General features: G+C 34.4%; 6 protein-coding genes and 1 long non-coding RNA gene across 15 annotated transcripts; 5 read left to right on the plus strand and 2 right to left on the minus strand.

Moving 5' to 3' along the window:
- Nucleotides 1–12592: 12592 nt before the first annotated feature.
- On the plus strand, nt 12593–16996 carry LOC123702509. The gene is made up of 4 exons (XR_006752885.1): nt 12593–12686; nt 12782–12884; nt 13278–13394; nt 16844–16996. It is a non-coding gene; the product is annotated as an uncharacterized LOC123702509 (long non-coding RNA).
- A 1822-nt stretch (nt 16997–18818) lies between these two features.
- Nucleotides 18819–24246, minus strand: LOC123698526 (WD repeat-containing protein 5). Its single transcript, XM_045645183.1, has 8 exons — nt 23899–24246; nt 23677–23773; nt 22784–22929; nt 21736–21880; nt 21229–21331; nt 19967–20198; nt 19552–19742; nt 18819–19123 (listed from the first exon to the last, which is right to left on the minus strand). Exons 1-7 carry the CDS (start codon nt 24025–24027, stop codon nt 19554–19556), a joined length of 1041 nt encoding a protein of 346 aa, XP_045501139.1. The 5' UTR covers nt 24028–24246; the 3' UTR covers nt 18819–19123; nt 19552–19553.
- Nucleotides 24247–24499: 253 nt separating this feature from the next.
- Nucleotides 24500–38012, plus strand: LOC123698536 (phosphoglycerate kinase). The gene is made up of 10 exons (XM_045645195.1): nt 24500–24661; nt 24765–24968; nt 25063–25289; nt 25555–25672; nt 25876–26014; nt 27617–27751; nt 28702–28823; nt 29239–29339; nt 29650–29748; nt 37685–38012. Exons 1-10 carry the CDS (start codon nt 24600–24602, stop codon nt 37723–37725), a joined length of 1248 nt encoding a protein of 415 aa, XP_045501151.1. The 5' UTR covers nt 24500–24599; the 3' UTR covers nt 37726–38012.
- Nucleotides 38013–38800: 788 nt separating this feature from the next.
- On the plus strand, nt 38801–56793 carry LOC123698542 (PDZ domain-containing protein 8). Of its 8 annotated transcripts, none has more exons than XR_006752424.1 (15): nt 38801–39008; nt 42219–42389; nt 42794–42976; nt 44940–45132; nt 45467–45677; nt 46483–46648; nt 47344–47544; nt 47854–48051; nt 48267–48904; nt 49157–49376; nt 50927–51032; nt 53778–53903; nt 55138–55261; nt 55769–56138; nt 56392–56506. XR_006752424.1 is itself a non-coding variant. In XM_045645205.1 (15 exons), the coding sequence occupies exons 2-15, from the start codon at nt 42237–42239 to the stop codon at nt 56542–56544; spliced, it is 2874 nt and encodes a 957-aa protein (XP_045501161.1). In that variant the 5' UTR covers nt 38801–39008; nt 42219–42236; the 3' UTR covers nt 56545–56793. The 8 variants fall into 8 exon arrangements, 6 of the variants coding, with proteins under 6 accessions (XP_045501161.1, XP_045501189.1, XP_045501179.1 ...); XR_006752431.1 differs by lacking the exon at nt 56392–56506 and adding an exon at nt 54328–54391 and having other exon boundaries at nt 55168–55261; nt 55753–55771; XM_045645205.1 differs by having other exon boundaries at nt 55769–55970; nt 56392–56793.
- Nucleotides 56794–60123: 3330 nt separating this feature from the next.
- LOC123701550 (leucine-rich repeat-containing protein 40) lies at nt 60124–70755 on the plus strand. Of its 2 annotated transcripts, none has more exons than XM_045649055.1 (4): nt 60124–60446; nt 68579–68722; nt 68980–69147; nt 69340–70755. In XM_045649055.1, exons 1-4 carry the CDS (start codon nt 60287–60289, stop codon nt 69504–69506), a joined length of 639 nt encoding a protein of 212 aa, XP_045505011.1. In that variant the 5' UTR covers nt 60124–60286; the 3' UTR covers nt 69507–70755. The 2 variants fall into 2 exon arrangements, with proteins under 2 accessions (XP_045505011.1, XP_045505021.1); XM_045649065.1 differs by lacking the exon at nt 60124–60446 and adding an exon at nt 68159–68403.
- A 3596-nt stretch (nt 70756–74351) lies between these two features.
- Nucleotides 74352–75153, plus strand: LOC123701558 (ATP synthase membrane subunit K, mitochondrial). Its single transcript, XM_045649071.1, has 3 exons — nt 74352–74470; nt 74603–74687; nt 74973–75153. Exons 2-3 carry the CDS (start codon nt 74604–74606, stop codon nt 75054–75056), a joined length of 168 nt encoding a protein of 55 aa, XP_045505027.1. The 5' UTR covers nt 74352–74470; nt 74603; the 3' UTR covers nt 75057–75153.
- Nucleotides 75154–76618: 1465 nt separating this feature from the next.
- LOC123700953 (probable E3 ubiquitin-protein ligase HERC2) lies at nt 76619–118644 on the minus strand. Its single transcript, XM_045648341.1, has 89 exons — nt 118258–118644; nt 117994–118168; nt 117605–117749; nt 117165–117329; nt 114052–114315; nt 113750–113905; nt 113439–113567; nt 113247–113367; nt 112930–113098; nt 112358–112568; nt 111973–112121; nt 111529–111688; nt 110990–111087; nt 110756–110911; nt 110573–110678; nt 110387–110492; nt 109918–110137; nt 108879–109023; nt 108707–108789; nt 108557–108633; nt 108328–108470; nt 107856–108052; nt 107547–107763; nt 107148–107385; nt 106768–106938; nt 106265–106489; nt 105874–106036; nt 105630–105748; nt 105366–105538; nt 104655–105202; nt 104420–104544; nt 103970–104337; nt 103719–103885; nt 103491–103630; nt 103030–103213; nt 102399–102635; nt 102139–102257; nt 101638–101839; nt 101187–101338; nt 100976–101069; nt 100580–100731; nt 100217–100358; nt 99800–99928; nt 99297–99461; nt 98968–99069; nt 98780–98881; nt 98318–98550; nt 98169–98237; nt 97763–97934; nt 97585–97680; nt 97180–97334; nt 96653–96880; nt 96319–96438; nt 96142–96243; nt 95882–96037; nt 95517–95678; nt 95062–95292; nt 94755–94878; nt 94557–94675; nt 94195–94350; nt 93790–94021; nt 93268–93407; nt 92963–93109; nt 92348–92467; nt 91965–92100; nt 91704–91856; nt 91034–91201; nt 90647–90744; nt 90302–90458; nt 88701–88882; nt 88065–88348; nt 87549–87769; nt 87017–87111; nt 86790–86896; nt 85246–85423; nt 84869–84992; nt 84655–84784; nt 84326–84432; nt 84060–84187; nt 83643–83792; nt 83309–83431; nt 82874–83084; nt 82396–82590; nt 80032–80204; nt 79635–79765; nt 79221–79384; nt 78736–78890; nt 78358–78470; nt 76619–78163 (listed from the first exon to the last, which is right to left on the minus strand). The coding sequence occupies exons 1-89, from the start codon at nt 118492–118494 to the stop codon at nt 77995–77997; spliced, it is 14460 nt and encodes a 4819-aa protein (XP_045504297.1). The 5' UTR covers nt 118495–118644; the 3' UTR covers nt 76619–77994.
- Nucleotides 118645–120357: the final 1713 nt, after the last annotated feature.

Raw genomic sequence — 120357 nt, forward strand, 5'->3', positions numbered from 1 at the left:
GCTACGCCTCCTGCAGTGACACTTGCTTCGAGAATCCGAGGGGGCATTTATCCGATTATAATATTAAACTAATTTGATATTTTGAATTATTGTAGGTTAATAATAATATATTATTTTATATATTAAGTGATCACCACCAACCATAGATGTTATCACTAGTGTACTTTATCACAGTATGTATAGTTAAGAAGTAATTATGTACTTTATTAATTACATTTATACGCTCTTTTCTTGAAGGTCGCAATGTTGTTATTAAACAATTAATAATACTGTGGCCACTGCACCAAGGAGACAGTAATTTACATCTAAATATTATTTACTATACCTTCCCAATGTGTTCTACCCAATAAGACATGTTTCAGGGCAATAGAAATAACTTAGCTCATCCTCAATTTCTATAGTTTAATTTTATGAAACATTTAATTTATATACTTATTTTAAGTAACCAAAGACAAACCATTTTAATAGTTTTGTAGATGCTGTTGATTTCTTGAAGACGTATAGTAAAACAAAGTAATAGTAATCATGTGGCTCTACGTGGCTCTACTGCCAAAAAACTGTATTTTTGTGCACAACAAATTTACTATTTACATAGAACTGGCTGAAATGAGACATAACTGTATAGCTATTCATCGTCGTTTGAAATAAATTGATTAAGGATGATTATGTAATATCTTCCTATGCAACTTAAATAGGTTACAAAACATTTATAATCAAGTCTCCTTTCATCGTTCTTCCATACACATATTTAATAATAATAGTTTATTATCTTATCCTTTTACATAGGCGTATTTTATAGTCTACTAATTTTGTTTGTAACTCGTAAATTGTTCACATACACGCAACAGGCATCCTCAATTACCGCGAGATGTTGCCAAAGTACTCTCGTTAATACAACAATATTACTTACATTATGGCTTTCTTCTAGAATATTCTGGATCTTTATATTTGATTAGTTATTTAAATGGTCATTGCGTGTAGGGAAATTCTATTGAACCCTTAATTTCTAATTATGATACGGATATCGGACTCTCGGTGAACATCCAGTGAATTGAGAGCTTTTTATATTCATTTAGATTTTACATTTCCTGTTTTGATAATTTATGTGATATCTGCGGACATTTTTATGTACCTATTTTACAAACTTAAAAACAATTATTGTTATTTTAATGTAATTTCTTCTGCCAAAATGACTATTAAAACATAAAGATAATATGAAATCTATATTTTCAAAAACTATGTTTCGGTATTTTCAAAATTTTTAATTAAATAGTAGATTCGGCGATGTCTCGCCGAGTCTACTGTTTACCAAAAAAACTACTTATATAAATAATTAAAAAATAATATTCTTATTATTTCTCTACCGAGGTTCGAACCTGAGCCTTGAATTGCATATTGTTACAGAATCCTTCTTTATTGAAATAAAAGAGTGTAGTGTTAGTAACACTACTTACAACTCAAGAACGGCTGAACGGATTTTAATGACTTTTGCTTTACTGGATTATACTTCGCTTAGGAAAACGAGTGTCTACCCGGGTATAGCCAGGTCAAACTTACTGTTCAATCATTAAAATAATGTCAACTTTATCAATGCGATGAACAATTTTTTTTTTTAATTTTCCTACTTATTACACAATACCCACCTCAAACGAAACTATCATCCATGTACCACACCACACTTACACCATCACACATAGAAAAAAAAACACAATTTCAATCGAATCATAGACAATTTGGAATAGTTTTTAAAATTCAAATTTCCCGCGCCAGGATATTCTTTATGAACGTCCTAGCGGTGATAAATCGCGTCACTCACTGGACGCCGCGCCGCTCCGCGCATATTTCCTTAACACCTCTTCAGTTTATGGGGTAAAAAGGTTTCAATGGCTGCACTTGAGATAAATACTATTTCAGAAATGAAAACATACGCATTTGCATATTAAAACCGTATTGAAAAGTTAAATGGTTGTCGTTTAATTTATTTTTGCAGATGTAGCTCATAGGTACTCATCAAAATATGTATAATCGATGACTTATCAATTGGAATGGAATTTATTAAAGTACATAAAAATATCAATTAAGTATTAGGAATTGTACCTACTACTCAATTATACATATTTAAGTTTCAACAGGATCTCACCACACATAAAAATCTTTAATTAACACCTCAAAAATTATTCATATTTATACCGGCGTCATATAAACATACAGCGTTGTCTTATAAAAATTTTACAAGCTGTGAGCATTGCCACAGGTATTTCCCTTCGTTAGAATGAAATAAAGCCTGTGGTGAAATTACCTCCCGACCTAATTTAACTTTCGCCGAATCTGACACTTTGTCCGAAAAACAGCTAGGCTTATTTACCCGCTGTTCCAATTATTAGCTGTATCAATTAATCACAAAGCAAATATTTAAGTTCCTTCTAACAATAGCCAGGTCTCAGGTGGCCAAATGCGACTTCGCGTGGTTTCTCCGTGATTGATGACTTACCGTCAAAAAGTATTACTGGCCACAGGCTAATGACTCGCGGATAAAATAATTCTGCTTTTCATTGAGTACTCCACTGATTTGACTGGGGAAAGATATTTATTATTTATCGCCTAATGGCTAGGTATATTTAGAATCCAGATTTATCCTTGCTTTTGTTTTGTAATCCTTTTTGTATTTTATAAATAGTTACAACATTTTATAAACAGACTTCAAAAAAAGGAGGAGGTTCTCAACTTTTTTTCTTTCTTACTTTACACTTTAAAATAAATCAGTTACATAAATTAAAAATGTAGATCGTTTAAATTAAGTTAGCATTAAATCATACTACACCATTACCATTAACGTTATTTTCAATATTAATCATATTTTATGGACCCAGATATAAAGAAAACTCTTATCTTTGCCCTTTATCAAAGACCTAATGGAACACCGCAGCCATTAAAGTGAGTGGCTAAAACATGTGGACATAACGTTGGGTAATATTTTGCTATCTACCAAACGCAATCCTAGCTAGTTGCTACAAGCCGTGCAATTGCACTTATTTTCAGTCCACCGCCTCTTTATTGAGTTCCAGTAATCCCTCAATATTATACGGGTCAGAACTCGTTGAACTTTAGCAATATAGCATTGGATAGTTTATGCGTTAAACTGAAAATAGAAGAGACATAAATTGAGACAACAGTTCGTGTCGTTAAATTTACTGCAACGACTTACACTTTTAGGATCGACAATGTTTGCAGACGTTACAGGATTATCCGCCCATAACAACTTCATATAACATCTCTTCCCATGGAACTTTGAAGAGGACAAAGATTATACTCATGGATATAATGAAATCAAACCAAATAAATGTAATCTAATGTGATGAAATGATTAACATTCAAACTTTATAATTGCTCTACAATAATTGCTCTATATAGAGGTACTAGCGGTCCGCCCCGGCTTCAACCGTGGTACCTATATGTTTAAACTATTCTATCTCTCAAGTTGGATGAACTGCAGATGGTGTGCGAATTTTATTATAATCGGTTTAGTGGCTTAGGAGTCCATTGAGGAGTACATTGTGACACGAGATTTAAAGATAGTTAACAAATTGGCTCTTCATGACTGTCAGTTTTTACGTATTCGGAAATCGATAAAATATTTCATATTCAGAATCTACTCATTTATGTTATTTTTAAAATTTTGTATAAATCCCTTCCCTATAACATAAACAACGAACATAAACATACATTTTCATTTTTGTTGAATGAAATCTGGAACTACTGTCCTGTGATTACACTTTATACTTTTCATTTTAACATATAAAATGAATGAAAACCTTTTCTTTGATTTGGGTTCAATCATTATTGCTATGATTTCAACAGGAAATGTTTTTCGGATAGCAAGCCTGCCACTTGTAATGACGTCACCACATAACAGCGCGTGCTTTTTTAATCTTCAGCAATATCCAACTGGTTTTCATTTTATTAGTATATAAACGTAACATAAAAAATTTGAAAAAAAGTTTAACAATATTCCTCATAAATTTTCTAAACGACATTGATGAAAAATACATTTATAGCTAGGTATAAATAAGACAAAAAAGTTTTTTATATTTAAAATCCACTGCAAAGAAGTTAATGATCTTTTGATAGTATCTACTTGAAGCAAACTAATAAAAATCATTAGATATTATAAAAATGAAACATACAGTCTACATAATAATGATGTTTTTTTATATAAAATCATATAATTAACTAATCCATAATACAATTAATATAAATAATATTATTAATGCATATATAACTAAATAGATTGTAACCTTTTTTTTTTTCAAATTCGACAATTTCGAGACTTCAACACAGAACAAATACAAACCCTACTTATGTTTTTTTACAAGGAAATATTACACATCTAAGATTGCAAAGGAAATAAAAATGAATAAAACTAAAGAAATAATAAGAATGAATATCGCATTCACCAAGTAAAGGCTCTTCGTTGCAAAGAGATTTATTTTTTCTTGTTTTGATCCGATTCCTGATCAATCGTACATTTGCGTTCATAGTACGAACTAGTTTTTGTTCGCGGTTTCACCTTAGGACATTTAAATAATTTTATTAATTCATTTAGTTATGTAACATAATTATAAATTAATTAATATTGAAAATTTTGTCAAGGATATATTTTGTTTAAATATATATTTTTTGTTTAAAAATATTCTGGACCCACAATTTTGCTCTACATGCAATGGGCATGCGGTTTACATACATACGAAATTTTAAACAAGCAAAAAGCAAAACCCAAGATGTGGTGCAGCTGGATAGTAATACATTAACTGAGTAGGTAATTTAGTAATAAAAAAATAATTTCGAGCAAATTTTTCCAAACCATCAGTTTAAAACTTCAACATTAGCGAATCAACCTCGGTATTTCCTAGTCTACGAACAAAGCACTTAAACCGTAAATAAGCCATAACATTCGTAGGGCATAAACTTTTTATGATAGCCATCTCATTTACCATCACGAAGTATCATATAGCCACCACAGCACTTGTACAAGTATATAAGCTGTTAAATTTTAAGAGACAAGAGATAAATTAAATTGTTAGGAACCGTCGTAGAAATCATCATAAAACTTTTACTTTAATTTGTCCACTACAGAAGAACAGGGTACCTACTATCTAGTATAGTACTTACCTATTTTGTCTGTGGTAATACGTCTTCCTTTTTGTTAATTCTATTTTTTGGTTTTCAAAATACAACACATGCCTTTGACGGGTGCTTCATCATGTTCCCTCCCCTTTTTCACTCGTCTGGGGTCAACGACAAACGCCGTTCATGGGGTTAAAATCATAACCATACCATATAACAACCCCATATACCTACCTACGCGGAAAAGCCATTTTATGAATTGATAGCTCTTCTGTTTACACGACGCACTCTGAAGAAAAAACCATTCAACGTTTACATCATGCATAAGAATCTTTACAAATGTCTTGAACATGGAATGAAAAATAATATCTATATAAACATAGCAATGAATCCTTAGTGAGATGTTTCAAAAGCTGTAGAACCAAGCGACTGGCGTGTTCGCTCTCAAAGGAATTTTATTCAGGGGGAGATTTTAAAACTCGTACTTACAGTAATAACTTGTATGTGAAACATGTACATAATAATATTGCTGATATAAATTCATAGATTCGTCTTACATTCTTATCTAATAATTATTAATTATAGGTTCATAACAAGAACATTTTTAAACCCTATTAAAATATGTAACTACCTAACCTTGTAATTTTAAATCTATTTTAATTATAACTCTATTGAAATTGAGTTAATAATTGCGTTTATTTTTCTATTCTTCGCCTTAATAAAGTTTTCTTACATTTCAATAGAATATATAGAATATAGAACTCGCGTCTCACATTATCGGTCTTTTTCATGCGTCGTAATGACACCATTTGTTTTGAGGGTGGCATATCCAATACAACGCGGGTAGATCGATAGGACCTCACATTAAGTATCCTTGAGTTATAGCTTAAACAAACATTTAAAAATGGCACTGTTTCTTCGTAAAAGCTCTACGTCGAAACACGTGGAAACTTTTAATATATTGCTACCTGTTTTCCTAACTGCATTCTATGTATCAACTCGCTAACAAATAGCGCGAATTGTAAAATTTTGCTATGATTTGAAATAAAGCAATGTATAAAATGATGCACTTATTCAAATTGGGGTTTTTTTTCGTGAGGCTGCATACAATGGATTTTAATTTACAAATTTATTGTAATTTGTAATTTAGTGGATACTCATTTTATCGAATGTTGAACCTCCTCTTTTCTTTTAGTCGCTTTAATACAAGACAGTATTAACCTTAAACACACTTAAGTTTCAATATATGACCTGCAATTAAAATATATTGAGCTATTACAATTAATGATACCTACTATTAATTGGTCTATAATAAATTCTGTTAGTATGTACTTATGGATGTGAAAACGTTTAAAAAAATAACAAATAATTGTGGTGGTGATAGTTAGAACATAAGTAAACCTATACCTTGTTGTTGACAAATGCATTTCCATAATATACCTATTTGAAGATTATTCTACCTCCTTAGACATTCCTTAGACCTTACCGCATCATATACCGTTCCTTAAATAAATACCTATGTGCTGCCTTTAATCTGTATTTAACAGATTTATTTTCTTAATAGTAGATATTATAGACTACAGTTATATCTATATTTTATTATTCATACTTAATATATTTCTGAAATGTTATACAATAAACCACAAACAACTTACAAAAGATAAAATGTATAAAAAAGGCAAGTACATATCCAACTGAATAAATTATTTTAATGAAATAGCAAATCATTTATATTATACTCACAAAGCTCCTCTGATACAAACTGAAAACCTCCGTAAATGCATAATGAGCGTTATTATCTGTTGCTGGTGGTAGTAAAAAGATCATAATGAAAATTTAATTAATTTTAATGAACTTTAGCGCAATCTTCTGCGTCTAATAATTTGCTCTCAAATTAAACATTGGTCACTTTTATTACTTACTCAATAAACGTAATTTTCTTACACCTACAAACTTGTGCAAATACGATAGTTTATATACATAATATCCATCCAACTGCTCTACGACGGCTCTACGCGTAAGATTCTTCTGATAAATAGCATTATTATATTATTATGGTCTAAGATCCGAATATAAGTCGAAATGCAACGGCGTGATAATAGAATGAGACCAATTTTATAATAAATTTAGTGTATTAAAAAATGTATTAAAAATGGGTTGACTGGGAAAATCCTGGACAGGATATTTTTTATTAATTATTAAAAAATCTTTTATTTTCATTTTTTATTAATTGCAGTTTCGAGATAATAAAACAATTTTGTAATAAAACAGCGCTGACATAATTTTTTTTTCATCATCCTATCAAGTGAAAGTAACTGGTACCGACATACCTAGCTGTTTATACCTGCCAACCTAGCCGTTTGTCCCGGTAAATATTAGAAAACGACTATGCCTGCACATTCTCTAGGTTTCATACTTTAAGTCTATAATATTTTTTTTTATTATGTTGATACTGCAATGAATTAAAAAAAATTGTTTTTTTTAATTCATTAAAAATGTCCTGTCCAGGATTATCCCAGTCAACCCATCATCATCATCAATACATATAATAAAATTCTAGAAAAGTCGTGTCTGTACAATCAAAATATATAAAAAAAAATTAGCAGGTGCTATTATTAAATCGATCCCAAACCCAAAACTGTAGTTAAAAAAATTTTTGTCTGTTTGTCTGTTTGTCGGTTTGTCTGTTTGTCTGTTTGTCTGTATGTTCGTGCACGCTAATCTCAGAAACGGCTTATCCGATTAAGATGCGGTTTTCACTAATATATTGTGGTAATCTTCATTTAACATTTAGTGTTTATTTCATGTCAATCGGTTCGTAAATAAAAAAGTTATGACCATTTAAGTATTCACGGCGAACATTTGCTAAGGCATTCTATACACTGTACGATAAAACGTAAGTTATCTGTTACAATTATTATTCCTGTAAATGTCCAAGTGATCATATCGAAAGTGCCCAAGGGTGGAGGGGGGGGTTGGTCAAATTAGAATTATTCTTACTTCTAGGTAAATTTTATACATAAAATGTCCTTTAAATTATGTCGTATTATATTTTTAACCCCCGACGCAAAAAGATGGGTGATAAGTGTTTGACCTCTATGTGTGTCTGTGTGTGTGTGTCTGTTTGTGCCACCGTAGCTCGCTAACAGGTAATCCGAATTAGATGCGGTTTTTTTAGTTAGGCAGCATATTTTCCGACGCTGGTTCTTAGATAAAGTGTATCAAAATCGGTTCATCCATTTATTATACCTAGGTTTATTATTATAGGGGTAAATGTGGGAATGAAAAAAACGAAACTTGTCAAATATAAGTACCTAAGTGATATATTAAATGAAAGTGAACGACCTATCAGTAACAAATCGGTACATCCATTTATTTAATATAGGTATAAAAGTGGTATAAAAAAATGAATTTGTCAAAAATATACTCAAGTGACATATCATATGAAAGGGCATGACGTGTAAAGTTTAATTAAACATGTTTTATCAAAATCGGTTCATCCATTTATTATACCTTTTTATGGGTAAAAGTGGGAATGAAAAAAAAACGAATGTTGTCAAACGGGTGAAGTACACTTAGTTATATTTTTATCCAATTCGGTTTATCCATTTATTAGATTACAGCGGTAAAAGTGGGAATGAATAATGTGGTCAAATAATATACTCAAGCGGCATATCAAAATATGAAAGGGCAACGTGTGAATTACAATTAGTCATATTTTATCGAAATCGGTTCATCCGTTTATTACATTTAGGGCTTTTTAGGGGTGACAGTGGGGATAAATAAACCAAATGGAGCATCAAACTACAGGATATGACGTGTACATATAGGTACTATTAGATATGGTTTACATCAAAATCGGTTCTGCCATTTACTAGGGATGGAAAGGGAAGGGTTGAAAGTCTGTGAAAGAAGAGGGGATATGGGAGCGAGAGGATAGCCACACCCTGGAAATTTTGAACTCTACTCAAAGCTACATAGGCCTGGCTAAGTATACCACTTCTTTTGCCACTGTGGTCCATTACAATTTGTGCACGGTTACGGCCCAACTTAAAAGATGTCAAGGAGCAACAAACTTATAGATATCAATATGATGTAGGAATGTAATATGGAGGTAGAGGTAGGTCTCGCTCACTTGAAAATATTACATGAAAATAAGAAACCGAAAGGAATAAATAATTATTTTACAAACTTCCCGACGATCTTTAAAATTAAGTACCATATATGTATTTTGATAATGAGGTATATTATGATGATGTTGGCATGGCAGCCCCGATGACTTTGTTTTTTTTATAAATATTTAAAATGGTATTTATTTTTAAAAATCTTCGGGAAGTTTGTGAAATTATTTATTCCTTTTTCTATGTATGCACTTTTCTTCGTAGCGCTGTTTTTTTTTTATTTAATTTTTATTGCACGGTCTAAACTGTTTAGTTACTAGATACCTACAGGCGTGAGACAGGATTCAGGAAAGATCTGATTTGGATTTTGTGCTGGATTTGATAAAAACTGAGTATCGATTAAGCTGATCAGTTGCTGCACGATACATAGTTAAAAACATCCATACAAGGAAGGAAGGAAAAGAAATTTGCTCCCCTCCCCCCTGGTGCCTAAAAATAATATGACATAATTTAAAAGAAATTTTACGTAGAAAATTAATAAGGCATTTTTTTTTTGTATTGTTTAGCTCAGTTTAGTAATAAATTTTACTTACAGTTCTTTTAATTATTTATGGTAGTCTGTGTTTACTCAATAATTTAAGATAAGTAGTAACTACTATGCAGTCACTATTCCACGCGGACGAAGTCGCGGGCACAGCTAGTTTTTAATACATTTTTTTAATATACTAAATTTATTATAAAATTGGTCTCATTCTATTATCACGCCGTTGCATTTCGACTTATATTCGGATCTAAGACCATGTGCATTATGAAACTGTATGATCCACACGGCTCGACTCTACTTATACATGACTTATACGCTTACGCACCATGTTTCTTTGTATAAATAGCATTATGTGATACATTTGAACAACACATTTGATTTTTTTAATTAAGCCAATTATTTGCTGCATTAATTGTCTTTGAAATTGAACATATAAAAAATATAGCTCTACATATAACGTGAAATTAAATGAAAATTGTTAGAGAATATTAATATTTAAGTGAACTAAGCTGTCTGGTTTTTTTGACCGCTTCTTTGGTAAAGTGGTTAACGAGTGAGCGTTGCCCTGGGTTCGATTCCCGGTGAAGACGAAGACAAAAAATGTCTCGGTTTGGTAGGACGCAGAACGGTGATCACCTACTTGTCCCTAAAGAAAATCGATCAGTGAAACAGATGTACATGCATAATGCATCTGCCCCTTACTCCACTAGGGGACACGGGACCGATAGGCATAATGCCTATTATGGTAAGTCAATATCAAAAGGAGCCGTGTATTTTCTCTTATGAAAAGATTATTCATTAGGTACCTACCTCTACCTTTTTTATAGTGGGAAATAAACCCACTCTGTTCCATCGCGATGCATTTGGCGGAACTGTGGGAACGGTTACGACTTTGTGGTTACGACTGTACCGCGTGTCGCCCAGCAGATGCCTGTTTCCAGGCCCACCAACGTACCTCTACCTACTTCTTCCATACACATTTTCGCATTTACATTATTTAAATTAATAATTGAAATGCAACTTAAGAACACAAATAATCTTTCTTTAAAACTCATAACAATTTCCCATAAACACCCGTAAAGTTACACATATATGGAGAATACCACCAGCCATAAGGGTATTAGAAACGTAAAAGAGATTCGGATTACAACAGGATTTCTCTTGAACGATGCTGGTTTTGTTTCTTTGTAAATACTTTTTCGGTCAAGCTTCGGTTTGTGGATAGGAATAACCTTTCAACAAAATATTTGATGAAACGAAACATTTCATAATGCAGAAAGGTTTTAAAAAGTAATCTATTACAAGAAATTTTATGAAGGTTTACAGTAAACTGGCCTAAATTAAGTAGTTAAAAATGTATGTACTACATTGCATTAAGCAAAATCATTACAGATTTATTTGAAAGACTAAATTAGATCAAATTTTTAAAGCAACGTCATCGCTCCGGTTATAAATCCGGAATATAGTCCATATAAAGAAATTTGTTATAACGTTTATAACACAATATTTTTATCTAGCACCTGCATGCCAAATTTTATTTGATATCCCCTAAATTCCATGCTCTATAAAATTATTAAGTGTATATTTAAAGTACCTAAACAATATATTCCACTTGTATATTAAATTACATTCGTTACGTTAGTTTCATGCGAACTATTCATGAAACAAAAAATAGGACAAACTCACTCGTTTTACAGTTAACTATTATCTTGCTCTGTACTTAAAGCAATTTTTAATAATCCATTGAACATTAAACAATAAAGCTGACTTTTGCTTTTGTTGTGTTAATTTATCAACCATACTTCGATATTTTCTAATCATAATTATTACGAGGATCAATAAGCAACACGCCCACAGGCCAGAGCGATGACCTAATTTTTTCACTTTAGCTGCAGTAATGGGATTTCTATAGAATTATGGGCGTTGTAACATCAAACCCCTAAGTGTATTTCCTTCAAATTAAGACGTTATTCATAGCCTCGTAATATCTGTTTGAAACAGGATGAATACTGGGTTGTGTACATTTTTATTTGTTTCTGATGTCTATATTTCTCTCTATATTTCCATGTTTTTGAAAATTAAATTAAAAACTTGAAATACTAGCTGTGCTACGCGGCTTTACCCGCAAGCTTTTCTATAATTCATGTGTTATTCTGGTACAAAAGCTATTAGCTACATCACTGAGAAATATGATCAAAATCGGTTTAGTTTTTCGCATGAAAGAGGAACAAAGATTTATAGTTTATACTTAATATACTTACATATTACATACAACCTTGGCATACTTACAACCATCCATCCTCAGAAACTTTCACGTCTAAAATATCAGTAAGAAAGAGATAAAAATATGAATACTAAATTTAAAAAATAAACATTTTAAATACTGCTTATTTCTTATCTACAGACTTTCTACAGAAGTAAAGAGAAATATTAAATTTTTCAACCCATAACTGCCAAGTTTATAATATTATCATTTCCACCTGCTACACTAGCGCTATTTCGGCAGAGTTCGAATTTCGAACAATAATTTGCTGTAATTTACAAGAGGACACTTTTTAGTTTTTCGACTAATCAGTAATGTTAATCACCCATAGGTACACGACGATCTTCCTTAAACCATGGGTTCTTATATGAAGGATGTGAAATATGATATTTTATTTATTTATTTATTTATTTCTTCGTAATTATACAGCATTTCAGTAAATAACAATATATCTTATCTATATTTATTATTATTATCTTATTCTTATAGATATTGTATCTAATGAATGTATTTTCTACAATATTACAATATTTTCCAGAGAATGTGGATATTGCATCATTAACTGAAATCCTTCCTACATCAGACCCTATTCACAATCAACCTTCCTCAACAAAATTAGCTGAAATAGTGCCAGGTACTTATATTGATTTTTGTTTTTCAATATTCACAACATTAGATTAACATAATTATGTTTTATAAAATAATTTAGGCTATACTTTTATTTTTCAGATAAGTCTGGTGAAATTGTTACTTACGAGAAAGTACCTATTACTTGTTCCTGATGTGGATAATGAATCAATCGGACATTCTCCTTTGAGGCCAACAGTAACAGGTACTTATATACATTATGAATTCTAATGATATCATGTTGCCGCTCTGGAACATGTGCAAAAATGTGTATAGTTAGATTCAGAATCTAGTTCTATGTCTGGATCTTGCTCTATGAGTGAGACTATTTGCAAATATTTTCAAGGAGTATTGATCTTTGTTAAATGCTGTCAACTATTTTTTATGATGTTTTATTTCATCATATATATGAGAGTGGCTTTATATCACATGTGACATACTAAAATATCACATGTATCATATTATATCACATATTATATTAAAAAAATATAATATCAATTAAACTTTTTTTAAGTTCCCTACTCTTAAGCTTGAGTTAGTTCTACTCTCATCTGGCCTATTTTTTATTAATAACAATAAAATTAAAATTATTTTTTAGGTGAAATTCATACTTCAGAAACAGCATTCCTTCCACCTGAATCATTAAATGAGAGCTGTGTTGGAATTATATCTTCTGAACACAATTATCATCAGCTCCAGAAGAAGCCAATAAAAGGTATAAAAGAGTGCTAGGCACTTTTCTCAGAATTTTTTTGGCTAGCAAAAATTATAACAAAGTTATTGCCTAGAATAGTAACATACCTACCAAAATTTTTTTACAAGTTAGCTGATCATTTGGCCTAACTCAAAGTTTCAAAGTCTGTTTAAAAATGCATAATTTAAACTTTTAATTCTTTTATTGCACGCCTCATAAGCGAAGCGTTGAGGTGGGTACTTAGATTACAAAATAAAAGACAGATGGAGCGCTGCCGAACTAAACCGAATAATTTATCGTCATTTTCAATAAAGCTATGTGTGCTGTCATTTCGCCGCTGCACTGTACGTACATGTTGCTTCTGTGTGCGTGTAATGTTGCCAGATATTGAAAAATTTCCCAAATTTTTCCCCGACTACGGAAAAAAGAGTGTTATGTTTTTCGAGTTTATGGATGTATGTATAATATTTCTTTGACACGCCCTGCAGTATAAACCGTTGGACCAATTTTGAGTTGAGAGGTTTCATTGCAATGATCTGAATTATTATGTTAGTGACGGTAGTGACGTAGGCTATATACATAAATGAGAAGTCAAGTTTTAATTTTTATTTAAATTCTTTTATTACATAAAGTACCTGCCTACTAAAGTTATATATGGACAAAATAATTGTATTCAATTTTTTATTAAATAAATTACTTACATAAAAAAAGTTTCAATATTATAGGTCTACCAGAATCTGATGGCATATTTTTATTTATGAAATAAAAGATTTTCATGTGGCAACTTATTTGACAACTATCAAATTGGTTGTCAAATTATTTGTCTTTTTTGCAGTTGATGAATAATTTTTAGGATTTTGTCTAAAAAATCTTCGAAAATGTCGAAAAAGCCGCTGCGATCACAAGCAAGAGGTGTTGTTTATAATGTGTATAGAAAAACATTCGATGAAGAAGGGTCAAACACATCACAATTTTCAATTTTGAAGATTTTATTGGTAAATTGGACTTACCCGTTTTGATACTTTAAATTAAAAAAAGATTATAATATGTAGGTAACTATAATATTGTTTGTTGATTAGAATATAATTTTATGAAAACTTATTATAGGAGTTTCCAATACGGCTATTCGTCAAGTCCAAGCTGTCCAAGTCAATTTTATAATATTGTGTGTATCTGTTAATACTTTAAAATAAACTTTATTTTATTTTATAAAAAATTATAAGCAGTTTTGATCTACATTATAATTATATCGATATTTTCACATGGCATACCTACTGGTAATGAATATACAAATATAAGTATGTGTAAATAATAATATTATATATTACCTGTATAAAAGTAATATGTATAATTGTATATTTATGTACCTACATCATATTAAGTGGATATCTCATTATTAAGTACAGTATTGTCCACTTATGTAATGTGACTAATGATATTGAGGACAAAATAAAAATAAGCAGTATCAAGATCGTTCAGTCCATTTTCCCCAGGGTTGCACACTCAAAATTTTGATTTCCCTAATTGCCATCAGATTCTGGTTTACCTATAACTATAATAATTATATTATTTTTTATTTTTCATAATATATGAATACGAATAGCGGTAGTTTTTAGTCGAGAATACGGGACATTTTATTTTCATCATAATTTCCATCATGGAGTTCACATAAATTAAATCGCTTGCGAAAACGACTATGACGTTTTTAAGCTTTATAAAAGTAACAAAATAAAGTATTATGCTTATTAAAATAATCTAATAATTATCATGAACCATTAGTGCACTGTGGAGGAAGGAAGGTGGAATTCCTCCATCGAAAAAGGGAGGATCCTCGACCAGTCTACTCGACTGGCCGGCCGTGAAGGCCCCAATGGATGATGTCGGAAAGTTGTATATATAGCTCTGTAGCGAAACATTTCGCTTGCGCGATTCAGAGCGAGGTGTCGCTACAGCACTATACAAATAATCACATTCACGATCGAAAAATCCAACAGCATTACCCTGAAGATCTTTTGACCATTTTACCGTTTTACCAATAAAAATGGTAAATTCATTTTCAAAATACTGGCAACAAACGTTGAAGTTTTGTATTCCTTCATATCTGTAAAATTATTATTCGTATTAAAGAAATAAATCAGCCAAATAATCTACAGAAAACCTATGAAACGATGTTTTATCTTTTGTTTTGTTTTCGGGAACAAATTTTACAGCGTTTTATTATCACAAGACGGCATTTTTTTACTAAAATTGCAAACCCTTTTTGACGTATTGCATGACACTTTATGCGCTATAGCACTGGTGCAGCGACGTATTTGTTTTTGATTTCGTATTTTCTTTGACAAGGGCGACGGGCGGTTGTCATGCTCCATCTGTACTTTATTTTGTAATCTAAGGGTGGGTATTACTGTCATTTCGCGCAAAACATCTGATTTTTCAAACTTAAAATGTCTTTATGTATCAAACATTGCACTTGTAAGATAATACATACACACACATATTAAGAAAAAACACTATTTTTAACATTCATGATATTTTTGATGTCATTTTTGTTATTTAATCTAGTTAAAAAACAGTTTAAAAAAGTACTGTCTTGGACGTCCGTGTGTCTGTATGTGCGGAGGATTTTCTTGTTAACACAATAGCGACCGAAATACTTTACTAATCGAGTCTTTTTTTTTCTCTTACGCTTGAGTATGCTCAGGAATAGAACCCTTTCATTTTTCAGGGTCTGATTCGATGTGGTTTAATTGTTATTAAATAAACAAAAAAAAATATCGACTGTTCTCCATAATTTTAGTATATCTATATATTATATTCTTTATTTTATTTTATTTTTTTTTTTTACATTTATAGTGTACTCAAAATTCACCATTATAAACTCGATTCTTTATACTATAAGCCAAGGTTTAAAAAAATAAGTTGGTAGTCAGTCCCTTAAACCTGCGCAGATTCACATCTAGGTGGGGCCACAAGAAAAATAGCTCAATTATTACGGTACCGCTTTCTTTACTTTTCCAAATGTTTTATTTTATTTCTTTTTTATATTTATAGTGTACTCTTTATAAATAATCAATTTTATTGTAAAGGATGAGATTATGAGGCGTGCACTTTTGGATTTTCCAAACTATTTTAATTTGTGTGAAGCAACATAAACATAATTGCAAATTTCTGAGACTCAAAACTTATCTGTGTATCAGGGCCATTCGAGGTCCCCGTGTCTGTGTTCTCGTCAGGGACGTGCCATCTGTCACTTGTGTAGGTTTGGTAGGTATACATATCAGAGAAATCGGCGTCTAGTGTATTATGTTTCCGTGGCTGATATGCATACAACCCGATGTTCTTGGTTTAACACAGAAAAATTAGCAATGATTGTAATAGTTCAGCATAGCATTCATAGCATTATTTTTGTATGTATTATTATTAGTTTTCGATTTAATTTTTAATATAATTATATGTATTTTGTTTTTCAGTTAAACATCAGCAGTTGGAACCGCCGTCACTCTTGTTGAACCAACTAAATACAACAAGAAGTAAAATTAAGAGTTTGCAGTCAAAGCTGTTAAGATCATTAAAGCAAAACGAAAAGTTTGAATCCAGACTAGCTGATTCTGAAAAAATGTCAACCAATGTAGTAGGGGAGCCCAGGATGCTAAATGTGGATTTACTCGAGCGTCACGGGAACCTATTAGAATTGGTAGATTAGACCATAGCGAGAAAAAAAGGTCCTATAATGTTTTCACTTTTAGCGGTGGGGAAGGGTTTTTTGATTTTTTTTTAATTTAAAAAAGAAAAAAATTGGCTTGGAAATACTCAAGCGCGTTAGATATTGATATTTTGCATGCTCCAGGACGTCACTGAAAAATAGTATACGTTAATCTGACGATTTAAGTGGCGATTTAATCGCTATGAAGAAAGGGTAAAAAATTAAAGTAATATTATTCGAGCGCGTCAGATTAATATATGGGGGGGTTAATTACAATATAAGAAGTCCCCATTTCGCTAATCTGACGATTCGAGCTCAACCTTAGGGAATTATGGATTATTCAAATTTTCCAGCGGGGCCCCTGAGCGCACCCACCAACCATAACTGCTCATATTGACTAGAGGTACTAATGAATAGCTAAGGTACCGTCCCTTATAGTAATCTGACGCGCTCGAGTAAATCCCAAAATCCCCTCTTGGGCTCCCCTACTAATGCGTTACTGAATAAAATCACGAATAAAATGACAGCTGCTGCAAAAATATTCACTAAAATGCAGTATACCCAAACGAGTAAGAAACCTTCCGGTCGCAGATTTAATTTAGAAGAAAAAGTACTGTCTCTGTCGTTATATAAGAAGAGTCCAAGATGTTACCCTCTTTTGGCGAAGTATTTTACGTTGCCGTCGATTAAGTCTTTAAAAAGACTGTTGACTAAAATAGAAGTGTAGTCTGGAATAAATAAAGTATATTTTTAAAAATGAAAGAGACTGTCAAAGTTTTATCAATGGAAGATCGATTGTGTAGCCTGATTTTCGATAAAATGTCAATTTCCCCTCAAATCCACTATAACGCTGCTAAAGACCAGCTTAGGGTGTTTACGGCAGGGCACGGTTCACTATAAAAAATAACAAACAAATAACACGTGCGCTCACTCCCAAGAAACAATACAATACAAGCGAAACCCTAGCACGTAAGAGAGGCTACATTACAATAAAAGCTGTATTGTTCAGCTATGTATGAAAATTTTAACTTATGGCGTTTACATTTTGTTCACAAAAGTTATTAAAATTATTAGGTACATAATTTAACCTCGGTAAAGTAAAAAATATTCTAATCCGCGTGCCGCAAAGTATCTCGTCGTAATATATAGTAGTTAGAAGTATACCTAACGTCTTTGTTTAAATTACATCACCTGTATTTATAAACAATTGCAAAATAAAAACAATAATTGTCCCCTTCATTCTCATATTATAGTCTGCGCGAAAGAGAGACGGGCAGACTTTTCATGATGCGTATGCAGTATGACGTCACAGACACTACACATGTGCAATGTGTTGACGTTCCAGCTTCAATTGACTTATGCGGTATAGGTGCATAAAAACCCGCGAGAGGGTACCCCCCTCTATACCATAACCTATTACTCTTCTCTATGTTCTATCCTCCATACTATAATGTCACTCTGTGCAACACCTATAATACAATTTAGCGCCATCTAATTCAAGTCTATGAAAACTTTATACTATGTGTTTAAATAACACGACATCTAGTCACGACAGCTATTCTTCCAATCACGGTCGTCCACAGTTACTGACGCAATTACAAACGTCACTAGCCATTTAATGCATTTATCATTTTAATTTAAGATCTCTTGTATCGTACTTATTTTTTTATTTGATTTAGGCTTCTGGCTTTAATTACCACAGGATAAAAATGCCAAAAAATAAAGGTAAATAAGACACAACATAACTACTATATTTTTAATTGCATCCAACAAGTTAAATCTTAAGCGGATCCTTAACATCTCAATACCTAACTAATACATAATAGCTAAAATATTTCATCTCTTTCACTTGTACGTCATAGAAAAATATGTAAAATAACAAATGAAAATGCACACTCATCGTGATTGACTTAGTGTAAATGAAACGCTCTTCCGATTGTCCGTAGTTTCGTAAACTATTTGAACTTATTCAATAAACCTATTCACAAGCCAAAGGCTGGCTCTCAATATGAAGCCGCAATATACAGATCACTGTATCCACTGTATGCTGAAACAAAATAAAGAGTTATTAATAATTTTTGATCAAATCTTACTGCAAAACTTGGGAAAGTAAAAAACTAGAAAATTGGGGACATAAATTATTCTTGTTTAGTTGCTTTACAGCAAACTTCTTTAAAATTTGAAACCAACCTAAAATGTCATTTTTAGTTAAAAAAAATTGGCATAAGTAATTAAAAATTATATAACATGATATTATGGTATACTATATATTTTATGATGTACAATTTAAGCTACTTACTATCTACTATGAAGATAGAAATAAAAAAACACAATTAATAGCGGAATAATAATAATCAGGAATAGGGCGATTACGATTTTTCTGTCTGGAGATAGTTAAGAAGCTAGATATTCCTATGTGAATTTTCTTTAACAAGACGGGCGTTAAACTAGTAGTTTATAATAACAATTACCCACCACTAAGTATCGCTCTTCCAAAGCTTGATAGTCTTATCGTTCTCGAGCGCAGCGGACGCTATGATGTTCTCTGTGGGGTGGCACGCAGTGCACAGCACCGTGTCCGTGTGTCCAGAGAGCCGCTGCACTATCTCCTTCGATTGCAGGTTCCATATATACACCAGGTTGTCTTCTGAGCCCGATACTATCCACTGGGAAGAAATGTGATAATGTTACATACATGGAACAATACCATAAGAATTCAAAAGCAAGTTCTTTCCAAAATACAACATAATAATTTAAAACATGCTTACGTTTTTATAAATATTCTTTATTCTACAACTGTTGTGTTCAAGCTTATAAACAAACATTTTAACTATATGAAATACAACATTCTTGATAAAAATGTTATTAAATACTGTTTTGAAATTATTACCTTTCCTCCAGTAACACTGAAGTTAGCGAAAATACAATATTTCTCATTTTTGTGTCCGGTATAAGTCTTCAAACACTTCCCTCTACTATAGTCCCATAACTTTAGAGTATTATCGAGAGTCGCCGCGAGGATATATTTCCCGTTAGGAGAAAACTTAACGAACGAAACTGGCGGGTTATCGTCATCTATAAGAGTTTTAAGGCACTGACCAGAGGCTGTATCCCAGATTCGACTGAAAAAGAAATATGAAGTTAAAAAATTGTAATTGAATGAATTTCAGTTTACTTTGTTAAAAATTAATGTTGCTGCAATATTATACACTCTGTCCATTATATTATTTGCTTTTTGACAGCTTCACGCCTATGAAGGATTGTATTGTCTATGTTAAAATGTCATACAAATAATTATGGTACTTCATGGACATGCCCCGCCCACTTAGTGATTTCTACACAGAATTATTCAATGATGGGTTGATAGATTATAATAATCGATAGAAATACTACTACTTTGAATTTATAATTGAAATAGTATCACAATCGATAATCTTTTGTACATCACTTCTGGTATCACCCGTCGAGCTGTCAAAAAGCAATTCTTATAGTGGACAGACTATTGTATGACAGTGTGACTCATTTCTCAACCCATTAAACTTTATGGACACCTAATAGATACATACAATTCATTATTCATGGATACACAAAGAATAGGAAAGTATGTTAGCTTCTAGGAGGCAGTACATAACTTCAATCACACTACAAATTACCGTGGCGTGTACAAAAGGATGTTTTAATTAAGGCATTAGTCATTACGCACTACACTTCACGCGCAATTTATTGCCGCCATTTTTTTATAGCTACGAACATTACAGCAAGCCGATAATAACCAGTATATGAGTAGGAATGAGTACATAATAATGTGAAATTGTATGATTTTTTGTGATGAGAGAAAATAATTGGATAGTGACTAAATTGTACTAGACATAGAAAACTTTTGTTGGTAAATATAAAGTGGATGAAAATTTTCTAAGTATAAACTAGTTAGCGTCAGCTATCTTTTGAAAAGACTAAATAAAGTCTTAAAATAGGTATTTCCTGTATAAATAATCATCTTCATAATTCTATTGTACAAATGTATAAAAAGTTTATGAATAGATTGACACATAAATTGGTGGTTGGATTGGCAGTGGAAATTGTAATATTAGTTGTAAATATTATTAAGTATTTTTACATTACAAAACCTACTTTAAAAATTCTTATTCTTACCATAAACCGTCATAACTGGAGGATACAATAAGGCTTCCGTCTCTATTGAAATGCACCGCAGACACCGGATCTGAATGTGCCGGTAGCGTTTTTAAACATTTACCTGAAAAATGAATCGTTGTATAACATAAAATGTCTAAGATTGGATTTAAAATACCATTTGCATCATTATCCTAAATAATTGTCCTCAATCTTAAAACAGTGAATGCTGATACCAATTTCTTGACTTTCTTTTAAATTCTGTCTCTACAAATACAAATTTATGTGTTTAACAAGAACAAATCCCAGATTATGAAATAAGCAAATGCCCTGGTCAGTTTACAAATATTTCCCTTATTATGAAAAAAAAATGGAATAATGCCAAATTCATATTTATTATTAACTCTCCCAAATCATAACATAACTTGGAATGTATTTCACTAATTTACCTTTTATTGTGTCTATTATAACCCCTGTACATGCTACTGTTACATAAAAACATGAACATGCTATATGAAAATAACATACCTGTTCTGACATCCCATATTCTGACGCTCTCATCAAAACTACCAGAAACAATAAGATTACTTTGTGGATTGAAATTGCAACAGAATACATAATTACTGTGTCCTTTTAGCGTTTTTAAACATTTGCCAGAACTTAATTCCCAGACCTGAAACAAGAAAACATAAATATTAATATAATATTTATTTTATATAATATGTATTTAAATAATATGTAATAATAATATGTAAATTTAATATAATATGTATTTAAAACTTTATAATATAGGTACCTCCTACCTATAAAAATATGACTATATTGAATAGAAGATCCTATACAAAAACTAAAGAAGAATTTAATAAATATATTCAGGAAGTATGACACTAATTTTATAATTTTAAATATAAATTGATGAAACTATGTGTAAACTATGAATAATATGTTTACATTTTTGTGCTTTATGTGTATGCTATAAAGTATAAATAATAAGTAAATCAATGAATAAACAACTTTAATCCATTGCTCTGTTAAAAAGATCAAAATTATTATCAACATGGGAAGCTCCATACACATTCTTATCAGAAAATGGAGAATGTTGTTTATCTATAAGCCTAGATAAGAGGTCGACAACCGTGAGAACTCGTGGTTAATCCATGTAGCATATACTATTTGACTTTATAATTATTATTTGAGTACTATAATTTATTAAATATGCCTATGGGTTACTCATTAGTCATTACAACATCTATTTCAAAACTCAGCATAAAAAGTATTGTTATTGACCTTGTCTACAAGTACAGGTAGTTATGTAGAAGGTCATAGAAGCATTCTTAGTATTAGTTAGCATTCCCCTGACTTAGAAACTTAAAAAATGTTCTTAAAAATATATTATTATTTTATCATAGTAATAATTATTATTACATTGTTATAATATACACTTTACATATAACATTTATGGTATTATAAGGCATGAATGGTATGTATGGTATTGTAAGATATAATTAATGGTTTTTATTACACTAGCTTACTACCATATTAGTAAATATTTCTAGACATTGTTTTTTTTAATTACCTTTAAAGTTTTATCATCACTAGCACTGACAATCAGCCTGCTATCTGATGACCATGCCACATCACTGATGCCCATTTTGTGTCCAGATATAGTCTTCTCGAATTTGCCATCATAGGCACCCCACACTTTAATAAGTTTATCAGCAGCTGAAATATTAATTTCAAATGTTAACTAATTACATACTACTCAGTAAGAAAGTAAGTTAAGTTTTTTAAGCAGCAATTGCATCATTTCTAATTAATAACATTACATCAATTAGGATCTCACAATAATTTTCTACTATTACATTGAAACTTTAGCTTATAAGGAAAGCCTATATTGAAGCTAATTTACCTTTGTTTTTTCTTAATAACAAATAGTACCTAGTTCAATAGTTATAGTGATTGCATAATGTAAATAAATATTACTCCTACATGTTTAAATTAAATTATATGGTAAAAGAGAAATTGAATATGACATCTTGTTGACTTTATTGTTTAACAAATTTTGTATTTTACAACTAGGTAGGTATGTTGTATGCAGTATGACCTAATTACAAGTTTACAGATTTCACATTTAAATTGGGAAAATTCCATAATGCATAAATATTTTCTTCCTGTTTTAAATTAATTCACGAAATTTTATAAATTATTTAAATATTCAACACAAACAATAAAAAGATCAAAGATTACGATCACGCCTAGAAGTTTCATCGTACAAGATTCGACTTTTCTATTGGAAACTAAAATAGATTTGGATACAAATATAGATTAGATTGACATTATACGCAAACTATGTATTGAACTAAATAATAACAATATTCTTATGTAGGTCACTAGTTACCTAGATAACTGACCTATAATCCGAAAACAAATAACAATTACTATCAAGATTGACAAATTATGCAAACTTACAGGAGCTAGCGAGCCATTCTCCATTTGGACTAAATTTAACGGATGACACCGCCTTTGTGTGACCGGCAAGTGTAAATTTGAGTGTGTAATTCGGCTTCTGGAAGCAAATATCAAAATTAGCGCGAAATCGCACGTGCTCATCTTTGAAGTTACATAAACATGTGCGAACCGCCAGATTGACATTTCACGGGGTAATATTACATTTAAAACTTTAAAACATACCGCTACTGATGACTTGTTTGACTGTGAGGTACTCTGTGATAATGAATTCGGACCAGACAAGTTAGTTGAAGGCCCGCCGTGAGTTTGATGTGCGGTAGGATGGCCTGGCCCGGGTCCTAGCGGCACCATGTTTCAACTTTCGACGCACTTAACTTTTCTATGTTCGTCACCCACTACAATCACTAATACACACTGAGTTAGAATCTAAATAAAACTCTCTAGTAGACACGTAACTAAACTTATCACGCACTTGTGAAGTTTCATAAATTTTAACGTCGATTTTCAAGGAACATTCTAAATCCGAGCGTCTCGATGCGTGCATTTCGCGAAGAACAAACAGTGCTGACAATATGACGGCATAAATATTCCCTCCCGCGGACCTCTTTAATACCAACATAACAACATTGCAGAAGCGTTAAAAGAAATTACAAAATACAATTTACATAATTTTGTAAAGCATGTGCCAAAACTACAATTACAACTGCTTATATTTTATATCAATTCATAGCAATTTTAATTAATAAAACTTAATTTAAAGTATTTCCAATTTAATATAATTTTAATAATGGCAAGTATATTTGACCCTTTTGACATTCGCTGATATCAAGGTCAAATTTGATAGATATTCTCAATAAAATTGATTTCGCCGACTCAAGTTTACGCCAGTAATTTATTAATTAAAACTTTTATTTCTATTGAAAATGGCTCTTAACAAGTTAAGCATAGACGCAGTTAATTTAGGTGGAAAGCGGGTGTTGATGAGGTGAGTAAATAAAATTGTAAACATTATTTTAAATAAACTTCGATTTTTTTTAATTTGGTCTATAATTCATTGAGATACTATTACTTCTATTATTTCTTTATAGGGTTGATTTTAACGTACCACTAAAGGATGGAGTGATAACTAATAATCAGCGCATCGTCGCTGCCTTGGACTCCGTCAAATATGCTCTGGACAAGGGGGCGAAATCCGTAGTTCTTATGTCACATCTTGGACGTCCGGACGGTCAGGCTAATCCAAAATATACCCTCAAACCTGTAGCTGAAGAGTTGAAAAAGTTATTGAACAGGTAAACTTTATTGAATTTTAGGTACCTAATTAATTGTTAAAAAAACACATTCGAAATTCTAATAAGTACATATAACTACTTTATTGTTTGCTAGAGATGTACAATTTTTGACGGATTGTGTGGGTGCAGAAGTTGAAGCCGCTTGTGCTGACCCACCAGTTGGGTCTGTTATATTGCTAGAGAATCTCCGGTATCACATTGAAGAAGAGGGTAAAGGAGTAGATGCCAGCGGTGCTAAAGTAAAAGCTGATCCTGAAAAGGTTAAAGCCTTCAGAGCCAGTTTAAGGAAGCTAGGAGACATTTATATCAATGATGCTTTTGGTATGTATTTTAAGAAATACAAATACAATATGTTTTATAAACTATTTAAATTGATAAGATATTGTAATATCTATATGTAAATATGATGATAATTCTAATACCATGTGTTATGATTTTATAATCTAAATACATATAATTCTCAAGTCACATTGTTTATGACCAATCTCATCTAAAATATCTTGACCAATTTGTTTCTTTTTGTGTATGTATCTAAGAATATGTAGTTAACTATATTGTGTTGTTATAATTTGATAAAATATTTCAGGAACTGCACACAGAGCTCACAGCTCAATGATGGGAGAAGGATTTGAGCAAAGGGCAAGTGGTTTCTTGTTGAAGAAAGAGTTACAGTACTTTGCTAAAGCTCTTCATGAACCAGAGAGGTAAATATTATGACCATAGTTACAGTATAGACATAGGAAAACCTATAAAATGTTATGTTTTTTATTTATAATATTTTAAAAGCAATAAAGTATTAATTAGGTGAAAATAAAAATCCTGTAAGTAGGTATATTAAAATTTCAATCATGACAAATAATGGTGTTATGATTTGAAACCATTTAATATTTTTCTTTTTCTTTTCTAGGCCATTCCTTGCCATACTCGGAGGTGCTAAGGTAGCTGACAAAATCTTGTTAATTGAAAACTTATTGGACAAAGTAAATGAAATGATTATTGGCGGTGGTATGGCATACACTTTCTTGAAGGAAACTAAAGGCATGGCTGTAAGTATTTTTTTTATTATGAATTACATGCTTTGATCTATATTTCATATTTATATAAAACCATTGCAGTATTAAGTACTGAATTAAAACACAATATACAGATGCATACAGTAAGGAAACTTCATACAAAACGTTCGAAATGGCTAACGCACACAAGCAAGCGTGTTTACGAGAATCATAAGGGTATTCAGGGGATCGATAGTAGCGGGTGACACATCCTAAGATTTGGAAAGATAAAGATACATTTTATAGAAAAAAGTTTGTATGTGTTGGTAATATTTTCGATGTGTGAGTTAAAGTGATGTGCACGATTCCCTTTCATATTAAGTAAATATCGATTGTTTAGACCTTTCAATAAATATACATATAAATCCCTGACGTGACGAGAAATTAAAACAATTTTTAATTTCTGTAGATATGGAAGCAGGAGATCAAATTATACTGAAATATTCTTCATCAAAATGTTAGCTACAGATAGTCAATTCGACTATGTTCATTCGTTTCATTCCAAAAAATTCAATTCTCAAAATCTTGTTTTAATTTAGGTATATATGTTAGAATAAAACAGTTTCTTGGTTAAATAATTGTGTGATGATGTTATGTCTCTTCATATGATTTGTATATAAATACATAAAAGGTATATTTTCATCACAGATAGATCTGTGATTTTCATCGATAGTCGTGACGTCACCACTTTGTCAAGCACTAGCCTGACAAATTGTTTTCTTTTTTCATCGTAAATTAACAAAAAGGAAAGAGGTTCTATGCTCTAAAAATAATTATATTAATTTATTTTTCATATTTGTTTTTACGAATTTGGTTTAATTTTTCGCTTTAAAAAATAACAGTTTACATAATATAAATTTTATTGTAAATACTGGATAAAAATAATTATTGAATATGAGTAAAAATATGGAGCTAAAACAATTGGTACATTAAATAGCGTTCTGCGTCCATTACTAGCAGGTATCTAGAAAAAAAAATACAAATATAGTACTAATAAAATCGTATTTAAACCTGTAAATGGTGTATACATTCAGATTATATCTTCTTGTAAATTAATATCCTAGGCACCGAAAAGGACACCATCTAATATATAAAAATCAATGCCACTTTTCGTTGTAATTCCATAACTCGAGAACGGCTGAACCGATTTCGATAATTCTTTTTTTATTATATTCCTTGAAGTACGAGGATGGTTCTTATGTAGAGAAAACGTTAATATGTACCACGGGCGAAGCCGGGGCGGACCGCTAGTTATTGTATCTTTACGGGTTTCAATCTCAAAATTACCACAAAGTGCAACTGTGGAAAAAAAACAAACAAAAAAATAAATTGACAACCTCCTCCTTTTTGAAGTCGGTTAAATATCAAAAAGGTAACAGGCCTATAGCGCTAACAGTGCTTACGTCATAATTTCATCACAGGGGCTTAGTTTCCTAACTGTATGTATCTGTCAACTGTGATTAAAGGTAAAACTTTAAGTAGCTGCTAGCTGCTACACATTTTAAGAACTATCCTATCTTTATATTACAAATTTGTAATAAATAAATCATTATTGATTTTTTTCACGTTTTACTCAATTATAAACATTGCTTTCAGATTGGAAACTCTTTATATGATGCTGAAGGAGCAAAGATTGTCACTAAGTTATTAGAGAAGGCAGCTAAGAACAATGTTAAAGTTCACTTGCCAGTTGACTTTGTCACTGCTGATAAATTTGATGAAAATGCACAGGTTTGTATTATACTATTGTAAGCTTACTTATTATTATAATTGAAGTGAAACTTCTTTATCGGGGTTGGAAAAAAATTTAGTGTAACATTTTTTCGTTACGCGTGACATTTTTCCGTTACGCGCCATCTTTTTCTTATCCCTACCACGCGTGATTCGACGTATTTCTGTAAAGTTGCATATAGTAAATTATTTTTTGAAAAATAAGGTCATAAAGAAGTTTCACATCTTACGTGTGTACACTAGTACACGCACACATTTTTACAAAGTACTTACCAGTTATGAATTCAAGTGGTAACGCAAATCAAGTGTGTGGCTTTACATCGACTTAAACACAGCCAAAAAATATATTCTATTCATTTTATTCCATTAACTTTAACTGTTGTCACTTTTTCAAATACATTTATTGCACGCCTCATAAGCGAAGCGTTGAGGTGGGTACTACTGTCACTTCGCGCAAAACATCTGATTTTTCAAACTTAAAATGTCTTTATGTATCATACATTGCACTTGTAAGATAATACATACACACACATATTAAGAAAAAACACTATTTTTAACATTCATGATATTTTTGATGTCATTTTTGTTATTTAAACTAGTTAAAAAACAGTTTAAAAAAGTTCTGTCTTGGACGTCCGTGTGTCTGTATGTGCGGAGGATTTTCTTGTTAACACGATAGCGACCGAAATACTTTACTAATCGAGTCTTTTTTTTTCTCTTACGCTTGAGTATGCTCAGGAATAGAACCCTTTTATTTTTCAGGGTCTGATTCGATGTGGTTTAATTGTTATTAAATAAACAAAAAAAAATATATGAGATTATGAGGCGTGCACTTTTGGATTTTCCAAATTTTTTTTATTTCCTTTGTTCATTTGAATTCTTTGAATTTTCTATACTTACAAAAATACTCTAAAATAAGAAAAGATAATTAAATTAAAAACAAATTTAAGGTTGGAACAGCCGACGTTGACTCTGGCATCCCTGATGGCTGGATGGGTCTCGATGTTGGACCCAAATCACGAGAATTGTTCGCGGACCCCATCGCAAGAGCTAAAGTTATTGTATGGAATGGGTAATTATTATCTTTTTAATGGTATTTTAGTGGTAATGACATTTAAAACTTTTTTTATCGTAAGGCTTAAGACGCGGGTTTGAAATCCGAGTCGTGAACATTTTTTTTTTTCAATTCTTTAAAAATGTACCTATAAAGCATTTGAATGCTATACTAAGTAGTTATCAAATTTATCACTTTATTTATTTTTTCAAGAATCATCAACCAGTTTGATTCTATCATAAATGAAAAATAAATCACTTATTGCACAAAATCCAAAATAAGAAATGGCAACTGTGTCACTTTATTTTATTTCAAACATACAAATAAAAAGCATATTTTAAAAAACAAATAAAAATAATGCCATTTAAAATTTGAATCTGATTACGATTTTTTAATTGTCTATTGTCTAATATATTTTATTATCTATGGCCAGACCGGCGGGAGTGTTCGAATTTGAAAAGTTCGCGGGCGGCACCCGCGCGCTCATGGACGGCGTCGTGAAGGCGACCACTAATGGAACCATCACTATTATTGGTAATTTATTATAATACTTACTTTAGTAAATGACTTATAACTGAGAGTGTAAATAAGAAAAACGTTACCTAATTGAGTAGTGTTTAAAAATATCACACGTAAATTAACATGAAAAAAGTGCAATCAAGTGAAAGTGCATTCATGCATCAATTCTAAACGAAACGATCGGGAAAAACATTTTAAATTGATGCCATATAATGAAATAACGGAAAAAAGTTCTTAATTACCGCTTCATATAAATTTTTGTTTACAAAATTTGAGAAAACTTTTAAATTGTCAACAAATATTTTTCTTATAAAATATCAAACAGGTGGAGGTGACACAGCCACATGTTGCGCGAAGTGGGGCACTGAAGACAAAGTGTCGCACGTGTCCACTGGTGGCGGTGCTTCCTTGGAACTGCTTGAAGGTAAGTTAGTGAAATAAACTACGTTTTTATAATAATCTCAATAATAATTAATTGCTAAATGTGTTGCTAAGTGCAAAGCTGGATAAAAGCGATATGGATAAAATTTGAGTTTTTTATACGTCTGGAGGAATGATTATTATAGAGAAAAAAGTTAAAATACGAAAATAATTTTTATTAAAAAAAATCTATAGTGACAAATTATTGCAAGTAGGTAGCTAATATCTACCTGGATTTTTGTAACTTTTTCTCAGATATGTAGAACTACTAAGTAGCTATGTACATTTTACAGTCAAATTAATTGTAGACTTCTGCAATAAGAGTAACAAATTTACGTCTCCAGATGATACTAACGTTATTGCCCTTTTTATACAAAAATAGTTGATTAGAGACGTAATTTTTGCATTCTTCATCTACAAAATATTTTATGTTATCCATACTAATACGAAAGTAACTCTGTCTGTCTGTTACTCAATCACGCCTAAACTACTGAACCAATTTTCATGAAATTTGGTATGGAGATATTTTGATACCCGAGAAAGGACATAAGCTACTTTTTATCCCGGGAAAATGACGAAATCCCGGAATTCCCACGGGAATGGGAACTATGCGGGTTTTTCTTTGACTGCGCGGGCGAAGCCGCGGGTGGAAACCCAGTAGGTAATAATTGTAGGATAATAACTTTAAAGTTTTCTATTCTAATATGCTGAAATATATATTTTAAATCTCACGTTATTTTGTAATACATCATTGACATCGGAAAGCTTTTTCTCAGAAATTCGATAAATGGATCGATATTCGATAGCAGTATAGATTATTTGATGCAAATGATTTTGCGGGCTTGTTTGTAATAGAAATCCTACCAAAAACATAAATGTAAAAATTGGAGCCGAGTTCAATCGTTGACTTAATTTGCTAAAAAAAGAAATGAGATCTAAATGTGTGCCAAGTTCTGCAGACAGTCCAGAAATTTATTTACAAAGATGTATTAAGTTCTTAGGTTGACTGAAAACTCAATTGTTTTATTTTCCCTTAGAGAACAATGTTTATTCCAAAATATAACTTTTTTAATTTGAATAATATAATTATTTTCACAAAGCAAACAACTAATGACCTATTGAACCCCATAATTTGATGAGGCTAGTTTTTAGAACCTCACAAAATATAAACAGTATGTAAAACTAGCCTCATCAAATTATGGGGTTCAATAGGTCATTAGTTGTTTGCTTTGTGAAAATAATTATATAATTCAAATTAAAAAAGTTATATTTTGGAATAAACATTGTTCTCTAATGCCCGGTTCCTATATTTGAAAAACGATCCGTTTTAGTTACGAATAGTAGTATAATTAACCAAGCGTAAGCGAAAATCGTTCCTATAAAAAACGTCTCGTCAAGCAACTTACCGACGGCTTCCTACTAACGGATGGGAGGGTTACTATTAACGAACGGTAAGCATATTGTATGGAGAAGACAGTTTATCGCGTTCCTATAAATATTTTTAATGTCATTATGCTGTCAAAGTTACTATTCGTATAGCATTTTGTTTACCCGTCGATTTCGGGCGGTTAAATTCTTACTATTTCATTGTTTCCGCTTCAATATCGAAATGTGGAGTTCAGATAGTGATAGAGAAGTGTTTAATATTATATCGAATTTCGGAAGAAGATAGTGGGCGTGAAAGAGTATATATTATAGAGAAGGAGTGGATTTTTTTGCGACCCTCACGAATCTCACGAATTTCAATTGAGATTTCGACTTGATAAAGAATCTGTTGAACAATTACTTCTTGAAATTTATCCAGACGTACGAATAAAAGGAGCCAGGTTAGTTTAATGGAGGCATTAATATTATACCAAACACGTCTAACCTTACATACCTAATTTATGTTGTCATTTCAGGAATCATGGGGTATCTCCATAACATCAATTACTGTTGACGCTGAGGTTCTATGCTTTAGGCACAATATCGATATCAGTGGCAGACCTATTTCCCTTGGTCACGGCATCACTCGTGAACGGGTGGACCGATTTCGATAATTATTTTTTTATAATGTTCCTTGAAGTACGAGGATGGTTATTATGGAAAGAAAACATAAACATGTACCAAGGGCGAAGCCGGGGCGGACCTCTAGTATATATATATATGTCTATGTTTGCAATGTAGAAATCAATTTTTTAAACATTGTATTGTAAATAATAAAAAATAAATAAAAGTACATAATAAAATGGAATAAAAGTTTTATTTCTTTATTACAGTTTAATTTTACATAATAATATGTAACTACGTAATATATGCCAAAGAACTGTCCTGTGATTCTTACACGACAACCCTCCATCGATTATCATCTTCTATATTATATTCCTTAACGCTGTAATAGGCTCTCTGAACTAAATACATTTTTTACATAAGATTTACATTTAGCACTACCTAACAAATTCTTTTTCTACCGTATGTCTAGATATATTGCTTAATAATATACAAAAATTAATTAGTTATTGTGTGTTCAGTATTTCAATTATTTCTTCATAATATTTGTCCATCATCCTTATTATGTTTGAATTTTTTGGCTGAAAATAAAAAGTTTTCCTGGTAGGTATTTGACCAATTTTTGCATTAAATGTGTTGGTCAACGAAGTCCAACATTCATCCTTTAATTTATTCGTAGAAGCATTAGTCTCCTTACTGGTTATTATAATTGAGCAATCTCGTCTTTACTCATAGCCTTCTTCGATTTCTGTAACAGAAATATATGTTTGACTTTAAGAGTGTCCGAAGCAAAAAGTAAGCGGCAGACGATTTTAAAGAAGAAATATAAAGGCGTACTTACCGGCGTAATATCCATTTTTAATAAATATATAAACAGTCGTCGTTGTATTGTTAATTCAATTCAATTCAATTATAAAACTTGACAATGAATCATCAATCAACAATGAATGACAATAATTTGACAACTGACAAGCAATGCACGCGTGCGCGAGAAAAACGTTCCGTTTTTGCTTTCTGTGTAACGCATTAGGTTGTTTAGAAGGAAAATTATCACGCAGATGTCTACAAATATATAGTTCTTTAGTATTAGTTCTTTATTAATAAGAAACTTTATTCTTAAAGTTTATAATTCGGCTGTATATTTAACTTATTTTGTCCTGAATTTTGTGTTACTTTAATTTCAATTTGGCTTATAACGAAACGCACATCTGTGAGTGAAGAGGGCTCGGTATATTTATGACCAACGGATGTCCGTCGATAGCACGTCAAGAAATAAAATTGTGGAACGGTATTAACGACTCGTAGTTAGTTCTAGAAAAACGGATAGTAGCTTTGATACTATGACGATCCGTTGAATATAGGAACCGGGCATAAGGGAAAATAAAACAATTGAGTTTTCAGTCAACCTAAGAACTTAATACATCTTTGTAAATAAATTTCTGGACTGTCTGCAGAACTTGGCACACATTTAGATCTCATTTCTTTTTTTGGCAAATTAAGTCAACGATTGAACTCGGCTCCAATTTTTACATTTATGTTTTTGGTGGGATATCATTACTTTTTGTACAGAAAATTACTCTGCAAATTTGATTTACTTTATAAATATTTATATACGATTTTTTTTTTCTTGCGGTTTCTCTGTATGCTTTGTTTAGTATTATTTTCTATATTTTCTTGTATGTTATGAATGTCAGCGCACATTGCCCCGTCATTATCTGCAATTTTTTAAACTCGTTTTCTGTTTAAAAGATTACATGATTTTCTAAACATCCAGCGTGAATTTGTACACACACTATTACCAAGATGCAAAGATCGTTGTAGAAGAATCGTCGCCTTACTCTATGACGTTACGGTATTGCCATGACGCGATCTTGAAATTTTACTCTAAACGCGCCTAAAGATGTTTCACTCTCAAATTAAATCATTTCTACCTTCGACGAAGCCTTCTTCCATTACACCATTTATGGTAATTATTTTTGCATGCTTGTATTGGCTAAACATGTTTGTGCTTTATTAATATAATTGTATCACCATTGAATACCATGTTTAAAGCAAAATAAAGATTTTATTTATTTATTTATTTATTTACACTGAAATTAAAACTAAACTAGAAACACTCATAAATAAAGAATAAATAAATGTGAATATGTAAAATTATATATTATTTTTAACTGTATGAGCAATAAAGGCAATATTTTTATTACAATTTTCTTTTATTTTACGTTTAATAACAGTTTTGAATAAAGAAATCATGCAATCGAAGTAATCCGCCCTAGCGATACTAGCGCGAGTGAGTGTGATGTCAGAGGCGCTTCGAATCTAGGTACAGATATTTCGTCCTAAAATATGTAAACTTCAATAATCTATATCTCAGTCATTTATTGATGGATTTCAAAATTTTTTTCGGCCACTGATTAGTTTTGATCTATTTTTTAAGACTAGTAAGGTGAATATACTATTTTCTTTTTTTTTAAACTTTTCCATTTTTCCATACAAACAAAATTTATGTCATTGAAAAAAAAATTAAATACAAATAAATTCAGTATTTTCTGATTTTTTCCTTTGTACACTCACTATTACCTAGTTGATTACAAAATTTGAACTTTCTAGGTCATCTGGAAGTGGGTTAGGTTTTGTATATGTCTATAAGTCAGTCAGTCTTAAAAATTGCGATTTTTGGATATTAATATCTACGCAACTGTTTAATCTGTATTTATGAAATTTAAGGTTCTTGTTTATCTTGAGGTCCTCTTGATATGTACCAAATTTGGTTTATATAACTTAAATAGTTTTTGAGTTATAAGGGGGTGAAAAGTGGCTCGAAATGGTTCGTGTAAATATACACACGGCTGCTGCTCGCCAGTTCTCTTCACTTGAACTCGGCTTGACACGCTGCCGCGTGTCTAGATAACTGCCGGAAAATCTTCACACGATTATCGTCATCAATATTGTACATATACAATATACATAATATTTATTTTCATATTTTGTATAATATTGGTAATTTTGCAATTGATAATTTGTCTACACAAGACATCAATTTTACTATGTAACTGTAATCGTTTTAGATAGTAACATATGTATCGATTTAAAATATGAATAAATATTTACTGATAAACAACATGTAAAAACTACACAGGCATAAAGAAACAAATTAATATTGATTTGTCTAAATAAACAAACAATATACCATCGACTTAGGTAACTAAATAGTAGAAAGCACTTTGTAGCAGCATCTGCAAAAAGATGGTTTGATTATTTTATTAACACAACACAATAGTAGGGGAGCCCAGGATGCTAAATGTGGATTTACTCGAGCATCACGGGAACCTATTAGAATTGGTAGATTAGACCATAGCGAGAAAAAAAGGTCCTATAATGTTTTCACTTTTAGCGGTGGGGAAGGGTTTTTTGATTTTTTTTTAATTTAAAAAAGAAAAAAATTGGCTTGGAAATACTCAAGCGCGTTAGATATTGATATTTTGCATGCTCCAGGACGTCACTGAAAAATAGTATACGTTAATCTGACGATTTAAGTGGCGATTTAATCGCTATGAAGAAAGGGTAAAAAATTAAAGTAATATTATTCGAGCGCGTCAGATTAATATATGGGGGGGTTAATTACAATATAAGAAGTCCCCATTTCGCTAATCTGACGATTCGAGCTGAACCTTAGGGAATTATGGATTATTCAAATTTTCCAGCGGGGCCCCTGAGCGCACCCACCAACCATAACTGCTCATATTGACTAGAGGTACTAATGAATAGCTAAGGTACCGTCCCTTATAGTAATCTGACGCGCTCGAGTAAATCCCAAAATCCCCTCTTGGGCTCCCCTACTACAACGCCCATATTCCCAAGAGAAACAGCGGCACATTTTAGTTATATAAATCATGTTCCAACGAAATACGGGGGACACTTAAGAAGTCAGAGGTTCCACTAAAATATTCACAATTATCGACTGGAAAATTTCCTACCTTCGAGCGGAGAGAACGTCGCTATTTGTATTGAGTTTTTTATGCTTTCTGACTTCAAATGATACATTCATTGTAAGGAGCTACCTGTAAGTTTAAGGCGGCATGTTTTATCTGTGGTACCTTTTTGAATTAGTTTTTCTTTACAGACAAATGTAATGCATTATTAGATTCTTTATGTTTCTATGCGATAAAAAAATACATGTTTATGTAGATGAAAACATTTTTATCATTATAATTTGATCTATAAACAATCTTTTGATGCGAGAATCGTGTCTCTACACTATTTAGCTAGGAGTTTTTTGATCAGCATTATGAAAATGTCTCATAATAACGCCTGTCGCTTATGTAGGTATTGCAATTTTTATGAAGGGCGTCGCTTATCGTCGCTCAAAGAATATCGTGGTTCGAGAAGGTAATTCTTCGAAGGCAAGATCGTGTATGCGAGACACGTTCGAAGTATATTATCTAGATTTACAAATGCTATCTACAAATAACTTGAAGGTTTCGTAGTATAAAAGTATTAGTTTTTGGTCGCCAAACAGTCCCACGGTAATAACTTTATTTTATTAGGTTGCTTTTATCACTTGAATGGGGTATTAAAAATAGATGTTATGCAATTCTCAGTCTTTCGCGATATGCATTTATTTGAAATCCTCCAGCTATTGACGCCTAAGATTCACGCGAAAGAAGTCGCGGGCATCAGCCAGTCAATAATAATTGCAGAAATATAAATACATGAAGAATTTAGGTCTAATGAAACAGAGCAATCAGCACAGCCCAATTATTTGGAACCAATCTATAGCTAATCATGATCGAATTATGCAGTTACGTGATGCGCTTCTGCATAGCGTAAATTACATCATTATTGAAGTTCCATAATAGTATCTTATAGTATTGCAAGTAGGTCGAAATTTGACCTTTTCATTACTAAAAGTGCAGCGCCTCCTCGTATCGCGATCAACATAAACTAAAAAAATGCAATGTAATACTATCACAATAAAATACTGTTCTAATCAGACAAATATATAAATAAATATTCAAACCTAAAGTGAAATAAATAAATGAAAAAAAAATGTTCTTTTGGTGGTCATGGGCAAAGAGGTATTTTCAGTATTTATTTTATCGGTATCGGTCATATTAACTCAATGGTATCGACTATCGGTAGTTCATCTCTCTGGAATTTGAGATTTTCTAGTTTGAGATGCATAGACGGACACCACTTAACATAAATTATGAAAATTGAATTGATTAAAAAACGTCGTGTTCTTTCAATGGATATAGTTACAGGTGTATTAATTTTTATATTTACGACCTTCATTTACCGCAAATATAATTTCTGAAGCAAGTTAATGAATGAAGTTCGTAGTTACTATAATAATATGTACTTTTGTAAATATCTAGTAACCTTATAAGTACGGCTTACTATTTTTTCTAATTGAACAACAGAAACATGATATTTGCCGTTATCAAAGAAAATAAGGAATACCTAAAGGTTTCTTTGACGAAGGCTTTTTGAATAAAAATGTGAAGAGCTCAAAAAATGCTTACTCCAGACTTCAAATGAATCGTAAATTAAACAAAGAACCTGTTTGACCTTACTCGTTATTCCTTGGATAACGCGATATTATGAAGAAATTTAATATTTTTTAAGATTTTTGCGAGACTAGAAGAAATTGATATTGAACAGAAATTATACAATAGATTCAATTATTGAAGTCCTTCTAATTGTCTAGCGGTTCAAATCGTCGCTACGGTAAACTTAAAAATTCTATAAAAATACCTACATTAGTATAAAGTACCTACATTAGTATATTGAATGAATTAATTAATATATTACTTTATTTGTATTTTGTAAACTGCTTTACGTTGAATTCTATGTATTGCATGTATTTAAAAGTAGTGCTAAGAGAAAGTCTAATTTAAAAAATGCGTATAACACATCTGGATTACCTATGTATTTCTATTTTGTTCCAGGCAAAGTACTACCCGGCGTAGCTGCACTCACAGACGCATAAGCATAGATGCGTGAAATACGTTTATCCTATAATAGCTCGTAGGAAATCGAATATTATTTACGATGTAGAACAAGCGAGTTATTAAACCCATTATAATAAGAAATCAATGCTATGTGTAAGCATTTTTTCTATAGCATTACTTTAAGGTAATTATATTTATAGAAAATCACTCACTTGAAAGAAATCGGTACGAGATTAGAACCATGATCGCTGATGCGCATAATTTAATAATATGAAAATGTGTCATGAAAATATTTATTGTGTTGAGAATAAATGTTGCTTGTGAATGAAGTGTTTTATTTAAGTCTAACATCCTTTTTTAAAGAAACCGTTAATAATTACATGGCGATGTGATCTTGAACATTTCATTATTTGAAAATTTCTAAACTTTGAAATATTTTTTTCTAATTAGTCATTGTATAATTGGTGGTTAAAACCGCGATCCTCATGGTTAAAACATAATGTCCAATTAAATTATATGCCAGTCCTTCACGAACAGTCCCACATTTTATTCAAACAATAAAAATTATCGATCAGCAAAACGATTGCTTGAATAATAATAATTACTTCTAATTAAACATAGAAAACCCATTGTTGGTACCCGCATATTTTACCTATCCACATTTGAACAAGTTATTAAATCTAAACCATATTGTGGCATACATATACAAGGTTGATGTATATGTATCATAATAATATTTATTATAAAGTGATTTCGATCTGACTCTGTCAAACGTATGCCTCTATCAGTAGTTTCCATCCTACCTGTTACCTATCAGGGGTCGCCTATTGATTCGGCACGCGCGCAAGCGTCCTTACAACGTCACGCAAATTAACAAATCAACGATTTGTGTACCGAGAAAAGTATACAGCCCAATAAAATTGATCGTAACAATACTGTAAATGTTTGCTAAATCAAATAATGCTAAGTTAATTAAAGGGCACGAGATAATTATCAGACCGTGACACGCTCCACCTTGTATGAACTTTAGCTCAATTGGTAAAAGTCCGCGCATGCTCAAAGCAATTTTGTGGTGTTTTATCAACATAACAATTTCCCAGCTCGTCTCAGTGACGCAGGGAGTTTCGTCCGCCGCCGGTTTTCCGGCTGGCACTAAAATGCATCCACCTATAAATTCCCTAGAATTAAACCCTACCATTAGATAAAGAACTGTATATAAAAATTTAAATGACCTTTAAAGTTCAATGTCAATTGTTGTTTAGTGATTAATCTAATAGATAATTATGTAGAGGATATTGTTTTTAGGTAAATCTGTTAGCAGGTGAGTTGGCGTAACAAACTCGATGTTTCTTTTATATTTGAGTGTGATGTGGGACGTGTGAACACGGGTGTGAGGGTGTGTTTAAAAATAAACCTTATAATGTGTGGAATTAGTGCATGATTTCAATGGATGTTTCAGTTAGCGTTGCCGAATTAATTTAGCTTTGCATATTATTGCACTGACATATGTAGAGCCAATGCAGATATTTTTATTGCATTTAAAAATATTTTTATTTATTTATCTATAGTTAGTTACTATAGTGCTATTTAATATTTAATTTATTTTAAAAACACTTTAACAATAACAAAGTGTATAGATAGCGTCCTATCACGTAATGAAGCTTTATTATTTAGGAAGTCACGCAATTCATCACTTAAAAAACCTGTAACAATTATATTTGTAAGTAATTGCCTATTACAGATGCAATTTAGCTTCATATAATGAATGAATAAAGGGTGTAGTAATAATAAAACATCTCATGTAAATAATAAACCTGCCTACGTTAGACAAAATAATAAACGAAACATATTTCATAAATTTCTTTACCTTCACTTACCTACAAATGATCCCTTTTCTACACTAATATTATAAAAAGGAAAACTTTGTTTGTTTGTTTGGTTGTAATGAATAGGCTCATAAACTACTGGACCGATTTTAAAAATTCTTTCACCATTCGAAAGCTACATTATCCACGAGTTACATAGGCTAGGTTTTATCCCGGAAATCCCACGGGAACGGGAACTATGCGGGTTTTTCTTTGAAAACGCGGGCGAAGCCGCAGGTGGAAAGCTAGTATGATATATTTATTTTTCTGATTTCGTTTACACAGAATACAAATTTGACAGTATAAAGTTAATAAAGACAATAATTATTTATGTAAGTACACGAATGATAGACGTTTTGATATTTGCTCATCATTTATTGCTAGGCGCTTAAAGTTTCTATTATCTTCGTATCTTCGGAAAGCATAACATTGAGCCGTTTTGCTTACGTGTTCTCGCGCCTTTAGACGAGATTTCAGGGGATTAGCGGATAAACAAAAGTACACTCAACAAATGAAAACCTACAAGATAAACGTTATTTTACCTTGCTTTATTTTATAGGCTTATATATGTTAATATGTAATATTCAATCGCGTTTAACAATAACATTCAGTCTTAGTAACATATAGTTTGTAATTATTTGTCGTTTTAGATATTTTTTTACGTCTGACTGGTTAATGTTTATAAACATTATAGTTAGATTAAACATAAGAAAACGAATCATATACATTAAACCAATCGTTTAATGTAAAACGTAAAACTTACCAAGTATGCTCTACGTAAGGCTCTACACTGAATTTTGTGATTGTTTGTTGACATACAGATAACATATAACAAACATAAATATTTACCGTAAATAATCTCAAGTCAAGCACGCTTTCCAAGAAATGGCTGAGTGCTGTTATGCTGGGCCAACTGTCCAGTATTTGACGTTGCAATTCATCAAAAGCTTTTGTAAGGAAGCTTGAAATGTTACATGCTGCATCGGCAATAATATTTTATACATTTGAGTAAATTTCATAAAACAAGTACCTACTTATGCTTGTTCAAGACTTCGTTTCAAGAGCTTCAATATTATGATAGAGATATGCTAATTTATTCGTGAAAAATAAGCTGATGAGTGATGAATGATAAAGTTTGTTATTAGCAGATATACCTTTGTGCAATTAATGTTTCATCTGTTTAATTTAATAATTTAACGATTTTTTTTTGTTCAATTTGATATTTTTGGTTTTATGGAATGTAAATGCTTACAAATATAAATTTATATTTTTTAACTATTCCAGATTCTCGTACTTACTTGGTATGCCTTTAGAATAGGTTGACTTTTTTATTATCAACGTACCTACACAGTATAGTTAATAGAACTCTATTTATCAGATTTCCCAGTTTCGCTTTGATTTCCCAGAAGAAAGAAGTGATTAACATACCTTATTACCTCACATTTACATAATAAAAAGTAATAATAATAATAGTTAAAAAAAACTAAAAAACACGCTTTTTATAGAAAACCGAACTAAAAAATAGAAAATTTTATCAAATTAGTGTACCTATTGTCATCGGTCCTCAATAAATCTACAAAGTTTGAACGAAATCTGGCCGTTTAAAGTGGGTCAAAATCGCGCCCAAAGAAGTCGGTTACAAACATACAAACATACAAGTGAAGCTAATATAAAGCGTGTAAAAAGAAAACTTTTTGATCTACTCGACACCTTGCCGACTTTTAAGTTTTTCATGCTGGAAAATGCCTATGACTAGAGAGCCTTATCAGATGCTAATCTTTAAAACTCTAATATGCAACTTAAAGATTTTATATGAACATCCTATACCTACTTTTAAGAGAGATTCTATTGTTCTGTACTCGATAAATGAAATGAACGTATCGTAATTTAAAGGGATCAAATACTGCTGTTTCATTTAAAAGTGCTAACTGATACATGTATTGATTTTGGTCGCTGTACACAAATAAGTTAAAACCGTAGCTTAATTAAACATTCATACATCGCAGAGGTGTAGAAATATGTGAATTTATGAGATGAAATTTGAATCGAGTCCAGTCTGTATTCTTTAATTAACTCGATATCTCCAATGTGTAAAAAGAAATAATATTGTTTGATTGTTAATTTAATTAAATCTTTACCTAGTATAGTGGGTATTTTACGGTGTTAAATGCTGTGACATAGGTAGGTACTAGGTAGTTATATACTTCACTCTATAGGTAGTTATATAGTTGTATACTATTAAATTATTTCTTAACGATATAGGTTAATGATTTAGGGACGTTCTTCGATTAGTAATTATCATTCACGTTTCCCAGTTGCTACTTCTTAGCAATACTGTGGCAATACAGAGCGTAATAATTATCTTTATTGATAGTATGACACACCAACAAACAATAAATATGCTGTTCATAATAATTGTAACACGCCTTTCGAATCAAATCCCATAACTGGGAAAACACAAATCTGTTAGAATACGAAGTGAATAGTGATACCTACGATTTTGTATGTCTAGGTTCAAATAAATATTTTTGAACCATTCTTTAGCACTCAGGTACCTACTATAAAAAAGTCTGAAAGACTTAAGGGTGATTATTCACCACCAGAGTGCTTATTAGACAGAATTGCAGTACATAAAGCTACATTTTATTTGATACTATATTTATTAGGTAGTAAATATAAACAAAATGCCGGATTGGTGGTGGCTGGTGATGGCTGCTCTTTTCGGAGCAGTGTCGGCGCTTGCCGTGCCGATAGCACTGTTCCTGTACTTTATACGACCCTTTGAGAAGAAGACTCCCATGGAGGAAGATTTAAGCATTCCCATTACTTTACCACCTGTAAGTATTATAATATTATATGTCCTACACTTTACGCTTAACTTTTCGGCCCAATATTTGCAAATATCGGTGCGATGTTAGTTCCAAAATTTACTAAAACTGTACCTAGTTAACCGCTACCACAGTCTACAAAATTTAATTAATTTTATATTGAGTTTTCTAGCAAAGAGGATTTATTTGCCTTTACAACGTCATTTCCTTTCAATCACTTGCTCTTTAATCTCTTTCGCCTTAATTTCCGGTCGGCGAGCATAAAGAGACACTTCATGTTTACTAACTTATTCAATTAACATTTTTACCTGAAAAAACGATGCTGTAAATAAGTGCATAAAATAAAATTAAAGTAAAGTCGTAACAAATTAAAAGTTATGATTGCATTAGCTAAAAATGAAGATTACTTCCAGGAGATCCTGAACGAATTAACGCGCGGCGCGGGCAGTACTCCCGAAGGGGCTCTGAACGCAATGCTCCAGTTCATATTTCAGCAAAGTACAGCGGATACGCGATGGTTGAGAAGGCGTATGGCTAATGAACTGGCTGAGTTACTGGCCAAAACTTCTTCTGGAAAGATCTTCGAATCGCTAACGGTGAGTAAAATAGTGATATAGTTATAGACTATAGAGTCGTTGCGTGCTCCAAAATGGTAACAACGGTCAGGTAATTGACTGACTCGCGTATAGACCAGAGAATTTGAAGAAATAGAAAAATTCAGGGTGTAAATAATTGGGTTTAAAGGCAAACAAATGTTCTTTATAATTTGTAATTACGAATGTAGGTATATAAATATACAGGGTGGAAGGTTAAGATGGGGCATGAAGGGCAGGTACCTTAACCGTTGTAGCTACATGAAAACTTTCTTAGGAGGCTATCCTTAAATTCTTGAGAAATTTTAATCTGCATTCACAGATTTTTGAAAAAATGTACGGTCAGCAAAGAAATCGGCAGTTTTCAAAAAAAATTTTTTTGATGCCAATCGATCCAGTTTCTCATGGGGATCAAAACACTCTAAAAGACCAACTGAGGTATGAGTACTAGAAAAGTCAGAAATCGCGAAAAACTATTTCCACACATTCACTAAGAAAATAAGTGATTCAACATAAGATGCGCTAATAGAAAACTCCAAAGAGATTTTCAGGCTTCAATATTTTTTGTTTCTGATTATTAAAACACATACCGACAATAAGAAGAAACATTAATTTAATTAAACGGGTGTCAAAGAAAATAAAAAATAACAAAATAATAACAAAAAACATACATTGCGTATTCTCATTCAATACGCGTGAACGACGCGGACGTGTCAAGCTTTTCTTAAATGAGCCACTTTCTGCTAGATTTTTTACAAGATTCGCAATTACCTTTCGCGTCGGTACCTGTCGCATTGGGTATTTATTCCTGTACCATTCCAATGCAACTGTTGGGTTTTTATTATTTAAAAAGTAAGCCTCTAACAGATCTAAACGTTCCAAATTATTTAAGGACATTTTTAGTTAAGACTAACTTTTGGTAACTTTTGTTTTCTATGTGTTAGGCTGGTTGCAGAGCTTGACCGACCGTCAGTGCGTACCGTCGGTCCTGACGATACGCATCAACAATTGTATGACTATGACACTAATGCGCATGACAATACGCGTGCGTATGGTCGGTCTAGCTATGAACGGTTTTATGAATTTCCATACATATGACAAGCGCGACTGACGTACGCACTGATGGTCGGTCAAGCTCTGCAACCAGCCTTATTGTTTACATAAGCCATAAAAATGTGACGTGTTCGTTCGATATTCAAATTTAAATAATTTTTCATCTCGTGCACGAGCTGCCAGCCACCGCCCGCTCACGCCCCGCGTCGCTGGCATGTTATGCTGCCGTGCCTTTGTATTTTTACTTGTTCATGAATGAAAATAGTTTCTCGCGATTTCTGACTTTTCTAGTACTCATACCTCAGTTGGTCTTTTAGAGTGTTTTGATCCCCATGAGAAACTGGATCGATTGGCATCAAAAAAATTTTTTTTGAAAACTGCCGATTTCCTTGCTGACCGTACATTTTTTCAAAAATCTGTGAATGCAGATTAAAATTTCTCAAGAATTTAAGGATAGTCTCCTAAGAACGTTTTCATGTAGCTACAACGGTTAAGGTACCTGCCCTTCATGCCCCATCTTAACCTTCCACCCTGTATAACCGCTATCAAACACGGAAAGGATACCGGTTTTAGTATCTGTGCCTTTAGGTTTATTATTACGCATTTATGAGGGAAACCCTCGTCTTACGTGTCGTTTCACAAATTGGTACAGGACTCAACTACTTATAATATAAAACTTTCATAAACGTTGAGTATAGATATGACACAGTCGGCTCTAAAAGTATGGAAACCTTCCGTTCGTAACAGGGTCATAAAAATTTATTGCAATACTAAATCAATGGACATGTTCTTGTTGCCATAAGAGTGTGGAATAACTTACGTTGAATATGTACGAACGGTATAATGATTAATGGCTAGTTTTTGATACATATACAAGTACTATAAAAAAACGTTTCTTTAATTTTTGTTTCAGTTGCGGTCTTTAGAAGTAGGTACAGAATTTCCTAGCATTTCAAACCTTCGCCTTGTAAGTGGGGAACTTGAAGAAGATGGAGCTCGACTGCGTTCCTTGGACTTACGGCTCGATTTATCATACGATGGGAGTTTTAGAATCGAAGTTGATGCTGTTATGCTCCTTGGAAAAATAGCTAACATATCTATCACAGGTAAGAATAAAGGCCTGATTAATGTGCTTGCTTAGATAGGGATCTGTAGATCTCGAAATTGACAAGCTGTGTATTTTTGTTAAATTTTTTGTTATTCATAATAATCATTAATTTAAACTGTGCTAAAATCATGATTATCTAAATAACATGATATCCAGGTTTTAACTTTTTGTTTGTTTTGTTATTTATTTAAACGTAGGTATAGGTCGGATAGACAGTCATCCAATGACCATGTTTGCTGTACGCTTTCTTGTATCTTGTATGCATTTTTTATATTTTAACATTAAATCAAGTTTTTAAATTCTTAAAAAATCATACTTTCAAAATCTTCTAGTTGAGAGCATCAGCGGCAACGTCCGAGTGATGTTCCGTCGCACGCCCTACACGCACTGGGCACTTGCGTTTGAAACTCCCCCCAAATTGGAGCTGCGTGTGCGAGGCCGCTTCCAAGGGAGACAGCTGAAGCCAAGACTCGCTGCACTTGTAGCAGCACATATACGACGAGCGGTTGCACAGAGACACACACTTCCTAATTACAAAATACGGTATGGTCCTGACACTTACTAAACATTTCTGCTGTTTTCATACCAATTACTCTTGTTGCCCCAAGTAGATTTGCTTGTGTGAGGTCGTTTTCAAGGGAGTTAGCTGAAGTCGCAACTCGCTGCGCTAGTCACAGCCAATATTATAAGGCGAGCAGTCGCTCAGAGGCATACGCTTCCTAATTACAAAATACGGTATGGCCTGACAAGAACTAAATATTTCTGCTCTTTTTATGCTGATTGCTTTTGATCCCTTAAATCTGAAATTGCACGTGTGAAGCCGTTTTCAAGGGAGACAATTCAAGCTACAACTCGCTGCGCTAGTCGCTGCCCATATACGACAAGCGGCCCCACAGAGACATACACTTCCTAATTACAAAATACGGTATAACCCTTGTCCCTTATATGGTACAAAAGTACCTAACAACATTTCTGCTGCGTTTTTGTCTCAATAGCGCTAGGTCACATTGATCTTCCGCATTATCAATGACGTTCAAGATGTAGGATTGCAAACAATTCGATTTAAATAGGTAAAGTTAATCTCGGTACTAAATTAGAACAAAGCATGTATGGTTTTAATCTTTTACCTCCATATGAAAAACAGTGAACGAAATTATTTATGCCTTAAAAAAGAAGACTGACATAGACAAATAAGAAACGAGTTCCAGATCCACATTTTTAATTGACCGTCTCAATTTCCATACTGGTAATTTCTTGTTAATTGACTCGATAAGTTGATCATGAGCTTAATAATTGGAACTTGAACTAGTAAATCATTTTACTGACATGTTTCCTGTTTTATTTATAGGTATAAACCGTTCTTCCCGAAATCTGAACCAGGGAGTACAGAAGGTGAAGATGGACCGACTCCTCACGGACGGCTTACTGTAAGACTCGTGGAAGTAAGCAGATTGTATTGGTCTGGAAATAATGGGATAGTTCGAGCAGCTCTAGCGGTGGATTCTCATGCTTGGGTAAGTTAAAATAATTCATTTCACAGATCCTAATGTAGTCTTGTATGCCTAATGCCTGTAATGGGAGTAGTATGCAGCTTATTATGATCGAAAAAGTTGGTAGTTAAAAAAACAGCATGTGTGCCGAGCGCACGTGTCAGAAGTGAAACGTCTTTGGCAAGATTAAAAAATACTGTAATTGACGCCTCACACTATGACGTGCCGCTATTGCGATGACGCGACCTTGAAATTGTATTCTCAACAATAAAAGAAGCCTAAAAGAAGTTTTACTTCAAAAAGAATTATTTTTTTAAGGCCGTAAGAACAAATTAAATAGATTATACAGCTATAATTTCATGTACCCGAATTGCGTAGGTATTATATTTTTGTGTTCTTTTATTTTATTTTTCATTATATTAAACTAAACAATACTGTTTTTGATTTATAAGCTTAAGATATTTCAATTTCATATTTTTGGTAATAATGCAACCATAAAATAAAAATATTATGAACTAAAATTATTTTGGCGTTTTAAACATAAAATACGTAATTCGGAACACGATGAAGTGTCACAGGAATCATCCTAGCTGAAAAGGACTATAACATAATATTTTTTTTTTTGTAGTTAAAATACTATATCGATTTCGTAAAGTCTACTTGCGAATCTTGTTAATCGTTTTAATTTATGTCGCTCTATTAACTACTCATTATTGTAGGTATCACTCCGCCGTGGCGTGCTAGTGCTAGACGTAGTGTTGCCAGCTGTAACGGGACCGCTCGGGCTCGTGTGTTGCCAGGGAGTGGGCGTGGTGCTGGTGGACACTGTGGTGCCCATGTCACCGGCGTATAGAGCTGATCTGCGCCGAGATGATGTGGTACTGGCTATAGATAACAAGCCAGTTGCTAATGTCGCTCAGGTTTGTGTTAATATGTACAAGTTAATGACAAACATTAGGGAGAGAGAATAGCTCATGTATAAAAGAATTTTATCACATTGAATATTTTCTTCGAATGGGAACTGTATAAAACTGTGTGTAAATTTAATGTGAAAACATGGTAGCTTTAAACCTACTTTAAGAGCTTGTTTCAGCAATTGCTGATAGTGTCTTTGATACTATGAAACGGCAATAAATATTAGTTTTAAAACTATTTGATATCAAATAACAGCCCCGTTTCCTTCCCATTCATTCTTAAACTTGACCAAAAAAATTGTTTTTAATACACAGGTTGGCAAACTGCTCAGAAGTGTGGAACGCCGTGCAGTAACAGTGCGAGTGAGACGCGGAGGAGCAGGTGGGACCGCCCGAAGAGATGATGAGCCAAAACGACTGCGCACTAACTTCTCTTTCCGAAGGGTCTCTGAGGTTATGGAGGGGGTGCGATTGCAGGGCATGCGGTCTGCAGCTTCGAAGAACAATATACACGTAATTTTAACTTATTTTTTTATGGTTTGTAAATAGTACAAAATCTTATGTTTCTCTGAATAAAAGTAATAGGAAATTATTATATCTCTGTTTAAATTTTGACTGACATAATTTTTACCAAACGTGTGTAATATGATCAAATTTATTGTATGAATCCTAACTGTCAAAGGTTGCAACCACCGCCAATTGTGTGACTTGTATTATTTGTTTTACAGGAAACAGATTCACCATCTAAAACGATAGAACCCCAAAACGACAATGACACACAAGGAAAACAGAAAATCGAAATAGCTCGTCAACTCACTAAAGTCACTGATCAAATAGGTCCCACGAACTTTGGCTTACGTAAACGTAGATGTTCTGTAGAAAATAAGTCTTCCGATAGTTCAGCTGGGAGCACACCTCCTGCTTCTGGCGCAAGCACACCTTTGAGACAAGCCACGATAACGAACAAAACTGTCAAACATCCAGACATTCCAATCATAAGGACAGATTCTTCAGAATGCAGAGTATCAGAGAAGGAAGTGACTGTAGATGAAGACGAACAAGCCTTTGAAACAGGAGGACCCAGACAGACCGAGCATGTCGAAATTTGCCAAATGTTTTGGACTAAAAGTGTCCAGTTAAAACCTATCATACCCTTCGACGAAGAAACTGACTTTAAGCTAAATGAGAATCACAAATATCTTAACATTAATGTTTGGGTCACCGTACCTGGTGAAAAGGAAGAAGTACTGTTGGGATATTTGAATATTCCGCTAGCGGCGTTACTTTCAGAATGTCAAGATTCAACAGTTCCTCATCATTTGAAGCGATATCAATTCTTACCACCCGATGTTGATATAAAATTTAGGTACGTACTCTTTTAAATTAGCTTATTTTAAAATGTAATATTTAAGAACATTTATAGATAAATTTAAAAATAATTAAAAATTTGGACATGGAAATTTAATAATAGATTTTTTGTAGAATAGAGAATAGGATCAATTTCTTGCAACAATAGATAAAGTTATCTCAATGTTTAATGATATGTGTGTATAGATACTAGATAGGCTTATAGATAGACAACTGGCCAAGTCAAAATGACAACCCTAATTCCCAACAGCAAAAGCCACAAGCTAGCGTCCCACGCGGGCTTCGAGCCCTGTCTATGCTTCGGCGATGCACTCGTGTGGTGGGAGTGGGAGGGGGGTGGGGCAGCTCGCAGCGCCCCCCGCGCACGTGTCCCCGCACCCCCCTCCCGCGCCACCCCTGTGCCAGCTGCGCACGACTTTGTGAGGACGCACTTCCACCGGTCCACACAGTGCGACTTCTGTAACAAGAAGGTAATTGGAACATTCCAAGCCATACGCTATACACGGTTTTGAACACTGTCTATGCTTCGGTGACGCACTAGTATGGTGGGAGTGGGAGGATGGTAGGGCAGCTCGTAGTGCCCCCCGCGCACTTGCCCCCGCACCCCCTTCCCGCATCACCCCTGTACCAGCTGCGCAGGACTTCGTGAGGACGCACTTCCATAGATCTACGCAGTGTGACTTCTGTAACAAGAAGGTAATTAGAACAGTCCAAGCCATAAGCTAATAGCTATACACGCGGGTTTTGAACACTGTCTATGCTTCGGTGATGCACTAATATGGTGGGAGTGGGAGGGGGGTGGGGCAGCTCGCAGCGCCCCCCGCGCACGTGCCCCCGCACCCCCCTCCCGCGCCACCCCTGTGCCAGCTGCGCACGACTTCGTAAGGACGCACTTCCACCGGTCCACACAGTGCGACTTCTGTAACAAGAAGGTAATTAGAATAGTACATGCCATAAGTTTTTCATGAGCTTAAGCATGAAGGTTTCGAGCCCTGTCTTGTGTTTATTACCCTCATAGGAGGCCCGTGTCTCTTCAGCCAGGCGCGGTCCCAGCCTGACATTTTGGGGGGGGACACGCAGCTGGAAAGGTATGGAATCCCCCCCCCCAACCGTACTCGCCAAATATCGTATTCAAGTGAAGAAGAAGTGATAAGCAAAAACTTGAGAAAATCGTACTCGATAAAATAGAAAAAAATTCTTATACTGTACAATATATTATAAAAAAACCGGCCAAGTGCGAGTCGGAAGCCGTTAGCTGCAAATTTTCGCAAATTTCAACATTTGCAAGGGATTAAAAACAGGTTTAAACAGAACTTTAGATGTGCGAGTGACTCCGATTTGCACCAGTTTTTTATATATTGTACAGTATAAGAATTTTTTTCTATTTTATCGAGTACGATTTTGGGGGGGGTCATGTCCCCCGTGACCACCCCCCTGGGACCGCGCCTGTCTTCAGCGCAAACTTATGTGAGCCTATGATGATATATATGATGATAATGAATAATAAATATCTAAAGTCTTCAGACAAAAATAAAATGTAAATGAATGTGCTTGACATATTTAAATATATTAGAAACTTGGCATTGGTTATTTGATCATCAAATAATCAACTACCGACATGCACGACCCTTTATACATGCATGATAAATTGGAATCAAGTATGCCTAATTTTTGAATTAATGACCAATAATAACATATTAGTTAATGGCCTGTTGAGATTATTCTGCGAAAAAATTCAAGCGTTTTAACTTGGACAACATATTATATTGAGCGACAGGCGTCATATTTTTCAACTACCCGCCCTCGGTCGTTTATTCTCCTCTATACGATTTTGACAAACTTTAAACAGACAGATTTAAACTTTGTACATTTATCAAATTTCCGTACCAATTCAATAACCTTCAAAGTGATCAATGCGAAATGAGCACTTTAACACATTCTTGCAATATGATTAGGTATGTACACATATACTTAGACTCTCTCAATTTTTTTTTTCTGAAATACCCTATTTCTTCGTTAGATCTGGCTGAAGGATGCAATGCAATGTCGGAACTGCGGACTGTGTTGCCATAAGAAATGTGTTGCCAAGTGTCAAGAATCCTCTCCATGTGTGCCGAAAGATCGAGGTATGTTATTTCTTGGAAGTTTGTTTTATATGTATTTTGGAACTTATAATAGATTATTTTGAAAGAAAATTTTTTAATGCAGTTTATATCCTTTTCTTATAAATACAATATATCACCTATTTTCTAGGTTATAAATTTATGTATTTACAAACGAAGCCTATAAATAGATATACTGCAATATGGACTTGCGGCGTCCGCGTCGCAATAATATTTTAGCTATAATTTGGAACAAATGTTTTATGTTACATAGTTAAACTTCTTGCCAAGTATGATGCTATTTCGAAATTAATTTTTATACGAATGAAATATGTACATTGATGAATAATTATGTTGCATTACAAGTCCAGTGCGCTAAACTGTGTGAGTATTTTACGACCAATGTATTTTTTTAATATAATTTCCATCTTAATATATATAAATCTCGTGTCACAATGTTTGTCCTCAATGGACTCCTAAACCACTTAACCGATTATAATAAAATTCGCACACCATGTGCAGTTCGATCCAACTTGAGAGATAGGATAGGTTTTATCCCGGAAATCCCACGGGAAAGGGAACTATGCGGGGTTTTCTCTGAAAACGCGGGCGAAGCCGCGGGCGGATAGCTAGTTTTACTATAAAATTTTTTTGGTGAGACAAAACTTGCTTGTCATGTTTAGCTCTGGAAATAAGAAAAAGAGAAGAAAAAGCAACTTTATTTTGTTACTATCTTCTCAGAGACAAAAACATTCACATTTTTATCGCTACAAAAATAAACCTCGAATTTTTGTATAATTTCTATAATTCTGTAATTTTTATGACGTTCTCCAAAAGTTACCTAAAAATATATTGCTGTAATTGAGAAACTAGCTTCACTCTGATTATCTCCTTCGCAGTAGATAGGTAATGTGCCAATTTATGATGTAAACGCTTCACGTTGCAAATGTAGGAACTCTATAAATATTATTATTACACTATAAACTTTCCACACATGATGTACAGAACGCACAAAGAAGTCTTTGAAAAGCGAAAGTGGAAAGACCTTATAGTATGTCAACAAGTTGTTTATAGAAACATTGTGAATCAGTTTAATAAATGCCCAGCGTTTCCTTAATAAAGATTAATTTAAAGATTCTTATCGTTCTGTAATTTTATGTACTTGTATTTTTTCGTAATTTTAAATACTTAAATGGCTTATTGTGACAAAAACAGTCTAGATTTTTTAACCGATGCTCCCATAACGTCGGAAGGCGATTCGTAGCAAATGTTTTTTACCCGACTAGTCTGCGTTAGGAGAGTTGTTGTTTTTGGATGAAATATCTAATCTATAAACAATTTACAAAAACAGACAAAAAAGTATTTTTTATTATTAATATTGTCTTAAATAAATACCTTTAATATTGATGTTAAATTGCGTGTAACCAATTATCTTGGCAAGAGTGTGTCCTTAGAGTGTGTCATTTTTAAATAAGCTACCGCGTATATAATTCACGACTGTCATCCAAACAAATTGAAATATTCAATGTATTTGTTACAGTTTCATGTGCGTAAGTACATATTTTATGCTTGAAAAGGGCATGTTTTTGCACGTGTCCGGGTTTAAAATACACCTTGATATTTTGCCAAACATTTCGCTTCGTCCAGCCAAGTCATGCATATGTATACGTTGGATTCGGTCACTGACTTTCCTGGATGCAAAGTGCTAATGTTTTTTCCTGGTAAAAACGCATTAGGCAGTGATTAACTTAATTGTATACTGTTAAATGTTGACAGCTCGGCTTTCATTTGTTTTCGATATTTGTTTATATTTCACTGCTTTCGTTTTGGTCTGCCTTGAAATTAAAATTTATGAATCATAAAAAGAAGAAGAATTTGAAAGTACACCATCTTTTTTCTATCTTATTTTCTTGGAAATATAAATAATAATGAGTCATTTTTTATAAATCTGCTTCGTATCAATACGAGAATCCATAAAAATAACGCAACACAACTCGTTTTAAAGATACTCGGCAATTACACAATAACAATGCATATTACGATCTTAACGCATTGTGTTCTTAAGACAATAAAAACTATCGTGATAGGAATTTAAACGATGATTGATACATTCATATAAACCCAGATACTCTTGCGTGAATAATTTGCGGAAAACTAGTGCTCTACTTTATATCTCGTAAGTGATATAAACGGTTATTAAAGCGCTTCGTGCGATTTTCGCAATAACATGGAGAAATACAGGGCAATATAATTTTTTCATACAAAACATACAGTTCATTATAAAATCTGCCTCTCGATTTTAACCTTGGTAACTGGAGTTAATTAATTCTAACGTTTTTATGCGATTTATTTTCTTTACGTAAGTTTAATCGTAATAGAGATGTTCAAGGAAAAAATGATTTATATTAACTCAAGTCAATGTTGTTTTAAATATTGCTGATTTGTCCGATAAATAATTAATATTATTTTGCTATTAAAGTAGTATTTATTAGTATTACCCATGTCATGTTTGAAATTTTATCGCTAATTTAATTTTAGCGAAAGCCAATTCAGCTGGTATTGCATATTCTGTGATAGGTAATACAAGATTAGATTACATAAATATACTATGTTTTACAAGACGTTATGGTGTCGAGATTTTTCAAGTCCACATATAAAATTATGAGGAGTAATTTTTACGCTCTAAGGAAAATTTTAATTCACTTAATGAATAATTATATGAGGAAAAGGAATCTATCTACAAATTAACCTCTACATTTTTCATAACAGAACCATCAACGGGTTCAGGGTGCCAGCCACCAGAGCTCATCATGACTGAGGCTGATGTCATCGACCCTGACTCTGATGATGATGAAAAAGCTGAACGAAAAGATTCCCTTGATGTCCACGAAGAAGGTATTGTTCGTACATACTATGGAGCGTAGATTTTGCGTTTTATATTTGATATCTTATTTTAATAGTTGTTTCACAGTTTACTATAGTAATTATTAGTTACCTAACTGTTAGTTAATTTTTTATCAATCATTTTTTTAGCTAGGTAAGCAATAATTTAAGCACTTTGTGGTAAAGCCGTAATTTAGTTAATTACTTAATTATTGCACTTGAATTTTCTATTTACACATACAAGAACATATTTTATCGGCTTGCTTTTTTAAACATTACTGATTTTATTAAAAAAAATGTTTCAATTAAATTAAGCTATAGCTAGAACGTAACTAAAGCTATAACAACCATATTGAACTGTTAAATATTTCACTGTTATTTTATTCGCACTTGCTTATATTTTTAAAATTTCTGATTTGCTTCTTTTTGTGTACAGACGAGCTATTCAATACTGAGGAGTGGTAGTTAGCAACTGGATTTTCCTCGATATCTATCAGCAGGTTTTAATTTTTATTTTTGTTTATGACCCAAACTAGACACGCATAAGTTGCAATGTCCATATCTCATCATGGATTGGCCGTTAATGCAAAGTTCAAATAAAAAAAAAAAAATTCATAATGCAAAAAATGTACAAAACAATTAGACAACGCTCTTTAAATTACTCGTAAAGTGCTGTGCAATCCAGCCCATGACGTGACTTAAGAAATTTGGTTTTGTAACATATCATATAACTCAGTGTTGCCACCCTTTCGAAAATATATTTCAATAAAACCCCAACGCAATTTCGCCGTGCTTTCTCGAGTGTATCCAATTATCGCACACCTAATAGCCCGCACTAGGTCATATGTAACACCTACTAATTCTGATTAATCGTACCAGTTAATGTGTTTACCCCCAAATTCCTCATTAAGAAACTTCATTAACGTAATTGTTCTGATTTCAAGGATTCACGTTGAGAAATTGAACAAAGCAATGCATTTCTGATCTCAAATCTAAGATCGGCCAGATTGCCTCGCGCATCCCCACCGTATTGTGATCGTAATCGTTGAAAGTATTATGTGATGTTCATTGTCTGAATATGTATTGTGTATATTTCGTATATATTGTTCCCAAGCTTGTCACAGTAAGTATTGACCTATTATGAGAGTAAATTTTTCCATGGTAACGTCGAATTTATTTCCTGTATGCATGTCCAATGTTAGTTTACGAGGGCAGAGAGAACAAATGCGATTTGTTTGTGATGTAGTCGGTGGAGCAATGAGTGCGCTGGTTGCAGGGCTCCGGCGCGCCGGCTCAGCACACTCCCTGTCCGCGCCCAAAGCCAATGCCTCCTCGAGGTCGCTCCCACCCTCCCCGAGCCACACACCCAGGTAGACAAACATGTAGATTACACTATTTAATACCTAGGTGAATTGTTTAAAATAATGATTCGATAAATGTAAGAATGCTTTTTGAATCAAATAAAATGGAAAATTAATTTTCTAAAATTAATTTATTGCTTTCGCTTATGAAATCTTAAATTCATATTCCATAAGATACAGACTTGTACAATATACGAAACCTTTATAACTTTTGATATAAAGCTTGATGTGATGTGCCATACTTAAAAAAAAGAGCGCGTGTACCAAGCACACGTGTCAGAAGTGAAATTTCTCCAAATTCAAAGATACCAAAATCTTCGCCTTACTCCGTGACGTCACGGTATTACCATGGCGTGACCTTGAAATTTTACTCTCAACGCGCCTAAAGAACTTTTCATAGAGTGCTAATAAAACATTCTAAGTTCGCCTGTCAATGCATGTCAAGTACCATTACCCTCCCACGCTGCGTGCACGAGGGCAGCAACACGTTTGAAGAGCAGTGTGTGTGTCGCAAAGGAGGCAGTCGCTGGAGGCGGCGAGCCCGTTCGGCGGCTGCGGCGCGACGTGGGCGGCGCGGGGCGGGGCGCGGGGCGGGGTGCGCGCGATGCTGGCGCCGCTGCTGCGGAGCGCGCTGCCGCCCGACGCGCTGCTCGCGGCCGCAAGGGACTCCGCGCCCGACCTGGCCGCTAGCCTCTCCGCGGCGCAGATACACGACATGGTAGGAGCTTTGCAAGCCATTGCCACGGCAAACTACTTTCCTGATTCCCACGTCGTACGGGTCTGCGTCCAGTACTCGGTCTAGGTATGATTTAGTTGGGCGCAGCACATCTAGAATGCTGGGAATGTGGCGGAAGCCGACGTAAACATACCACGGTTAAAAGAAAAGGTATACAATTAGCAGTCACGCGATTCCTGAGTCATAGGTATATTTTAACTGAAGACTTATCACTTATCATGAGTTATTCCAATTTATTTAATTAAGTTGATCATAGATTTTGAAAAATAAGATCAAATTTTTATGGTTAAACAAATAAGTAAATAAATAAATCTTTGTTTAGCTTTAAACATGGTATTAAAATATTGTGATACAATATGTTGCCTGCAAACTAATCCATTTTTTCATGAATATATTTCTCTAGTTACAAGCAGTTCGTGAAGAGCTGTCAACCCTAGACGCAAGCGGTGAGGAGGGCGGGGAGGGCCGCGCATGCGCGCTCACCGCGTTGATGCTACACTGCTGCGCCGCTGCCCAACTCGCACAACAACGAGCCGCGGACTCCCTTACTTCTTAATCTGGCCCATCCACACGATCTTGCATGCACACAATGCATGAGCATGAGACTAATGACCCCGCAAACGTGTAGCTACACCTTTATAGACTATGGGGAAATTGACTTGGTGTTATGAATTATGATGCAACTCTTTGCTTGTTGTCGCTATGATGACCCTTGTTTCGTGAGAGCGGGAAATTGTTTTGTACAGATAACGTAGACTCTGGCCTGCTCATAATACGATACCATTAAATGCATTGTTCATTGTGACCTGTTGTGTTTTATTTAAATACCTTTTAATATTTTACATAAACCATATAATTAGTTAAACATTATACATAATATTATATCACATATTTTTGCGAAAGGCATAATAATTAATTATATTGACTAAAGTTAACAATATTTAAGATATAATATATAATATAAGGAAAATAAGCCTATTATATAAAAACCTGAAAAAACATTCAGGTCATTACGAAATAAAATAATTAATAAAAATGAGGAAACATCATTAAAGCCAGATAATTAATTTGATGTCTACTCTAGACAAAATATTTATTATATTCGAGCACGATATTGAAACATTTTACTTTGTTGTACGTGTCTTTAAACTGTATTTAAACCAAGATAACAATACGTAAACACATACAAAATTGAGAAATATTTCTAATTAATCGAATACCATAGACTATATACGTTTATTCACGAATATAGTTTTTATTAGCATGTGTACAGTGTGTGTAAATTAGATTAGATTATTATTCGTATTTAAAAACAAAGGAAACATTAAAAACACGTTGTTGAAATTCGTAGATTCATGGTCACCTAATGATAAGGATTTCCGTGCATAATGTAAGGGCTAAAGATCTATTTTCCTTTACCAAGAAGTCGATCAAAGACCTGCGTCGAATTACGTCGAAAGTCCGCTTGGAGTTGGCTAAACTCCAGATTTTCCTGAAATAGCACAAAGGATCGACCTCTGTTTTCCCAAGGAAAAAAACTCTGCGAAATATCGGTGTCGTTATGGAAAAATTTGTGCGTCATTATAACGTTTTGCTCTCGCGAGAACAAAAGACATGCATTGTATTCAAAATCATGTCGCAAACTGTTATTCTAGAAACTGTAAAATACACAAATTTTATCTAGTAGGTAATATAAGTAGGTAGGTATATTTAACATTATCAAGAAACAATGCTGTTAAAAACCTTAATTTTTCTTGTTTCAATGTTTCGTGATTTCTATGTTAGTCACATAGTTATACAAGCAATTAATTATTGAAAAAAGAGATGTTCATCTGAACCAACTAATATATTATTTGCGGAAATATCGTAAACAGTCATGTCATTGCAACGAGTTGGCTCAAATTTTACCAACTGTGTTTCAGAGTTTATCATCGTACCTACATGATATAGCAAGATCATGAATAACCAAATGAGCACATTTCAAAATATAAAGTGTTCACCGCTTGCTTGTGGAATTATGAAATGTAACAGAAATGTGAAATATTTACGAATTCAAAATATTAACTGATGGCAAGTGGGTCATGAGAGGAGGAAGCGACTTACGTACATCCAAGGTTATTTTAATGAAATCAAACGTAATCTATAATAATTTCGCTACTATTTGTCTGAAATACTTAAACCACAATAAGAATAATGATCTCATCTATGCCTGTAATTTCCTCCCTGATATTGTACTTATTATACAGCAATGCCTGTGAATGTAGGTACCTATGTATCTATCACTTCAGTGACTGTTCAATCCCAGTTTTTAGTTTCACAATCGTTCTTTACGGTCTTTGAATATTTTTTTTTTTTACCTTTTGTTTTTAACGTTATTATTGACTAATTTTAAGAAAATCGTATTGCGGCGTTCGTTGTCTTCCAAACTTATGGAAATATATTTTTTTTCCTTGAATTGCAAACCTATTTAAAATAGCTATTCGCATTTCCTTGTTTATTTAAATTAAAATAAATATGTGTGTATATCTCCATCACATGGAATCGGGGCACGGGACTTTAGAATACAGTTTTGGCAAGATTTCAAGGTTGCCAAAGTTGAAATTCTGCGTCTCTGTTTGGCCAAGACATAAAAACAGTGCGTTGAACGAACCCAGAGGACGTCAATTAATATAACCGACTGTGACGTAAATACATTAGTGATCAGCTCTTGGCCTAAACACAGATAAATATTATGATCTAGATACTTACCTACTTATTGCGTTTTAAAATTATGCCACATGTCTCTATGTAACTAGTGGCATCAAAAAATAAAAATCCATTATTCCTACCTTACCGACGTTTATTGTCACCCTGCATGTTGCGTGTAAACTAGGAATGAATAACCAAAATTACCTACGGAAAAACCCTGAAGCCTGATTAGTGATTAATGATTATGTTATAGCTATGAATCTTAGTCTTATTACCAGTAACACTGGTGTTTTACGACAATACTTAATTGATTAATGGTTTCGTTTCTCGTGTTATAAAAAATGGTACATATTCTGTTGCATTGCCTCTACACGAGCTCTAGCCTCTAGGTACATACTTAATATCTCTATTGCAATTTTTTAAGTATTCGGTTAATCTTTTTTTTTTTAAACCAGTCCTTGAAAGAACAATTAGTTATAGATTAAATACGGTTTCTAACTAGTATAAATAATCAAGGTCTTATTAACGGATTAAAAGTTAAAACAGAGTATTGCAAGCTGACGATTTTAGAAATTTATGATGACGCAAATGTCCACTGTGTAGGTAGGTACCTATTTTTTTTTTGTCCAAATATATTTCCAATCCAGTTATTTAAAGGTTCAATAGATTGTTCACAGTGAAAGAGTGTATAGAGTTGCATCATATACGACTTTTCCCATAGGAGGATGGATAGAACCTTGGTCAGATTTATGGAAGGCTGATTAGTTATCTACCTATTTGCCAGACAAGGATACTATTACATTATTATAAAGAAAAAATCTGCCATTTATCGTCGTAAAACATAACAGTCATGTCACGAGGACGAACTCTACTTCCTGATTTCAATAGGCAATGGCGACTGGCGAGTCATGATAAAATTAGATTTAGGACATAGCTACTGCTTTAAGAGCGCAATTGGGTTTTTTGTTTATGTAGAATTTATCATTTTATAATGTATAAATAATAAGGTAACTTATTATCTTGCTGTAGCTCTATTAATTTATTTACTGTTTATTATTGTGTAACTTTGGACATGATCATCACTCTAACAATAATTAATTATCATGCAACAATCGTACATAATAAAATCATCGATTATTATAAATGATAACAAAGAAAATCTTATAAGTAACCACGACCGCTGCTCTTAACGATTGAAAACAAAACAATGGAGCTAAATCGGCCCATTGTTTATTTCAACTGGACCATTATATTTCTCTTTGTCAGAGGATGTGTGTGTATTATCCCTGTCTCCCATATATTTTCCACGTGTTTCCGCGAGGAAAGCCAACTTTTGAACTACGCAGCAGACTGTGCGAGCAAGATGGGTATTTGTTGTTGTTGTCGTCTCACTCGCGTACCATGCTTCTTTGTTTTGGCGATGATATAAATGCAAGCTGCCTACGCCGCGCTCATATTTACCAGTGCTGCCGTTCAGCCAGGCGCTACGCGTTTCGGAACGGCGTCTAATACGTTTTATTGTTACCTTGGACCCCTGTGGAAAACTGTTGTTGGGGCAACACAGTGACCTCTCGAACTGAGGAGTGCAGTGGTGATAAACAAGTGCAGTGATGAGGCCTCCATCGGAATACAATGATACTCGGATGCCCGCTGAGGCGGAGGAAGGCGATCCTAGAGCACCTGCGATGATGATTTGCGCGAGACTTGCGGGACGCGCCATCATCAGAGTTGTCGGTCGATGTGAAGATGCACAGGAAAACAGCCAATTAGGTCTGTACCTGTAAAGTACATTGAAATCATTCCTACAAAACTCACAGATAAATAATTAATAAAAACTGTGAAACTAAAGCGAAAGTGACAATGTAGAGCGAGAGTATTGTAACTTTTTTTTTAACATACATACTTAGGTACTTCGTAAATAATACGATACATTTATTATAAAAATGATTACAATAAATACTTTAATATAATAGAGACCTTCCTAGACATTTGTATAACGGAAGATAAATGCGTCACGGACGAAAGGTAAACGACGTTCCCATAATGCCACTCAAACTACTCATTCATTGCAAGTTTTTCTTTTAGAATCGACAAATAAATTCATTGTAATCATTCAATGAAAATGCAGAGTACCTAATAAGGGTAGAGCAAGTAGCTCTAGGTACCTTAAAATATTTGTTTTGTTTTGTTTTTTTTTTTTTTAACTAAACTATTATAACTAGATACTTAATATATTTTGATCCCATTCAATAGCCTAGATATGCTAAAATTTTGTGTAACAATCGTGTCTATCTTATCTAATATTAATTTACGTCGTTGCGGTCTGTAACTTTTGCAATGTCTTGATATGAGAAACTAGCACACAAGCGCTCATTAATTAATTACTTTGGTGGAAAAGAGGTTGAATAATTAATTTAATTTTCCACTGGTCATTTGCGACATGTGGGTTAATATTAAGCGACCTTGACCTGCAGAGTTGATGAGGAAGTCATTAACCTAAGCCGAATATTAATCTTATGCTGAACTTACGTAGGTCGTAGATTTTATTTGTTTTTGGTTTGCTAATACATGTTATAGGTGTTCTAATTAGAGGTGGAGAGGTCTCATTCGTACCCAGGGATGAATCAGAAAACGTATTAATTTTTCTTTGCAATACAGCACTGATTCTTAAAATAGTAGTAATAGGTCTGAGGATACTTAAGATGTTCTATTTTATAGAAACAATAGATAGGAAGAAATATAATTGTATATGATGTACTCTACTATTGCAAAACTCAATCATAAATCATCCTACAATGTGAATATCTTAAAACCTCGTCAATGTACCTATGGCATGGACGATAAATGCCAATTGTGAAGCAATTTGAAAGAACTTTTATTTTAAACCTAACCTACTTTAAAGATGTACTCTTTAACACGCTTTTATTAGCTTCGCCCAAGGCTTCGCCTGTATGTTTGTATGTTCCGACTCCTTTAGATTCTTCGATTTCTTCGATTTTGACCCACTTTAAACGCGCAGATCTAGGCATAACAAGGAACGGTGACGATACAATAATTTTTATGGGTTGAAATGTGTTTATTTTTCGCTATATTAATTAACTAGCTGCTCCGCGCGGTTTCACCCCCGTGGCTCCACTCCTGTTGCCCGTAGCGTAATGAAATATAGCCTATAACCTTCCTCGATAAATGGGCTATCTAACACCGAAAGAGTTTTTCAAATCGGACCAGTAGTTCCCGAGATTAGCGCGTTCAAACAAACAAACAAACTCTTCAGCTTTATAATATTAGTATATAGATTAATTATTTGGAATTAGTAGATAGGTACATATTTTATAGGTACATATTTTATACCTATCACTATAATGTAAAGAAAATAAACTTTTTATGATCGAGGTGATCGAATATAAAATCACTTTTAACAAACATGTATTTTATCCGATTGTAGCTTGGCCTCGTTTTTATTACAATGTGAATGCATTACCTATATAGAATACGTAGAACTTGTATACGTAGTATATTATTATTAGTCTGTGGTAGAACATACATACAAACCATAACAGGAATACAGGAAGGTTATATTTTATTGAAGAGACGGGGACTTCCTCGATTTATAACAGCCAATATTTTAACGCGATTTGTGAAAAAAACTTAAAAGTTAAATAGTAATTTTAACATGTGGTACCTACTTGTCTTATATAGTAGGTATAAATTAAATATAATATTGTTATTATAAAACATCCACTCACACTGGGCATTAAATTTAAATTAATACACCCGCGTAATATAGAATGTAGAACCTACTTATCTAATATCTATACTATAGGTCTATCTTTATATTTTTGAATATTGAATTAGTTAAATTGCGATTTCTAAAATGAGCAGGTTCCACAGTTGATAATGGTCTAATATTTTTATTACAATGATACCAAAATCAAGGATTTAGAAACGAATGAATCAGCCTTAGCGTTCGCATGTGTTAAGTGATATAACTATTTCCTGTAATTTACTCAAAGTTATTTAGCCTGTTTTAAACAATCGTCAGCCGTGTCTGTTGCTGCTCTGCCGACTCAACTTCCAATAGCCGAGATTAAATAAATATTGGTTTTATGGTACTAAAACAAATTTAATGCATTTTAGTGGTAGCTTGCGTTTTAAGTTTAATGTTTTTCGGGTTTGTGAAAGCCTATTCCACAATATTACAAATAGTGACATAACTACAAATAAAAAAATCCGTTAATTACCTGGCGCCTCTTTTAACGGACAGATATTAAACTACCGCACATTACGTCATAATGATTCCAAGTTACAATAAAAATACAACTAGCGATCACGTAACCACTTTCTAAAAAGATATTCGATCAATTCTTTTTCTTGAACATAATACATATTATTTATATTTGATTTGAAGATACATATATAATTTAGTGAACAATGAGAACTGAGTCAAAACATCGATTCAATTAAAATTAGACATATGAAAGTACATCAAATCATATAAATGATTTATAAATACATAATATTATATTTATCAAGATTTCACTCTTATTGTATCCTCTATTCACTATTGCATTCATCTTTAGCAATCCGGTATCCACTAAGATATGGCTCGTAAAAATTGTGTAACACTTGTAACAGTAACAGCTAAGACCATTGTAATTTGTAACTATCGCATTACGTTATAAATTTTACTATTTCTTTTTACTCGTTCAATCATCAATGGCATTTATTTCTACCCATGTATTATCTAATATATTATATTATAAAGGCGAAAGTTTGTATGGATGTTTGTTACTCTTTCACGTAAAAACTACTGAACCGATTACAATGAAATTTAGCACACATATAGAGGGTAACTGGGATTAACACATAGGATAGTTTTTATCCCGAAAATCTCACGGGAACGGGTTTTCCTTTGCAAACGCGGGCGAAGCCGCGGGCGGAAATTTAGTGGTCTATAAGATAAGACAGCGCTCTAGTTTCCTATTAGTTCGAAACTAAAATTAATAAATTATCGGCTCTATTATTATATAGGACCCATGCAAAAACTCTTAGTCTTGTACCAAAAAAATGTTTATATCCATCCATTGTAGTAGGTATAGTATTATCTTAGTATTAGGTATATTATCTATGCAGTATGCACCCGGTGCTGCAACTTTGTTATTTTCATTGGTTACCACATATTATTTTCATTGGTTATTACCACATATATAAGTACATATTACTTGCATATTACGTAGGTATTAACATGATTAACATGATACAACGGAAGCTGTGATGACAATGTTGTGATCTTGCTGTGATAATTATCCCTACCTAACTAACTAGTAATTTATTAGACGAATAATCACTGTAAATTTATTGATTACCTAACTTAACCTCGGAAAATTGGGATTCAATTGTAAAATATGTGAAAATATAATATTGAACCAAGGCTGCAAAGCTCGGCCCTGCTATACTCTGAATTCTGATACATTATAGTTTTCATCATCACTACATAGTATTAAACAAAGTTGCTTTCTAGTTTCTGCTATCTGTCGCGTCGGTCCCGAAACGTCTACCCAAGAAGCTTGTGTATAAGATATAAGCTTCTTGCGTCTACCTCACGTCTGCCCAGTTTGCGCTGTAAACAAATCCGCACCAATCAACTTTATACCTTCATAGCAATAGTACAGTATCTTCAGTGCCGTCTTTACCATAGGGGCACAGGGGGCCAGTGCCCAGGGCCCCCCATCGTCAGGGGGCCCCCCTGGAGGAGATGTAGGACTGACAATTTTTCTCACATAAATCTCAAAATATTTTATTAAAAAGCAATACAGCTTTTTAATGCCAGAACGTCAGATCATTTTCAGATTTATTCGAATCAAAACATCTATGTTATTACAAGGTTATTACCTGGAATAATTCGAGTGATTCGAACACCATTATAATTAACTTATCAGACATTTACTCGAATTATTTATTTACTTATTAACGTAATATAATATATTTTTACTTGAATCATTTTGAGATTTATGAAAATTACTAACAAGTCTAAGTTTACAGAATAGCATACAAGGGCGTTGTGACAAAACTTTAATCTCTGGGCCTCTAGACAAGTGGCAGAAACGCTAGAGAATAGAATCCACTATTGATACTAATTGATATAAGCTTATGACGTTTTGCTAATGTTTCGGTCACACTACCAAGGACGACGACGACCACGACCAAAATTCCCATCCAGCCGAAATTTGGTGACATTATTAAAAACACAATCTATACTTAATTTAATAAAGCTGAAGAGTTTGTTTTTTTGTTTGAACGCGCTAATCTCGGGAACTACTGGTCCAATTTGAAAAATTATTTCGGTGCTAAATAGCCCACTTCTTTGGCAAGATTATAAGATACCAAAATCGTTGAATTACTCCATGACGTTACGGTATTGTTATGATGCAACCTTGAAATTTTACTCTCAACGCGCCTAAAGAAGTTTCACTTCAAAAATATATTAAAATTTCCCGACCTTCTGTTACTACGAAAAAATTTTTTCCTAAAAGTCAACAGATATTAGCGGCCTTCACACGTACAGTTTAAACCGCGCGAAACACCCCGCGCCATACCATCCTGCCGTCCGATCCGTGCGTGTAGATGCGATGAGCGCGTGGTGGCGTGACAGTTTTGATGCGTTGCGTCTATGCGTACGCACATCTTTATAGTTTTCCGCGGATGCCACGTGTGGATGCAAATATTAGAAAATGGCGGTTTGGAGCGTGGAAGCAGTGACGAGTTTTATAAGGTTAAATCGGGAACATCCATGCTTATGGCAAATCTATACATATAATAAATCTGTAGAAGAGTCAATTCTGTACATGGAAAATGTTGAAAAAATAAATAGCAGGGGGTGTTACTGGATCGATACCAAACCCAAATATGTGATTAAAAAAATTTTTGTCTGTCTGTCTGTCTGTCTGTATGTGAAGGCATCACGTGAAAACTAACGGTTCGATTTCGATGAAACTTGGTATAATTATACCTTATTAACCATTATAAATATTTATATTATAACCCATACACGTCTCCTTTTTACATTATTATTAAAACCCACTACGAAACCAGCTAATGCTATCACCAGACGTGCATCCATTTCTACTCTACTAGTTCAAAACTGAAAGAAAACTTTTAAAATGTAAGACATTCCACGCACCAGTCCAAACTGCGATCCAAACTCTCGAAAAGCATTTATACGTACAGTTTTATCTGCAGGAAAGCGTAATAGATAGTTTGAACCGTGGTTCAAACTGAAGTTACATTTATAGCGTAAAATAGAAGAACAGATCAGCGCGCGGTCGAATCTACACAGACTTATCCGCAGATTGGCGCGCAGTCCCAGGAACGGCATTCCAAACTGTACGTGTGAAGGCCGCTAATATAGGTTTTTCGTGATTTTTACCGAAACGGTAAGTTTTATCATATAACCACTTTTACCCAAATTGTAGATCATAAAATTATCTATACAAAAGAATCAATACATTATTTTTCTAAGATGTAGCTTCCTACCATTTTCTAAGATATAACGATTTATAAACTCATTCCATCCTTATAATATGCACACGTTTCTTAAATCACTTCACACCTAAATGATTTTATGATAAAACTTATCGTTTCAGTATAAATCGCGAAATCACCTATTTTTTTATTTATTTATAACCTGGAATATGTTTTTTAATTCACGTACCGGAATGACAGTTAATTTTGAATTTTATTTTTAGTAATCCTTATTCCTTTGAACAATTTTACTAATTTTCTACTGGATATGAAATTTTGTAGTTTTAAAGGTCCTAGAATTTAGTGAACTCTGTTCACACCGGACCATTTCTATACGAATAGATGACAAGCGTTTTGACTTTTGCCATTTGCCTAGGCTTTGAATAAATTATGTTAATAACGCACGCAATAATTTTGATCAATATGAAACGGCTACGAAAGAAAAAATCCAGATGCAAATTAAAAAGATAAATTTGAAAAAGAGAAAGGTATAAATTTATAAAGAACCGAACCGACTCGAACCCGCATCCTTCGCGCCATTCCGGGGCGGATGCTTGACCAACTCAGCCACTCGTGACCCGCCGGAGCAATCGAATTTATTCTATTCCTTCAGTTTTATGTGTCTTAAGGGACACACCGCACGCCATCTATTGAGATGATTTAACAACCATCTCAACCAATATGAAGCACTTTTCAGTGAATACAATATTGTAACGATGGAACACGACCTTTTTTGTTGAATTTATATTTTATTTAAGAATTATGTAAAAAACGCTAAATTTAAGAATTATGTAAAAAACGTCTTAGTTCAGAGAGCCTATTACAGCATTAAGCAATATATGGAAGATAAAAACCCATGGAGGGTTGTCGCGTGAGAACCGCAGGACAGTTCTTTGGCATATTATGATAATATATACGTACGGTTATTTACATATTTTGTAAAATTAAATTGTAATACTGAAATGATTTAAAAGAGCAACTATGGAGTTTCTTGCCGATTCTTCTCCATAGATACTGCTTTCCGAATCGGTGGTTAATGATAAAAATATGTATTGACGTTTCAAAAGTGCTTCTCGAAGAAGTCTAATTGAATAAATAAATGTTTGAGTTTGAGTTTAATGTTTTGAGTTTTATTTATAAAGCATTTGAGTGCCATAAAACCTAAAATATAAATTCAAAGAGAAAGGTAATTTGAAAAAGAAATTCTTAAAATATTTCTTAATTAAATTTAATTAAAGTCAACTTTGGAGCGCCATTACAGCAGCAGCGTTTCAAATGAATTATATAAAAAAAAATAAGGAAAAAAGTTTCCTCAAAAGACCATATTATAATGCAACATTGGTCAGAAGTAACTTTTTTGTAAAATGTATAAAAAATTTTACTTACATAGAAATTTTCTTTAAGTTTTCTTATTACTTCTTTAAGTTTCAATTTAGGGCAAAAACATATATAATTGTGGGAAAAAATTTGCGTACCTAGTTTGATTTCTTTATATTTCAAAGGGCCCCCAATTCTTGTGTGCCCAAGGGCCCCGGCATAGTCTAAGACGGCCCTGAGTATCTTCGGATATTTAAACATGCAAATGCAAAAAAATGTACATAGGTACATAACTTTTCGACATTATTAATTATTATCAACAAATAAAAAAGAGACAAGACAGAGACAGACAAAGCAAAAATTCAAATGCTATTAAGTCATGCAATGATCACATTACTTGCTCTGTGTTCCTATATTACTTGCTCTGTGATGATCACGTCTGTTCTGTCATCTGTGATCACGTCAAATCATAATAATATGTCAATTGTCAAATTTAAAAACAAAACTCATTACAAAACGTTTCTTATTTTCTATTTTTGCAAATTTATGCATGTATTAAATTTAATTTGAAACAGTATTTTAAAATAATACACGAGTATTACGATTTCCCAATTAAAATATTCCATTTTTGAAATATTTTACGATCTTGGAGTTCAAACTTTCAAAGCAAATAGCCTTGGACAAACTACACCACGTAAAATTGGAACAATGTATTAATAGAACATTGGACTATTCGCGTTATAAGAACATTGGATATAGTCCACGTTGAAATCCCGTTGTGAAACGGCGCTACAGTAATTCATTCAAAAACGTAGATACTGAATAATGGCATCAGCGGTAACTAGGGTAATTCTTAGGTGTGAAGAAGCCCAAGAAACACAAAATTTAGGTAATAAACTAACTACGAATTATACTGGACTTGATTTTACGTTATTTACGCGATCACTATTGACCCTGCATCGTACTTTAATCACTTTCCGCTATAATATTAAACAATAAGATGAAATACCTTACAATGTGACCATGTAATATTTTGTGTTAATTTGTACCTATTTTTATTTCAGATTTATCAGAATGTCAACTAATGCAAGTCCCTGATGCAGTATATCATTTAATGCGACACACAGAATTGAAGAGCTGTGATCTCAGTGGAAATGTTATAACAAAAATACCACCAAAGTTTACTGTAAAATTTAGTCTTATTTCAGGTATGCTTCTTGCAATGTATTGTGTGTTTTTTTCTTATATAAGTAATATTCTTGTTCTAAAAGTGTTACATTTTAAATTTGATATCAATTCAATAATTTAATTTGGCATAATTTTTAATATTATTGGTATCAATATTCCATTTATATTAGGATTTAGCAGATTTTAAAATTAGTTAAATCTTTTAAATTCAGTAGTTATAGTTTAATTAGCCTATAGTTGATTGTATAATTATAACCTGCATTAATATTTATTTCAGATTTGAACCTATCAAATAACCAAATGGCAAAGTTACCTGATGAGCTGTGTACTCTGGCCTGCCTGGAGCGGCTGGACATCTCGCACAATTCTTTTGTAGCCCTACCTCACATTGCCCTTCAGTGTCCTAGTCTGCACACTCTGCTCGCACATCACAACCAAATTATTGGTACTTGACTTATTTTTATATAGTGCAAATGTATGTGTCAAAAGTCATTGAATTTAATAAATTAGATTTGGTGTAGTTCACTGAACTTTGAAAACATTGAACAATTATTATTTTAATACATATTTATAATTTTTAAAGTTGTATATTTTTAAGTTTTAACTGCTTCATTAAATATATGTTTTCTATTTACAGAAGTGGATGTCGATAGATTAGCGAGATCTCGCGCCCTTGAATATGTAGACCTTAGTGACAATCCTATTCCACCACGCACACATGATGAATTGAAGCAAATCACACATCCCAGGATATCTATATCCGAGAGACAGAAGGAAGACTGGGAAGAAGATCTCTTAATATAGAAGGAAATACTCCTTGTCTCTGAGTACTAGATAATAAGGGATCAGTGTATTTTATGTCCAGTAACGGACTGGTCCTCATTTCAACTGTGATTTTACTGTATTTTAAAATATGGTAATTCTAGTTACATAGACTTAATTTAAGCCTAGATCGCCAAGGTGTTTCGCAATATATTATATAGGTGCTCAAATTGTTTATGTACTTAATTTTTTATGTAACAATTTTTTCAGACAAAAATAATTACCATGTGAAGTATTAAGAATAAGTTTCTGGCTTGAGGATGCTCAAATGTAAATAAGCTGTAAGCTGAAGGTTTTATAGAAATAAAGTTTTTAAAATGTGTAAGATCGTTAATTAAACATATTTGAGTATTCAGATGTAAATTATTATTTTGGTATCATACTTGATGATCAAATTATTTAAGCTAATAGTTTTAATACTATTTTTGATACATTTCATTTCTTTTTGGCCTGATTTTTTAAATCACATGTTACTTTTTGCTTTATTTTGTGAATAGCTATAGTCAATGATAGTGCATAAATTGATATTTTAATAATAAGAAAATTGTGCTGTTGTAACTACTTGTGTATTGTAGTACTCATTTAAGAGATAGTGAAACCAAATTATGAACCTTATTGATTATCTCTTTATAACTATTTGATTGCTATAAAAAAAATTGACTTAAACTTTTGTTCAGACAGAGCTTTTGAGATTTTAATGTTTAACTAATATGTATATAGGCGTAAATAAAAGCTAGTCTTTAACACAATTAAAATATGTAAGAAAAATATTTTTATAACATTTTTATAATGTGATGTGGTATTGTTGTAATCAGTGCGTTTTTTATTTACAAAGAGTACTTATACATCATAAAATGTGTATGCAAAATTATTAGATTAAGTTTGAGGCAACTGTAAGAGAGAGATCTAATAGATATCAAATCAAAGTAGAAAATTACAGAGCCCTCTCCTAGGGGTGATAATTTTCTACTATGTTCTATATCTGAGTAGGTATTATTAACCAAAATATATTAAAGAGTTTGAAATAAGATATACAAAAGATCACTTATAAAATATTCCTATAGTAAATCGCAAGTTTAAAAGAACAGTGAATTTGGAAATTGATGATTATTCGCTCAATACAAATTATACTTATTTTTGGTTTCAATAAAAACACTTCTATTTTTGATGATGATGTTTATCAAATACATGAATGTATTAAATATTATTTAATAAATGCATTTCAAAGTAACGATTTTGTTTTATTTTAGCGTGACCTCAAATACGACTTGATTCAACTTCGACTAATATGTCCTTCTACGGTTCTAACTTCTATTCTACCTATATGTACTAATGAAATGGAAATCTTCGTATTAACAGTGGCAATACCAAGTTTGGTGTGAAAGGGATAAAAAACATGAGTTAGGGTCAATGAACTTCTCGTCAGTCGTCAATCCTAGGGCGTATTTAGAAAGAAAGCTTGAAACTTATAAGCGCTTATCGGCGCTTGTCAGGCGCCATATAAAATTTGTTTTGGTCTGCTTCAACCTGCTTCCTTTGTGTAGAACGAACCAGCGTTGACAAGCGCCGATAAGCGCTTATAAGTTTCAAGCTTTCTTTCTGAATACGCCCCTAGACGATATCTCCAGTGTTTAGATATAAGCTTCTTGCTCCAGTGTATTAGATAAAAGCTTCTTGGGCCACACTCACAGTAACTACCACTACCACCCACTACGAGCGCTCGCGGCGGGAACGTCGTGTTGTTCCCACTTGTGCCTACTGTTCCCACTTGGTTGTTCGCACTCTATAGATAGTAACTATATACTGTAAGGCCCCGTTTCCACCTGCAAGTAAACTTCTGCAAGAACTGTCCGACAGTCTGTCTGACAGCAGCTTGCATGTGTAAACTATGTTGCAAGTTCTGTCGCGACAGTTTGTCAAGCGCTTCTTACGAGAAGTTGCGACAGCATGTGTAAACATGACTGCGTCTACTCGCGACAGTTCTCGCAGCTTATCGGTCTAGTTCCGTATATCTCGCAGCAAGCTGCAAGTATCGCCCACATGGCTTTTGATTTTTGTTTATTTGAAATTAATGAGTCGTGAATGCTCTTGTGAAGAATGAAGAAACTATAAAGTCAATAGGATTATATGAGATCTTAAGATGGAATAATGTGATTATTTTTTGAAAATGAAGTGAAATGAAAATTTATTTGTTGAGTTGTGGTTACAAAGTTTTTATAATAAATTTCATGTCCGCACAATTCACCAACAAATTGGCATACAATATATTTATATTATGCTTATCTAATTTTATAATTTAACTAAGTTATTATTTAAACAATATATTATTTACATTAGTTCATTAGATCATTTTACATTAAATAGTACACATTATAAATTATAGTATACGATTTATTTCACAAAATAGAATAGAAAAATTGTAACAGTAATTCCTATCCCGTCACTCGCAAGATCTGGTGTGTAAACACCTCCGCGATAAGTTGCGATAGTATGATCCGCGAGCTTCTCGCACGACATTTATAGCAGCAATAAATTGCAGGATATGTAAACGATATTGCAAGTAACTCAAGCAAGACTTCCGCGAGTTTACTTGCAGGTGGAAACGGCCCCTAAGGTTTCATACTTTAGTCTATTATAATTTTTAATTTTTTTTTATTATCTTGATACTGCAAATAATTTTAAGAAAATGTGTTTTTTTTTTAATTCATTAAAAATGTACTGTCCAGGATTTTCCCAGCAAACCCATTTTCAATACATTTTTTAATACACTAAATTTATTATAAAATTGGTCTCATTCTATTATCACGCCGGTGAAGGTCGACCTATATTTGGATCAGACTACTACTTTCGTCGTGCGCATCGCCTTATCGTGTTTTATTTTTGTGAAATTGAGTTAATATTTTTAATTTTTGTTCTTCTCTGCCTAACCTTATTTCTATTCTGGTATTGTAGGTACATAGATCGACTGTTTCCTTTTCAAATAGCTAGGTTGGGTGGGAAAGGCGCCGCGCCGTGACAAAAAAACGACGTATGGCACTCGGGGACTGCCGCGGTAAAGCTATTGCATGCTATGCCTTCAAGCCACACCTCCGCCCGTCGGAGTGGAGAGCGTGAGGTTTTTCGTTACGGAATTTCTCGATTCCGTCCCCGCGCTCAAGGCCCGCGATAAAAGCTATGCAATAGCTTAAAAACTTAACATAACCCTGGTTAATGGTTTAGTGAATTATCTAGATCGGAATGCTTAATTTAAATGTTGCACAAAGATCTGGTAATCTGGCATGAGCTAGTAGGGTTTTTCTTACATGATTACGTACAGTTTATTAATATTAAAAGCAAATAATAAGTATTTGATATGTTTTTATTCGATAGCGAAAATCGGAATGTGGACTGTCTATAGATAAATATAATATAGTGATTAGTACTGTACGGATATTGTGGCACGTGCCACGTGATGAAAGCCATTTGATGGCAGAACTTTGAGTGAGTCGTTTGATTTGTTTGATGCCAATGATGCGGTTATATTTCCTTATTTTACTTAATTATTCGCGAGTACCTTTTTTGAGTAAGTAGTGCTCGAATCAGTAAGAAACATAGCGTCGTAAAATGACATACATGATTGATGATAAGGTACCTAGGTAGGTACCTTACCTATATTACTTATGCCCATTGAGTTACTATGTACTATGGTCCATGCTAGTACATAGTAATTCAATGCCCATGCCCCACATAAACTGAAGAAAATTGGGTATTAAATTTCGAAAAATGGGAAGATATTTTCGAAACTTTACATAATTTTCTTCTTAGTTAAGTATGTATTTTCTGCTTAACAGGTCGGGAAGCTCCGAAATTCCCAGAAACAAAGCAGTTTTTTTTGCATCGGCAATAAAATATAATATCTTGTTCACACATGGTTCACACTTGGTTCACACCTTGCTTCACACCCAGGCGCCAACGCCAAGTAAGACAGCGACATCTGCATCGTGGCCGGTGGCGACATCCCTTGCGACATCCAAATACCGTGCAAATACCAAAAGATCCTTGAAGCATTACAATAAAAAAGGTTGAATACTCTATTTACCTATTAAAAACTCTTAACCAGAAGTAACTGTCATTTTTTTAATTGAGCATTTAAAAATGCTTTTGACATAAATACCTATTATACTGTAAAGGTTACAAAACTTCAGATCAAATCAAAATCAATCATATTTTAATCCTAATATAATTTTTATAAACTTATATTCGCATGTAAAATGGCTGGAGGAGTAGAAGACGACCCTAAATTAAAAGGCCTAAGCAGATATTTTAACAGTGAAACAAATAGAGGGAGAGCTAATGTTAGTATGATACTATGATACAGTTTTAACTATTCGTATTTGTGATGTTTTTATTGTAAATGGGAAGTTTTTATATTGTATAATTGTATTACAAAATATTTTTGAGATATAAGAAATTAACAATTAATAAATCCTCTAATCTAGGTTACCAAAGCAACGTATGGATTATTGGCATTATACTATGTATACTACAAATTATTTAAATCTTCACCGAAGAAAACACCCACGAAATAGATCTCCTATATTAAAAGAACATACAATTTTATTCATTTAAAGTAAGTAGAATGAGTTTAATGAAAATATTAAAATTTGTTATCCATTTGTTTTTAAATTCATTTTGTAATGGTTAAATCTTAAACAATGCAAAATTGCATACATTATATTTTTACAGTTCCAACGAGGAAATTTGAAGAGGTTTTCTATTGTATTGAACGCGTCTATAGAAACTAATCGATAATGTCATTGTCAATGTCAAATGTGGCGTTTTGCATGAACTTAGGTAGGTAGGTACGTCATAGTTGATAATTCTTATTATACCTGTCAAGTGTCATTCTCTGTTCCACCAGCCGACTACTTTGCGTTTTCAGGTTGTTATTACATAAGATTTTACAGGTATGATTTATATTATATTTTAATAGGAGTGTTATAATACGCCTGGAAACTTTAAGATCTTTAGTAAATAAGTTTTCCCTAGCCTAATTGCAGTGACGATGTTTTAAAAGTTATATTTTGTTCACGTTACAGAATGGCCGGAGAACCAGTTGATGAATCCCAATTTAAGGGACTTTCAAAATACTTCAACAGCTATACAAACACTGGCAGAGCCAACGTATGTATCACAGCATTATAAATTTAATACTTTGGATACAAAATTTATCATAATTTGTTTACTTCATAATAGGGCAAGTCCAGAGGAGTTTACAATTCCAAATAATTGTTCCACTCCTCCTTCATAAATTACATATTATGAAAAAAATAGATAAGCCTCATTAGAACAGTTACAAAAAAAAACCTTGATAAAACTTTATATTGAGCAACTTGAATTAATGTACTGATTTTGGTGTTCACTATAATATAATGTAATAAAAAATATATTATATTTTTTATTTTACAGACAGCAAAAGCCACCTATGCATTCTTTGGAGTTGTGATATTATACTTTGCATTGAAGCCAAAGAAGGCTGCACCTGCAAAGTGAATAGTGAGGAACATTCATGAAAATTGTTAATTTAAGTGATAATATGGTTTCTTTTGATCAGTGTATAATAGTGCAAATAAAAATCATGTAAAACTCAGAAATATCTATTATTTTTAATTTTCTAAACACTTGTCCTAAAATTCCTATATAAATTACATTGATTGTATATAAGATAAATACTGTTTCTTAGGGGAAATATTGTATTCTTTCACCACATATTATATTCTCATAATACAAAGGTTAGAAGGTACTTATGTAAAATAAAAGACAAAATAATAAATATTAGTTTATTTTTAAAGTTTACATATAGAAACAGCGCTGGACAGAAGCACATTTGAAAAATTACAGATCTTGTAAAGTGTACACAAATAACATTCTTTGGTGATTATCATATCCAGATACAAGAATAATTAGTGAAAATGAGTATTTTCAATTTTGTTATACATATTTGTGGTGCTGATTTTCTTAAAAATACCATTTCTCATATTCCCATTTCGTTTTTACACACAAACAATATCACTTTATTAGATAAAAAATATAATGTGTCTAAAACACAATTACCTAGTAAGGTTTTAAGCAACATTGAAACTATTTTTGTACGTTGTAATATTGAGAATTGGGTCTACAAAATAACACCAGGTTGGTCTAACTGAATAATATCATAGCCAAAGTAAACTCTAATAGTATATTTTGTGCTGTCTATCACTAAGAATAAGACTAATCGAAGCACTAGCACCAGAACTATGAAGCAATACAGTATGAGTATGGTATATTGTTAGTTTAATAATTCGTATTTCTATGACAATGTTATGGGTTATAATACTACATAATTCGATTCTATAAAATCCACAAACATTGATCATTGCGCGCAATACACAATGATTATAAATACTAGTGGTAATTATGAGATAATTAGAAAGAATAGCTACTAATAACCTCAAGAAACAGCACAGATAACAAAAAATACTCGATTTACGAACTTTTATGGAACATTATCATAGTAGGTATATTGAATGAACTGTTTCTATACTAAAAATACCGTAATGACTCGCCACCAATAATGACTAGCATACACCGTTTGTTCTTTATCAAAAGTCTATCAAAATCAGCAGTTCCACATTCCAAGTTATAACATCACAGCTGAGTCACTTTGGACCGGATTTAATACTGTATTTAATGTATGCAGAATTGAGTATTTGAATAAAAAAAAATTATTGATTTTTTGCATGTATTTTAAAACTTTATTATTAATAATATTGATATTTAATGCAAAAACTCAAAAAAAATGTTTTTCAATTAATTATAAGCAATTAAAAATTGATGAAATTTAAATTAAAATCACGTGACTATAAACGCGCCATGGCTGGTCACCATAGATGTGACGTCAAAATGTTATAGTTGTATACGTTTTTGTATCAACTGCAATGTGTGAAAACTAACATTATGACGTCACACGCGTCCGGGTGACGCTTCGGGAGTTGTCGTGTGTTTTCGGTACTGGATTCAAAGACTAATTTTTATTTTGAAATAACTTTTGAATTATTGCAAAAAAAAAAAATTAAAAAAATAGTTTTGTTATAAAACTAATATATAATCTTTCCATTTAGCACAAAAAAATTTTTTATTCAAATACTCAATTGAGATTCAGTCACAACTCCAAATTATAGTTAAATAAGAAATCTGGTAGTTTAGGTACATACAGATAGTGTTTCATACATTAACAAAAAAGGAAATGCACGAAATAAATAGTCCACATTCATAAATGAAAAGTAAGTCTTAAATACTCGAAGAAGTATGTAATGGAGCAATATGTATAAAAAACAATAATTCGCTTTCTTCATTGATTATTTTAATTCCAACAAAAAGGGGAGATTGTGCAATCCACCCTAATTAACTCAAATATTTGAAGGCGTCAAAGCACAGACTATAAAATATGTACTTTTGTATTAAATCCGGTCCATTCTTACTTCATACACAATAAGCTCTCTTATCACTCCACTCCCGTCACAATTCTAAAGATCTTCCTAAATATAAAAGAATTGATAACCTATTTTTTTATTTAACAATGTTCTAATTTTGTTCACAATAAGCACATATAATATTAAAATATGTGCACATTCATTGCAAAGCATAAATATGCGCTTGGTTGGAATGCAGTATAAAAAGGAAGCTAAAACTTACAACTAGATCAAACTCCTACATATAGTTATTCTAATTTCTGTATCATAACGGTGTCCCGAATTATTTACCTTCAAGTAAAAAATAAAAAGTAGGTATATAAACAATATTAAATTATATAGAATGCTATAGAAAAAGTTTCGATTTAGCTGCAGAATAAAATATAATTTCAGCCAATTCATAAACTCTTATTGATTATACAATTCATATACACAATATAAAAGACCATAACATATAAATAATACTGTAGGGATACTAAATAAATTAAATATAACAGAAAAGGAACATTTCCGTACAGACTATTAGACTGCCATAGTGTTTTTAAATGGACATCAAATAACTAGACCCTACCCAGGAATCAAATTTTAGTTACAATTTGTCAGAATAGTATTGATATAATTGACTTAAAATAAACAACAACAATCACGTTCAAAACTGTCCATAGCAAAACTCTGCCTACACCTGTAATAGGCAGAGTTTTCCAATGAGCCTAGTCTTTGAAATCACTGACACGAAAAAGGTGTTAATTTCAGTGAATTTTTTATACAACGCCTAAATGAAAGTGATAAGGATTAAACTTTTAAAATTCTTCACTAAAATCATTTACTATTTTCATACACTTTTTTATATCCTCGAATCTGCAATGGGTTCAATTTCCAAAATTCTATCCATACAAGTTCTAGTTATTTCCCATCCACGTTCCGTCTCACGCATCATATCCGGGCCCATAAAAGCTAATGGTACAAAAGATGCCTCGTGCCTACAGCCACGTGGGCGTCCTCGTCATGCTGTAGAGCGGTGGAGGAGCCGTGGTTGTTGGCGCTGGTTCTTCTGTGTCCGACTCTTCGGAGGAAACTCTTTCGGCCGCGCTCAGAGCCACGCGCGCGTACTCATCCGTGTCTATGCTTTTGCAGAAGTGGATTGCGTATCTGGGTTGAGAAAAGTTTTTATTTTTTTTTGTTTTGATAATTTTGAGCATAATTTTCTATGGTGAGGAAGAACTTGAACTCGCGTCTTTGGCAATATAGTAGTGATGTTGTGTTTACCCAGGTGAAACCGGGAGAAGTAGCTAGTTAAAAAAATATATATTTTACTGTAAAATAAAATATTGTAAATTAATTACCGTAGTTTTTCCCGTAAAACAGCTTTGCAAGAATATCTTGGCATCTTGAGAAGGAAGAAACATGTGTAGCTCTCTGGCAGGAAGTGGTCGGGCGGCTGATATTTGTCTAGTACCTATACAATAGAAATCATATTAAAAACATAACATAGTGTCCTGAAGGATCAATAAAAAATCTTTTGTTTTAACCAAGGTGATCATTGACAGCTCATCCTTTAAAAAGAAAAATAACGTTACTTGCTCTACACTAGTGATATGGCCAGTCCTAGCACAAGTTAGGACTGGCCATGTCCGTAGCGGGCTGGCCGTGGTGTAGCCGGTATCGGTGTCCGGTATACATTTTGACGGTATCGGTATCGATACCGGTATCGGTATAAATACCTGCAGCACGAAGTCCCTCTGGCGCGGGTCCTGCGGCGCGCGCGGCAGGCGGGTGCGGCCCCACACGAAGCGCAGGAACAGCGCGCGCTCGCTGCCCGACAGCTCCTCCATCACTTCCCAGAACCACTGCACCAGTGGAGCGTGTGGTTCCACGCCTGCCGTGCAAATGGAATTGTAAGACATTTTATTGGTCATGTAAAAGAGATGCAAAAAAAAAACGCAAAAATATTAAAAAAAAAGGTGCTGTAATGTACTAATTCGGACTGTTTTTACAATTTAAAAAATTTAAAACGCCCAACCAGTGCACGTTGAGACAATGAGTTGTTTCAAGGTCGTACCAATACACAATAATTACAAACAAAATAAAGTTATGAAGACCAATTGGAGTTATATTGTTACTTATTAAAATTTACAAGTTTTCTACAAAAAACAAAAAGTACAAAAAATATTATTGAAATCTAAAAATTAATTAAAAATATTGTTACCCTTATACGTCGCTGAAGCTCTCAACGTCTGCACGGGTATATCAGGCGAGCCGCACACTAACGTCTCCAACTCGCTGGCTGTGAACAGTGCGAGTAAAGGTGCGGGCACCACGCGCGATATCCCGTCGCGTACTGCACGTACTTGCTCGTCGAATTCGTGCAGTCTGTAGGTATAGTTAAATCATTAGGCATTTAAACACGTTACATTATAAGTTAGTCACATAATATAAAAAAGAGCGTGTGTGCTGAGCACATACGTGTCGGAAGTGAAACTTCTTTGAAAAGATACTAAAATCATCGCCTTACTCATGACGTGACGGTATTGGCATAGCGCGACCTTGAAATTTTACCTAAAGAAGTTTCACTTCAAAAATATTGTTAATTGGGAAAAGTATTATAGATGTTCGTAGGTACCTATAATGAAGTGCCAATTGCACGTATTCATCCTTATTATCCGGTGTGACTCTCTTATGTCGCGTAGACAGCGGTACTTCATGACCCGCTGCTGATGGTATGGAAAATGGCAGCTCGAGATTTTGAAGTTCCTAAAGGAAAGGAATAAAATATGGAACAGATAAAAAATAGTACATATATGATATTGTACAAAACATGTGAATATAAGCAAAATCTAGACAATTAGAATTGTTTGAAAAAAAGGAATATTTTTGGACAATTATTTAAAAATGTTACTAAAATATAAAGACACTAAAATATTCTCTTCCATAGCCATCCCACACTAATTTTCACGACCCAATTATTCGACCCACACCTACGTTATCGCCCCTACCACCTTACAAGGCACAAAACATACCTTATTAGCGGGCGTCATGTCCCGTATGCACAGCAGCGCGGGCAGGAAGTCCTTGTCCACCTCCGCGAGGTCCTGCGGCCGCAGCGGCTGGCCCGCCAGCTGCCGCCACACGCCCTCCGCCAGCGAGAGAGATAGCGGCGAGCCCGTGCGGATCGCAATGCCCATTAGTACACCTGCATGCAGGATAATTACGTTAGTGATACGCTAGCTAACACTTACGAAAAGAATGCTAAGGAAATACACCAAATTATTTTGCCGCAAATTAAATGTAACAAATTGCTTTAATGTACTGAAAAGATGATTTTTGTAACAATATTCGATAAATACTTAGATTACAAAATAAAAGACAGATGGAGCGTTGCCGAACTAAACCGAATAATTTATCGTCATTTTCAATAAAGCTATGTGTGCTGTCATTTCGCCGCTGCACTGTACGTACACGGTGCTTCTGTGTGCGTGTAATGTTGCCAGATATTGAAAAATTTCCCAAATTTTTCCCCGACTACGGAAAAAAGAGGGTTATGTTTTTCGAGTTTATGGATGTTTGTATAATATTTCTTTGACACGCCCTGCAGTATAAACCGTTGGACCGATTTTGAGTTGTGAGGTTTCATTGCAATGATCTGAATTATTATGTTAGTGGCGGTAGTGACGTAGGCTATATACATAAATGAGAAGTCAAGTTTTAATTTTTATTTAAATTCTTTTATTACATAAAGTACCTGCCTACTAAAGTTATATATGGAAAAAATTGTAAATGTATTCAATTTTTTATTACATAAATTACATAAAAAAAGTTTCAATATTAACTATAATAATTATATTATTTTTTATTTTTCATAATATATGAATACGAATAGCGGTAGTTTTTAGTCGAGAATACGGGACATTTTATTAACCGACTTCAAAAAAAAGGAGGAGGTTATCAATTCGGCCGGTATATTTTTTTCTTTTTTTTTTTTTATGTATGTACACCGATTACTCCGAGGTTTCTGAACCGATTTACGTGATTCTTTTTTTGTTCGATGCGGGATGGTGTCGAATTGGTCCCATAAAAATTTTATTCGGCTAGGCCTAGTAGTTTTTATTTTATGAGCATTTTTGTCTGTACTCGATGACTTAATTTCAATGTAGCAAGTAACTTTGATTCACTTCCCGGTAACCGATTGAGCTGAAATTTTGTATACGAATGTAAATTGGATAGCGATGAAACATTATTATGACATGGAGCTGATCTGATGATGGAATCGGAAGGTGGCCATAGGAACTCAGAATATTGACTCAACTTTATCGAGTTTGGGCTCGTTTGATTCGTGTTGAAAAATACACTAAAAAGTATTAAATAAAAATAACTGCGTTAAAAACAATCGACTTCAAAAACGGAAAAGTAAGAAATAAAAAAGATTTGATATTATTAATTACTACATATTATTTTTATGTGCTATTTATTAAATAGGTTTGAAGTCGGTGCCAAACACTAAGCACTTAGTATTAAGCCCATGCACCGACATCAAACCTTTTTAGTAAATAGCACATAAAAATAATATGTAGTAATTAATAATATCAAATCTTTTTTATTTCTTACTTTTCCGTTTTTGAAGTCGGTTGTTTTTAACGCAGTTATTTTTATTTTCATCATATCCATCATGGAGTTCACATAAATTAAATCGCTAGCGAAAACGACTATGACGTTTTTTAAGCTTTATAAAAGTAACAAAATAATGTATTATGCTTATTAAAATAATCTAATAATTATCATGAACCTTTAGTGCACTATACAAATAATCACATTCACGATCGAAAAATCCAACAGCATTACCCTGAAGATCTTTTAACCATTTTACCGTTTTACCAATAAAAATGGCAAATTCATTTTCAAAATACTGGCAACATACGTTGAAGTTTTGTATTCCTTCATATCTGTAAAATTATTATTCGTATTAAAGAAATAAATCAGCCAAATAATCTACAGAAAACCTGTGAAACGATGTTTTATCTTTTTTTTGTTTTCGGGAACAAATTTTACAGCGTTTTATTATCACAAGACGGCATTTTTTTACCAAAATTACAAACCCTCTTTGACGTATTGCATGACACTTTATGCGCTATAGCACTGGTGCAGCGACGTATTTGTTTTTGATTTCGTATTTTCTTTGACAAGGGCGACGGGCGGTTGTCATGCTCCATCTGTACTTTATTTTGTAATCTAAGGATAAATAATACATAATAGAAATTCAGCTTCAAGTAGACAAAAAATAAAAGAGCACGATAAGATAATTTTCGAATCTTTCACTTTCATGTATAAACAGCGTTATTTATCCCATATTTATAATAGCAATCACAAAAAATATTGATTAAAATTACCTAAGAATCTAAAACAATTGAGGTGCAGTGGTGTATTAGCCGTGGGGTTGAGCAAGAATGCATCACGCGAGGCGCCAGCGTCACCGCGCCCGTTGGGCGTTGCCATTAGCAACGGTAACGACCCATTCTGTAGCTCCTCACACATTTCTGCTATGCTCTCGCTGTATCCGCCGCCACAGTCGTCCACGCTCTCACCTTAATGATGTTAAGAAGTTTAAATCGTATGAAATTTATTATACGATCATGTAGTTCGTATTATATTTATAATTTTAAAGAAATTCGTTTAGACAGTAAAAATAAATTACATGAATTAATTAGAAATCTTAATAAGTTTATGATTTAAAGGAAAATAAATTACAGTACGATAAAACTGTAACAATATTTTGTTATTCACTCTCAAATTAATAAATTAAGTGGCGTGCGCGGCGTGCGGCCACTCGGGATAGTTCCACTACGGGATAAAACCCCTCCTACTCACCAACAAATTTGACCTTCCACACTCTATGTGGCAGCGCCAATGCATCCTGTGTAAGCGCAGGCAGCCGGGCCACCATCTGCCCGAACACGGAGCGCATGCCCGCAGCACCAGCGAGTCCAGTACCACCGCGACGTGCGCGGCGAGCGGCCACACGGGACAACTCTACTACGGGACCGTGTTGGCGCTCGCGAACCATTGTTGTCATTATGGCCTGTGATTTTAAATTAAGAAATGGCTTGTTGTTTATCATTTTTCATGACTGTAATATTTTTTCCCCGTCGATTAAGTGAACGAAAATAAATGTGATTTTTGATATACATATATTTTTTTAAAGTACTAGGATTCACTTTATTATACATGCAAGCAAAAATGATTTAAATATTACAAAAGTAACATTTAGACTTTTTTTACTACTACTACAATATTGATGCTTACCTTTCGGAACGCAGCTTCTTTGACACTATAGAACAATAATGTCCTTAATTGATCGAGTGGTCCTTCCAAGATCAGGAACGGTAAGTTCGGGCACACAAGTTCAGAAAATTGATGTAGTAGCACCTGTAAAATAATTAAAAACTTAAATTATGGGCTTTTGTTACTATACATGGAATATTGAATAACTTCTTCATATTTTAGGTTGATTAAATTATATTGTACAAATTCTAACAGACGCCAAGGGGGCAACATGCCTCCAGACGATGTGAAAGTCCTATCACAACACTTATTTTTATTTGTCCATTTATTCTATCCTTTGATCACAACAACTCACCAATCTATAACACATATGAAGCGGCGCCATATCCCTCAACAAATGACACTCAAGCGGCGGTGGAGGTGGCGGTCGCGGAGCACGTGGCGCTTCCACACATAGTGCTACTGTGTGCGCACTGCCACATGCTACTTTTGTTACGCGTTTACCCTGAAAGAAAAGAGAATGTAGAACAAAAGCTACATACATAAATAGCAGTTTAATGGTTATATCTGGTTCGAAGGACCATAAACGTAATGCTGCAAGTTGTATTAAATATTTATTTTTCACATTAATTACGTGGAAAATTTATTTTATCGAATCAAAAGTATTTGGAACAAAAATAAATATATTTTTGTTGTTGTATTAAATAAATGTTGTGCATTTTAAAGACAGGATTTAAAAAAATCACTTTGTAATAATTCCAACTAGATTTACCTGTAAAGCAACAAGCAGTCTAGGTCTTTGAGCGGCGAGCGTAGTTCCATCTCCAAGTTGCCCTTCGTCATTGTCACCCCAAGTGTACACCTCGCCTGTATCGGTACACGCCACGCAATGCAAACTTCCTAAAATTTTATAAAATCAATACAAAAATTTGCTCTTACGCTTTTTAGTTCATAATTCTTTTTTCTAATCATTGCTCCTTTTCAAATTCCTTGTTATAAATGAAAATTATTTCAATTCATGATTAAATAATTACGCACCAGTTGCAATAGAAACAATCATTTTCCCCTGCATGCCGGTGACCCGCATCGGCCGCCTTACGTGTTCATAGCTTCCATGTCCAAGCCTATGATAGTCACCTTTACCCCTAAAATATAGCACAAAGTTTTGAATTTTTTACTATAATTTATAATTTTTAAACTAATAAATATTGTGATTCTGCCATTTTTTGTTTTTATGGGTTGTGTCGTCATTAATTAATATCAATTCGAAAAAAATGTAAGAAATCTAATTTCTCAATCCTTTAATGTAACGTTATAATAAAAATTTATTCTTATCAGTATAAAATAGTTATAAGCGCAATGTTTACCAAGTATAAACGCTACCACACTGGCAGAGCGCCACGGAAAACTGCGACCCACATTCCACTTTTATCACACGCAGTCCCTTTAAACAATCTATTCGCATTGGTAACTTGCAACCTTCAGAACCACCACGTCCTAAAAAATAAAATATCATAATATGTTACTTATATTTAAAATACATTCTTTCGTAGTACACAAATTTGTTAATTAAATATTTACCCAGTTTTCCATAATCGCCATCTCCCCATGACCAAACATTATCGTCATCCGTAATGCAAAGGGTTTGTGCGTCACCTGAACCGCACGCAACGTCTATAACACGGTAGTTAGCCAAAGCCTCCACCTGTTCATAAATAAAATAAATACTTCAAATTCACAGAAATGGTAAACATATAATTTTGTTGCAGTGCTTTTAAATACTTACTTAATTTTAATGGTATGTCATTTTCACACAATCATTATTTCATTCGAAGATATAATGTAGTATAGCCTGCGACACCACACGCTATAGGCGTCTCCTCTAACCCGGAGAGCGCGGTTTATACTAACTTTGGTCGATCGTAGCTACTTGGGATCGTTATTACTACAATACGTACCAATTTGGGCACGAGCTGGTCCTCCGAGTCCCCGTGCCCCAGACGCCCGTACCGCCCCTTGCCCCACGTGTAGATACGTCCGCGTGCTGTGAGACACGCAGAGTGCGCTCCACCACACGCTATCGCTGTTACTTCTAGCCCGGACAGCGCGGTTATGAGCTTTGGCCGGTCGTAGCTCCTGTTTAGTAGTATATTTTTTATAAGATATACAGGGTGTCACAAATGTTATGAACTATGGTTAAGGGAACGTATATAGATAGGGAGGCGAGGTAGCTAAATGGCGTAATTAAACGGCGCCGTCGAGACTTATCAAAATCGATAGATAAAATAATTTCGAAAAGAAAAGCTTCTATGGTAAAAACCATTTTAGCGGTGGGTTTGGCGTGTAGGGATTTTCAAAAATGTAAAAAAAAAATAGTTACTTGGGCATTCTCGAGCGCGTCAGATATTCATACTACGTATGCCCCAAGTGCCTCTGATAACAACGGTATACTAATCTGCCGGTTTGCGTGGTGGGGCTAGGCATATTAATTCGTCAAAAATGCACAAAAAAAAAATTACTCGAGCGCGTCAGATTTTCGGAAGGGGTGTTAAGTAGGCCCCAAGGAAGCTCCCCTTAAAAAAACTGACGATTTCGGCGTGACGATAAGTTACGATGAATTTTTGAAAATGCAGAAAAAAAAAGTCCTTTTGAAATACTCGAGCGCGTCAGATTTTCATAGGGGAGCTTTATCTCGGTCTCCTGAAAGCATATTTTCATAATCTGACAAAAATGTTGGTGGGTTTTCTTAATCTGACCGAAAAAGGTTTGAGAGTTTCTTTTTTTTAATCATCGTTATTTCATATCAATTTTTCTTAACACCCTCAGTTTTCGAGATATACTCAAAAAACCGGGAGTTTGAGTTTTTATGATGCTTCAAGTCAAAAAGTTTTAACTTTGGACAAAAATGTAAAGAGACCTTTTTTTGTGTAAAATAAAATTACCTTTTTTGTTTATTCAAACTTTTTTTTTTGTAAAATGTATCGTTCGCGACTTATATACTGCAACGCGTTTTTCGGAAGACAAAATGGCTCCTCCAGACTTCCGGTCACACGGAAACCGGCAGATTTTGTATTTTTAGTAAGTTTTAGATTATATTCTTCAAAATAAAAATAAAAACAATCGCGCTCGAGAATGCCGGATTAACGTTTTTTTTTTACAAGTTCGCGACCCTATAACTTGGCGGCGTCAAGGACTTATCGTCAGATTAGTTAAATTTAGTCTTAAAACACTAAAATCAACCCCCAATATCTTAATCTGACGCGCTCGAGTATTTCAGACTATCGATTTTTTTTTACTAATCTGATCGTCTATCCTGGGCGCGCGTCACTACTTAAAGAGCTAAATAGTTAACAAGGTTGTTCTATTAGGTCTAAGGTATCTCTCATATCTTAAACTGCCACGCTCGAGTATTGCAGAAAATTCCCCTCTTCGCCTCCCTATCTAATAGTATCTCAATGTTCATTTTATTATTATAAAGTTTTTGTTAATAATAATATCTTACACTCTATTTCCATGGCCAAGTTTTCCATCTTCACCTTCACCCCAGCTGTACACGTCACCCTCCGCAGACAAGGCGAGACAATGTTTACCACCAGAATTACACGCAACCTACATAACAAACAAATATTATTTAAAAAATACAAATAAAGTACTTTTCAGCGTTGAAAAACAATCTCTAAAACCATATTGTTAAGGTTGAATATTACGGCAATTAAAAACGGTTGGTACCTTCGTTATAAAGATGTGTTGTAGCGATGCTAGTAAAGTGGGCTGAGATACAGAATCGATGCCTCCTATGCCTAAACGACCTCCTGCACCATAACCTTTAAAAAAACGAGATTAAGCAACTGTTATCAGGATCATAAATTGGATGGGCATTTTTTTTGTACGCAACCCTTAGTCCGATGTGTTTCTGCGTATATATAGTTACTAGGTTTCCGCGGCTTCGCTCGCGCAGTCAAAGAAAAACCCGCATAGTTCCCGTTCCCGTGGGATTTTCGGGATTACGTCATGTTCTCGGGATAAAAAGTAGCCTATGTCCTTTCTTGTGTATCAAAATATCTCCATACCAAATTTCATGAAAATTGGTTCAGTTTAATAGGCGTGATTGAGTAACAGACAGACAGAGTTACTTTCGCATTTATAATATTAGTATGGATTAATATATCAACAAAGTACGATAAATTGGATGGATTTAGAAACCCTAGTCTGATTCGCCCTTGACCTTTTTTTCTGCGTAGGAATATAGTAGATATCTCACCGGTCGCGTACACCTTGCCGTCGGGCGTGACGGCGAAGAGCGTCTGCTCGCCGCCCACGAGCTGCACGGGGCTGAGCGCGGCGAGCGCGTGGCACGGCGCCGGCGCGCGCACCTTGGCGCCCTCCACGCCGCCCAGCTGCCCGCGGTGGTTGTGTCCCCAGCCGTACACGGCGCACCCGCGCGCGCCGCCGCCCCACCAACCTGTCCACTCGTCTGGGCGCCTGGTAACCAGAAAACGTGTTAATAATAACTATTCTAAATTATTGTTATTTTATTTAAGTAATTTAATGTAAAAAAAAACGACGTATGGCACTCGGGGACTGCCGCGGTAAAGCTATTTCATGCTATGCATTCAAGCCACACCTCCGCCCGTCGGAGTGGGGAGCGTGAGGTTTTTTCGTTACAGAATTTCTCGATTCGGTCCCCGCGCTTCAAGGCCCGCGATAGAAGCTATGCAATAGCTTAAAAATTGATATTATAGACAAGAAAGAGATAATAAAGCATGTCGACACTTACTTATTCACCCAATGTAGCAATTGTTCATCATGCTGCCTAGTAAACTTCGTATTATCTTCCCATACATTCCCAGAACCTTGTTCCCCACCCTCGTCTCCATACACGCCAAGATCTGCTAATCTTTTGCGCACATCAGTTAAGAACGGTGGAGGCAGTGGGGTGCGACGTATCAACGCGTCAGCTGTACGCACGCACACGCAGTAGCGCTTGAACCACCGCGCCGCATCCGATCCGTTGGACATCCGCGCGTCCATTCGTAAACCACATGCAAGTAATGCTAGTTCCTGTAAAATAATTGTTGACATGAAACTCAAATAAAAAGGAAATGTTAATTTAAAATATATATTTTAATTTTAACATCCCTAGTTTTTAAATTACCACCATGATTTAGTTTTTGTTAATATTTGACGGATATTAAGATACAAAACAAGTTATTTTTAATGTTTAAAATCCATCTCATCCATCATCATTCATCCATTCACTGATAATGAAATGAAATTGAAAGATGAAAAGTTCTTTTGATAAAAAGCTCTATTATTGATGAAATAAAGCTTCTATTTGGTAAAAAGCTCTTTTAGTATACAATATTATATTTTTATTTCTTCTTCCTTGACAGTATTGTAAACTAGCGCATACCTTCAGATAGTGCGTGTGCATGAGATGCGTGGCGGTGCGCAGCGCGGGCGCCTCGTGCTCGTACTGCGCCTGCAGCAGCTGCGGCAAGTGCTGCAGCGCGGCCGGCGTGCCCGCGCTCGGCTCGCCCGCGCCGCACACCACCCCGCGCAGTCGCCGCACGCACCACACGCGGGCCCGCCACGCTACGGGATTGTAAGTAACTTTTAGGCTAAGCGCGCACCACGACTTTATGCAGCGTGATTATTTTATCGCAGAAATACAACGTATGAGTTACTATGACAATGCGCGCACATGCGATTAAATAATCGCAGCGATTTTAAAATTGTGATTTGTCACATTTTGCTGCGACTGCTCGCGACGCGATTGTCGCGAAAATGAAATGCAGAATATGAAATTGTATGGTACCACGCGCACTGCGATAATAAAATCACACACTCGGACCCGGCCGGCACTTCACTTGTGTTTCGTCTGTCCAACAGTAAACATCGTAGTGGTATAGGTAGGTACTGTTTGGTAAACATAAATTCAGTTATCTGTCAAAGGTTTGAATTTATTAATTTATTTAACACTTTATTGTACAAGAAACAAAATATACATAAAGGTTACAATAATAAAAAAATAAAAAAGCACAAAGGGGCAAGGGCGGCGGCCTTTTGGCGGAATTTTCATTCTATAATAGCTAAAGAATTTTTTGGGATACATCCGAAGTTCATTGTATTTCTGACTAGCTTTCCACCCGCGGCATCGCCCGCGCAGTCAAAGAAAAACCTGCATAGTTCCCGTTCCCGTGTGATTTCCGGGATAAAACCGATCCTATGTCCTTTCTTGGGTATCAAAATATCTCTATACCAAATTTTCAGACAGACAGAGTTACTTTCGCATTTATAATATTAGTATGGATAAAAGAAACTTTTGACAATTCTATCTGCTGTAAAAGAATGAGTCCAATATAGACGAATTTTCTTTTTTTTTTTCTTCTTATCCTCCGAAGTAGTAAATAAAGACAAGCAACTTGTACGAAATCCATGATGAAAGTGAGTAAGGATCACTATTAAATTATCGCTGTGCGCGCACCGTACTCTCTGCGATTTTCTACAGCGCGATTTTGAAATCGTGTCGCAAAAATTAAAATCGTGGTGCGCGCTTAGCCTTATTTTTTGAATTTAGAATATGAGCTAAACAAGCAAAAGAAAATGTGAAAAAATATAATGAATAAAACGCGTAAAATCCGTTAAAAAGTCTTTAATTCTAAATGTGAAAAAAGTTTAATCTATTTGTTTTGTGAGTCTTGTTGCATTTATATGAAATTCGCAACTCAGATTATCCGATCCACACACCACACTGGCGCACTCAACAAACGCGCGTGCAACCTTGGCTATAGATATGATATAATAAAAATATTATGTTCGGTCAACGTGTTATTTTTTTAACGTTAAAATTAAACCAACAACATATTGTTTCAAGTGAAATATGGAAAAACATTTTATAATGATATTTAATAGAATGATATAAAATGTAGATCTTAGCTCATCCGATCCACAACGTACGCACGCATTGTAAAAATAAATAAGTGACTATTAAAATGTATGAAATATACATACATAATGTTGGCATCTGTGCACAAATCGCCAGCGCTTGAGCCAATCTTGGTGCAAGCTGGTGATCATTCGAAATTGCAGACAAGAGGGGGCCGTCCAATAGTCTCCACGCTAATTCCACTGAAGGACACGATAACACATATCGGTCTGTTCCGCTATCCTAGAATCAAAAGATTTATTGAAATTGATATTTTTTGGACGCTTTTAATAAATACTGATTGGTTTGCTTGAGTTTCTTTTAAATTACACAAAAATAAAGCATATTTTATAAATTATGTATTTACCCTCACAATTGCATAGTAATATGATCATATTGTAGAAAAATTATATGAAAGTAGATGAACATACCGCAGGAGAATGTGTAGGCAGCACTGGATGCGCAGTAAACCTCCATCCCCAACCATTAACAGATCCATCGCTTGTAAATCTCCAGCGCAATTCGTCTCCTGCACAATTTGAAGTAATTCAAACATAAGTTGTCCAATCATAACCATAACTCTCATTTCAATATACATGATCAATACAGAATTTTATACTATTTTTTATTGCAAATTTTATTATTAGAAACTTGAGTAACAAATTCTACTGAGAAAGGTTTGGAGCACTTTAGCACTGCGGTCGCTAAGTAGAACTATAATTTTGAGTAAATACAATTATTTTCATGACAGATAAAAACGCTGACAATGCACAACTTTTAATAATTAAGTATTGCTATATTAAATAAGCAATACTCACCATTAACAATAACCTCCTGTGCCCAATCAGCGGGTTCCCTCCCAGATCGAGTGGCCAAAACTCTGCCTGCTGCATCCGATATAGTGAGCGGGTCGTTACGGCGCTCCGTAGAGCAACCCTGCTCAAACGATACGCGGAGAGAACAAGCGCCTAGGATCTTTACGACGCCTGAAATTTGGTATTTCTATACTAAACATTTTAATTTTGATGTTTCATGGGTAATAAATTAACTACCGCTTTGTAATAAACTTGAAATGGTTAACAATGGCTACATTGTATCAGCGATAATTGCGTAGGTGTTGTTCTAATGAAAGGTCGCCTTACATTAGTAGATATCAAAACTGACGAGCAATTTTTATCGTTTGGGCAGGAATAATAAATTATGTTTATTTTTTGTCAACTCTACGTGATACACTATGAATCCACTAGCGCACAGGCTAAAGCTGAAGATTTTTTTACACTACTTCACATAAAACGTACCGGACATATCAGTATCATCAGCATAAGAATGGGGGATGTCCATAGTAACGGGATGCGGCGGCGTGCGCACGCTTCCTGCTGCGGCTTCCTCGAGCTCACATACACAAACCTCTACTACCGTATCAACTATACATGTTTTGCGGGCACATAGAGCTGGATATTATTCAAACTACTGCTATATAACACGTACCCGATATATCAGTATCATCCGCATAAGGATGGGGGCTGTCCACGGTGACGGGGTGTGGCGGCGTACGTACGCTGCCCGCCGCAGCTTCCTCCAGTTCGCATACACACACCTCTACTACCATATCCGCTACGCTTGGTTTACGGGCGCATAGAGCTGGAAACATTATTAATTTTAAAATATATTTAATAAATAGTTATAAAAATCTACAATCCTAATTAACTATAATGGAGTTTCTATAAAGTAGAGAAAATCTGTTCTTACCCATAAGCACATCAGTGATCACTTTAACAGCGTTCCCGGCATCAGGCATACGTCCAGCTGCAGCCAACTTCAATAGATCGACCAAGGCCCTTGCGTCCGCTTCGCCCAATTGTGATGTGAAGTCATCCAGTTCCACCTAGACATTTGTTTCAAATAATATATGACACAGGTTGAGCATAATTACCTAGATATCTTAATTTCTAAAGAGCAGGGTAAGCAAGAAATATTCTTGCAAAATGGAGAGCCTAAATCCTAAAACTGCATCACACATGCACTTTTGATGATTTTTTAACAGGGAAAATAAGCGATACGTGATTAGCGAACTAGATAAGTAAAAGGTACGAAGTAATTAATAATCTAATCGCAAAGGTTTTTCAATATACCTTAGGCGCTTCAGCTTGTTGCACGGTCATAGTGGCTGCAGCCACGGATACCGCGCTAGATGACATCACGGCTGAGTGTCGCGATGAAATCGAACCGCTGAGCGGACTGCTCGCCCCACTCTATATTGTAAAGTGAGTAAAAAAAAATCAGTTAATAAAACGACGTGTGTCACTCGGGGACTGCCGCGGTAAAGCTATTGCATGCTATGCCTTCAAGCCACACCTCCGCCCGTCGAAGTGGGGAGCGTGAGGTTTTTTCGTTACGGAATTTCTCGATTCGGTCCCCGCGCTCAAGGCCCGCGATAGAAGCTATGCAATAGCTTAAAAATTTATCTGCGAACTTAATATGTATGTATTAGGAGACTATGCACAAAACTAAATTCTTATATTTAATTTTAAATATTTGTTAATAGATCGTATCAGATATTATTAGCATTGCAAAAATGACGTACATTTAATTTGGTTGGGGCTAAGTTGATTACTGAATTGAACCCCTTTAAATGATAAATTTAAGCTAATAAGTAATAAAAACAAAAGCCTAAGTTGATTTTATTAAGCAACTTTCATTCGTCGATCTTACCTTAATAATAAATAATTATTTTAAAACATATTTACGGGTAAAGTGGCTCTGTCAGCCGGCGCCTCCCCTCCACCTGTTCTTGCATCAGCCTCGGTGTCATCGTCTTCAGTTTCCAGCCCCACTGATGGCGTGTTCATACATACTTCATGAGCTCGTAACGCTTCTACGAGCAAGCACCGCGCCTAAATTAACATTTCAAATTTTAATTGGTTCAAGGACAAAGTATAAAATCACTTCCAAAATCTTAACAAAGTCATATAGTTAATTTATGGAATTCTAGACTTATAAATGCCCTAAACATGAATAAGATCAATTTATACAAACAAATAAAATGTAATACCTGTGTAATATGTAACGCGAGTAAAATTAAAGACAATGCATGTTGCACAGCTACAGGTGGCTCTAGCGTAAGCGCCGCTGCTGCTAATGATGGCCGAGGACCGGGAGCTTCCTCTACGTTATTTTCCTCTGAATATAGACCTACGATAAAAAAAATAATTTAACATTGTAGAACAGACCGCTAATGCAGAAATATTAAAATCTTAATAATTATTAATTACATATGTTTTTGATAACGACTTTATTTGTAACACATTTTGACTTTAACAGTTACACCAAGTCGAGAATGACAGAACGGATCATAACCATGCGTTGCACGCCCTCCACACCAGCAACGAGCGCTGGCCGACGGATCATGCACAAAGACTTTCAGCTACTTATAAGCGAAGGTCAGGACCTTCGTCAGGTCAGGAAAACAAAACATTATAGCAGTATAATATTAGTAGGAGTATTATTTTACTATTGATAAAAAGAATTTATAGGGCAAAGAAATTATAGGCCATTCATACAGGATGAATCTCACCAAGACTATGCGCGCCAAGTGGATCCTTGAGCGTCGGGAAGGGCAGTGGTGTGACATGAGGTGCGTGTGCATCAGCCCCAAGGTCGGGGCGAAGCGCCCACGCAGCAGAATGCGAAGAACCAGCTGCTGCACGCTGGACTCCTTCCACGCCGGCGACGAGAGCTGGTCGTCTGTTCACGCAGGTGGTGCCGTTGCCTTGCTGCCCATGGTCGTTGTCTCCCCATGCCCAGACCTACAGAGATTATTGTTTGTTACTAACACATCTTACCACGCTAATTTTTTACATATGTATTTCATCAATTTCTTTAAACAGAATATAAATGTACCAACTTTAACTTGTAAAAATATAAAAAAAAATTACCCTATATTACCCTATACAACACGTGAATATAAATAGAACATCACCTGATGATCGCTAGTAACAGCCAAGCAGTGTAGAGCGCCTACGGCCACGTGTATCACGCGGCGGCCCTTTAGCGCTTCGACGATCGTTGGTCTTCGCACGTGTGCATCACAGCCGTGTCCCAAGCGGAAATAGTCCCCTTTGCCCCATGTCCATACCTGGGATCATGAGAGATTATATGAATTGAGGGAAAATTTAATGATTAAATAATAAATACTTACTATCGTTGACCTGAGGTCAATCAATTAGTTTAACCCTAACTGATAAAAGACGAAATATGAAAAAATCCTTTGCGATTCGAATTTCAAAAATAAAACTGAATAGATCATAAATTATTATTAAAATTTATGTACACAAAATTTACCTCTCCATCTCGCGTTAATGCTAGGCTGAATTGAGCACCACATTCAACTTGAATAACATCAAGTGTATTCAATCTCTCAACATTCATTGGTACAGCACATCCATCCGAACCTCCACGACCTGAACAAATAGGAGAAATAATCAGAATTTTATTAAAAATGCATGAAAATAAAAGATATTAAAACTTGTTAATTCTCACCTAATTTGCCAAAATCACCATCTCCCCAAGAGAATACTTTGCCACATGCTGTTAGAGCTAATGTTTGTGCGTCTCGTGATCCACAGGCTACTTGAATAACTCTGAATCCAGCAAGAGCTTCCACCTATAAAACGTTAACAATTTCAAATGTAAAAAAGAACCACAAAAAAATAAAAACAAAACATTATAGCTGTATAATATTAGTAGGAGTATTATTTTTCTAGTCATAATAATAATTTATAGGGCAAAGCAAACCATTCAATACACAATTTTATTACTATTCCACTAGCAACAATACAAATCTCACCATCTTAGGCGCCAACTGCGTCACATCGTCCCCATGCCCCAACCTCCCGTACTCCCCCATGCCCCAAGTATACAAGTGCCCCCGCGCGGTCACGCACGCACTGTGCGCGGATCCACACGCAATATTCACTACGCGTTCACCCGCTAACGATTCTATGAGACGAGGCGCTTCTAGTGTGAGACGGTTACCGTGGCCTAATTTGCCGTCTTCACCTTCACCCCAGGAATACACCTAAAAATAGATCGTGATTAAAAAATATAAGACAAACATTTCTAAAAATTTTCACGAATAAAAAAAGATTAGAGTATAAAGATTTGAAGGTATGTAATAATTAGAATAATAAGAAATTTCACAAACATATTATAAATCAAATATACACAACATTTATTCGAGTATGGTATAACTGTAAAATTCTCTTTACAATTTAAACCTCAAATGATCAAAACATGTTGTACCTTTCCATCAGCAGTAAGAGCTAAAGCATGTTTCCCACCAGAGTGCACAGCGACTCGTCGCACTAGCACATGCGATAAATACGGGTTAGCTCGCGGTGTAGACACGTTGTTACTGTGGCCAAGACCGAGCCGCCCATTGGTACCTTCTCCGCATGCGTATAGCTAAAATGTTTTCCAAAATAATTTTCAATTTCAAAAGTAAGGTATGCGGTATATAATACACAATTAAATAAATTATTAATAGTTGTTGGATTGACCAATAAAAAATAGGTATGGGATGGGCAGTTAAGTTATTTTCAAGCTTAAACTGTACAACAGTAAGTAAATTGTAAATTATTAATTTCTACTCCCATTATATAACTTACCTTGCCATCATGTGAGACAATGAAGAGAGTTTTAGATCCGCCAGCGATATGTAGGGGACGCAATGCACTAAGAACTGGAGAGAAGACCGGTACTTTCACTTTAGAGCCCTTTACTCCGCCCAATTGATCTTTATCGTTCAATCCCCATACATATACCTAAAAAAGCGGTAAAATTAAAAATAAAATAACTTTATTTTGTTAGTTACATATTACATAACATTTCAAACATGTAAGAATTAATATTCAAATAGTTGGCTTACTTTAGGACAATCCGATGGCAAAATGGGCGCATTATTATCAGAAGACATCGCACCAGTTGTTGTTTCTCTCTCTATCCAATCTTCCGCTACAAAATTCATGCTCTGAAAATATGATTCTTATTAATATACAGTGCATTGGAAAAAAAAATACTAATTTATCACAAGTGTATAACTTACAGATAATATTTCGGTATAGAGAGGGTTAGGTCTGAATCCAGTGATGTAGAGGCCGTATACGCGACAGTCAGCGTTGACGTTGCGATTTTGTTTGATACCAATTTCTATGCAGGAATAATACTGAAAAAGTAAAGAATGATTAAATGAAGTAAATAATGCATTATTGTTCAAAGCTCTGCATTTAAATAAAATATAAATATAGATTTTACAACATTTCTTTTAGAAATTCATTTTGCGTATTTTGTAAATTAATTTTTGTGCAACATCACAACTTTAAATATTTCCAAATTTAAACGAAACCCAACATATTAAAATATTTATCCACTTTTCTTGCCTGTTTGCACTCAGACAGCAGTTGTATCTGCGCCAAGTGCGTCGGCGGTCTATCCCTAGAGGGCGGCGCGGGCGCACACGGCACCGCAGCGAGCGGCGCCAAACACGCATCCTCGAAGCTGGAGCCCGCCCGTACTGACAGCGCTGAGGGTCCGTGCACTCCGCCCGCCACGCCGAGACCGAGCCGACGGATGCGCACACCGCAACGCATCTCTACGCGGATCCAGTGCTGGACATAATTGAATTTATTTATTTTATAATTTATTGTATCACACCAAATTCAAAATATTTAAAAGTATGTACAGTAATATAAAAGGTTATAATGTAAAGTTTCTCAAATGACAGAAAAAAAATTATAAAGTAAAGTATAATGTTAGAAAGGTACTACGGTTATGAAACAATACCGTGAAATATGATCATCATTAGCAGAAATAAAAAAAAAATCTAACTGCTCGCTAATATCTTGCACGAGCAAAACAAGCGGCATTAAACAACTTATTCGCTTACAATTGAGTATTCAGATATTACCTGTCCAGTGCCAGAACAGCTCTGCCAATACGTATGCGGCTGCGAATCTAACAAGCGACGAGCTCCCGCACCCGCACGACATGACGACACTCGAACCGCACGTACTGCACCACGCCAACCGACATTCGTACCACCCGCGCTTTCTCCCCATTCCGCTGTTAGTAACACGATACGTGTAAGAATGGAGATAAAAATATATCAGTATAAATAAAAGGATAGGCCGAGGGTTATGCTAAATTGCGCATTTGCATTCATAATTTAATTTGCCAGCTCATATTTTTTTTATATGTATATATCTTTTATTGAAAATATATAAAGTTTTACAAATTGCATAATTTAATGTATGTAGAATCTCAGCAAGAACACATAGCACAGAATTAGGTCTTTAAAGTAAATTAAACTTACATTGATCTGTGACTAGCTCCATTTCGCTCACTTGGCCAGTCCATCCAGGTTGTTGTGGAAAGTCTACTGTCAAATCTCGTCCATTGGTTGATATAGCTTAAATTTTAATATAATTATTATAAATAAATAATGTTATATTTCTGTCGATAAGAAATAAAATAAGTTCCTATGTACATACCGGTAACAGTACCCACGCTGGTATGATCTATACATCCCCACTTATACCGCGGCTGAGTGACAGCGGCTCGCACACGCACTCTATCTCCAGGCGTGAATGGTGGTGCACCAGATACCACTTCTGCGTGTAATGCCCGAATACCAGATATGCGACCTAAGCCACGCCATTCGACCTGCAATTACGATAGACTTGATTGTTAAAAAACTTTGGTTATATTAAGTAGTTCCTAAGATGACGGACACCTAACGAAATTACATCAAACAAATGGCATCTTATTAGGATTCAAAATAGGAAAGTTATTGTACCATTGTTTTGTTGAAAAAATCAGACACAATTAATCAAGGTGATATTCAATATCTCTGGTTCGTGTCACATAAAAAATCATGTTAAGTACAATTGTACTTACATGCAAATAAACATTCTGCTTGATATCACGTTCAACTTTCTGCACTTGTCCAACATCGCCAAGAGCAATCTGAAACAAAATATCTCTTAACTTGCTACAATATTACAACACTATTATTTTTAGAAACAAATACTAGATCAAATACTTACACTCTCATATGCCTTACAACATCGTACGGTCATTCCAGGAGTAATAATATCCGAAAGGTATTGTGCATATTCGTCTTCAGATGCAAAACAACTACGCCATCTGTATGGAGTTTGTTTCTTTTCCATTTTAGAGGAATGCGGTTTGGGCTCGAACACTGAATCATCCATGCCTTGTTGTGGCAATTCTAATAGGTATGCCACTAATGCCTCGACTGTTGGTAGACTTGTACCACCTGAAATTAAACGAAATGTGAATTTAAAATTATCGTAATTTTGGTTTTTGTGTTTTTTAAATAATTTATATGAGTTTTATGACGATGATTCAAATGCGCTTTTAAAATTTCTAAATGAATGAATTATGTCCAGTGATATAATTTTGACAAAAATGTTACTACAATTATTAAATAACAAGAACTATTCTTATAAAAATCATGCCAATCTTGTTTGCGTTCTAGTACATACCTAACGTCTGTATAGCTCCATATACAGCATGTCTCGAAAATCCCATCTCTATCACTTGTTGTACTTGCGCAGAGTTAGCCCACGTGTTGAGATCTTTGCGAGCTAAAATGTTTAACACATACAATAAATAATTTATTTCATCTTCAATGTATTCATTATTCAAGTAGGTGATTTTTCTATGTACTCACACAATGAAGCTGTACTTGTAGATGGGCCCATAGACATTTGCAGTACGTTGCTTTTGTCTATGATGGGTAATTCCGGTGGAGATTCATAATCTTTTTCTTCACCTGTTAATTGAATTACATATGCCAAATTATTATTAAGTTAAAACTTCACCAAATAAATCTACTTAAAATTAAATTGTCTGCCAGTGATTTTAAACAACTGTGTTTTCTCAAGTGTTTATAGTTATTTACACATTACATAAACGACAAAATCTAGTTAGTCTCATCGTAGACCTTGTGAAGTTACGGGCACAACTCATATAAAAAATCAACTTCTGATCTTAACTTACTCGCTATATGTGCAGCTAACTGCTGAGAAATCGCCAACGCGGCTGTGGTCAGTTCTTTAGGTGTGTGAGATGCGGCGAGTGGACTGGGACGAGTCGCTAGCGCCAATAAACGTCGCAATAGAGTACCCTCCGTTCCGGGTGAATTGATCGCTCTTTCAAGGGAAGCTAAAACGATTATGCAATTTATTTTATATGATTTAAGCATACATAGGGGCGAAGGGACAGAGAAAACGATTTTTTATACTATATAGTGATGCATGCAGAACAATAAAATATTTTTATGATTCAAATGGAAAACCAAATTTGCAATACATTTTTTTTTGCATAATGTGTGTAAGTACAAAGATAACAAAATTACATTATAGGTCAAATCAACACATTAGCCATAAATGGCGTGCAAATAGGTATATCATTTATAATGAGATAAATAAAGTAAGAGTACGTAGAGAAATCACAATTTTGATTATATAATACACTTAAAAATACATATAATAAATAATTACCACTAGTATTATCAGGCGGTTGCATTAACACGTTCCTGAGGCGCGTACGCGTCGTCAACAATCCTCTAACAGCCGATAGGGTTAATAGCTCCATTTGCTGCCTCCTTAGTCCAAAAACATCTATATCGGCTAAAAACATAATTGTTACATAGGTTTCGATATATTCATCATCTTATAATTTATAAAAAATAGAAAAAAAATCTTTATAAATTTATATAAAGCATTTTAATGCCATAAAACCAAAAATATCATATTCATCATATGTTAAAAAAAGTATTCATAAATTATATGGGAAAAAACATACACTTTAAAAACTGTTTCAAATCGTACAATTTCATAGTACGAAATTATAAACATCAATAATCAAGTAGCAATACATTTTACTAAAGTAAGCATAAGATTTAATACATTATTTACCAGGCAAATGGTGTGGGTGCATGGGCGACGCTTGCGGTCCCGCGCCCAGTAAGGCTGCGCACACACGAAGCGCACTTTCACCGCCGCCTAGTGGATGACTTAGCTTCTCACATTCTAAGTTTTGCACGCTATTTAGATCAGTCTGTAAAAGGATGTAGATTATAATCATGAAGGAAATAAAGAGGACGTAACCTGATGTAGCAGTATAAAAAATAAAAGCTTCGATAGATTTTCACACAAAACTACAAATAGCTTAATTAATAATTAGCTTACAAAACCAAAATTTATTTTTTCACGCACGTTTATACATTTTTACTGCTTATTATTGGAAAACCAAAAGGCTTATTTCCTAAGTAAAAATACCTTAGTTATCGTGTTATCATCATGAACCAGAGTAATTTTGGCTCTTGTAGAGAACTGTGTGACGACAGCGTTCTTTGGAGGCGACCCAGCGCTGACCCGCTGGCCGAGACGGACGCGCCATTCCATACCACCCAAAACACCAAGGGCGCCAGCTAATAACAAACAACTCAAATTTAATTTATTTTTATAAAGGGAAAATTCTAAATTTCAGGTATGTCAAAAGTCTGGGAATTTCAAACGCATTAAACATTTTTATTTTTTAGCCTTGCAGGTTGATTTGTCAACTAAATTCAATTGATAAAATACGTGTTATATGTATTTATAGAGAATCACATCATTATAATAAGCATATAATAAAATAAAATCAAGATCATCTTATAAGGAATTGAGAAATACCTATTAAACAGTTATTCAGCGATGGAGGCGCCGGTCTCAAAGTTTGCGCAAAATCTTGACTTGCATGTGGCCACCAATGCCAGTCGTTTGTTATCTGAGAAACAATCAAATTATATACTGAATCATAATCAATCAATACATACGAAGTATATAAATAATATTTTAATGAAATTTTGTAATGTTCTATATATTTTTAATTGAATTAAGATACCATTTGTGCGGCAAGTTGCATTTTCTCTAGCAACATGCTAGTAATGGGTCCGTGCCACTGCGGCATAGTGTGCAACTGTCGTAACAAGTTGATAATCGCAGCGCAAGTCGCGCCCGTGTAACTTGCTGTGGCTGGCGCACGCCATCTGTTATCTAAACAAAAGAAGAATTATTTATTTACTTTTTATAGAGTTTGAAGGTGTCAAAATTTGATTAAAATCGGAACCTAGTATTTCAATTGAGCCGTAATATTTAATACATTCAATTGAGCCCTAATATTTAATAATTTTTTTTTAATACAGCAAATAATTATTTTGATAAGATTTTATTCGTAAAAAACTTTGCAATTAATAAATATATTTTTTTAAATCTTGCTGTTTAATCCATGTCTTGCTGTATAAATCACACGATTCCACATGCACGCCGAGCGGGCGGTGCACATCCACACTGACCCACTTCCTCCTCGTCCACGTGGTGCGGCAGCGGCGCGAGCGGGTGCGGGTGCGCGTGCGGGCGCAGCGCCGGGTCCGCGCCGTGCGTCTCCAGCCACAGCCGGCCCGCCAGCGCCGCGAGCTGCGCGCTCACCGTGCGCCGCCACTCCACCGCGCCCACGTGCTCGCCCAGTACACGGTGTAACAGCCACACTGATTGGATCTGCGAGAAAGTTCTTAAAGACGTTAAGAAATTAACGAAAAAGCAACAACTAAACTTACAATCACGTTCAAAAATTGTCCGATGCAAAACTCTGCCTACGCGCGCGCGAGTTGTCTTATGAGCGATACAATTGACTTTGAACATTATTGCCATGATATAAGGTGTTAATTTCGATTTTTTTTTTTGATAACTTGAATATGCTATTATAATATGAATTGATATGAATGCGTGAATATTGTAATTTTTATTGTACAAGGTTTAGGGAGATAACATTTGAGAAGTTAAAGAAAAAGTATTACCTGCAGATAAACCAAATCTTGCGTGATAGGTTTGTCGGTTGAGGAAATAATACTGTAGCAAAGTTCGAACCACGAATCTGTGCAAAGTGCTTTCCTCATCTCGAGTGTTTGAGCGCTTGCTACAAAAAAACACACAACATAGGTTAATTTCAAAGATTACTCAAAAAAGGGTTTTGTATTTCATTCGTACGCTATGTTTTTGTAAAAGTAGAGAATAAGACCATTACAAAAAAAAAAATATAAACCATCCTAAATCTCACCTCTCAACAAAGCAAGCGCCGTGTGCAACTGTCCACCGAACGCTGTAGGCGGCGGTGAGATGTGCACATGCGCTAGAGCCAGCAGTCTCCTCTGCAGTGCGGCGACGTTTCTACGCGCAGTTGTACTCGAGCTGCCGGTGCCCGCGCACGCACTGACGCCCGCGCACATAGCACGCACTGCGCTTATACATGCCGCGCGAACTTCGCTTACTGGCCACCAGTCTTGAGTGGTCTCCGCTGTGTCAAATTATTATATTGGATTATTTTTTCAAATTATTGTATTGCATTATTTTAGGAGTATAATAAGATTTAAGAATACCTCGCTATGATTGAATATTTCATTTTTGGTAAATATTTTCAATCTTACGTGTTCTGACTTAATTTTTATTCACATCTGAAGCATGAGCACAAAAGCAGTCATCGAGCTGCAGTCATCGAGAACATTTGTAAGGGAATTTCAAAAGCGCAGCCGCCGGGACCGTGCGTAAAAGGATATAATTTTTTATATTTAGTAATCACGTCATGCTCTCTATGTCGATACGAATACTTCGACGATAGTTCTCATGCTTGCGATTCAGAGCTTAATATCAATATTTTGATAAAGAACAAAAATATTTATAAACAAACTTACACGACCCCTGTATAGTCTCAACAACAGACGGCGGAGGGGAGGGTGACCGTGCGAGCTTGAGGTCGTACTTGCCCTCCTTGCCCATGCGGTACGAGTTCGTACCACCGGCATCCCACGCCACGCGCACCCACCCGTCCTCGCCTAGCTCGCCGATCACTCTGCCCTCGCCACCGGGTACACCGTCCTGGAAATAAACATATAATTGCACAGTTAATTAATTTTCCTACAGATTACATTTAATTTAGTTATGACAGGCTAAGTATTTTTTTTACCTTACAATTGAAACTTACAATTGACGTCAGTGTCTTTTCAAAATGAAATTTAACATGACTGCGATAATAACGATTAGTATTTTTTTTATCTCAGCTTTGGAAACTCTAAAATATTATTTAATTAAGAAAGAATAAATACCTTTGAATGTTTAAATAATCTATTGGTAGACGATAAGGAAAAAGGTTTACCTGATCTCCCCATTTCCAGTCTTTTCCGCGCACAACTCGAGTTCCAATCTTCATCAAAGAAGCTAATTCTGGTCCAGATAAAGACGCTCCTCTTGCTCTTGCGCCTAGTCTTTCGTCCTCATAAATAATTAAGCAATCAGCTGAAAGTACAATGATTAAAAATTGAAAAAAAAACAAATACATAGGCAATCGTTTTTAGAAAAATAATATTACAAAATTTCAGCTTACATTTAGATTTTAATCCATGACAAATAAGTGACGCGTGCTGTGATGTATCGCCGCCGATTTGTTTAAGCAAAGTCAAACAGGAACTGAGCGCTCCACCATTGATTAGCTGTTCTAATTCCGGGCCCTGACATCCTTCAATCAATAGGGACAATAATGTGATAAGAAACCTGAAATGGTAAAAATATTTAATAAAAATACGTTGATTTATTGATTTAAAGCAATAATGTTGTCCATTTGTATTGTCAACTTACCTAGCTCTAGAAGGTCTATTCAACAACGCATGAGCTCCATAATTCGCGCTCATCTTAAGAGGCAAGGGCTGACTTTGTTCCCCTTCAATTACCCTCGTCCTCAACTCTATCAGTATAAAGTCCATTAGTTTCGACTTCTCCAAAAGCACCATATACTTCAAGTATGGTATCACAGATTCAATGCCCTGCAATGGTCTAGTCAATGGAATGGTGGGTTTTAAAGGTGTATTTGGAACCGAGTCTGCCATACAAGCTCCCGCAATACCCGACATTGCCGCATATTTAATACTATCTGACATAGTTTGTGATGAGTGAATAATACTGTTTATAATGGAATAACCTTTTCTTCTTATCTCCGCTCTTTGTACCTAAAAAGAAGTAGACATTTTATTTTTTTCATTTAAACACCACATTTTATTAAATTTTTTGAAGACTAGTCCTTTATATTACCTGACAATACAAAGCTCGTCTGAGTATATCTATATCACAGGGTTCTTCAGTCATAACGAAATCAATAATAGATGTCGTTAAATGTTGTTGTTCTTGAGTTACTTCTTCTAGCAACCAATATAAATCTAGAAATGAATAGAACAATTATTCATAGACCAATGCATTTAGCTATTTAACATAATTTAAGTACATTAATTAACAATGCAGATTTAATAAACATTAATAAATTATTAACCTTTTTCTTCACAAGCCATTCGAGACACCCAGGCGTTTACGAACTTATTTCGTTCGGAACTATCATCGTCCTTTTCTTCATCAGCAATTATAAGTTCATTCTTGAGATCATCGGCTAATAACATTACATGCTTCTCACTTTCCATGGATTCTTTAAACACTGAATTATCAGTTATATCGTTAATAGAACTTATGGATATTTCGTTTGTAGGTGTTTTATCGTCATCTCTTTCTTGTAGTTCGTCTTTTTCTTTCATATCACTCCTACTTTCGTGGCGCATATCGTCGTAATTAGATGCATTTTTTAATTCCTTGTCAAAAGGCTTAATTTGTTTAATTTTTGGTTTAATTTTCGATTGATTTAGACCATCCCCATCTCCCCTTGCCTCAAAAACTGTAGGCTGCATTTCATCAATAGTTTTACTCGACTGACTAGCGATCGTTGATTTGATTAATAAAGCATCTCCTTGCAATAAACTTCCCGTTGCTTTAAGCATACTTTTACTGAGACTGTTTTGTCTGTTTCTTAATTCTTTTGTTGTTTCCATGCTGCAATAAATGTATATTTAAGTATTAATAACACACTATCCAGGGCTTAAAAAAATGAGCTAGAAGACTGACATTACTCTAGCATTAATAAGAGACTATCAAATCCATTTACTTGAACAATAAAACATTTTAAAATTTTCAAAAATTATTGTTAAATACTCACCACCTATTGAAGTTGGGCGACTTGGCCAATTTCATGACTTTTCTAAAGATGAGTTTGGAAGTAGGCGAGCGGCGGGATGGTGGCCGCTCTTGTAATGCTGATACAGCTGGCGATATGGCTGCACGGACTTCGTGTAGAAGGAAACGAGCTCTTTCTAGGGGTGCTGCGCAAACCTGTACAAGGTTTTTCGAAAATTTGGTCATATTTGATAAGATTATTAGATATTCCCAAACAGTAACTCATATAAATTGTAAAACCTTTTACCTCTTTATAACCCCGAGATAATTGCTGTCTTGTCCTCATCAACGTCCATTTACTTTGTTGTACTGCTTTAACTATTTCCGACATTGCTGGTGATAATTTCACTTCTCCTTTATCCATTTCTACAATTAACATTTATGACATTTAAATATCTATTCAAAAAGAGATAATAGTTTTTTACCTTTTTTAATATTAATAATTGTGAGTGAAGAAAAAATATTTTTAAAGAAAAGTACATCAAAAATACCTGCAGTAGCCGTCGCTAAGGCGTGTTCTTTCAACCCAGCGTGGTACAGAAGAGCGGCTAATAATGCCCTTCTCAATTCTTCCAAAGGATGTTCTGGCGGGAAGTGTGGAGCGCAACCTTCGCGTCTTTCACACGCCCACCAAAGATGTAAGGCGAGGGGGTCCTAAAATTTACATTCCCATTATAATAACACATCGATGGAATAAATAATGGACCAATGCAATGTTATGTACACATAAATATTTGAGAATTACAACCGTTGTAAAATTCCGTGTAAATAAATAAATAACCCCAATACAAAACACTGTATTATATAAACTACTCTAGCTTAAAGGTAAAAAATATTGTATGATACAATTTTACGTAAATACATACAAAAAAATGAACTTACATGTAACTTAGGCTCAGCGAGCGCATGTAACAACGCATCAGCGCTCGCTTGACCAACATTAGCTTTGGGCACTCTAGTCTTCTGCGTCACGAATGCGGGCGCGGTGCTTGCGTGCAACGCGTTGGAGAAGTGCGCCGTTTCGCTTGCGGGGCTGTTGCCACCTGTTGAAGAGCCGCTGCGGGCTTCCGCTTTTTCTTCTTCGAAGGGGTTTGCTGGTCGGGATGTCTGTGAAATTATAAAGATTATACTTTAGTATTATTTTTTATTAAGGAATTATAATACAAAAGTTTTATCCACATTAAAAAAAATTGTATGAGTTTTATATAGGCAAAACGGGTAGATAAAACTAGGTCAATGTAGCGCATCGTATAATATTATGTCGCGATCCACTTCGTCATTTACATACACAAACTTTGTTTTGGTTCTTCAGTTTCTATTAAAATACTTTATTAAGTATTTTTTTTATATAGAAGGGCGTGTCGTTTGCTAAAGACAAATAATACCTGAAGTCCCCCTCTCAAGAACACAGAGTTGACATGTGAGCTAGTGTCCCGTTCCGCTTGTTGCACCGGCAATGAACGGGCCAATCGCAAACCGCTCTGCGACATTCCGAGCGTCAGGTGAAACGCGCACGATGATAGCACGTGGTGCGTGCGCAGGGTTGACTTATTCTCCTGTAAAAAAAAAAACATTTTAACATTCAAATTTCGAAAAAAGAACTAACGCTAGCGATAAGTTGAAGCGAAAATAAGAACCGTGCATCTCAAGTATTATTTAAAATTTATTTTTCTAACGATATATTTATTTCTCCCATTAAGAACACAATAAGTGACACAACTATGGTCATACACACAGGATGCAATTCTATAAATATTCCACTCACTTGACACTTATGGCTGTGCACTTGCGATGTAAACATGCCGACACACTTCTCAGTAACACGCGACAGAAACGCAGCGTGCGGTTCCGTACTGAACGCAGCTGTTGCGTCACTGCCACGCATCTTACGTACTAGTTCCACTGTACTTGCGTTGGCGCACTCAAAGTTCTCTACGTCGTATACGTATCCGGCTATGATGATCCATGAGCCACCTTCTTTATTGTGGTTGTGCAAGTCACATCTGAAAATAATTCACACTATTAATATAGTTCAGTTCTTAAGCTACTTACTTACTTAATATTTTTAATTAAAAGGCTAAATGCCTATAGGTAATAAATACTCCATAGTCACTTTATACATAAAAAAGAGGTATAAAAAATTAACTGTATTGTTCTAACTTACTTTCTAACAACAAACATGTTGGTTTGGTTTCGTCTAGATACCAACGCAGGCCAGCCCAACAGATCAGCGTCTAATTTAGCAGCAGAAGGTAAAGATTTGGCAGCTTCATCGCACGCGCGGATAATTTTTAAAAATGCCACTAAACAGTCTGTGAGAGCAAAGGCGGAGCGAGCTGCGCATGAACACACCCATACCGCCAATTCACTTACTACTCTTCCTGTGAAGAAAAGTTAAATTGGAATAGCTTCTGTTGATTATAATATGTTACATAGAAGTGAGTTTATTACTCACCCCTAATATTCTACTCACCAACAATATCAGCACTAATGAGATCACACAGGCTCGTCAGCTGCGTGCTGTCCGCTGTATGTACAGCACGTACAAAGCACGTTAGAGTCGACTGTACGTGCTCAGCTAGTAAAGTCGCGTACTGAGTGAGCAAGTTGCGTACACCACCACGCGTACTTCGTCCGCCGCGGGACCACATCGCTTCGCAGAATAGTAACCTAAGGGTAAATGGCAAAGATAGGTATTTTTGTACGTAAGGTAATATTGTGACAAGTAGGAATACGCAACTTTCTAATGAACAATTAGGTAGCATATTATTTACTAAAGCAACTTTAAACAAATATTTACAGTTATGCCACAAAACAATGTTTTCAAAGAAATAGGACATGTGCCTAATGCACATAATATCTAAATTAAAAGAAACTATGTTCTAGTAAAAATATGCAATGTTTTTAAATCAAAATTGTATTATATATGTATAATAGGAAATCACCTTTGAAAACGTATCAACAAATCACAGCTAGGACTGACAGTGTCGTGTCCTTTTAAATCATCAGTCTTACTTATATCACCGTCCATTATCGACTTTATATGCATTTGTGTTTGACAAGTTGTGTTCTTTATTAAATGCTTGACCTGTAAAATAGATAAAAATAAATTAAACATCAAAAAAAATTGGATCAAAGAGCATATAAGACTGTTTCAAAATAAGTTTTACATACCAAATGCATCAAGGGAACGGACGAACCGTTATCTGCAGATGCCGCATTACTTATTTGATATTCTTCAACGCATTCCACTGAGAATATTAAATATTGTAATTAGACGTTACAATTTAAAGTGAAACATTTCATTTATAACTATGAAATTACCTTGAACAGCATCAGATTCATCTGACATTGTAGTGGTAGGCCGACTTCGTTGTCCCGTTACAATATCGACTTGATCGAATTCGCTAAAAACATAAAAATATATCGTTTCATAAAAGCCTGAATGATTCGGGTAAAAGCTAAAAGTGATTAGCTATAAAAAACGATTACTTACTCATCTAGTTGTAAATGGTTGTATGAATCAGACGAATTAACTTGCAGCGCGTTAGACAAGGCATCTTTTAAACCTCCACCTCCAAGCAACGACCACACAAGTAATTCTGTCATGAACCTCGCGCCCGCACTGGCAGGTACTGATCCTTGAACAAAAAATATTTTAAAATTAGTTGAACATATTGTACCAATTATAGTACTCGTATTATTTTGTATTTAATAGTACATTCATAATGACATATGAAAAAGCACCCTATTTACGTAAACACACATTTGCGTTTTCCATACCTTGCAGCAGTAGCGACATAAAGAAGTGCGAATGAACGGGCGCGGCGCGCCCCTATTCACCGAGTCATAAAGTCACTTTTCCCATACTTTGTAACAACGCGACGTTCCAAAAAGCACCATCTACTAATACACATAAGGTTGCTTTTACCTTGTGGCAGTAGAGATATCGGGAGGTGCACGCGCACATGCGGCGTCGGCAATAACACGGGCCAGGCAACAGCCAGTGCACGTCTCGCATCTACCACCGCACACGACCGCACGCCCCTATTTTCTTAGGAATAAGGTTGCTTTTCCCGTACCTTGTGGTAACAGCGATATTAGGTGATGCGCGCGCACATGTGGCGTCGGCAGTAACACGGGCCAAGCAGCAGCCAGTGCACGTCTCGCATCTACCACCGCACACGACCGCACGCCCCTATTTTCTTAGACATAAGGTCGCTTTTCCCCTACCTTATGGTAACAGCGATATCAGGTGATGCGCGCGCACATGTGGCGTCGGCAGTAACACGGGCCAAGCAGCAGCCAGTGCACGTCTCGCATCTACCACCGCACACGACCACACGCCCCTATTTTCTTAGACATAAGGTCGCTTTTCCCCTACCTTGTGGTAACAGCGATATCAGGTGATGCGCGCGCACATGTGGCGTCGGCAGTAACACGGGCCAAGCAGCAGCCAGTGCACGTCTCGCATCTACCACCGCACACGACCACACGCCCCTATTTTCTTAGACATAAGGTCGCTTTTCCCCTACCTTGTGGTAACAGCGATATCAGGTGATGCGCGCGCACATGTGGCGTCGGCAGTAACACGGGCCAGGCAGCAGCCAGTGCACGTCTCGCAGCCGCCGCAGCACCAGCACCAGCTCGTCCTTCAGCAAGTGCAACAAGCGCACCGTGCACGCCCGCGCACCAAGAGCGGCTTTCTGCCTCAGTGTCTTCGAGATCACCGTGCGCGCATTGGAACGCGTGTACCTAAGTAGATAAATATTACACATTTTTAGATTTTTAGATTTTTATTCAAAACGCGATTGAATAGAAATTGAGGCAAGTAAAATCATTTATTATTTCGAAAGATTTCAAATATACTGATCAATTATAGATATTTTTTTTCATAACATAACTTCCTATTAATCGAACCACAAAAAGTTTGTGTATGGCAGCTATTTTACTTCGTTTTTTAATCAGTTCTATTATTTTCGTAAGTTTCTTTTAGATACGTACTTGTAGTCTAAGCAGGTTGAGACAGGAAATGGCGAGGCATTCGTTTTCTTTCATATTAGCTGCACTACTTTGTTCAACAGCAATTCTCAATAACCTCTCTAAAAATCTAAAAAAAAAATACGATGCAACATTAAAATTACATTATATACTTGCTTCAATACAATAAGGTTCATTTAAGAAACTTACTTGAATGTGTTTTCAGATAGATCAATAACAAAAGGCATTGACGATGGAAGGTCCCTTGGATTCTCCTCACTCCAAGCTAAAATTTGATTAGTACCACTCGAAACACCTGAAAATTTTAATCCAATTAATAATATATATTTGTATGTTAATTTAATTTCATTGACTTATATGTTTATCTATTACCGTTGGCCTTAAAAGATGGGTTGAAAACTTGTATTGGCTGAGGAGTCGGGTTAGAAATCTGAGCGCGTTCGTGTGTACCCCATGCGTACAAAAGTCCATCTGATGTTATAGCGATTGCGTGCATCGCGCCCAAAGCTAGGTCTATTATCTTTATACCTATAACAAATAATAAAGATATATAAGTGTGTTAGAAAATCGTTAATTATTTCAATTTTTACTCGTTATGAAATATACCTTGTAGGGCCTCCACTAGTTTTGGTATTTTAAAAGTTTCAAAGTTTCCATGGCCCAATCGATATCCATCACCTTTGCCCCATGTGTATACTTGACCACTGAAAATTGAAAAGGATATTTTATATTTCGTCTTATACGAATCTAGCAAAATTAATAAAAAAAAATAACGAGATCAATTACGCTATATGACAACGAAATCCTTACTGTCTTTCAGTTTCGGTTCGCTACGCATTGTAATCATATTGTTCGAAGCACAAAACGCAACCATGTCATGCAACGATTCATTAAATAAACAATACATGAATACTTTTCAAGACATTATAAGCGCCAAAAATCCACCATATTTTTTTATAATTCTGAATTTTTTCTGCTCCTCATAGCAAGCACCTCTAAATCTATGAAACGAGAGCGTGTTAAAAGATATTTACATACAATTTACATAGGTATACCAAAGTACCCACATTTACATACGCCACAGCCTACATACCCACCAGTAAGCATATTTAATTCTAGCTAAATAATCGACATAGACCACATACCCATCAGTGAGTGCAGCGTGCCAATTATCGCCCGTGTACACACGCGTGACTCGGAACATCGCAAGTGCGGACAACGCACGCGGGGTCCCGCCCTCGCTGTCTCCAAACACTTGTACCGCACCCTCCCACGTGCAACAGAGCGTTTGGCCTTCCCCCCACGCTGTGTGCAATGTTTTGTGTTATTATGTGTAATCTTGTACAAAGTTGCGGGAATGGGTATTCGAAGTATAGTTTACTAAAAGATGGTAACTGAAGTATTGTGCTATTTGTTAATAATTAAAGAGTCGGTATTCAATTATTGTATAAAATACAATTCATTTATTGTAATAGTTATTTGTTAATTAACTTAACTGACATAAAAAAAGGTATACAAATTTTTCTATTAAAAGAGTTTTGATAATTCAAATACAATGTGTATAGAGTAATGAGCATAAGATAACAAACCTAAAGCGACATCAATGATTCTCTCAATATTGTGAGCGTTGAAAGCGACCGGTTGTGGTGTGAGACAATTTTCGATAGTGCCATGTCCCAAGCGGCCCTGGGCGCTTCGCCCCCAAGTGTACAGAGCACCGCGAGAAGTGATCACTGCACTGTATAAAAATGTTATTTGTGATGAGAATTTTTTTATTAAACAATAATGTTTGGTCTTGTGAATTAAAAAACAACTCTTTACAGAAAATTCCAATGAAGGCCAGTATATTAACAAAAATATTTACAATATTATGTACAAGAGAAGTTTTAGAGTCCTTTATATATAATAAAAAATCTTTCTTTACAGTGCTCAATTTACAAACACCACTAAACATCACGCAAAATTTTCACCAACCTGCAAGCCGGTCCTGCAGTGATCCGCACTACCTCATGATGTGCCAAGTGGTGCACAGTCTGTGGAGCGTCTCTATTGGCCGTATCTCCATGCCCTAAGCGGCCATCTTCCCCCGAACCCCACGTCCATACCCCACCACATGTAGATCGACATAAATAGTGTCGGCCCGTGGGGTGGCACGCTACCTGCGCTATGGTGTAGCCTTCGAGACCTGAAATTGATGGATATTGAATTTTATTTCGAGAAATACTTAGTAGTACCGATTTTTTTTTAAATATTTTTAGTGCATAATATCAGAGAACATTATGAAAACACACCTTAATTCAAATACATATTTATGTGATGGTTATTTGTTAATTAGTTATATATGAGTATATGAGCAATTCTTTCTTTTCTCTATTGAACTTCAACAATAATTATTAACTTCAAGAAAAATTCGATTAAACATTACACAAAATTATTTGGATGCATTTTTTTTTTTTCATATTTTTCAGATACCTGCAATTATTTACTAAAATTTCAAATATTACAAAATTACCAATTTTCATAGTATCTAACAAATCATATTTTACCTGGCACTAAATGAGGTGTTAGTGTATCATAGGGTAGAGTGTATATGACACCATCTTGAGTAAGGAGTAAAGCCAATTTCTCCGCACACGCTATTTGTTGGACTCTTAAACTTCCGAGTTGAATGGGACCAACACCAACTGACACTACTTCTTGAGCTGACTCAGTACACTGCAAGTATGTTATAAAATGTCAGATTAAGTGTCATATTTGCACCATACAAAATAAGGGAATAAATACTACTCATGTCTTCTTTATTAAGTCCCACCAACAAGAATCACCAAAAATAAGTTTGTTATATTTTATGTTATTGACTCACTGTAACAAATCCTTTCAAAGGTGGTAACAGTGGAGCACCAAGTCTATCCAAATGGCATAACAAAGCAATGCCTGCTTTTTTCACACTCATGAGACCATCACCACTTGGTATTTCTAATTCTCTGAAAAATAACAAGATATTTAATAAAAATTTAAATTATATATCTAAATGTAGTAAGTTTAATTAGCTTACTTCAGAAATGTTGCTGTCATGTTGTCTTCAGGCATAGGTTCAGAATTGATGATGGGATTTGGAGGCAATACTTTCGCCATCCTCTTTAGAAATGGTCCTAATGGTGCTGTGCATTCTTCTAATACTATCCTGTAATGTAGAGAATAAAATATATCCAATTCATTCATAAGTCAGATCAAAGTTTTTTTTTATTTTTTATTAAGAGTTATGAAAATGGAATTTCTTACACATTATTCTGGAAGTTTAAGGTGTCAGGATTACAAAACACATTATGTGCAATATATTTTTTTTATACCCTGCAATTCTGTTACCTGTTATCAGACTGTCGTTTCTGTTTAGGTGGTAGTGTAACCAAGACATCAGCTGCTTTCAGTAATGCAGGTAGCTCTGCTCTTCTAGCACATAGTTCAACCCACACACATAATGAAGTACGCCAATCGCCTTGTGGGACATTACAACCAACTTCCCTGGAAAAAAAAAATTTTTCAATAAATTGGATGAATATAAAGTGATGTAGAAAAACTACGAATTATATTCCAAAACATATAAAATAATTACTGAAACAAAACTATTTGTTCTTGTTTCAGTAATAAATGCAAAAATAAAAAATTACCCTGCAACAACTTGATGCAAGAATTTCGCTGCACTATCGACAACTTCCGCCCATATTTTCTGCGAGCGTGGTGTTTGTTGTGCCGTAATGCTTGTTTGTCCATTTCCAGCATACAGTGCTGCATCAGGCAACGCTCGCACGGCCTCCAACGCGTCGCGTAATAGCAAGGAACACACATCCGCGTCTTCACCGCACCGCCAGGCGCGTCTTACGAGAGATAGAGCCAGTCGCAAGGCAGCTCTGGCTCCTACGCGAGCAAGTGCACTGCAATAATAACAAATAGCACAAAGATAAGATTATTTCAGACCTTTATGTGGTAAACATCAAACAACTTTGATTGTAAATAAATATTCAATTCTATCCATGCAATTGTATTCTCTTTCACTTAGAGAACTCTCTCTGCACTGATTAATATACTTTATGTCAAAGAAAAGGATCAGATATGTGTCTTACTAGATGTAATTTTAGTATTTCATTTGCCTCCACCACCAGATAAAGTCAAGAGTTTCAGTGTCCTGGCAGATGAAAACATGATCGATTTGTGATTAGATATTTAGAATAAAGGTTATTTTTTGTAGTGTGTTATAATTATATACAATGAATGTAGGTTTGCTATAATCAGGGCTCGGAACCGGTTTGAAAAGAGCGGTTAATTTAGATTATATACCGGTAAATATATCGTTCCTTCATTTACCGGTTAAACAAGTGAACTGTTTATAAGTAACCCAAATGATTAAGGTTACCGGTTACTTCTGCACAAACGGTTTTGACACCCAAATTAACCGGTTAATTCCTTTATTATTTTTGCCTCATTTTTTAACGCTTGCCACAAGATATAGTGAATCTAATATCTATACATATAATAAATCTGTAGAAGGGTCAATTCTGTACATTGAAAATACCTATTGAAAAAATAAATACCAGGGGGTGTTTCTGGATCGATACCAAACCCAAATATGTGATTAAAAAAATTTTTGTCTGTCTGTATGTTCAGGCATCACGTGAAAACTAATGGTTCGATTTCGATGAAACTTGCTTGGTATAATTATACCTTATTATCCTGGGCATAAAATAGGATACTTTTTATCCCGGAAAAATACGTAGAAAAAAATAAATCTTAATTTTTCCGCGCGGATGGAGTCGCGGGCGGAAGCTAGTATCTAATATATCTAATATATTCTATTCTAAAATATAGTTTGTAAGTATAGATGTATGGATGTTTAGCACACATATAGAGGGTAACTTGGATTAACACATAGGATAGTTTTTATCCCGGAAATCCCACGGGAACGGGAACTATGCGGGTTTTCCTTTGCAAACGCGAGCGAAGCCGCGGGCGGAATTCTAGTTATCAAATTCAAATCTATATGTCGTGGTCATATCGTAGATTTGATCATTTCATGATATGAGTGGCCATTTCACGAAATGGTCGCATATCATGAAATGGCCAATTTAGTTTGGCCACATCATGATGTGGTTTGGGCAGATCAATGATAAGAAATCGTTTCACGATATGGCCAATTAACGCACGGTTTTTTCATGAAATGATCAAAATTATTTGATCATATCGTAAAATAGTTACATTAATCGTTGGTAGAGGCGCTGCAAGCTCTGTGTTTATGTGATAAGATGGCGGCCGCTGGCGAAAATTAAATTATTCGCAGTTAAAAACTTCATAATTCGTTTAATAACAATATTATGAAGAAAGTCATAGCAAAGAATTTACGAAGAAGAGGTACGAGTACTATGGAAAATGTGGATATCTTATATGTATTTAAGAAAAAATGCGACTTAAATAAAATAATTTAAGAAACTACTACTATATTATTATAATTGTTTGTATTTTAAAAAGCGATCCGCTTCTGGCACTCGCCGGCCGCTGCCGCGGCACGCTCGCTTTACTCGCTCGGCTCGTGCGTTGTTTATCAAAGTCTAACCTAACCTAACCTAACTATTTTCTATTGCAAAAACGATTCGCTTCTGGCATTCGCCCGCGCCGGCCGCTGCCGCGGCACTAACTTAAATGACATTAAACAAGTTTTTAGAATATAGTTATTCTGAAAATTTTTAATATTTTATGGACTCTTTATATTTTATACGATCTGGCCAAATGTGGATGACCAAATCGTGAAACGTTGACGATTTAACGATCTGATCAAACTATGTTGGCCATTTCACGATATGCGACCATTTCGTGAAATGGCCACTCATATCATGAAATGATCAAATCTACGATATGACCACGACATATACATATAATAAATCTGTAGAAGGGTCAATTCTGTACATTGAAAATATTGAAAAAATAACTAGCAGGGGGTGTTACTGGATCGATACCAAACCCAAATATGTGATTAAAAAAATTTTTGTCTGTCTGTCTGTATGTGAAGACATCACGTGAAAACTACCGGTTCGATTTCGATGAAACTTGGTATAATTATACCTTATTATCCTGGGCGTAAAATAGGATACTTTTTATCCTGGAAAAATACGTAGAAAAAAAATTAATCTCAATTTTTCAGTTATCCATAGACGTTGTTCTGTAGTAGGTACCGCGAACACACGTTGCGTATTATTATAGACCTAGCCGTATTTGGGTCCAATAGATATTTATAAGATGTCATTGTCCGAGTTACTCAAAATGGAGAAATAAACCATCCACGCAAAGACCGACATCCGCGCGGACGGAGTCGCGGGCGGAAGCTAGTTTCAAATATAAACTAAAATTGCGAACTTGAGTGCGATTAAGAATTTTGTAACTAAATGACTTCGCAACGTCCAGGCCCGTCGAGCGAGGGTAGCGGGGGCCGAGGATCCTTATGTAACTTGGTTTTAACCGGTTAATTTTCACCACCAAAACCAATATTAATGAAAAACCGGTATTTCGCATAAACCGGTAAAAACCGGTAAAGTGCAACCTTTAACCTAAATCAATTTCGGTTTGGGGTCAATGACCGAAACCGGTTAAGAATTTAAACCGGTTTCCGAGCCCTGGCTATAATCACTCCTGAATTCTTTCTTGCAGGTGTCCAATATATATCAGAGATGATTGTAATTTTGTTTTTGTATATTTGTAAACAAAGGAAAGTCATAGGCACCTTGTTTTTACATACCTTTCTGAATCATCAGTTTGTTCCTCACTATCTTCTTGCGCCTCTGAACAAATTTCAACAGGTTTCTTCAAAGTAGCCACAACATTGCTTAGAGCTCTGTTGCTTACACCATGAGGTGCTTTATCCAATTTAACTTTCTTTGGTTCTTTTTGATGATTTTGCTCCCTAAGAAGGTTTTGGATTATATCATTCAATTCATATATAAACATGTAATTTTCAGGAAACTACTATGGAATAATGAAGTAAAATGTTATGACCTTTTTCTATTTTTTTCTTATTGCTTTGCATTAATATCAATTATAATAATAAATTATAAGCAGTTGTAAAACAACCCATGTGAGACAGTTATTCATGTATGACCTCTTAGGATCCTATTACTAAATTTATTAACTATATATTCTCAAATTGAAAAATAATAATATATAACTATTCTTCTTCACCTTATTACAGCAACAAGATGTCTATGACAGATGACAATTAGGCGCCTTATTTGTGAGATATATGGGCAGGTCACAGCTGTGTGTATGGCTCTCACACGCTGCTCCCAAATTAAGGATTCCATCACACTTTGAAGACATTCTGGGCCTATTTGTAAAACAGATAATTTCCTATAATAGCTTAACATTATATCTGATAAATAGTGAACTATTTGAAAATCTTATCAATTTATCTATTATACATTTTGGATAGTCAAGAGAAGTACTTTGTTTTTATCATATTATTGCATATCATGCAATATAAAAATACTTCATGAAAACAAAGTTTATACAGTAGATATTCATATTTCAAAATATGTTTACAGAAAGCTACTAAATTCAAGACCAGTCACCTGGGTCTAATTTCCATTTAATTTCATCAATAACTTGACTAGTATTGGGTGGTGCAACAAGTTTAGACTGAATTGAAGCACGAAGTTCTTCCTCAGCCGATAGAGCAGTGCAAGGAGGACATGCACATCCCGAATGAGGACCACACAGTCCGTCACAACATGTGCATGAAAGAATCTAAGTACAAAGTATTTACAATTAGATCGAATGAAAAATGAATGTGAGAAAAAAAAGATAAGGAAATTGTTCTAACTTCATTAACTTACCCTAAGACCACAATAATACTTCCCACTATCACCAAGCTTAGCAGTTATACCAGCACCATTAACTAGACCATTTCCGGCGTCGAAATAGATCTCTCTGTCCTGAATTAAACTATTAAATAATGTACAGAGAGCGTCCGGACAATGTAAAGCTTCTTGTAAGTCAGGATTCAACCATTTAGGGTCTAAATGTTGTTGTGGCCGAAAAATAAAATCATCTTGCTCCTCTGATATAGACATTTTGTCTAATAAGATGAAATTCTATAAATTCGAGCAAGAGTACATTAATAAACAACCTTATACAGATGTCTACTAAAGTAAATTCGCTTTAGAATGTCTAAGTATTTCATTGTGAAACATAAAATCAGAATTATAAATTGCAAAATAGTAGTATTTCCAATCAATCGAATTCGAATATGGCCAACATAGGAAAAAAAGTTCTGTCAAAATATGTCAATACAATTTTTTTTTAATTTCATCGACCACTTTACAGCCTAACGACGTGTCGTTTGATATTTGTCAAAGACTGTGGGTTAAAAAAGTGTAACCTACTCTGTTTAATATGGGAAGTCAAATTTTTGATTCACATTTTATTTAATAGTCACTATATATAAACCAATGACTAATTGATATAAACATCCATAATTTTTACAGCAGCATTAACCAGTGCAAACTTAGCACCCCATCCATAGAATTTTGGGTCAAAAATGACCTTAATCGATAGGTCTCCGTTAGGTCCTATAAGGTCCCACAATTTTTTCGTTAGGTCCCCTTTAGTTTTTTTTTTAATAATTTTTTTTTTAATTTTAGTTATAAAAAAGTTACACTTTAGCACCCCATCCATAGCAAAATTGGCAAATTTACTTTTATTTTCAACAATTTCATCATTGAAATTGTTGAATTATTTATTTTATTAAAATTATAAAATAATAAAAACCTGCGCATGCGCCTTAGATCATTAAGGCATGCGCACATCATACATAAACAACGCGAAATTTAAAATCGTATCGTTTCATTTATTAAATAAATCTATTGTTCTGAGAGTGCTTATTTATTAAAAACCTACTTTTCAACCTAGACTTAAAATAACTATCAGTGTATTAGTGTCAATCTATGGTGTATATATATTTTTTGTAGCGGCCACAGGGCCACACTACTGGAATGTCATCGCGGTGTTTCTGCGTAGGGTCAATCATCATAATTAAGGTAACTTAGGTTATAGTTGGAAATAAAGTTTTGATACTTTAATTTATTATTACGAGCTTTGTTTTTTTGAGAGATTAACAACCTCTTCATCTATAACATATTATATATATGTAATCTGGTACAGTTATCTGATAAAGATAAAAAAAAAGAACAGCTAGTGAAAGTAAGAAAAAACATAATAAAATACAATTAAATTTTGTTTAATCAATATAAGTAATCATATTAAATCTAAAAGCCGCGTTCAGCCGCGAATAAAGAATAAGAATCACTATCATTATCTCTGACATCATTAACTCTTCCATGTCTGCAGTTATTCCATCTTGTTTTTTTTTTTTGTACTGCTCTTCAACATGAATAACATGGTTCGGTCAAAGAATAAATCTCGTCGAGATACTGATTTTGTGTCTTTAAACATTTTGAACGGACCAGATCGTTCAATTTTATATTGTTGCTTGAATAGTTTTTAACTTGATTACTGGTATCATCCATGCAAAATAATAATATTAAACAAATCATACCTACTTATAATAATGTGCAATGCAATCAAGATGAAAAGCATCAAAATATCAAGTCACACTTGACAATGCATTGAGATATTTCTCGTAAACACTCTTGTTTTTCCTTGAAAACTACATCTCTTTGAAATTGTTTCATTTTAAATTTATTAATCATAGTTTAAAGTTTTCGTCATGTTTTCAACTCAGTTTTCAAAAATATATTTTTTTTTATTTTTTTTTTAGAAATCACTAAAATCCTAAGCTAAAATCGCAGAAAAAAAAAATCACTTTGACAAGCTTTGACACATCAACAACTCAGGTTTTAATGACAGTTAACTGTCAAGTGTTGCCAAATAAATTTTCGAAATAAAAAGCCAGTTTCATCTTTCGGACGTGACTA

Source organism: Colias croceus, chromosome 2 (assembly GCF_905220415.1).
Source record: "Colias croceus chromosome 2, ilColCroc2.1".
NCBI lineage: Eukaryota > Metazoa > Arthropoda > Insecta > Lepidoptera > Pieridae > Colias > Colias croceus.

What these genes read in the sequence shown, in the direction of transcription:
- LOC123698526 (XM_045645183.1), bottom strand. Translation starts at nt 24,027, where the DNA reads ATGGTGCCGCTAGGACCCGGGCCAGGCCATCCTACCGCACATCAAACT. An exon ending in CAAACAAGTCATCAGTAGCG is followed by an intron (nt 23,774 to 23,898) that starts GTATGTTTTAAA and finishes ATTTGCTTCCAG; the next exon opens with AAGCCGAATTACACACTCAA. An exon ending in TCAGTGTTACTGGAGGAAAG is followed by an intron (nt 19,743 to 19,966) that starts GTAATAATTTCA and finishes ATTTCTTCCCAG; the next exon opens with TGGATAGTATCGGGCTCAGA.
- LOC123698536 (XM_045645195.1), top strand. Translation starts at nt 24,600, where the DNA reads ATGGCTCTTAACAAGTTAAGCATAGACGCAGTTAATTTAGGTGGAAAG. An exon ending in TTGAAAAAGTTATTGAACAG is followed by an intron (nt 24,969 to 25,062) that starts GTAAACTTTATT and finishes ATTGTTTGCTAG; the next exon opens with AGATGTACAATTTTTGACGG. An exon ending in AATTTGATGAAAATGCACAG is followed by an intron (nt 27,752 to 28,701) that starts GTTTGTATTATA and finishes AACAAATTTAAG; the next exon opens with GTTGGAACAGCCGACGTTGA.
- LOC123698542 (XM_045645205.1), top strand. Translation starts at nt 42,237, where the DNA reads ATGCCGGATTGGTGGTGGCTGGTGATGGCTGCTCTTTTCGGAGCAGTG. An exon ending in CTTCGAAGAACAATATACAC is followed by an intron (nt 48,052 to 48,266) that starts GTAATTTTAACT and finishes TTTGTTTTACAG; the next exon opens with GAAACAGATTCACCATCTAA. An exon ending in TCCCCGAGCCACACACCCAG is followed by an intron (nt 55,262 to 55,768) that starts GTAGACAAACAT and finishes TGTGTCGCAAAG; the next exon opens with GAGGCAGTCGCTGGAGGCGG.
- LOC123701550 (XM_045649055.1), top strand. Translation starts at nt 60,287, where the DNA reads ATGAGGCCTCCATCGGAATACAATGATACTCGGATGCCCGCTGAGGCG. An exon ending in AAAATTTAGTCTTATTTCAG is followed by an intron (nt 68,723 to 68,979) that starts GTATGCTTCTTG and finishes TATTTATTTCAG; the next exon opens with ATTTGAACCTATCAAATAAC. An exon ending in ACATCACAACCAAATTATTG is followed by an intron (nt 69,148 to 69,339) that starts GTACTTGACTTA and finishes TTCTATTTACAG; the next exon opens with AAGTGGATGTCGATAGATTA.
- LOC123701558 (XM_045649071.1), top strand. Translation starts at nt 74,604, where the DNA reads ATGGCCGGAGAACCAGTTGATGAATCCCAATTTAAGGGACTTTCAAAA. An exon ending in CAAACACTGGCAGAGCCAAC is followed by an intron (nt 74,688 to 74,972) that starts GTATGTATCACA and finishes TTTATTTTACAG; the next exon opens with ACAGCAAAAGCCACCTATGC.
- LOC123700953 (XM_045648341.1), bottom strand. Translation starts at nt 118,494, where the DNA reads ATGTCTATATCAGAGGAGCAAGATGATTTTATTTTTCGGCCACAACAA. An exon ending in CAGCGTGGGTACTGTTACCG is followed by an intron (nt 97,681 to 97,762) that starts GTATGTACATAG and finishes TTAAAATTTAAG; the next exon opens with CTATATCAACCAATGGACGA. An exon ending in AGCTTCAGCGACGTATAAGG is followed by an intron (nt 78,891 to 79,220) that starts GTAACAATATTT and finishes TTTGCACGGCAG; the next exon opens with GCGTGGAACCACACGCTCCA.